The sequence below is a fragment of the Mesoplodon bidens genome (genome assembly GCF_964165515.1).
Source record: "Mesoplodon bidens genome assembly, chromosome: 4".
Taxonomy (NCBI): domain Eukaryota; kingdom Metazoa; phylum Chordata; class Mammalia; order Artiodactyla; family Ziphiidae; genus Mesoplodon; species Mesoplodon bidens.
Genome location: NC_138160.1, coordinates 9,650,244 through 9,794,422, shown reverse-complemented (window position 1 = coordinate 9,794,422; position 144,179 = coordinate 9,650,244). Strand labels below are relative to the sequence as shown.

The 144,179-nt window shown below is 45.9% G+C and overlaps 1 protein-coding gene and 1 pseudogene across 2 annotated transcripts; one reads left to right on the top strand and one right to left on the bottom strand.

Annotated features, from left to right (window-relative positions):
• Positions 1-30,441: 30,441 nt before the first annotated feature.
• On the bottom strand, positions 30,442-30,801 carry LOC308617037 (large ribosomal subunit protein eL42-like; annotated as a pseudogene). The gene has a single exon. The product of its transcript is annotated as a large ribosomal subunit protein eL42-like (transcript).
• A 47,842-nt stretch (positions 30,802-78,643) lies between these two features.
• Positions 78,644-140,392, top strand: DAP (death associated protein). The gene is made up of 4 exons (XM_081233369.1): positions 78,644-78,870; positions 90,391-90,487; positions 136,982-137,024; positions 138,483-140,392. Exons 1-4 carry the CDS (start codon positions 78,816-78,818, stop codon positions 138,594-138,596), a joined length of 309 nt encoding a protein of 102 aa, XP_081089495.1. The 5' UTR covers positions 78,644-78,815; the 3' UTR covers positions 138,597-140,392.
• Positions 140,393-144,179: the final 3,787 nt, after the last annotated feature.

Below are 144,179 nucleotides of genomic sequence, written 5' to 3'. Positions count from 1 at the left end.
CCCCCAACATCTTCTTAAAAAAAAAATCACATCAAAAAGAACAAAATACCCAGGAATAAACTTAACCAAGGAGGTGAAAGACCTAAACTCTGAAGACTATAAAACGTTGATAAAGGAAATTGAAGATGATACAAACAAATGTAAAGATATCCCATGTTCTTGAATTGGAATAATTAATATTGCTAAAATGGTCATACTACCCAAAGCCATCCACAGATTTAATGAAATCCCTGTCAAAATACCCACAACATTTTTCACAGAACTAGAATAATCCTAAAATTCATATGGAAACAAAAGACACAAATTGCCAGAGAAATTTGGAGAGAAAAAAGAACAAAGCTGGAGGTATGACCCTCTGAGACTTCAGACTATATCACAAAGCTGTAGTAATCAAAACAGTATGGTACTGGAGCAAAAACCAATACATAGATCAATAGAACAGAATCAAGAGCCTAGAAGTAAACCCACACACCTATGGCCAATTAAAGAAGGCAAAGTATACAGTGGAGAAAAGACAGCCTCTTCAGTAAGTGGGGCTGGTAAAACTGGATGGCTATATGTAAAACAATGGGATTAGGACATTTCCTCACACCATATAAAAAAATAAACTCAAAATGGATTAAAGACCTAAATGTAAGACCTGAAAACATAAAACTAGAAGAGAACATAGGCAGAGCACTCTTAGACATAAATCAGAACCATATATTTTTGCACCTGACTCCTAAGGCAAAAGAAATAAAAACAAAAATAAACTAATGGGATCTAATTAAAAGTATAAGCTTTGGCACAGCAAAGGAAACCATCAACAAAACAAAAAGACAACCTACAGAATGGAAGAAAATATTTGCAAATGATATAACTGACGAGGGGTTAATACCCAAAATACATAAACACCTCATACAACACCAAATCAAAAAACAGCCCAATCAAAAAATGAGCAGAGACCTAAATAGACATTTTTCTAAAGAAGATATACAGATGGCACATGAAAAGATGCTCAACATTGCTAATTATTAGAGAAATCCAAATCAAAACCACAATGAGGTATCACCTCACACGTGTCAGAATGGCCGTCATCAAAAAGTCTACAAATAACAATGTTGGAGAGGGTGTGGAGAAAAGGGAACTCTTGTACCCTCTTGGTGGGGTTGTAAATTGGTGCAACCACTATAGAAAACAGTATGGAGATTCCTCAAAAAACTAAAAATAGAACTACCATATGATGAAGCAATTCCACTCTTGGGCATATATCTGAAGAAACGAATAAGTCAAAAAGATTCATGCACCCCAATGTTCATAGCAGCACTATTTATAATAGCCAAGATATGGAAGCACCCATGTCCATTAACAGATGAGTGGATAAAGAAAATATGGTATACACATACAATGAAATATTAGCCATAAAAAAGAATGAAATTCTGCCATTTGCAGCAACGTGGATGGACCTAGAAAATATTATGCTTAGTGAAATAAGTCAAACAGAGAAAAACAAATACTGTATGTTATCACTTATACAGGGAATCTTAAAAAATGAATATATATAGCAAAACAGAAACAGACTCACAAACTAGTCTGTAACAAACCAGTGGTTACCAATGGGGAGAGGGAAGTGAGGAGGGGCATGCTAGGGGTATGGGATTAAGAGATACAAACTACTATGTATAAAATAGATAAGTGGGCTTCCCTGGTGGCACAGTGGTTAAGAATCCGCCTGCCAATGCAGGGGACACGGGCTAGAGCCCTGGTGTGGGAAGATCCCACACGCCATGGAGCAACTAAGCCCGTGCGCCACAACTACTGAGCCCGTGCTCCACAACAAGAGAAGCCACTGCAATTAGAAGCCTGCACACCACAACGAAGAGTAGCCCCCGCTCACTGCAGCTAGAGAAAGCCCACAAGCAGCAACAAAGACCCAATACAGCCAAAAATAAATAAATAAATTTATTTTTAAAATAAATAAATAAATAAAATAAGCAAAAAGGATATATTGTACAGCACAAGGCATTATAGTCATTATCTCGTAATAACTTTTAATGGGGTATAAACTGTAAGAATACTGAATCACTATGCTGTACACCTGAAACTAATATATTACTGTAAATCACCTACACTTCAATTTTTAAAAAATAACAATAATAAAATGATCATGATCCCAAAGGAAGGCTAGTAAGCAGAGTATAGGCACACCTCACAGATTTTGCAAGTTTGGTTCCAGACCACTGCAATAAAGCTAATACTGCAATAAAGCAAGTCACAGAGGCAGCGAAAGAAGCTCAGGTAGGAGGTGGGCTTAGAGAAAGTCTAGAAAGATCCCTGAGGCTGTGGGGTACACAGCGTATCCTAGAACTGACCTCGCGTTGAGGCAAGGAGCTGGCTTTCTGTACTCTTCAGCAGACAGTCTTTGGCTGGGGTACCCCCACGCTAGGGGTGTGAAAATTCCCACCAGGGGGCCTCCTGCAGCAAAAGCCAAGTATCACCATCCAGAGACAAGGCAGCTGGAGCTGTCAGCAGCCAACACTCACAGCAGTAGGGGGTCAGGTACACCACCTGGGAGGGGTCCTGGTGGGGCATCATTAGCATCCAGCGCAGACATAAACACCTGTAGAGTAGGTACCTACTGAGGCAGGAAAAATGGAGAGATAGCTGGTGATGAAGGAGCAGCATCTCAGACAGTGATGAGAATTCTCCAGAAGTAGGAACAGATGAACTCAGCCCCAAACCCAAAGCATCTCTTTGTGACTCTCAGAGAGGAAGGCATGCGGGAGGGGTCGGCGCTGACAGCTCTCCTAGAATCTGTTATGAAAAGAGAAGGGTGGACATCCTGCCACCTGCTGGCCGATGGTGCAGCACAAACGATGTGTAGGCTGCAGAGAGGTAATGGCTCCGGGTCGGGTTTGTCTGTGAACAAAGAATCAGAAGACATATATCCACTACCAAATGTAAAATAGCTAGCTAGTGGGCAGCAGCCGCATAGCACAGGGAGATCAGCTCGGTGCTTTGTGACCTCCTGGAGGGGTGGGATAGGGAGGGTGGGAGGGAGGGAGACGCAAGAGGGAGGGGATATGGGAACATATGTATATGTACAGCTGATTCACTTTGTTATAAAGCAGAAACTAACACACCATTGTAAAGCAATTATACTCCAATAAAGATGTAAAAAAAAATGAATCAGAAGAATTCAAATCCCCTGTGTGCACAGTAGAATATCTATAGCCACAAAACAAATGATCAAAGAGGTGAGTGGAACAGCGAAAGCGGAGAAGATGCAAAACTTCCCTCTGTGTAATTGACACAAAGAGGTAAAAAGACATGAAACACTGGACTTCGCCGGGCGGGAGAGCAAGGCTGGAAACAGCAAACCCCAAATTGCCAGGAACCTCAAATGACGAGGCAAGGGCTCTCGTAGAAAAAGAGATTGCCGCACAGAAGAAGGAAGAATCCAAATAGAATCAATGATCGCGTGTGTGTTGGGTGGGGCTCCCTCGGCCTCTGTGCTGGGAACTGCTGCCCCTGACTCCGTCTTGCTCAGGGAAAGCGGAAAGCACTCAGCAAGCCGTGACTGCACGTGTATCACACACGTACACACGTAGGTGCGCACACATAGACGTACACACACATACACACACACACACACACGAGAATGGCCACCCTCCTCTTTTCTGAGTCAAGCTTTGTCTCTTCTCCCCAAGAGAATGGCTTTGGGGGCCCCACTGTCCCATAAAGACCTCCATGTAAGGAGCTCTGAGGGCTTCTGCCCACAGCTCATTCCTCTGAGCTTAGGCACAGGCCAAGGACCTTGGTGGGGAAACCAACCTTCCAAAACACTTGTTTTGGGTGTTTCTTTCAACCCTCAACCCAGCACACAGCCTCTCTCCATTCTTTGACCAACCTCGAAAATCCCACGTGTAAATTAATTTCTACAGACCCCTCCGGGCTTGCTTGCACTCTCAGGCTGTCAGTCTTGCCCGGATGCATGGAGATCCTAGGCCAGGGGGTCTCGTGTGGTCTAGACCAGCAGGGGCAGCACCTGGGAGCTTGTTAGAAATGCCGGTTCTCAGGCTTCACCCCAGATACGTCTGTCAGCATCTCTGGAGTCAGGCCCAGGAAGCTGCGATTACAGGAGCTCTCCAGGTGGTCCCTATGCTCACACGTGAGAATCGCTGCCTTCGTGTGTGCCTTCTGCAGCCACGGATGCACCCTCAGAGGACAAAGTCTCCGCCCTCCAGGAGTGACCGTGGGTCTCGGGTCAGCTTCCCTGGAAGCCAAGCCTGAGACAGGGAGCAGCTCTTGGAGGAAGGAGCTCTACATCCTGGAGAAGGGGCAAGGGAAGCCAACAGGGATGTGGTCTCCACGGGGGTGGCCCTCAGCCGGACCCCAAGGAGAGCTCCGGAGCATGAACAGCAGGGTCCCAGAGCCAGTCCCATTTGAGGCAAGGAGAGTGGATTTGTTCCCATGTCACCGGGAGGTGCCTCCCCACCAGGGCTGATGCCAAAACTTCTGGGTGCGGCTGCTTCCAGTCCCCGGGGGGCAATTCCCAGAGAGGAGAGTGGCTCTAAGCCACCAGCAGCCCAGACTACAGCAGCGGGGGAATCGGTGCCGTAGAGGTGACCTGGGTGGGGTCACTTCTATTTAGCCCCCCTGGATCCCTGCAATGTCACAAGCCTTCAAGATATCTGACCCCAGGACTGAGGAGAGAGCAGAGGGTCCGGAGTGAGGTTCCTGGGTGGATTCCTTTCCCGGGTCTGCTGTGACCAAGTAGCACAGACCGGGTGGTTTCAACAGCAGAAACTTTCTCTCTCACAATTCTGGAGGCTAGAAGCCAGAGATCAAGGTGTCGGCAGGACCATGCTCCCAGCCAAGACTTTCCGGGAGAATCCTTCCTTGCCCCTTCCTAGGTTCTGGTCCCAGCAGCCCTTGGCATTCCCTGGCTTGTAGATACAACACTCCAATCTCTGCCACCTTCATAGCATGGCCTTCTCCCTGTGTGCCTGTGTTTCTGAATGTCCTTTCCTTTCCTTATAAGGGCACCAGTCATCCAGCATCATCTCATCTCGACCCTTAACTACTTACACCTGCAAGGACTCTATGTCCAACAAGGTCATTTTTGTAGGTACCAGTGGCTAGGACTTCAACATAGCTTTTCAAGGGACACAATTGAACCTACAAACCTGAGAATTGGGCCCCAGAGGACTTAACGTGACACAGAGGCCGCCTCACCCCAAGCCAACCTCCAGGGAACTCTGTATCGGTCCCTTGAGCAGGAAGCTCCTAACAGACAACGCTAAAGCCAACTCTGAGAGGCTAAAAGAACAGTCATCACCCAGGGGCCAATTGCCTAAAGAAAAAGCACATTCGAACAGCCGGGAAAATTCCTTGTACTTGTTCTGCTTCTCGATACAGTGGGTAGAGTTTGGCCCTTGCAAAAGTGCCAAAGTGCTGGCAAGGGCGGCATCCAATGACTGTCCCACACAGGGAGCCAGTCTGGGCACCTGGTGCTCGCTGAGCCAGATACGATTGTGAAGTAGCCCCCAGGCGCTTTTCCTACCCAGTAATTATGCTTCGTCGTTTTCCTTTTTTTTTTTAAACATAATGGGAACTTTATTATGATTATTTTTTAATATCTTTATTGGAGTATAATTGCTTTACAATGTTGTGTTAGTTTCTGCTGTATAACAGAGTGAATCAGCTATACGTATACATATATCCCCATATCCCCTCCCTTTTGCGTCTCCCTCCCACCCTCCCTATCCCACCCCTCTAGGTGGTCACAAAACACCGAGCTGGGACTTCCCCGGTGGCACAGTGGTTGAGAGTCTGCCTGCCGATGCAGGGGACACGGGTTTGTATCCCAGTCCGGGAAGATCCCACATGCTGCGGAGCGGCTGGGCCCGTGAGCCATGGCCGCTGAGCCTGCGCATCCGGAGCCTGTGCTCCGCAACGGGAGAGGCCACAGCAGTGAGAGGCCCACGTACCGCAAAACAAACAAACAAACAAAATACCCCACCGAGCTGATCTCCCTGTGCTATGTGGCTGCTTCCCACTAGTTATCTATTTTACATTTGGTAGTGTATATATATGCATGCCACTCTCTCACTTCGTCCCAGCTTACCCTTCCCCCTCCCTGTGTCCTCACGTCGTCTGAGTCTTTATTCCTGTCCTGCCCCTTAGGCTCTTCAGAGCCATTTTTTTCTTTTTGTCTTTCCTCTACCAACACCAGACTGTGAGGTCGCGGGGAAGAGACGGCCCCAAAGAGGCCGCCAGATCAAGTCACCAGACTCTGCTTTGGGGAACTCTGGGGTGAACTTCTGGGAATCCAGAGCAGAGGCATGGTCTTGGAAATCACAGTTTTCTGTCGTACGGTCCAGACAGGTGAGGGAGGAAAGGATTATTGTCATTTTTCCAAGTAATATCAAGAGCCCAGCCTGGGGGGACCCAGAGTAGAGAGCTCATCCACAGCACAGAGTGTGGACAGAGAGTCCTTCCTGGGTGGGAGCTGTGAGGCTCAGCATAGGACAGACAGCAGGGAAGGGGAGGGTGAGGCTCAGCCCCCTCTTGAGACCAAACTCCCCCCTCCCAAGTAGGGTCATGACCCAAGAGCGGCACAGGCTTGTCTGAGCATCTAGAGGGGAGCTGACTCCTCAGATGTCCTGCGCTACATGGGATGGTTCTTGGAGCACAGAAGAGGAAGCCCCCCACGTTGGAGTGGCGTGTCAGAAGAGCTGGATGTTGAGAGTGGGCGTGTGAGGAGGGTAGGCAACTGTGCTCTGAGATCAGGAGCCATGTGGGCAGCCTGAGCTGGAGACTAGATGGAGGGCGAGGCTGAGTCTGCAGAAGCTAAGCCAAGACCTGGGTGTGAACAGATCCAACAGTGATGACAGCTCAGCTCCACTGGATCAATCACAGAGGATCCCCACTGTGGTCAGAGGTCCCACTGCGGTCAGAGGGTCCCACTGTGGTCAGAGGCTGGCTCCCAGACCAGACCTTTTGCCTCCTGGCCATGTTTGCTAGGACACAGATCACCCCAGGGGAAAAGGATAGGGGTGAATGGATTAGAAATCCTGAATTAACTATGTATTTCCCCCCCAAAAAAGATACTGAATTTTCAACCAGGGCTGAAAGAATTGCCAGGAATCAGCAAGAGTAAGTTCTCTGCCACTAGCAGAAATGAAGCCTTGTGAGCTAAATTAAGCTCAATTATAAAACAATAAAGAAAGTTTCATATCAGTACACCGGAGTTTTTATGATTGTGAAATTTGCACCCACCATACGAGAACTGTGATTGCAATGCAAAGCAGTATGTGATATATGCTGTATCAATTATAGAAACAAAGCGTTTTATGATTTCAAAGAAAGGAGAAAGCATACCTACTGGAGTTTTAGAACCTGTCTCTGTTTGTAACTCAGCCTGTTCATTTTATAGATTGCCTGACACCTTTCCTCAAACCCAACTTCCAAAAACTATATTAGTTATGATTCTTTCTGCTGCAAGTGACAGAAACCCTAACTCAAACCAGCTTAAGAAAAGGAAAAGGATTTTATTTGCTCTCAAAACTGAAGAATCCAGAGGGAGCCCTTGCTTCAGGTATGGTTTGATCCAGGCTGAACTCAAATGATTTCTTTGGGATAGAGCTCTGTCTCTGGATTTCTCAGTTCTCCTTCCTTGATGTTCAGTTCATGCTCAGGCCCCATGTGCTCACAAGCTATACAGTTCCAGTCCCATTTTATGCCAACAGGAAAAGGAAGTATGCTTCCCTGATAACAAGAAAGACCTGGGAACTGAATACCCTTAGCTGCAGTGGGTGGGATTTTTGCCATGTGACCATGAGGAAGCCAATCACTCTGGTCAGAAGGCTGGAAAGTGCTGATTGGTAACACATGGAATAAGCTGGTCTCAAAATGCATCATCAGAGAAGGGGAGCAAAGGTTCCTACAGGGCAAGGAGAGACAGCTGGGGGCCAAAACAATAAAGGTCCAAGCATCCTGTCTCACATTGCAGCACACAGATTGGTTGCTTTCCCTTCCAACGCAGATAGACTGTTCCTGAGGCTGGGAAACATTCTGCTTGTTTTCCCATCACAGAGTCACAGAATCGTGAGCTTGATGGGCTCTTTGGGTTAGTTAATGTCATTGGCTTCAAATAATGTATACCAATGTCTGTCCATTTGTGCTGCTGTAACAAATACCATAGACTGGGTGACTTATAAACAACAGACATTTTTCACTCACAGTTCTGGAGGCTGGAAGTTCAAGATCAAGTTACCAGCAGATGTGGTGTCTGGTGAGGACCTGCTTCTCTCTGTGTCTTCTCTCTGTGTCCTCACATGATGGAAGGGCAAGGGATCACTCTGAGGTCTCTTTTATAAGGGCACTAATCCCATTCATGGGGGTCCCACCCTCATGGCCTAATCACTTCCCTAAAGCCCCCACCTCCTAACACCATCACCTTGGGGGTTAGGATTTTAATATATGAATTTTGGGGGACACAAATTTTCAGACACAAATATTGGGTGCAAGTTACCTTCAGAGGAAAAAAAGCAACATACTATCAAGCCACAGAGTGGGTCTCAAAGACCCTAAGAAAGAACGGATTTGCATCCAGCCTCAGAAAGAGATGAAAGCAGGCCCTGGAAAACCAGGAACGCAGGAGGTGCCCCTCTGCTTTCTGTCTCTCTTTCTTTCTGCATGCCTAAGGTGGTCTCTTTTCTCATTTCCATCAGAGCTTTGTCCACTTCTGTCTGCACTGGGAAAACAGCCCTAGCCCAAGTGGTAGAGGATATTTGGTAGCTGAGGCTGTCTTTCCCCTCTTATTCTAAATCCTTGACTCCACACCTGGTTCCAGGTGAGCCACGGTCAGAGCATTACATTTTCCCAGCCACAGGGATTGACTCAGCTGCAAGCACGTGATTCAAGCAAAGCCAATGCTGATGAGGCTTCAGGGGGAGAAGGGTGTACTCTTCCCCACAGACTTGAACTTGAGAGTTGTAAGCTGGAGCTGCTGCATCTTTCTTGGTGATGTAATCTGGGATTGCACCATCCAGAGAAAACAGAGTCAAGTAATGGAAACAGAATCTGGGTCCTGCTATGATGTTCAGGGTCCTGGATCAAACTAAACCTCTACTGAGTCCTAGCTTTAGACTTTTCAGTTATAGAGTCAATAGATCCCCTTCTGCTTAAGTCAGTTGAGCTAGATTCCAGCCACTTGCACCTGAAATATTTCTGATATACAGTATCCATATGTTACTGTTTGTATTAGTCTGTTCCGGCTGACATAACGAAATACCACAGACTGGATGGTTTAAACAACAGACATATATTTTCTCACAGTTGTGGAGGTTAGAAGCCCGAGATCAAGGCGTTGGTCTCTGGTGAGACCTCTCTCTCTCCTGGGCTTGCAGATGGCCTTTCTCACTCTTGCCTCACATGGCCTTTTCTCTGTGTCTGCATGCAAAAGGAGAGAAATGCCTGGTGTCTCTCCCTTTTCTTATAAGGACTCCAGTTCTATTGGATTAGAGTCGTACCCTTATGACCTCATTTAACCTTCATTACCCCCTTTAAAGGCTCTACCTCCAAGTACTATCACATGGGGGATTAGGGCTTCAACATACAAATTTTAGGGGCACACAACTCAATCTATAACACCATTCTAGTAGCATACGTAGGATGAGTATCTCTTAGTAAAATCCAAGCTCCAAGGAAAAGAATCTTAGTAGCCCAGCTTGGGTCATGTATCCATACCTGGACCATCCAAATGTTGCTGGAGAATTTTGTAATGCCATCATGGGTGTGGGCATTTCCAGCAAAAGAGGGCACCATTGGAAGCCAGGCAGATGTATGCCATATGCAATTTTTCCCAATACACCAATGTTTAGATGTCTTCCCTGTACCTGGTGTAAAGAGTACTTTTACCTACTTGGTCTATGTTCCCAGCATATTGATGAGCCTTGCTAGGTCTAGGACTAAGAGTATAATTTATTAGGTTGTGTAAGGCCATCTCTCTTTAAAGGCACCTCCACTAGCAGAGAATATGGTTGTCATTCTTTGAAGGGTTGCCATGTTTTACTCTGAATCATTAGCATGTTGTCCACCAGTGCCCCTGGCTTCCTCGGCTTCCTCCTTGGTGAGGAAGCTTTTCAGTTAGCACATGATGGGATCCCAGTTATGTGCAACTAAATACTACTGATGGAGGGGCCTCTTACATCAGCCTCAGGAATTGTGGAGGAACTACGGAGTCTCCCTCAAGTTTGCCCCTCCCAGTACAGGTCTACTGTGCAGAGTGGGCCTTTCAATGGTCAGGTTCCAAACACACTCCACCATGAGTAAGCATGTAGATGGATGGATTTGTTTCTCATCTTGTGCTATGGACTGAATGTTTGTGCCCCCACCCCCAAATTCCTATGGTAAAGCCCTAATGCCCAATGTGATGGTATTTGGATGTGAGGCCTTTGGGAGGTAATTAGATTTAAATGAGGTCATGAGGGTGGGGCCACTAAGACAGGATTAGTGTCCTTAGAAGAGGGGAAGAGACCAGGGCCCTCTCTCTGTCATGTGAGGACACAGCAAGAGGGTAAGAGTACAAGCCAGGAAGAGGGTTTTCAGCGGGATCTGACCATGCTGGCACCCTCATCTTGGATTTCCCAGCCTCCAGAACTGTGAGAAATACAGTTTGTTGTTTAAGCCACCCAGTCTATGGGATTTTGTTATAGCAGCCTGAGTAGAAGGTATCTCACCTAAAAAATTGGATGAAAAAACATCCAAGGAATGAAGAGAAGGAAGCAAGCCTTCTTAATGTGGATATTTGCTGATATAAATCTATTCTTAGATACTTGGGGAAGTTTTTCTCAGACACAGCTTGCATTCAAAGGTTCTTTACATCATCAAAATGTACTCAGATTTGCAAATCAGTGAGGACTGCAGCAGTACTAATGTAAACAGGGAACAGGTGCAGGATGCTGTGGATGACAACCAGAGGGAAGTGTCTGCATGGCATTGAGTGACTAATGGGAGAAGGATCAAATGAAACAGAAGAAGAAAACCTGGCTATTGAATACTATGAGTATCCAATTACTATGGGCATCAGTCAGGGCTCAGTCAAAGAAGCAGAACCTAGGACATGTGTATACATACGTATCTGTAGATGTGTGCGAGCATATATATTATATATTACATATTATATACATATCATATATCATGTCATATATTATATATTATACATTTTACATTGTGTATTATGTTATATTATTAAATATTATATTATATATCATGCATTACATGAATTTTGTGTTATAGACAAAGATTTGACATTATGAGATTGTGGAAACTGTGGTCCCAGAGCCTGACGCTGGAGTTTGATATCTACAGGGCAGGCGGTCAGGAATAAAAGATGGTTATAAACTGGAAGGGGGACAAGGACAAGCTGGTACCCATCATGTGTTGGGTCTTGTTGCCTCTAACCTTTGTGATAGAGGTGTGCTGAAGAAGTCTGGTCCTTTGTCACGATGCTAAGCACACATGAGCCCAGAAGAGCAGACACAGGTCCCACGGCTGCCTTATGCCAACACATCAGCGACAATGCACGTGAGCTACAAATGGCTGCCACTTGGTTTCCACCCTCAAAATCTCCCAGGAGATGCCCTCTTATGGCCCATCCTGACTGGAACCACATAAGGAAGAGATTCTGACACATTGCAAACCACCTTACTATGACTGTGTAATAAATTACCCTAAAACTCAGTGTTGTAAAACAACCATTTGTTACCCTCATATATTCAGAGGGTCAGGAATTGGATGGGGCACAGCGGCCATGGCTCACCTCTGATCCATAATGTCTGGGGTCTTGAAGGCTAGGGGTTGGAATGATCTGAAGACTGTTTACTCACAGGTCTAGTGGGTGATGCTGGCTGAGGCTGGGTTCCCAGCTCCTCTCCATGCAGGATTCTCCATGTTTGGCCTTCCTCAGAGAATGGGGACTGGGTTCCCAGGGCAAACATCTGACAGAGGGCCAAGTGGAAGCCACATCATTTTTATGACCTAGTCTTGGCAGTAACATAGTATCAACTTCCCCATTTTGTCTTGGTTGGAGCAGTCCCAAGCCTCACCCAGGTTCACTGGGAGGAAACACAGAGCCCACCCCTGAGTGGGAAGATAGACACTTGCATTTTAATAAGAGACTGTGGGGTGACATATGTGTATACATGCAAGTGTTGTTGGAAACACAAGCTGTCATTCTACATGTGCCAATGTGATCATCCCACATTATAAGGAAAACCATCCCAGTGTCATTTTGTTTGATCCAGGGAGTGAGAATTTTGACTTACCCTGTATCTCCTGTCCCAGCTTGGCTCCCTAATTTTCAGTAAGGCTTCTATCCCAAAAGAGAAGTCTGCACTGACCTTAGAACTTCTAATGCCTGATAAAGAAGAGCATTTTTCCTGATCATGCTGGCAAGTTCCTGGGGAACATTCTGATTGGTCTAGCTTGGGTCATGTGCTCATCACTGAACCAATCACAGTGACCAGGGAAATGAAGCACTCTTATTGGTGCCTCCTGGGGCAGGCTGGTGTCATAGTCAGATTCATCCCCACACATGGACAGAGCAGGGATTTTACTGAGGTTCAGGAATGTCTCCAAGGTGAGGAGATGTGGAGCAGACCAAAATTATTTCACTTCACCACCCAAAGGAGAAAGATGTAATCACGCTAATATTTCAGTCATCAATAGCTAATCACTTATATTTTCTGATTAAATTTTTATGTGGATATCCAGATGATTCACTGTAAAATAAAATAGCCAATCAGTTTAACTCCAAAGGAACTCAAGGGAAAAGACTCCTTAATTAAATGTATGGAATACTATTAAGTATCACGAGGGAAATTTTACACTAACATTAGATGTAACCTAGTCAGTGCAGAAACATCACACCTCACAACCCCAGGCATCAGCTCAAAAACTTGGCCTGGGTATTACTCTGCATTAACAGAGTACCATAGACCGGGCAGCTTAAACAACAGACTTATTGTCTCACAGTTCTGGAGGCCAGAAGTCTGAGATCAAGGTGTCAGCAGGGTTAGTTCCTTCGGAGGCTGTGAGGGAGAATCTGGTCCATGCCTTTCTCCTGGCTTCTGGTGGTTTGCTGGCCATCTTTGGTGTTCCTTGGCTTGTAGAAGCATCACCCCAATCTCTGCCTTCCTCTTCACATGGCCTTCTCCCTGTGTGTGTCTCTGTTTCCTAAGTTCCTCTTATTATAAGGACACCAGTTATAATTTATTAGGGTCCATCCTAATGACCTCATTTTCACTTGATTATCTCTGTAAAGTCCCAATTTCCAAAAAAGACCATATTCTAAATTACTGAGGCTTAGGACTTCAGCATATCATTCTTTTTGACGCGGCTGGGTGGGGGACATACTTCAACCCATACAAGCCTGGTTTCATGTCAAATATTTTAAGTACACTTAAAATCTACTTGCTACTCCCTAAAATTCACATCTTATGGAATCATCTCAGCAAAGACCATTATTTCCTTTTGGAACACTTCTGTTATCATTAATAGTCATCTTTCCATGAAAGCAAAAGCTAATACTTCCTCAAATATTAACACAATATGATTATTGAATATTTCTTGCTTATTTGGGTATACTTGTATAAGATGTTACATAACATTTTCCTCTATCCACAAGAACTAGGAATGGCCAAACACAGTTCCATACCTGAAACCGAAGAAGCAAACATTACCTCTGTCAGAGACAAGCTAGTATTAATCATTATTGCCAAAGTAAGAAGAAATGTCCTGTCATTCAAAGCAAACTGGTCAGGCAACTTAGTCAAGTATAATCAAATATTTGGACGAAATTCTAGAGTGTTAGAAAACTATATCAACATGAAAAGTCTTGGAGTACATTGGCTTGGAGGAAATAAGTATGAGGCAAAGTTTATATGTCATTTTTTTCATGATTGTTTAAAGTTACATTTTTCTGTAGTCAGCAAAAAATAGTGATTAATTTCATAAGTGGAAAAAGAAAGCTATAATCTCTCACTAGCTCACTTTTGTAATTGGATCCTTAGCTGGTGCATAGTCTCAAAAATGGAGGTTGAAGTCCCCTCTATTAACTGTTAAAGTCTGGACTTGTGTATGGCCTCTTGTTCATTAAACTGGTAAATCCCTTGGTTAGAGGCTGCATCTGTGAATTATTGATTAACCTTAAGTTTACCTGGATTTTTTGGGGAAAAAACAGAGTTCTAATCCATAGAGGACAAAACTATTTATAACTTTCAGCCTTAATTTTGCCAGTCATTCCATGGGCATGCCCATATTTACCTTATTAAGAGAGTGAATTCCAATTTTCAAAGTATTAACAAATAGTCTTTCTCCCCATCAAAGTATCAAACACTTTCCAAGTAAGAAGAAAGGCTACAATATTTAGGGACAATACAGAATATTAGGTTGCTGGAATTCAAATTCAAAAAGCTTTCCTCTATTGTCCTTTTATTGGTCAAATAGGGCTGGAGAGAAAAGACAAGCCACATTCAACATGATTGTTAATTTTCTGGGGTGTGATAACAGTTTTGTGGTTATATAAGAGATTGCCCTCTTTTTTTTTTTTTTTTTTGCGGTACACGGGCCGCTCACTGTTGTGGCCTCTCCCGTTGTGGAGTACAGGCTCTGGACGCACAGGCTCAGCGGCCGTGGCTCACAGGCCCAGCCACTCCACGGCATGTGGGATCTTCCCGGACCGGGGCATGAACCCGTGTCCCCTGCATCGTCAGATGGACTCTCAACCACTGCGCCACCAGGGAAGCCCGAGATTGCCCTCATTCTAAGTGCATGCTGTAGTACTTAGGGATGAACTGTCAAAACATTGGCAACTAACTTTCAAAAGATTCAGTAAAAACCATAATATATATTTACACAGATTTAAAATTTGCAATTGTTGAGCTTAGAATTTAGATCCTATTATGCTATTTTCCCACTTTCTGTATATTTGGCTATTTTTATAACAAAATGTTGTGAAGAAAAAGAGATGGTGACAATGGGGAAAGTTTTCTTCCTCTGGTAAATGTGTCATTTAACACTCATCCTACATCCACACATCCAAGGTTCAACTCATCACATCCCCTCAACACCCCAAAAGAACATAGTAAGGCTTAAAGCCCTTGGAAATATTGTTGGGAAGTGAAAATATTTCCGTTTATATTTTCAAATTATTGCTTACTTCAGGGAGTGTTTGGAGGTTTAAATGAACTATTTTGAGTAAGGTGCTTAGGACAATACTTGGCACAAAGTAAGTACCCTATGCACGTTGGCTGCTGTAAACTGTTATTGCTTACAAATACAATGCATGCTGATGGCCTGGTGCTAGCAGTTAAGTGCCACAAGTGCTGTTCTACTAGGAAATTAAAGGCATTGGTAGGAAGAAAAGACCCCTACTGGCTCTGGTGAATGGAGAAGGTGAGACAGAGCTGGCAGGACGGGGACGTCCACCAGCAGGGAGGTTAGAATTCAGAGATGTGGAAGGGATACACATGTTCTCTCAATGACTTTCAGTAATTCGAGAAATAAAATAAATCTTCTATTAAGATGTGAATCTTTAACTGACCCTACCCTGACCCCAGCCTAAAATGGCATGAAGTGCAATTACTGTGATGAACACTTGTCAGAGTTAAGCAGGGACACTTTGAGCCAGAAAAACTACTCCTTTAAAATGTTTGTTGACTTATTTCATTAAAAATGTCTACCTTTCTTTACATAGGAAACTTCAAATTTTCTTGCAGAACTTTAAGAAAAGTTGTGATGTAAGCTATATCATACCGATCGGCTAAGACTCTACTAAACAAAACAGGACTACATTTTTACAATGAATATACATGGAACATTCCAAGGTAGAAATACTCTCCATGTATTATCTCCTTTGAGCCTCCAGAACTCTTGGTGGCAGTCAGGGTGTGAGTCTAGCTTGTCTCTTTCTACACCCCACACTTTCTTGTGGAGAATTTTGAAGGGAAAGTCAGCACGTGCATTTCTGGAGCCTCACTCTTGAAACTGCCAGCTGGAACATCTGGAGCATGATTATAATCCAGCCAGGAGATTCCATCTGGGAGCTATATTAGCTGAAGAACCTTGTGTGAAACTTTCAACATTTCAGAGCCTCAATTTTCTTACCCTTATTTACCACCCAGATTATTACATTGATCAAAGAAGGTGTATGAAGACACTTGGTGAATTTTCATACACTATATGAATGTTATTGGTATTGCTCTGAATGACCAATTCTCTAAAGAACTTACAGAGGAAAACTTAATAAAGAGCAGTGAACAGTTTCACTCTCCAACTTGACATCTAATACAGACCACCACTTACTAAGTGCTAGCTATGAGCCAAACTCTGGGCCCAGATTTTTCATGCATTATCTCGATCTAACCTTCAGAACAATGTTACAAAGTGGGCATGATTGCTATTCCCATTTTACAGATGAAGTGTACAAATACCCCACCCAGGACCACGCATCTTGGATGTGGGAGCCAGGCTTTGCCCTCAAGTGTGTGTGTCCAGAGCCAGCCATCTCCCCCGCTGTGCTTCCTGCAGGGTTTGCAGTCCCTGGCTGTGCACATGGGTTTGTAAGAATATGGTTAACTTTACTAAATCGCATCTCACAGAATTGTCTCTCCAACCACCTCAGACGCACAGGCAACAAACACGAGGTGCTGTGCACCACCGTGGTTGTGTGGTTACTTGGTACACAGCATCACTGGGGCAAGAGATAACTGCTATACCAGGGCGCTCCAACATGCAGCCAATGGGGAGAATCATTACCTGGTTCATCTCAAGTGTCCTAAACACAGCTCCTTCTGCCCCCAACACACTGGCTAATTCATACCCCACCATGGCCCTACACATACACACCCTTCAGGTTCTTGGTCTAAAGGTTTCCATCCGGAAACATCTTCCTTGATGCCCTCCCCTCCCAAGTCCCCTCCAGTTCCCCCTCAGGGCAGCTTTAATGCTCCTCTCCTGTCCTCCCAGGGCCTCAGATACTTTTCCCAATAAGCACTTCTCCCAATTCATGTGTAGCAGATGGAGAAAAGTTTTATTCCTAAGAGGTGGTGGGAGTATTAAGAGTCTGACTTACTCAGAAAAGGATTCTGCTAAGTCAAGAGGCTGGATAATAAAGAAAGGCAAATAACAGAAGGGGGGTTTAGTGAGAATGGTTAGAAATGACCCAACTCCGTGTTTGTTACTCTGCAGAAGAAGCATTTAGGAAAGAAGGAGGTGGAGGGAGGGGAGAGGACCTGAATGTAACCATCACTAATAACTGTCCCAGACAGAGCGCTTTACAGTTTGCACCACAGCTTCTAGGCACAAACTGCTCAATGAATATTTAAACATGGTTAGAACTATCTTATTACCTGTGTCCTTCTTGATTAATTGGGGGAACAGTTCTACATGCTGATAAGTGTTCTGTGCTTATATGTGCACTAGAGTCATTCATCTAGGACAGTGCCACATCTAAATCCAATAATTTGGAATGACAGAATGTAGTATTACTTGTAAAAGAAATTGTCTGTTATATTAAAGTATCACCAACTCAGACCTACTAACAAAGCTTATTATTGAAAAATACATTTCCTAGGATACCTCGTTTTTATTTATAGATAAGATCCACTTGCAATTACCTTATGAGTTATACATATAAATATAGTGCCTAAAATGTTTGGTGACTGGATCTTGAATTTGAAATTTGCCCCTTGTATTGAAATATTGACATTAGCTTTAAAGAAAGTGTTTGCTAAATGAAAGAAATATCACTTGAGTTCCAGTCTAAATGATTACAACTTTTAAACTGATGAAGCCTAAATGAATGAGGTATGTTTGCTATCAGAGATCTTGACTTTCCATAAATTATGATTTAGATTAGCAGCATAAAATATATAGATGAAAAATTATACTCTTTATATATTTTATCTTCTGCCAGTGGAAGAATACAAAAAAATCATCCAAATATTGGGTCATATTTCCCCAAAAAACTGTGTACCTATATTCATCAAAAAAGCTGTTCTAGGATGTCCACAGGAGGACTATTAGTAATAGTCCCAAACTGGAAACCACCCAAATGCCCGTCAACTGTAGAATAGATAAATAGAGCTATTCTAGAATATTTTCCTATTCTATTAGTTGTCTAGTCTATTACAATATATTATTTATATATAATAACATTGTAATAAGGTATGCTCTATTACAATATAGTATTTTATATATAATCATAACAGCATTATAATAAGATAACAAATTCCACACAGTGGAATATTATGCAGCGCTGAAAATGAACACCCTACTACTGCATTCTACAACATGGATGAGCCTCCCAAACATATTTTTGAGCAAGAGAACACAAGAGACTTCATGTATAAGAAGCATGAAAACAGGCAAAGCCCATGTATGCCGTTAGAAGTCAGCCCAGGGATTACCCTTGGAGGGACTGGTGACTGAAAGGGGACATGAGGGGTTTCTGGAGTATTGGAAACTTTGTTTCTTGCTCAGAACACTGAATATATGGATGTGTTTCATTGTTGAACATTTACTGGGTGGAATTTTTCTGTACCATGGTATACATCAAGAGAAGTGTTTTCTTCTTTTAATTGGAGTGAAAAAATAATACGCAGCTCAGAGGAGTACAGAACCTGCCACAGAAGAAGGTGTTTACAGTCCACTCTCATTGAAATTGCATTAGAATTCTGTCTGATAAAGAACAAATCCAAAATAAAACACTACAAACAGATGCTAGAACTGCCGGAGGATCCAACACACTTTAAAACACTCTGTGTGTGTGTGTGTGTGTGTGTGTGTGTCTGGTGGCAGGTAAATTAGGAGCTTGGGATTAACCTACACACACTACTATATATAAAATAGGTAACCAACAGGGACCTACTATATAGCACAGGGAACTCTACTCAATATCTTGTAGTAACCTATAATGGAAAAGAATCTGAAAAAGGATCTATATCTCTATAACTGAATCACTGTGCTGTACACCTTAAACTAATGCAACATTGTAAATCAACTATACTTCAATAAAATACAAAAAATACCAAAACAACAACGACAAAAACCACTGCAGAATGAAGACTGCTCATCTGGCTTTGTCAGGCATTATGGAGTTAAAAATGCAGACACACCTGAAGGAGCTGAGTGTGGAGTGCAATAGAAATCACTCTGGACATGGTGATGTGCTTGAGGTCCAGGGGGAAATTCTGCATTTGCAAGTTGCACGACCCCAGGCAAATCATAATTTCTCAATTCCCTCACCTGTCAAATGAGGCTAAGAATACCTACCATACAAGCTTGTTTAAAGGATCAAATGAGAGAAAGTGTGGGAAACATTTGTTGACTGCAAAGTACTATACACATGGAAGTTACCAGGCTAGAGTGGTATTTTTTTTCAGCATCCCGTACAAACCAGGCACAAAATACTGTCACTCCTGGTCACAGTGAGGCTACAGTCTGAACGTAAGGGTGTGTTTTTATACTTCAAGTCAAAATGATTCATCCAGAGCAACCCAATACCAGAAATTGGAATGCTGTTTCACTGTTCATTTATTAAACTTTTATCTAAAACACAAGATCTGATAATTCAAAACAACACCATTTTATTTATTTTTTATTTAAAATAAAGTTTTTTTTGTTTTTGGCTGTGTTGCATGGCTTGCAGGATTGCAGTTCCCTGACCAGGGATTGAACCCGGGGTCCCGGCAGTGAAAGCGCTGAGTCCTAACCACTGAACCACCAGGGAACTCCCAAAACAACACCATTTTAATTCAGAATTATCTCTCATATCCTTCAAAGAAATAAAAGATTGCTTCATTATCCAGTGTTCTAAGACCACTTTTATCACTTTGTGATCAGCTATGGCTTTCACTTTTCATCTTTATGAGCCCTTCCTCCCAGTGTATGTGCACCTAACTCTAATTTGGTCTAATTTGGGATCCACAAATATAAACTTCACATAGCATTTCACTTTATCTCCAAATTAAAGTTATCGCTCTAGTTCTAAATTCCTTCCTCCAAAACATTATTGTTTGTTGAATTATTGATCGTATTTGGAAAATTAGAATATTAGCTTTCAATCCCTTTACATTAAAATGCCATTTGTTAATTTGCATTAAATAGCTGGCATTATGGGCCCACTGAGAATTAACGTTGCTTCTAGCTGTTACTAATTATTAACATATTTTTATCCTTGGCCTTCAAGTATTTGTTTTGATACCCTACTTTCCTAGCTGCTCCAAGTCATAAGTCATCAGGGAGGAAGCCATTAAACTACCATATTGCCCTAATGGCATTCATCCTGGGAGATCATTCAATTATGAATTAGAGTTTGTGTTTTAACAACTGGTAAGGACCAATCTGTTTAAATATTGAGAATTAAAATACAGAGACTTCCTGATTTTATGTATGAATATCCAGAGTCTTCTGCTTGACTTTGGATTTCTGGCATTGGAGAGACCTGGGGACATCCATTTCTTCCTCAAAGCAGAGAAATCCTGGGTGAATATTACAAAATGTTTTAAAAGTACATAGTCAAGTTCAAACGTAAGGGAAATTTTCTGGTGCTGCCAGAAACTGTTAGCGCACTCACACAAAGAAATGCAGGTTTGGACAAGGGCCCTACCAACTGAGGGCCAGAGTTTTAATGCCCATGTGGGGAGACATTGGTAGGGCCTTAGACCCTGGGGAGCTAGAAGTAGCTGGAATTGCTAGCCCTACAAAAACCCAGCACCTTTGTAGGCCTTCTGCCTCCATCATAAAGTCATTCTGTTATTGGAAGTGGAGTAGAATTAGTTATATATGGCTGTGTAACAAATTACCCCAAAGCCTCTCAGCTTAAAACAACAAACATTTATTATCTCACAGTTTCTGTAGGTCAGGCAACTGGATGTGGCTTAGCAGAGCCCTCAGACTCAGGGTCCCTCACCAGACTGAAATCAGGGTGTCAACCGGGGGTGGGTTTGCTTCCAAGCTCACTCATGTGGCAGTTGGGAATATTTCATTCCTCACAAGCTGTTGGCCTGAAGGCCTCAGTTCATTGCTGAATACTGGTCAGAGGTCTCTCTCAGATCCTCGCCACTGAGTCTCCCTATAGGGCAGCTCACCACATGGCAACAAGCTTCCATCAGAACAAACAAGCAAGACAGTGAGAGAGGGTAGGCATGATGAAAGCAAGAGCCTTTTGTAACCAACCTCAGAAGAGGCATCCCATCATTTTTGTTACATTCTGTCTGTTTATTAGGTGCAGGTCATGCTCTAGGGGTGGGATTTACACAAGGCTGTGAAGACCAGGAGACAGAGATGGTGGGGAACCATCTTAGAAGCTGTTTAACACATGGTTATTGATCTGGACCCATATGTTCTTGCCCAGGAGTGGGTTATTAGAATGTAGAACTTTGGAGGAGAGATCTTGCAGACCTAAGATTCAGAGCTCTAAGGTGTGCAACCCAGCTGGTATTGGTGTTTCTTGAGGTAATGCTGACACTGGTGGTGTGAGAAGAAGCTAGAAGCTAGAACCACTGCCATCACTGGGATGATGAACCATTGTCAAGGTGATGCTTCAGGAGTAGTGAGCAAACAGGAAGTCTATTCTCCCTCCTTCTGCCTCCCACTCTCACTCTGAGCCCCTTATTGGCAAAAGCTGAAAGAGAGGAAGATGGCAGAAGGGAAATATGATTTGCAGAATCCCAGCCCTGGCATTAGAAAATACAGTGTAGAAGGAGCAGGGCGAAGGCTGAGAGCCCACAGCTGAATAACCAGCACAAACAGCAAAAAGGACTATCTTCCTACTGACCCAAGAAGGTGGAAAGAGGCTTCTCTCTGCCTGGGGATCTGTATGGAAAACAATACTAGCATCTCCAATGAGATATCAAAACAGTAATTTTGTAGATAGCATAGACATGGAGTATGAATTTACGCTATCCACATAATACAGGGATCTCAACAAATAACAACAAAAAATCCCAGGTAAGTGAACTCCTGTGGTTCCCAGCAGAAGCAGATGCAAAAACCCTCTGTAGGGACGTTTATATAACTCAGGGCTTATGGGCTTCCCACAGAAAGAAAGAAATCTCCACTAAAGATGAGCTCATTATCAAAATTAAAAACCTGAAGAGGAAATGGTTCACCATAATGGGATTCAATGATCACAAAAACAGAAGAAAAAAAAAGAAAGAAAACAGAAGTAGCCCAGTCAAAGGCTTGAGAGGTTAGAAGAATCTTTAAGAGATTTTAAGTTCATCTGTTAAAAAGAATAACAAAGATCAAAAAATAATCATAATGAAAGAACAAGAAAACATGAGGAAAAAGAGGCAGATTTTTCTAACAGTTAAAATAGGACATCTAGAGGAGAAGAATATGTTGATTAAAATTTAAAACTCAGTGGTTATGTTAAATAGCAGATTAGACAAAACTGAAGGGAGAATTAGCCAACTGAAAGCTCTAGATCTAAACAACTTATCCAGAATGTAGCACAAAGAGAGACAAAGAGTTATTTCTTAAAGGGGGTTTCTAGTTAAATATGGCACCTTCAATATAAACATTTATCACCCTCCTTCATGAAATTTCCCCTAAAGTGGTGGTGGTAAAAAGAAGACAGAGGGACTTCCCTGGCGGCCCAGTGGTTAAGACTCAGCACTTCCACTGGAGGGGACATGGGTTCAATCCCTGGTCAAGGAACTAAGATCCCACATGCCGCAAGGTGCGGCCAAAAAAAAAAAAAAAAAAAAGAAAAAGAAATCAGAAACTCAAAGGACAGACAGAATGGGAGAGGAGTGCAGTAATAAAATGTTAGTAATTAACATTTAGCCCAGAAAAAGCTAAAACTTAAACTGGCAAACCTGAAATGACAAAACTGGAAAGCAGGCTGATTCATGCTGCAAAGATCTGGTACCTCTGAAAACAGGGCTGCATGTAGAACTCCAAACAGAACTGGCTGAAAGACTGAATGAGAAAAGGTTGGGACCAGTTCCCCTCTCATTCCCTAGCAGAAAACTCTGAGGAGAAGTTGAACTAGACAGACTCTGGACTCAGCAAAATTCACCTCTATCATAGACAAGGACCATGCTAAAAACTGACTAGTCAGCAAAATTCTGCAAATTGCAAGATGAGCCCTGGACACTTTCTGCATTTGAGTTTGAGAACATGGGCAGCCACCGTCTACCCCTCAGACAGGCAAGTGCAGGACATCCCCTTTGGGAGACCGAGCAGCTCCAAAGAAAACATCTATTTTTAATATAAAATACTTTCCTCCAATGCCTGGTAATTTTTTAGTTAGCTTCATATTAAGAGTGAGGATTAAAAAGTTGATTGGGGGACTTCCCTGATGGTCCAGTGATAAAGAATCCATCTTCCAATGCAGGGGACGTGGGTTCAATCCCTGCTTGGGGAACTGAGATTCCACATGCTGTGGGGCAACTAAGCCCACTGGCCACAAATACTGAGCTCATGCACGTGAATGAGAGAGACCACAGGCTGCAAAGTACAGAGCCCATGAGCTCTGGAACCCGTGCGCCACAACTAGAGAGAGAAGCCTGCGTGTCACAACTAGAGAGAAGCCTGCGCACCACAATGAAGAGTCCGCACCACATCGATAGATCCCAAGTACTACAACTAAGAACTGATGCAGCCAAAAAAAAAAAAAAAAATGTTGATTGGAAGCTCTCTGTACTGAAAAGAAAAAGAAAAGAAAGAAGTGAAAAGAAAAGTAAAGAGGCTCTGAGGAAACATAGGCAATACTTAAAATTAGAAGAAACAGAAAAAAGAAGCAAAAAAATAGTATAATATCTTCAGAGTTAGAAGACAGCACATACATTAAACAAAAACAGGAGGCAATTAAAAAAGGAACAACTGAAGAACAAAAATAATCTCTTGGAAAATAAAAATATGATGGCAAAAAGAAAATTTTCCATGATGAAGTTGAAAGATAATGGAAGAAAGGGAAGTGATGACAAAGAAGGTGTAAATGAGAGCTAATTCCTCATCTTCTGTAGCAAAAAATCAGTAGATGATATCCAAATCTGAAAAATCAATAATAACATCAGCATGCTGTAGTAATACAGAGAGGAATATCAGAAGAAGCAAACACAAGAGTTGAAAACGGTTGTGTCTGGGAGTTGGAATCTAGTGTGAGGCAGGGACTGCTCTATCTGGTCATAAGTCTTTTAGAACCATTTGACTTTTAAGCATTGCATATGTATTACTTCAACAAAAATAAGGTTAAAACTATATATGTATACATATACCTGTGTGTGCATGCATAGGAATCACATAGCATAAAATGAGACGATCCAACATATGTCTAAAATATTGTTTCAGAAGGAGAAATAGAGAAAATGGGAGAGATACAATATTTTTTAAGATATTGGCTAAGAACTTTGCATTTTTAAAGAAATACATGCTGTTCAGATTAAGGAAGCTCTTCAAGTCTCAAGCTGTGCCTGCTTGATGAGACTGTTATGTAGTTTAAATGAGCTAATACTTATGATGGGATTAGAAGAAGCCCGGTCACAGAATAAGCTCTCAGTATATGTCAGTATCACTATATCTTAATATGCAATTGAGACAACACTCCAGGATCCTCAGGGTCCTGGAAGAAGAATTGAGGGGTCCACATGCCCTACCAAACTGTAATGCCTTAAAGGACAACACAAAAGCCTTATTTGATTTTACTGATATGCATCTAGTTATCCAAGTCTGATCATTTAGTTTTGCAGGTATAATAACATCAGTAGGTACCATTTATTGAGCACCAACTGTGTGTGACTCCCTGTATTTTACATGCAGCATCTTATCTAACCCTCGTGACAATCCCATGCAATGTGAACTATCAGGATGACCATTTTACAGATGAGGAACCCAAGGCACAGGGAGGTTGATTAACCTCCCCTGAAAGATAGAGAATAGCAGACCCAGGGTTTGAATCCAAGTATTCCCAGCTCCAAAGTTAACTTCTCTAGAAAAGAGTTTCTCAACCTCAGCACTACCGGCACTCTGAGCTGGATAATGCTTTGTTGTGGGGCTGTCCCGTGCATTGTAGGATGTTGAGCATCATCCCTGGCCCTGAACCACTAACTCCCCCATCCAATCATGACAAATGAAATGTCTTCAGACGTTACCAAATATCCGCTGAAGGTGAACAATCCCCTGGTTAAGAGCCACTGCTCTGGATCATCTTTCTGTATCCCCAGACTAGAGGCTACAGCCGTCTCCTTAAATCAGCAGAACAGAGCACAAGAAATGGGCTCAGGTATCAGAACAACAGGCTCTGTTGTCTACATGGGGCTCTGAGTCTCTCCACACCTCAGTCTTCTTCACTTTAAAATGAAAGTGGATTGGATGTGAGCTGAAGATTCTATCACCTCTGAAATTATATGATCCCCATACAACCTGGAAATATTTTTGAGTGTGGTTATCCAAAAGTGGTATGTTTCTACCAGTCAGAATGGCCATCATCAAAACGTCTACAAATAATAAATGCTGGAGAGGGTGTGGAGAAAAAGGGAACCCTCCTACACTATTGGTGGGAATGTAAATTGGTACAGCAACTATGGAGAACAGTATGGAGGTTCCTTAAAAACTAAAAATAGAATTACCATATGATCCAGCAATCCCACTCCTTTGCATATATCCAGAAAAGAAAAAAACTCTAATTCGAAAAAATACATGCACCCCCATGTTCATAGCAGCACTATTTACAATGTCCAAGACATGGAAGCAACCTAAGTGTCCATCGACAGATGAATGGATAAAGAAGACGGGGTTTATATGTACAATGAAATATTACTCAGCCATTAAAAAGAATGAAATAATGCCATTTGCAGCAACATGGATGGACCTAGAGATTACCATACTAAGTGAAGTAAGTCAGGCAAAGACAAATATCATATGGTATCACTTATATGTGGAATCTTAAAAAGTGATATTAATGAACTTATTTACAAAACAGAATCAGACTCACAGACATAGAAAACAAATTTATGGTTACAGAAGGGGAAAAGTAGGAGGGAGAGACAAATTAGGAGTTTGGGATTAACAGATATATACCACTATATATAAAATAGATAAATAACAAGGACCTACTGTATACCACAGGGAACTATATTCAAAATCTTGTAATAAACTATAATGGAAAAGAATCTGAAAAAGAATATAAATATAACTGAATCACTTTGCTGTACACCTGAAACTAACACAATGTTGTAAATCAACTGTACTTCGATTTAAAAATAGTGGTATTTGTTTCTGAGGCAAAAATTTCAGCTGCCCACTCTACTGTGCCCCCTGGTTTGAGAGACTCATTAAAATGGCCCCATAATGGGAGCCCCCGGAAGGAATGGCCAGTGAAGACTGAGAGCAGCTTGTTTATTCTCTCATTTGTAGCCCAGTCAATCGGCCATGTATCTATTCCATGACAGTCTACCAATTTACTCAATGCACTGCGGCATCCAGAGGGACACAGAGCAATAAACAGTATTGCAACACGTGATTATTCTCTGAGGGAGCACAGAATTACTAGAGAATTCTAAAATAGAACCATTCTCCTCTGCCTGAAATGAGTAGATATCTCATTTTTAAACAACATGAGTTCTTTTGAAAAAATTAACTTGTTTTCTAAAATAAAATCTCAATTTACCTGTTTTTCAGCAGAACTTTGAGATTCTCAAAGGATGAAAATGCAGGGTCCAGTTACACAGTATCTAATATCTGTACAGCACTTTTAAACCTATGACCATGTTTTAGTACCTACTTTTTATTTTCACAGCACTGTGAGTTCAATATCGATTTTGCAACTATTACCGTTCTTAGATGAAGAGACAGGCACAGACCGCTAATTGCCACAGATTACATGACTGAATAGTGCTGAGGTCCTTCCATATCGGGGTTCTCACTTCAGCGGTGTCCATTACCCAGCAAAGAACACAACTTCTCCATACATTCCATGGCGGTCCGGTCCCCATTCATTTTCTGTCAGGTTTTGAGGCTCTGCAACTCAACAGAGATAGGGGAAAATAAAAGGCTTGGGAAAAGTTCAAAATCAATGGACTCCATCTGAATTTGAAAAATGGAACCTAACAGAGGAAACTTGGAAAAAAGAGGAATGGGGAAGACAAGGCAGAATAAAATTGTTCATACAAAATCAGAACTTTTTAAAAATCCAACTAGAATTAATCAAATTTAGACCTGAATTAAAGCAATGAAAGCTTGAAAGTTTGCAAATAAGGTCCCATTAAGCCCCCTGCAGAGTTGCAGATGCAGGATCCTGGGGAGGATTCACAGCGCAAGGTAGGAGTAGGAGACAGCTGATGACAGATGATGATCGCCAATCCTTGTTTAAAACTTCCCAAATCATTACCCTCCACCCTCTCATCTCTGCTAAGTTACTCTCTGTACAGAGCTTTGGCCCGCAGTTTTCATTTTGCCCTTGTGGACATTGGAAATAACCTGTTGCAATTAAAAAAAGTCAGGATTGGAAATCTGGAGACCTAGTCCTAGACCCACTTCCACTATTGCCCAGCTTGATGACCCTTGACAAGGCGTTAAACCCCTGGGGGCAGCGATTCTCCCTTGTGGAATGACTGTATTGAACTAGTGGAATTTTAATGTCACTTTTTGCCTTGGACTTCAATAAGCCAGTCCAGATGAAGAGAAAATAGTTAAATCCCTCCCTAGAATCTCTAGCTTTTCTTTTCTCCCCGTTTCTGTCCAAGCAGTGCCTTCAGTTCCCATTTCCCCATTAAAATAGAATAGAGCTGATTCCAGCATTTGTACTTTGTCAGAAAGCATTTGATACCAACCTGCTGTCTCCCGTTATATTTATATGACAAGTCTCTGAGTCTACAGTAGCCCAGATGAATGGAGTTGCAGCCAAAGCCAAGAGGAGAGATTGAATGTGTAACAAGAATGTCCTTTCAGCTCTTGCTAAGCCTTGCCCTGTGGATAACCTGGCTAGAGTCATTTCAGAAAGTCTGGGAGGTTGGGTCAAAAGAGGGAATGTGGAGGCTTGCCTCCTCCACTGCACACCCTCCCCACCTCCACCTTTCCCTTCTCTTCCTCCCATTTCTTCTCAGAGGGAGGCCCAGGAGGATAACACGTGTGGGCAGAGGTCTGGGGGTCTTCTTGCCATTGGACCCTGAGCCTGCAATGGATGAGCAGGATGAGCCTGCATCATCCCTGGGGTCCACACATTTGGGAGACTCTGCACACCTCTCAACTCACGCAGGAGCCAATCATGTGTAGAATGTTCCATTGCAGACAAGTAAAACCTGTGGCAAGGTAGATCTGACATACTATACCTAAGAGTTATTGGGGCTTCATGATAATTAGGAATAAACAATAAGAAGTCCATTGGTCTGGTTTGTGAATGAAATCTGTTGCCTGCTATATCAGTAAGCAAAGGATGTTGCAGCCATCAAGCCATCACAGCCCCGAGGGAACTCAGGATGAAATCAGGATGCCCAGCATCTAAAGCAGTCAGCCGTTGCAGCCACCCCCAATAGTGCACCCTGAGGAGACTCAGGATGAGAAAACACAGGATACTGGCCCCAGGGAGCTGAGGTGCAGATCACAGGAATGATTTCAGTGAGCCCAGACTCTTGCATCTTCCCATACACAGAAAAGCGCTAAATTCCTTAACTTGAGATGTTTGTTTTTCCTTACTTAGCAGTAACCTTTTGACGTTCCGACTACCTGGTCTTTGTTACAGAAACTCCTGTGTATCCTGGCTCCCTCTCTTACCTCTTTGGAGCAGTCCCTCAGAGTGAGCTGAGATGCTGGGTCCCAGGCTTAAGTCCTCAGTTTTGTCTGCCAAATAAAACACAATTCTCAACTTTTAGGTTGTGCATTTTTTTTCCGAGTCAGCACAGTTGTGTCTGGGGGCTTTTCACTTTGCTGGCCCCTGGTTTCTCCGGGTGACAGTCTTCCCTGCTCTCTTGCACTATTGAATTCTAGTACTCTGCTTGCACTCACTCTCACACCCCCAAACACACTCAGGGGATTTAACTCTGTGCAACAAGAGTTTCATTCTCTTGGAAATCTGTGTCTCCCAATCCATGAGATTTCCTGGGTTCTGTCCCAGACCCCCAGTCTCACACTTCACATGGCCAGATTCCCAGAACTCTGCCTTCACGTCCTTCCTCTTCATCCTTTTACCTGTAGCATCCCCAATCGCCACCTTGGGTAAGGTCTCCACCACCAGCACAGTGAGTGTGGGCTTTGACTAGTAGATAAATGAAAAGGAAACAAGGAAGCTCAAGAAAGGCAGAGAAACAAAGTCTCCAAACATTCAGAGATGCAGAGGGCTTATCTTCTCTGATCTTGTCAAGGCCACTCCACTTTGACATCTCTTATTTTTCTTCTGAATACAGCGGCTGGAAGTAAACTGAGAAAATATGTAAAATAGAAACACATGAATAAGTACCAAGAACATGAAACTGGGACTCCAACCCTAGAATCTGATGATTCCTTGGAAAACTGTTTCTAACAGATGTTCCTTTGAGATCCAGAAGGGCAGACACACCATGACATTTAAAGCACCTCTCGCTGTGTATGAAATGTTCATCCCCATAGGGAGGGGAGGAGAGGATGCAAGTTACAGCCCAGATCAAGGTAGATTGTTCTACAGGAAAACCAGGAAGCTGGAAAAAAAAGAGAAGGGAGATGAAATTTCAGGAAGGAGCTTCCTTCACTAAAAAGTCAAGTAATCAAATCCAGCTTAACAACACATATGTCCACAGATGCTGCAGGCTGTGATCAGAAAATTTTAAATAACCAGCAAACAAGACTTCCTTCAAACATGGGTTTCTTCCTCTTGCTAGAAATAGAACAGTCAGTGCATCTACTCTTACAGCAGGAGAGGAGGGGGAAAAATAAAGGAAGAAAAAGTGAATATCCAAGAAAACATCCACGTGCTGCGATGCCTTAAAATAAAGCCAAAATATTGACTCTGTGTATTAATAAAGGAGGAACAGCCACATGCAGTTTCCCAAATAAGAAGTAGTTATGGTTACTGCACTTTGGAGAGCAGGAGTGGAGGGAAGTGTCACTTTAAATAACGGCAATTTAAGAAAACAACAGCTTAATAAAGTGTCAACAGCTCCCTCACAGTTTAAAAACAGATGGGCTTTGCTACCAAGGAAGAAAGCATTTTTCCACGTGCTGGGATCCGGAGAGTCTGTCATCTCCCTTTACTGAATCATTAAAACTCTGAAAAGCAGAAATAATGATACAATTTCCATTTCACTTCAGAAACTCTGGTGCTGTGTTTCATGTGGTCAACAGTATAAAACCATCATCGTTTTCACATTTTTATACAGAGAACAGACAGTTATGTATTTGCAAACTTTGAATAGGATTTTAGCTAACGTATTTTTTTACAATCTTTTCATCTTTTTTTTTTTTTTTAAAAACCCATAATCTCAAGACCTTATTGTCTTTGGAATGACACAGGATACGAAGCTGAGAGCTGGATCACTTGGTCCTTTCTCTTCTTATCTTTTCCCAGTTCAGGATGCTTGCACCTCTTAAGAGCCAGCGTTCTCCTAGACCTGCAGTTGGGCTCAACGCATTCAAGTCTCAGCACAATCTTCTTGGTAATTTTAGTCTTTTTCTGGAAAATCAGTTTAGTCTGCCCACCGTAGCCACTCTGCTTCTTGTTATAATGCTGCTTTCCCTGGGCACACAGAGAGTCCTTGCCCTTCTTGTTCTGGGAGATTGGTACCTGCCATACTTCTTACAGAAAGTCTGACGGGTTTTAGGAAAGTTCACCATGTTTACGTGAACACTGTTGGCATGGAAAAAAGGCTTCTTATTTTTTCCTGATCGAATATTCAGGATGCTAACAAAATAGCTAATATTTCAACGTCAGACCTATGAATACGGTATGTGTGTGTGCACGCACAAACGTGTGCCCACATGTGTATGCATGAGTGTGTGTGTGTGTGTGTGTGTGTGTATTTCAGCTATGCAAGGTATAGATTTCCTTCCTGCCACAGAGAGGGTGGGCATCTCCTTCCAAGATGTCCAGAATTTTTCCAGTTTTAGACGTGGAAAGTTCCAGTTTCCTGGGAAATTCCTCTATCCTAAGCAAACCAGGACTGTTATTTACCCTAGTCACAGGAGACTACCTCCGTGCTGTCAGATGCTACCATAAATTGCTGTAGAGTCTTTTTTCCTTTCTTTTTCAACTTGATTGTAATATAATTGATACATAATATTGTATAAGTTTAAAGTGTACGACATGTTGATTTGATACATTTATATACTGCGATGTGATCACCACCAGAGTGTTAGCTAATACATACCCTCTATCGTATCACATAATTGCTATTTCTTTTTTTTTTCCTGTGATGAGAACATTTAAGATCGACTCTCTTAGTAACTTTCAAGTATGTGATACAGTATTGCTATCTATAATCACAAAGCTATGCATGAGATCCCCAGAACTTATTCATTTTCTAAAGGGAAGTTTGCACTTTTTGACCAACATCTCCCCGTTTCTGCCATCCCTTAGCCTCTGGTAACCACGATTCAATTCCGTTTCTATGAGTTTGGCTTTTTAATATTCCACATATATACAAAATCATACAGTATTTGTCTTTCTCTGATTTATTTCACTCAGCGTATGTCCTCTAGGACCATCCATACTGCCCTCAAAATATTAAAACTGGAACTGCCATATGATCCAGCAATCCCACTTCTGGGTACATATCCAAAGGAAATGAAAACAGGATATCTGAGGTCCCTGCACTCCCCTGTTTTTCTTTTGTGATAATCATAGCAAAGACCCTTTTTCTTGATAGAAGGGCCTGGTGCCTTAAGGAAGCTGTGAGAACCCATTTAAACCCTGTTCCTAATGTAAGAAGCTTGGCATCTGCCTTAGTTTCCATTTGGAGCTGGAAAACAAATCACTGGAGAAGGAATATGTAGTTTGTAAAACCGGTCCTGCAAACAAACCTAGGAGTTACCAAGACGTCCAAGGGTTATTTCATCACAAGCCCTGCAGGATATTTAAGAGGAGGGACTATAAAATTCCCTCAGAAAGGTGGAAGCAGCCCTGGCCAGTTCAGGAGACTTAGGTTCTTAACATGGTGCTGCTCTGACTAGCTATGTAAACTTGAGTAAGTCTCTTCGTCTACATGGTTGACTAACCAACTGGTTGACCAGTCAGCTGGCAGGTAGGGCTGGGGGTTCTCTTCCCAGATGTCTGACTCTCATTGTTACCCCTTGCCAGTTACATGATATTAACCCTGCGCCTCTGTAATAATCTCCATATGCTTGTGTGTCCCAGCGATTGGGCAACTTGAGGCAAAGATATAGACCTTCAATAGGACATGTTTCTTCAGGCTACCAATAAGTTTCCGTAGGGATGATAAGGTTAGGGAACAACAGTTTTCTAGAACATTTACTCCTCTAATAATGAGGATTAACATTTCTCCCCAAATTCTGAAACCAATTAGAATTTCTACCACATGGAAGCAAGTTACTAAATGACACTACACCTTTGTGTTTAATTACTAGTGAAAAGAGAACAATATGGTATCATTTAATCAAAACAGTAGAAAGGAAAGCTTTAAGTGATAGAAGAACTATGCTGGGGTTTTAACCTTAAATTAGAGAGATCATACCTAGCTTTATCATAATGTTGTATACTTCTTCCCATTACAATTTGATTCTTATTTTGGGGTTATTAACCCCATCATGGCATTTTATTTAAAAAGTAAGCTCTTGTCACACCAACATAGAAATAAGAAGACAACACTTTTTTTGTTTGTTTTTGCGGTACACGGGCCTCTCACTGCTGTGGCCTCTCCCAATGCGGAGCACAGGCTCTGGACGCGCAGGCTCAGCGGCCATGGCTCACGGCCCCAGCCGCTCTGCGGCATGTGGGATCTTCCCGGACCGGGGCATGAACCCCTGTCCCCTGCATCAGCAGGCGGACTCCCAACCACTGCGCCACCAGGGAAGCCCGACAACACTGTTTTCATTGCAGTTCAGTGTCAATGTTGCAGATCCCAAGGCAACAAAGCTTTGTCCCAGCACAAATTTGTCTCCCTCACTTTTGCTTTGTGACATTGGAAGGAACCATCAACAAGCCCAATACTTTCTATGTTCACACTTTTTGTGTTAAAGGAGGAGTAGGTCAGTAAAAATTAATTAAAAGACCTGCTTAAGCAGAAAAGAGAAATTTACTGAGCAATTTCCCACTTCTTGGTGAAAACCTCATCCCAGGCAATAGTTTCTCCTGAGCAAGTGGCTTTATTTCTGATTTAACAGTGGGGTATTTCTTAGCTTCCGCATCCTATCTGCATCCATTTTCACAATGACTGAATAAATGCAATTAGCTTGCAGTGAGCCAAGTAATGGTTTTCTGAAAGGATTGGGAACACTTTCTTAGACTCTAATATGCATGGGCATCTGCCCTGGCTTCTTTCAGCCAGGCTCCCATTCGTAGCAACCACATGTCTTTTCCTAGTGCACGAAGGCAAAAGCTTTGTTGCAAGAAAACAATACCAGGGGATTGAAGAGACAGCTGAGGGTGTGGATGGGGAGAAGCAGGGCCTTACTGCCATTTCTAGCTGGTAAAATCTACACAGAAAGAAAGAAAGCTAACACTCATGGCATGCCTACTGAATGCTGGGCATTGCAATTATGCTTTCACAAGCAGTATGCCAGTGGTCTAGAACGTCGGTTCCATCAGACCAGAGACCTCATCTGCCTTGCCCACTACTGTATCCCCAGTACATATGAGAGGCACTCAAAGAATATTTGAAGACCGCTAGGAGTCATCTCCACCCTTGTATTTGGTAGAATCCAATGTAAATATCTTCTCATTGTCGGTGGTCCGGGAAACCAGCTGGCTTCTCAGCAGTCATCACACCTAGGAATCCTCTGAAAGCTTAAAGGTAGTAACTCCAAGACTTTCAGAGTTAAAAGAACTTGGAAACATTTTCATGGATACCTTTGATTCACTGTTCAATACAGAGGCCATAGAGAATAGTGTCTGAATGACCACGTGTGGATAAAAATATTTGAATGAGACAATCTAATCTTGAAAGGGGCCCTCCACCTTCACTGATTAAATTAGCTAACACTGTTCTCTAAAGTTACTGGCCATCCAGTATTCTTCAGCTGTATTTCTTCAATATTTGTCTTCAAAAATAAATACTTGAGAGTCTGCTATGTGTATGTTACACACTCTACCAGGGACGGTGGGTTTTACAAACTGAAACAGACATACCCACAGTTGACCAGTTGGCCAGCATTAAGACTCCTGAATGCCAGGTATGGTAACCATATTTCATCAAATCTAAGATATGTTAAATATACGAAACATCTTGATTTCAGAGATGGTATAATGTGAAAAATGGTATTTTTACCTCTCCCTGCATTTAGTTCTGCTCTGTCCTTTCTTCTATCACTGTTGTTTTACCACTGACCCACACATAGGAATGAAGAAATCTGAAAGTGCATGATGGTTTAGGGTGGAAATGGGGCTCTTCTCATTGTAACAGATGTTGTAGTAAATAGACTACCCATTGAACTCTATTCCAAGCCTCAATGTCCTTCTATTACCACAATCTACTATATCACTTTCATCTGAATACACATTTTGCAAACACACATAATTTAATCTAAATGGGAATTGACAGTAAAAAATACATTTTTAGTGGCAAAGTAAAGTGATATAAGAATTAAAAAAAACTAGATTCTTATGCTTGTATACTCTTTGGTAGATCCATATTTAAATTCAACTGCCACTGATAAAAAAAGAATTCTAATTTTTTCATAATTAGTGCAAAACAATTTGGCAGGCTAAAATCTGCATGTTTCAAGTACTTTATTCTCGGTAGAAATTTTCAGTGAGTTCATGTAACAGACATATCCTGAGTCTTATTCCAGAAACTAACACCAATATCTTATGTTTTTGTAGCCCAGAGGAACTTGCCCAAACAACTTGCTTTTTTAAAAAAAGAAATTAACAGTAATTTTCCTTAAAATCATTCCTCTTTCCAGTTCCTTTGGTGGAGAGGGTGAGTTTTCCATTACTAAGTAGAGTTTTCCATACAAATAAATCAAGACTTCCTAATCATCATGATTTCTAATGCTGAATCTTGAAGAATTTTTAGTATACAGAAACTTGATCAGCAAAGTAACCATAGTTCCCTGGAATGTTCCCTTCTGTAAATTTATCACAACAAACACACTCAAACAGAAAAGCAAAAGGCATAAATATGAAGTCCCTGAACCAACAGCCTCCCCAAGGGAAAGGATGGGTGCTGGGTTTCATTGCACCTGGCATACGATAGGCTTTTAATAAAGATTTAGTTTTTGAATGAATGCTGGATAGAAGGATGGATGAATGGCTTGCATCACCACGTAAGAAGAAGCTATAATAAGCAAAGGATAATAGTTCTGGGACTATAGAGCATTAAAGAATAGCAACAAGAAACCAGTGAAGGGATCCACTGGCTTAACAGGATGCATTATCTGAGATCAAGTTAGCTAAGATGGAGGTCGTTCTTTATTCCCAGAATGAGTCATGGATTTGTTCTATCCCGTAAGGCTAGAGAGATTCTGCGTGTTCACACAGAGCAGGGAGGCAAACTCCAGCAGAATATGGACAGGCTTTCTAAAGTGGGAGATTTTAAGAGCTTCAGAGCCCAGTTACTGCTCTGTTGGCTTCCCACTGTGGACTCGGCAAGACCCAAAGAAAGTTCATGCAGGTTATTTAGAAAATTAGATGATTTTGTGTATCATTTCTTGGAGATTGTACAGTCTGTAGATGAATTGCAATAGAGGTAGATACCAAATCCTTGAGTTCTCAGTCTGCATCCAGAGCTGGGCTCTTCTAAAACATAATGCTTTGCTGGGTCTCTAGAAAGAAGGCCAACGGTTTGATGGATGGACTCTTCTTGAGTCCTGAAAATAACTGATATGTGGCCAAAGGTAAACAGAACAGTCATTTGACTCCATACTTGCCATTTAGCCTTGTCCCGTGTCCTAATCAAAGCAAGAGGGCAGAGTCTGATGTTGAACATTTCTGCCACCTGCTGCAGAACACCTCCCGCATCCCCCCATGAGGGGTGGGAGGAGGATGCAGCCAGGAGCCACCTTGCTTTGACTAATTCTAAACCACAGCAGCTCAGTGGCAGCAGAACTGCTGAGCTGGGTTTTACTTCGCCTCAGGTGTCACTGGCAACACTGTCAGTTGAGCAGGGATCGCTGCTGAACCTTTATTTCTGGCAATGAGGCGAGAAATAGCAAAGGCACAGCTGGATCTTATGATCACAGGTCGGGTTTGCAAGGCTTAGGGTTGGGGAGGGAGAGAGTCATCTTTTAATTCACTACCTGAACAGTCAGGCTGGAAGTCAAAATCTATAAAATCGAAGAGGGAATCCCATATTTTGTCTGCTTCCAGTTCTCAGATGGGGCTGTTCTTTCAAAAGAAAGAGCAGTGTTCTTTTAGGTGAGTTAACTGAAACAAATAACCCCGAAAAGAAAATTCATTGGATTTAAATAATTTAAATACAAATCCTGTCTTCTCTTAATAGCTTGTCTATAAACTTCTTGAGAGTACGGACCTTGTCTTCCCCCTCTTTTATGTCCCACAGTACAATTTATGGTGCCACGCACAAGGCAGGGAGTGAATAAATCTTTTTGGAATGAATGAAAGAATACAGACTCAACAGAGCTTAAATCTCCATCAGGCAGAAGTGTGTAGGCCTGAAAGGAGACATAAACACACACACACACACACACAGAATAAAAACTTCCACAACTAGTATATTTGGAAGGAAATATTCCTAGTAGATAAAGCAAGGACTTAAGGGTAAGAGCACCCAGGGCAAATCCTGGCTCCACCACCTTCTTTGTGACCATCAGGAAATTATCCCATTTCTTTTTCAAACTTTTTTATGTTTTGCTTTTAAAGAAGTTGAAGTATAGTTGATTTACAATAATTCAGGTGTACAGCAAAGTGATTTAACTATACGTACAGAAATTATCTTATTTCTTGAGGCTGAATTACTGACTTTGCAGGGTTGTCATGATCCTGTGAAGACATAAGTCAGATTATATCATCCCTCTGCCCCAAGACCTCCCTCCAGTGGCTTCCCATCTCAGGCCAGGTAAAAGCCAAAGTCCTGACAGGAACATTCTCCCTACTCTGGCCTCAACCTCGACTTTCTGTGGGAGAAGAACTAAGACAGATCCTATATATTTTGTTGATTTCTTTCATTTATTTCCTGTTTTCCTCCTAGAACGTAAGCTCAGTGAGGGCTGAGAATTCATAGACTTTATCCACAACACTTTGAATGATACCTGGAACTCAATAAATATGTATTGGATGAATGGATGAGTTTCTAGCACGGTATCTGACACATAGGAGCACTAAATGGAGATTTTTCACCATGAGTCAGCCCTCTTGTTAATTGTTAAATCTGCAGATGTGAAACCCGAGCATACAGAGAACCAACTGTATTCTTTGCACTGGACCATTTTGCACAAGGGACTAGAGCATCCAGAGATTCTGGTATTCTCAGGGCTCCTGGAACCAACCCCCCGCACAGATACTGAGGAACAACTGGATTCTTATTATCTAGGACCTCAGGAGGAACTAAAGCTATGCACTGTGTGCTTTATATTAGACACAAAAATCAGTCTTCTAAGAACAAAACCATAAACATATACAGTGAAATGTTTTTATATAATATTTTTAAGACACCCCCCCCCCAAAAAAAACCCATTAAAACGAATAGGAGACACAGACCACAGAGTAAAGAGCAGCTGCAAGAAGAACCTTAAAAGGTAGGGCTTCCCTGGTAGCGCAGTGGTTGGGAGTCCACCTGCTGATGCAGGGGACACGGGTTCATGACCCGGTCTGGGAAGATCCCACATGCCATGGAGCAGCTGGGCCCATGAGCCATGGCCGCTGAGCCTGTGCATCCGGAGCCTATGCTCCACAATGGGAGAGGCCACAACAGTGAGAGGCCTGCGTACCACAAAAAAAAAAAAAAAAGTAGAAAGAGGTAAGGATCTGCAGTGGGAAGAGTTAATATACAAGAAAATGGAGTAAAGAAGGCAGAGAAGGAAGAGGCTCAGAGAAAGGGGAGAGAGACGAAGACTATTAATTACACATTTTTGCAACACTGTCTCCACCTTTATAACTTTGAGATGCCAGTTTGAGGATTTAAAAAGCTCTATTTTCTTTCCTTGAAGAGATTTTCCCCAGCACATTGCCAGCGTGGCAACTGCATTGATTCCATTCAGTGGTTCCGAAGAGGCATACTTTCTCAGAGATTCAGATTTCAAACATTTTTTCAGAGTTGCTAATATAAAAAAATCTTCTCTTCATGATTACACATCTGGAAAACCCAAATGAATCACAGGAAAATCTACTATGATAATAAAAGAATTTAGTAAGGTAGCAATTTTTTAACAAAGAAAAATAAATACCCATTATATATAATAAAACTAGTGAGATATAAAAAAAGATCATATTTATGATAGTGAAAAAGAGAAGACATACATCTTTCAGGCATCAATCTTACAAAGGAACATCTGAAACCCATATGAAGAAAACTGTAAAACACTCCTGAAAAGACACAAAAGTAGGCAAACAAATGGGAAGACTTTCTTGGGCTGGAAGACTTAAGATCAAAAAGGTATCAGTTCTCGCTAAGCCAATGTATGAATTTAATGTGATCTAAATTTTAAAATTTATCAGTTTTTTTTTTCCCCCTCTGGGCCAGAGAGGTTGATTATAGAGCTTATTTGGAATAACAAGCAAGAAAGCATAACACCCTGGAAAATAAAAGGAATGAGAGAGAAGGGAGGGTGGGTAGACCTATCAGATATTAAAACACACTATAAAGCTTCTATAATTTGAAAGGTTTTGTATTGGTACTTGAATAGACAAACATGATACAGGATTTTTAAAAATCCAGAAACAAACTCACATGAATATGAAAATTTCATATATAATAAAAACTACATCTTAAGTCAGTAGGGAAAAGATGAACTTTTTCATAGGTGGTATTAGGATAACTGCATAACCATATGGAAAATTAAAACTTAAATCTTTACTCATGCCGTACACCAGGATACATTGCAAATGGTGAATGTTTAAATGTTTAAAAAAAATAAGATACTAGAAGAAAATATGGGTGAATACTTTTTTAACCTTAGAGTGAGTAAAACTTTCCTAATTATGACTTGAAATCTAAAAGCATAAGCAAAATGATTAATTTGATTATAAGAAAAACACTTTTTATGGCCAAAAAAAAAGCATAAGCAAAGTAAAAAGACAAATGACACTAAGGGAAAAATTCATGCATCAGACAGTCAATAAACCTAGTTTATAAAGAGGTTCTACAAATAAAGAAGAAAAAACTCCACCAAAAAATAATCTAGAAATATGAATAGATAGTTTATAGGAAAATAAATGGACTCACTCTTAAATGAAAAGATGCTCAAGATTACTTTCAGTAAGGAAAATACAAATTAGAATTATTCTGAGACAGAGAAAGACAAATATCATATGATATCACTTATATGTGGAATCTAAAAAATGATAAAAATGAACTTATTTATAAAACAGAAACAGACTCACAGACATAGAGAAGAGACTTATGTTTACCAAAGGGGAAAGGGCGGGGAGGGATAAATTAGGAGTTTAGGATTAGCAGATACAAACTACTATATATAAAATAGATAAACAACAAGGTCCTACTGTATAGCACAGAGAACTATATTCAATTCAATATAAACTAAAATATAAACTAAAATGGAAAAGGATCTCAAAAAGGATCTGAAAAGGATCTGAAAAGGTATATATCTACCTATATATATAGGAAGATAGATACATCTGCATCACTTTGCTGTACACCAGAAATTAATACAACACTGTAAATCAACTTTACTTCAATTAAAAAAAATTATTCTGCCATGCCATCAAATTGAAATACCTCAAATATGATGAAATCCCTATGTTCATAATGATATATATATAAAAATGTTTTCATTCTTCCCTCTGGAAGATGTCTGTGAACCAATTCATTAATGTGAAAATTAGTAAGCAAAGAGAAAGGATCAAGCATTTATCCTGCCTTCCTTAAGTGACTGTCCTTCAGCCTAGTCAAACAGGTGATAAAGGGAACTTTTGCTTAACAGAACCATTCCAGCTAATGAGTGAGGAATTATGGAATTTATATTTCACCATTTTGCAACCCCTAATGAATTAATGGATTCGCAAAAATCTAAAATTTGCTTCTCATTTACCCTATCTATCACACTTCCGGATCTAACCCAATGATACACTGGCAAAGATTTGAAAACCCATATTCAAAAGGCTATTCTTCATGGCATTTTTTTTTAATTTATTTTTGGGTGCGTTGGGTCTTCGTTGTTGCGCGTGGGCTTTCTCTAGTTGCGGTGAGCAGGGGCTACTCTTTGTTGCGGTGTGCAGGCTTCTCATTGCGGTGGCTTCTCGTTATGTAGCATGGGCCCTAGGTGTGCAGGTTCAGTAGTTGTGGTGCACGGGCTTAGTTGCTCCGCGGCATGTGGGGTCCTCCAAGACCAGGGATCGAACCCAGCACCCAAGTAGCAGCCTTGCCAAATAAACCAAAGCTGAATCTGATCATCCATCTACCTATCACTTCATAGGAAAGACAGCAGACAGAGGGACAAGATAAATGTCACAAGTGGGAAAAATCAGCAAAATCTAGACTGCTGGAAACCCTACAGGATAAACATCCAGTCATGTACACAAGCCAGTGCAAGGAAAACAAAGGATGAAGACAGACATAAGAGACTTGTCATCCAATGCCCTCCCGGGGCCATGTTTGCATCGTAATTCAAACAAACAGATGGAGCAAAACCATATAAATGTACAAGACTACCAGAAAAAGGGAAGCCCTGCCTGGGTATTTAGCAAAATGAAGGCATTCCTATTACTTTTGTTTGGATGTGATGATACATAATATATAACACACACATATACTTTATTTTAAATAAAGTTGCTCTAAAACCAGCTTGTCTAGCAATCTACCCGGTATACTACCTTATTCTTTTTCCGTTCATCTCTAGCTTGCCTCCTGGCACCTGAGTCCACGTCCCTCCATCCTTTTCACGAAATAGGAACAGAGAAAGGTGTCTTTACCAACCAACCCCAAGACTAAAGCACCTTCAGTCAGAAAGAGATGCTGCTTCTTTTTATTCTTCACGAAGAGGAAAGCAGTTTCTCCCCCATCAACATCAAACAGGGAGATTGGGAAAACCCATTTGCCTCTCAAGAACCTCCCTCAGAACCCCAGAAATGACTGCAGCTCTGGGGGGTCCCACTTTTACAAACTGTCCCCTGTGCAAAGCCTTCCAGAAAGTGTGCTGGTCTTTAAGTGGGGATGGAAAGGACCTCTGCAATGACCTTCAGTCCTGCCCTTGGGGTCGGAGATTGCTGGACCCAGGACAGTGACCCGAGAGGGAAGTGGAGGCCTCCGCAGCAGGGACAGCTGGGGGTGGGGAGGCCGCCCCAATCCTGTCCCCTCCCCCATTACACGGAGAAGTTGCTGTTTGTGATCCAGACTCCTGTGCAGCCATACTTCCCGTTTCCACTTCTAATGCTGATCCTACATCGCCCTCCTTCACCTTTCCGTTTCCCCAAGGACACTGCTTCTCCCTAGTCAGAGACTCTCCTGTCCCCGTCCCATCAGAGGAGGGGCGCATCTCTGGCCGGGGCCGCTGCCCTGACCACGCTCCCTTCCTGCCGGCCCAGCCTGAGGCCCCAGGGATTCCAGAAAATCTTTCCCCCTTCCCCCGGCTTTCGCCTTCTCCCCAGCTTTTCCACTCTTCTCAGCGGCACAGTGTTATTGTGGAGAAAAGTGCTTTTCCAAAACGAATCTGTGCTAGGATATTAGTGTTTAACAGCCTTTAGTGCTTTTTGAGAATTGTCTACCCCAGAGGCTGTTTCATCTGAGAAGATGCCAGAAGAAACCAGTGGTGATGACTAAGATGACCCAACATGGGCACTTGCTTTTCAGTTCTACGTGGCGGGGAGGCTGGTGGTGCCCGGCTTGGGTCCTCTTTACCATCAGGTAGGTGCCTCCACCTCCAGGCTGCTGAAAAATGTTGACTGGTGTTAAGGATTGAGTCGTGCCACCCCAAAAATTCCTGTGTTGAAGTTCTAGCCCCCCGCACCTTATACTGTGACTTTATTCGAAATAGGGTCTGTGTTAATGAAGTCGTGGGAAGGGCAGTTAACCCAATATGACTGGTGTCCTTATACAAAAGTCCCCTTTTATTGGGACCCTTACAGGGGGAAGACAACATGAGGAGATACATGGAGAATATTCTTTTTCAAATTCTTTTCCATTATAGGTTGTTATAAGATATCGAATAGAGTTCCTGTGCTACACAGTAGGTCCTTGTTGTTTACCTATTTTACATATAGTAGCATGTATCTGTTAATCCCAAACTCCTAATTTATCCCTCCCCTATCACATTTCCCCTTTGGTAACCATAAGTTTGATTTCCATATCTGTGAGTCTCTTTCTGTTTTGTAAATAAGTTCATCTGAATCATTTTTATAATTTTTTATTATGTTTTAATTTTTTTAACTTTTTATTTTAGATTGGAGTATAGTTGATTAACAATGTTGTGTTAGTTTCAGGTGTACAACAAAGTGATTCAGTCATACATACACAGATATCTATTCTTTTTCAAAATCTTTTCCCAACTAGGTTATTACAGAATACTGAGCAGAGTTCCCTGTGCTATATAGTAGGTCCTTGTTGGTTATCCATTTTAAATATAGCTGTGTGAATAATTTTTTTAGATTCCACAATAAGTGACATCATATGATATTTGTCTTTCTCTTTCTGACTTACTTCACTTAGTATGATTATCTCTAGGTCCATCCGTGTTGCTGCAAATACATTATTTCATTCTTTTATATGGCTGAGTAATATTCCATTGTATATATGTACCACATCTTCTTTATCCATTCATCCATCAATGAACATTTAGTTTGCTTCCATGTCTTGGCTATTGTAAATAGTGCTGCAACGAACATTAGGGATCTTGATTTTGGACTTCTGGCCTCCAGACTGTGAGTCAATAAATTTCTGTTGTTTAGGCTCCCCCCCCACCCCATCTGTAATACTTTGTCACTGCAGCCTGCATGGACTAATACAGCTGGTAATGCACTAGTGGCCCCATCTCCTGAGCATTCTCCTTGTCGTAGTGGAAATTGCTGCACCTCACCCCATGGCCAGTGACCAGTGACGAAATGTGATATCAAGGGCCAGCCTTCTTGCCTCTAAAGGGACCAACCGTGTGGTACGATTCCTGCTCCAGAGCTCCCCGTCAGATTTGGTCTCCAGTGGAGCCCACATTCTCACCTGGTTCTCCCCCAAAACACATCTCCCCTACCCGTCCTCTCCTGACCCCTCCTGCCCTTGTCCTGAGAACACTTCTTCAATGAACCCCTTGCATAATGTCCCTGCTTCTGGGAGCCTGTTGTAAGACACTCAGCATCTAAGTAAGAGAGTATCTGGGGGGGTGGTACCCACCACCCCTTCTCAGCACAGAGGCAGGTCCTACCCCATCTCCACATCTCCAGCTTGATATCCTTCCTCCCTGAAACTTCATGGCTCTGATAGCTAGGACCCTGGGGCACCCCAGAAATCCAACTCCATCAGGGAGTCTCCAGGGACACCCAGTCCCCCTCCCCTCCACTGAGCAGCATCGCAGAGCCCCAGGGAGACCAGCACATTTTATTCCTCTGTTTCCATGGCTCCTTCCCCACGTACATGGCTTCTCAATGCATTTAATGTGCCACCGTGTTGGGGATGCCTGTGGATGATTACAGAGCCTATTCAAGTCCTTGTCAGCAGGCCTCCCAATGTGACAGACAGACGAGGGGAAAAGAAAAAGAAAGGGAGGGAAATCTTACTGTTTTAAGATTCACTAAGGGAAAAATATCCACCTGTTTTCCCACTAGATTTCACGTCGCTAATGGTTTCATCTCTCAGTTTTCTCTTGCAGTAATGAAAAGAAAGTATTTTTCCCCTCATTTTGCAGGCATTTTGGAGGAGAGGTAATATTTTTGGTTTTGTTTTTTGGGTTTTTTTTTTTTAACCTCTAATTGGGTTCCTCACTCTAATGACGGCCCAAAAAGCAAATAGGAAAGGACAGATTATGTAAATCACTTTCCCTTTGATCATGTTTCAGCGCATCCAAGCCAACCCACACTTATGCATGGTTTCCATGTGCACGCAGAACAGATGGTGTTAAGGGTGTAGGTTTGCACTCAGAAGCCTGCTCGCTACTGAAAACTGCTGCTCCCACACACTACAAAACATCTCAAAGGCAAGGTAATTCCAGAGGAAAAAGAATTCAGAGTCCCCCCACCTCCACCTTCCAGCCAGCTTTCCGATGCAAAGCTTCTGTAAAGTTGTCTCCAGAGATCAAATGTTTTTCTTTAAGAAAAAATTCCAGAATATTCAGGCAAAATTCTGCCCTAAGTAGCCTATATTTTAAAATATAGCTGCAATAGCAGGTGAAGTAGTTAAGTCTTTCTTCTATTCAGGGTTTCTCTCACCTAGAGTTTCACATCTTCCTCTGGGTCATCCCAGAAGTGACACAATTCAAATTCGCGTTTCCTATTTCTTATTTTTTAGTGGGCATTGTTTTAATTATTTGTTCCTAATTTAAAAATAGGATCAAAATATAGAGCAACAAAATTTAAAACAATGTTATTTTATCCCACTCATCTTTGTGAAAATATGCTATTTGTCTACTCATCCTAGATTGAAGATGGAAAGATGAGCAAGATGCAGAAGCTGTGCTCAAGAACTTTACAGTCAAATATTAAGGCAAGGGACTTTCCTGGTAGCACAGTGGTTAAGAATTTGCCTGCCAATGCCAGAGACACAGGTTCGAGCCCTGGTCTGAGAAGATTCCACATGCCGCGGAACAACTAAATCTGTGCGCCACAACTACTGAGCCTGTGCGCCACAACTACTGAAGCCCACGTGCCTAGAGCCCAAGCTCCACAGCAAGAGAAGCCACCATGATGAAAAGCCTGCCCACTGCAGCGAAGAGTAGCCCCCGCTCACCACAACTAGAGAAAGCCCAGCCCGTGCGCAGCAACGAAGACCCAATGCAGCCAAAGATAAATAAAATAAATAAATAAATTTATTCTAAAAAAATATTAAGGCAATAAAAAATACTCTTAAGTTGATCACAGGGCAGAATACAGTGCCTGTCATGAGGATTTTACACAGTGGTGCGGGGAAGGGAGAGCGTGATCCCACTGAGTTGTGGGTTTGGCTGAGCACACGGCTTAATACATGTGAGTTCAACAGTTAGAGATGGGAGGGGCATGGCATGGAAATGCAAAACTATTTTCCATAAAAGGAACAACCTGTGTGTGCCAAAGCACAGAGGCAGGAAATGTCAGGCCATGTTCACTGCATGGAAACCAGCCCAGTGTGAGTAGATAAGCAGTGAAGATAGTAAAGGCAGATCAGCTCCAGATTCTAAGGTCCCGTGAAGGCCTTGGGGGAGGAAGTCTGCTTAATGCTGAGAAACTAGAATCCATTATAAAGTTTTTGAACAAATGAGTGACTTGATCATAAGTGGTCTGTGTTCATTTCCTAGGGATTCTGTAGCCAAGTACCACAGACTGGATGGATGGCTTAAACAAAAGAAATTTATCTTCTCACATTTCTGGAGGCTGGAAGTCCAAGATCAAGGTGGCCGCAGGGTTGGCTTCTCCCCTGGGCCTCTCTCTAGCCCCAGATGGTCATCTTCTCTTAGGTTTCTTCACATGGTCTCCCCTGTGTGCACATCTCAGTGCCCTAATCTCCTCTTCCTACAAGGACACTAGTCATACTGGATTAGGGCCTACCTTAATGACCTCATCTTAACTTAATCACCTCTTTAAAGGCCCTGTCTCCAAATACAGTCGCATTCGGAGGTACTAAGGGTCAGGATTTCACCATATGAATGGGGTGTGGGGGGACACAATTCAGCCCATAATGTAGTGTATGTAAAAAATACCCTTAAAGAGGATGGAGGCAGAAAGAGCAAGAAGGCAGTGGAGTCTGGGAGGCCATTGGAGGCTGGCACTATGGGTCCAGGGAGAAACAATGAATGGACAGGAATGAGGAGGTTTTGTGAAGATGGATGTTTAGGAGTTGGCACTGATGGATGTTGGAAATGTTAGGAGGGAAGGAATCAAAGATAGCTTCATGAAACTCCATGGGCCAGCTTGACATTGGCATGGACCTTTGCGTAAAATAGCTCATCAGTAAACAGGAAGGAAGGGATGGAATAGCGGGAGAGAAGATTTGGGCAGAGACTAGTGTGGGAGGCATATTTGCTTTTTTTTTCTGTAATTTTAAAAATTTATTTTATTGACATATATTTGCTTTACAATGTTGTGTTAATTTCTGCTATACAGCAAAGTGATTCAGTTATACATATATATAGACATTCTTTTTCATATTCTTTTCCATTATGGTTTATCACAGGATATATATATATCACAGAATATAGTTCCCTGTGTTCTACAGTAGGACCTTGTTGTTTATCAAATTTGCTTTTAACAGTACTTTTGTATTGATTGGCTTAAAAGAAAAAATACATGCCAATTCAGGGCTTCCCTGGTGGCGCAGTGGTTGAGCGTCCGCCTGCCGATGCAGGGGACACGGGTTCGTGCCCTGGTCTGGGAAGATCCCACATGCCGTGGAGTGGCTGGACCCGTGAGCCATGACCGCTGAGCCTGCACGCCCGGAGCCTGTGCTCCACAATGGGAGAGGCCACAACAGTGAGAGGCCCACGTACCGCAAAAAAAAAAAAGGGGTAATGAATGACCTTAACCTTGTTATCTGTCTGTTACTTGCAGCCAAAAGTTCCCTAATTAGTATAACTCCCTTTGGTCCACATGGAAAAGTTCGACTCGTTTTCCTCTGGTGCATGTCTGTCTTCTTCACCCAGACTAGGGGTGGAGTTTGGGCAATCCTGTGTGGGGCTCTGTACACCAGCATCCGCTACACCAGCAAGTCACACATCCCTGAAACAGCCACCTCTTGGAAGAACCTGGGAAAACAAGTGCAATTTCCTGGTAGCCAAAGCTCACACATTTCACTCCGACTACCCCCCAAGCTGGACCTTCTGTTCTGAAGTGACTCACATTGCTTTTCCCTGGACTCCTTCCAATGCTTTCAGCATCCTAAACCCCAATGCAGAATTCCAACTGTGGGCTCGTCAGCTTTTTCCAGACTATTTCCTTTGTGTTTGCCAGGCTTCTTTTCTGATATGAGTCACAATGCTTTGCCTACGTTATCTGCTGAAAAAGAAACAAGTCAGCCTCCCCACCCCGCCACCCTGGGCTGTCTGCCATTTTCCCCAGATCCAATCTCCCCTGCTGGACCTGAAATAGTAACAACCACAACAATGCCTTACATTGCACTACAGAGTTCTCAACAGTTTACAAAGCATTTCCAACATGCCACCTAATCTCATCCTTGCAATGATGTACGAGCTAAGTAGAGCAGACAGAATTATTCCTATTTTGCAGAAGACGAACCACATTTAGAGAGGATGACTTCTTGGACTGAGGTCAAATGGCAGATACCTGGCACTAGTAGAAATCAGACCTAGAATTAGACAGTTTCTCTCCATCTGATTCAATTCCGTTCCACGTGTATTTACTCTGTCTTCCCTTTGTGCTCAGCATTTGGGGGCTTGCCTGAGACAACTGTGAGAATGAGGACTGGCATTCCTGCTTAAAAGAGATAGAGGGAGATCAAACTGATGCCAAAGAGCAGTGCCTAGGATCAAGTCGCCTCTTATTTTCTAACTTTTGTGTCAATTTAATGTGGTTCCAGGAATTTAATGTACTCTGCTCTTTCTCCCACTAGGAAGGAGCCCTTTGTTTTTGTTTTGTTTTGTTTTTGTCTTGAACGCTGTATTGGGAAATGAAATGCAGGGAGTGGAGGATGTCCATTATCTACGAAGCTGACCGAAGCACGTACTTAGCACAGCGAGCAGAGGCAAACGGGGACTGGAAAGGAGAGTCCCACAGGAAGGGGGCTCACAAGGGTGGAGCCAGGACTTATTTGATGAGCTGGATAATAACCTAAAAATATTAGCCATGTTTACAAACACTTATTGTGCTCCAGGTGTATCAATTCATTATTGACGAGTAACATAAAGCCCCCCAAACCGTGTGCCTTAAAACTACAGCCATGTATCATTTCTGAATTGGCTGGACTGGGGTTGGGTGTCCTTGGCTGCCATGTACATGAGTCTGTAATTAGTGGGCAGGGTGGCTGGGGATGGGCTGGTCTACCATGGCCTTGGGCTGGGACGACTTGGCTTTACCACACATGGTTTTTCAGCCTCAAACAGGCTAGCCTGGCCGTGTTCTTATAGCAAAACAGAGATGCACGAGGGAGAGACCAGAAGTGCACAGGGTCTCTGGAGGCCCAGGCTCAGACCTGCCCCATGGCAAGGTCACATCCACTGCATTCTTTGAGCCAATGCAAGGCACAAGATCAGCCCACATGTAGAGTTGGGGAAATAGATGTCACCTCTTGATAAGCAGAGATGCAAAGTCACCTGATAAGAGGTTTGGAGAGAGGGAGGGGTGCCGAATAGAGGCCCATTAATATGTGTTGAATTTTGAGGGCTGAGAGAAATCTATAAGATTGTCTTAGTCCTTCAACATGGAAAATAATTACAGGTCAATCCTAAGACCTGTTAATGCACACTGTGTAGGATCACTTAGAAAAGCATAAGCTGAGGCTTCTTTGATGATTAAAAGGTCAAGGGCATATTTTTGCATGAGAAAGAGTAGCAGTCCCTGCACCTAAAAGATGAAAGAGCAGACCAAGAACAGCATCTTTGGTCAAGGTCAGGGATATTAGCACCTCCTGGGGCAGTGCCATTTGGGGAGTTTGGAATGCTCACCACATCCAGATGTGGCTCATGCCCGCCGTGTGAAGAGGGCTTTACGCACATAGTTATGTGTCAGCCCCACAGCAGCTAAAAGTAAGGAATATTCTGAGATTTGTTATTGAGTTTTATTCAGCACACTTTTGAGAACCCCGAGGCAGACAGCAGATGCCAGTTTCATCTGCGCTGTAGTGGACAAGAACACCTCTTTGACGGAAGCAAAGGAAAAAAAGAATCTGTCGTCTACAATTTGTGTTACACAAAAGCAGCATCCTTGTCTCCAACCAGGCCCCTCGGAGCTATAGAATATTTTAAGGCTTGAATTCTTCTATTTGAAACTAAGATTAACTGTTAGGAAAATACAACATCTGAAATATATGTTTTTGTAATTATCTAAATATCAGTAGTCAAATGTTTAATGGCCTGCTGAACATCAGACTTGATCTAACACCTACCAACAGTAAACAGGCGGGACAAAAGCATATCTCTCCATGAACCCAGACACGTCATGCCTTTGTTCTATTATAAAGAGTGTTTTAAAAATAAGAACTGCTACCTTTAGAACAACTGTGGACATGTTCTAAAGGACACGTGGAATCAGTCTGGAGACCCTGCTAAAAATCAAAAATATATGAAATTAATAAACTTCTAAAATTCAAGCATATTCCCTTTCACAGGCAGGCAGCAAAATGACAGCTGTACTCAGACAAACAAGTGATTCCAGTTAAGGAAAGGACTATAACCGAGGCTTTGTTTGATCATGGCTGAGTTTAGACTCGTTAGAAGAAACATGATCTAGAAAAGAAGCCAAAGAAGACAGCCAAGCAGGTGAACCGTCAACACCGCTGCTGTTTATTCCCCTTTGCTTTATTCATCAATTACAGGATGTTTTGAGCACCTGCTTTTAAGAGGGCATCACCTCAGAGGTAAAAACCTCCCTCTAGCCCTGCAATGGTTCTGAGAGGTTTGAGGGGTGGAGGGCAGGGAGACAAAAGGCCTGGCCCCAGCAGCCATGGGCTTTTGGGTCACTTCACCAACGTCCACACTTACGTGGCCTTACGTGGTCCCACCAGGCACCTGGGACATTTTTGCATCTCTTCTCAGATGGGTCCTGTCCTTCTGCAGCTCCTCCCGGTGTCCAAGGGCAGTGATCTCCCGCCACCATCCAAGGGTTCTCATTCACCCACCCCCAGCCCCAGCAGAGCCCAGGGGACACCTTCAGGTACAGGGAAGCACCCAGGACGGGCCTGAGCTGGCCTGGTTGAGCATGAAGTCCACACCCTGCCTCGGGCGAATCTCTGCTCCCTGGGCTCTAGCTCCCCCGCAGAGCAGAGCCAGGGGCTGGGTCCAGGGATGGACTCCCCCCTCCTCGGGCCTTGCCTGCTGAGTCTCAACAGGGGCTGTCTCCTGGGTGCAGCAAAGTCAGGGCGTGGCATGCAGCGAGAGTTAAAGGCCCTTGTAGAAACTGATTCCTCACCTGGCCTGGGAAGGCAGCATTGCTACGGTTACATTTGAGATAGAAAATTGGTGGAGGAGAGAGTCTCAGAAACTGGCAACTAAACTCAACAGCTGCCTTTGGTCCTTGAGAGACTGAATGGAGATGAGGGGCTGGAACTTTGGCCTCCAGTTCTGCTTCTGCCACTTGCTCGCTGTGAGATTTTGGACAAGTTACTTCATGTCTTGGAATCTGTCTCCCCACCAGTGAAATGGGAATAGGAGTTACCTGCCCCAGTGGATCCCTGTGAGGTCTAAGGCTTCTATGATGCATAAAGATTGTAGAGCAATGCAGGCAAACTGTAAGCCCATATAATGTCCAGAGCAGCCCAGCCTCAGGGCACAAGGTGGAGGCCAGGGCTCCGGCCCACATCTCTCACTCTGGGTGGTGACTCAGGCCTCCAACCCAAATAGCCTAAGCAATAGCTACAGAGGGCAGACAAGAGCCAAGAGCTGCAAAAAGTTCAGGTCCCTGAGATCAGACTCAGATTTTAGTGGTGAGGAGAAGGAGGCATAGCCAGAGGCCGGAGGATTCTAGAAGTGTCGGGAGGCTCTGACACGTGGCCAGTCCAGACTCCCACCTCCACCCTCCACCAGCCAGGCAAACAGGCAGAATCAGCTCTCCCTCCCTCCTCACTCCCCACCAGCTTCCCAGCCAGGGCATCCTCTTCTCTTTAAAGGGTCCCAAATGTTAAGTTTAAAGGGCAGGACGGAGGAGTGGACGAGAGAAGGAGCAGGACGTGATCAGCGCCGCCCCAGCCTCATGTTCCCCTGGGGAGTCACTCTTCACTCTCACAAGGCCACGTTCGGCTCTGAGCAGCTCTTTGCCCAGCTAACGAGTGCCCAGGTGGGTCTGATGGGCTCAGGTAGGAGGGGAAGATGGTGAGGAGGAAACCGTGCAGGAGGGAGGGGCTGTTTGGGCCCTCGCCCACAAAGAGGCTCACACGTGTGTTCACATGCGCACACACACAGAGGCACACACACACACACACACACACACAGGTCTACCTTCCAGCTGAGTGAAGGTGGAGGCAGTGGGTAGGACCCTCCAGTGTTCTCCTCTGTGGGTGAAGCCCCAGACCAAGTTCCTAGACAGCGACTCTTTGTCCAACACTTGTACCATGTCTTCTAGGGCCTGAGTCACTGAGACGTGATGGCCGCAGGCACTTCAGAGCTGTAAACATTTAACAACAGTCTCTTAGGGAGCGGCAGGGTGGCCATGATTTGTAGGCCTTGCCAATTTCTATGGTGTAAATACTCCACTGAGGCCAGTTTCAAGCTCTGACATGACGTCACCGAAAGTGTGACTGGGAAGACACTGCTATGATCAGCTGTGGTGAGAAGCACACCTCACGGATACCAGGGAATCACAGGTCGTGTGAATGCAAGAAAGGCTTCCCAGTTAAAAGACCACGATACTCAACCCCAGCAAGAAACAGAACTGAAACACCAGCCGAGCTGCTGGCGAAAGTTGACGTGTTCAACTGACAATGTTTACTTGAGTAACCATGGAGAAAAACTGGGGGGAAGAAAGGTCCTTGTGACTTTTGCCACAGTGCATGGTTAACATAGGTGGAATGTTTTTCTGCCCAGAAATTGGCAGAATAAACATTACTGGGTAAGCTCAGGGAGACATCACCTCTTATGAAATTTGTGTTTATTTTGGTGTCAAATAACTTCCAACAGCTTTATATCATACAAAGTCAGAAAAGAACTCACTAGAAAGGCACCCCAATCCAACTGAGGTCACGTGGAAGGATTCTCTGCCTCAGATAGGTAGGATCCCCTTGCATGAAGGATGAAGGGTCATGTGAACCCTCTGGAGTGACCGCCTGGGGTGGGCGGAAGCAAACTCCCCCCTCCTAAGAAAACGCGAAGTCCTTCTGCAAGTGACAGCCTCGGCCCATTGTTCTGCAAAATCCTCATCAAAAAACTTCTTTTCATTCCTCTGCTTTTGTCCAGTTGTTTGCACCCCACATTTTTAGTAGCTTTTCTGAACGTAAACCTGAGATCACTCCCAAGGCAGACAGAGAAATCTTCTGTTACAGTCTGTTGAAAACCTGCTCACTGGAATAGGGGAAGAGAATGGGAAGAGAAAACACATTTCTGTATTTATCTAAAGGAAATGGAGCCTCAGACAATCAGTTAAGATTATAATATTCTTGAGGGAGGCAAAACCCTCAATTCCAATATAAACTATACAACTGGTTATCTCTATACCGTTAAGAAAGTGTCCCAGCCAAATGAACTAAGCGTACTCTGGGTAGCCCAGATCCCTTACAGAACAGCAATCTGCACAAAGGCAAAGAAGAGATAAAAAAGAACACCTCCCCCAGACGGTAACCCCAAGTGGAAAGCTTGAAACCTATTAGTAGTGTGGGTTTAACATCTCACCCATCAGGAGTTTATTAATGAAGCTATTGGACTATCAGCGCCTGGATTTATGCAGCACAGACTTCAGAACTGACACCCGGACACCAGGACTCAGAAAGGTGAACATCCAGCCACAATCCCACTGCAGGGACGTGGAAGGTGAATTAGGTCAGGAGGGCACGGGGGTGCCACCTTATCAAAGCATTCTTTCCATAACATTCTTTTAAAAAATAACTTCCCCCTCATGAATTTGAAAGATACAAGTATTATATTTTGTACACTTTTCCAGAAACTCATACGTTGAGTGAACAGGAGTGAATCTGCTTTTGCATGTGACAGGGGGCTAGAACAGGGAAAGATGCAGCCTCGTGTTCCTCAAAAGGCTGAGGTATGAGGGTCCTGGGGTCCTCAAGCTGATTTCTTCTTCCACCATTTCAAAGCTGTGCAATCCTTGGCAAGTTAATTTTTCTGTGACATGTCAAGCCTGGAAAGGAGGAAACCCAAGTAGCATACTTGATAAAATGTCCATAGTGGGGTGTCCAAGCCGTGTCCATTACAGGTCAGTGTCTCTAGCTGCTTTTTAGACCATGCTACCCGAGCAACTCACCAGGAAGGTGGGACGTACATGAGCTGGATTTGGCTTTGTAATTGAAGAAAACTTGCCTCAAAGTTAAGGAGATATTTTTTTAATGTGCGTAAGTGTTTATCCACCCCGTGACAAGTAGGCATGGATGATAAATAGTTCATTCAAATAATAGTTATTGAAATTATTTCTGCAATAGCTCCCTGATACTTTGTCTCAACTCACCTTGTTATGTAGCTGAAATCAGCATCCTGGTTACCAGTTTTCCTGAATATTCTCTACAGGTTAGCCCCAAGGCTGGGATCCTCTGCATCCCTATCTCACTAGCCACGGCCAGGCTGAAGTTTCCTGGGCCCCAGAGGAAGGAATCCGGAAACAGCACAGTTACTTCCTGCTTCCTTCTTCCCGCTTCCAGTTTTGGCCAAACCAGTGGGCATGATGGGCTCCTGCTGCCTCTGCCTCAGAATACATGGAGGAACCTAGGCAGAGGCTTGGTCCACAGACGGAAGAAGGCGCTCAGGAGATGAGCTCTGCAGAGTTGGAAATCTTTGCACAGGAGGAAAGAATCCACCCTTAAGAAAGGGGAGGGGTGATGGGAGGGGGAAGCTCCAGCCTCTGTGGAGGCGGCAAAGGGAGGGAGCCAGTGGGGAAAGCCAAGAAGGGGGGACCACCTCACAGGGCAGAGCTCCGAGGAAGTGGTGGACTCTGGCCTGGGGCTGCAGCGGGGGCAGCCCAGAAGCCCCAGCTGATGCTTGGGCCATGCGGTCAGTGGCCTGCAAGTAGCGGAGATGGCCCACAGGTTAGCCTGGTTGCTCAGGAGCAGGCTGGGAGGCCGCCCTGAGGACTGTGTCAGACCAGAGCAGGATTTCAGAGTGACCTGGAGGCTGGATTCACAGTGGCACCCAGACCTCCTCCCCACTCACTGCCCAGGAGACAGGCAGGTTAGTTGGCTGAGTCTGAAATATCATTTAAAGGGGGCAGGATCTCTCACTCCACAGTAGGAGAATGGTTGCCTAAAATGTTCATTAAAAAGAAAAGCAGCAGCCTGAGAGAATTGCCACTTAGTTATAGCTGTGAGTAGGGGTCTAGGACATTCAGTACAGCTATCAGGTTTGTCCTATTGAGCCTAAGGGAAAAAAAGACCTGGTAAGTGCTTTCTCTCTTTCCCCGGATTTGAGAGCCTTCTGCCTGCCTTGGAAGGACAGTGTTTATTCTGGCATGGATCCCATCCCTGGCTGCCTTGTCCAGGCCACGCTGACGTAGGCAGGGCCAGGGCTAGCCTCACAGCTCCTTTTTCCTTGTGCAATGGACTTACTGGGGTCCCCAACCTACAACTCACTCAGCCAAGCTCAGGGTCCTCAGGGATGAGAACTGCTGAGGTCACAGAAAAATGCAGCATCATCATTCCTGAATAGAGGGCCCCAGGCCTGGTACCCCTGACCCTGGTTTTCCATTTAACCATGAATAAATGATAGCCACTCTTTTCTTGTTTTGATAAGTGGAGAGGACCCAAGGTGAAAAGGTCTGAGAGGTGGATGTGGGCACTGCTGAGGAGATAAAAGTTCAGAGGAACAGGAAACAAAGACCATCTTGCTGGACTCTGCAGTTTCTCCAGGGCTCTGCTTTGCTTCCACCGACTCTCACAAAACAGAGGTGGTTTCAAGGAGGTCAGATCATGTCCGACGTCCAGAATCATGCCTGACTCAGTGAACACACTGGCAGGAGCCACTTGTAGTTTTAAGTTGGTTGATTGCATATTTAATCATCTTAATTCCACCATTGGGGTAAATTGAAAAATCACTTTGCAGAACCTCACCTGGCAAATAAAGGGGGATGAAACGTGCGAGCTGGTACTGACATGAGATGTGTCAAGAGAATGTAGGTCTGCTGGGAAAGCATACATTAAAACCTGGAGACTTTAGCACTGGAGGAACTGGAGAAGGGGGCACACACACATACACACACCTTGTTATCTTGTTTTATCTCCATCATTGCTGTTCTCACAACCTGAACACACATCATGGATTTTCTTGTTTGCACCTGTCAGCCCACCATAAGAACACCCCTGAAGGCAGGAACCTTGTGTGTCTTGTTCGACTCTAGGGTCCCCAGGATCTAGAACAGTGCCTGGAACCAGAGCTCATCACTGTTTGGAAGAGAGGCGAGGAGGGAAGGCAGGCAGCCGGGCACTTGTCCCATAACAGATGCTGAAACCAACCGGGCTGAACGGACCCACACAAGCTGGTCATGTCAATCTCCTCCACAGTCAGCAGGCCAAGTATGAAACCATGGATTTGGGATAATGACCATCTCGTGAATTCTACTGTTACCCAAAGGGCAACTCCGTAAACTAAAGAGAGTAAGCTGGAGAGAAAGAAAGTCTTTCCCGGTTCCAGACACACAGGAGGGGAGGGGAAAAAACAAACACGCCAACAGAAAACCTAGATGCTGGCTTGCTTGCTGTGAGAAGCCCACGTAAGAGGATAGTTGGGTGTTGGCCCCATCCTGTGAGCTGGAAACCCTGGGAAGGGTCCCAACAGTAGGGGCCCTGTCCCTGGAACACTGGGGTTTACTTGCCTCAGTTTATAACTTTGCCCTGGTCGAGATAGTGGGAATGAGTTCTCTAGGGTGACATATACATAGAGTCTACAGTCTGTGCTTAGCCCATATTCTGATGTACTTGTGTGGAAGGAACAGAAACTGTGTGGTCCGTCCTGATGGGACACCAAGCACAGGTAACTGGGAGATTTTTGTTTACTCCGAGCATGATAAGCCAGCACATTTAGAGCAAGATTGTGTGCAAACCCAGTTTCAGTCTACACTGGGGACAACACGTTAAGATGCTCATCAGCAAACTGGAGGGTCCAAGAAGATGGGCCACTGTGGTCAGAGAACGCCAGGCATGTCACCCTAAGAAAGAACAGGGTGTGTACCCTGGAAAAATGAGGGCTCGAAAGTTCCTAGAAACCTTCGTGAAGCATGTGACAAAGAGGAAAGAATACAGTTACTCTGGCTACAGATGGAAGACAAAAAGTTAGACCAATGAGATAGGAAAGCAGAGACTGACTAAATGCAAATGGCCTTTGGTAACAATTAGAAGTTTACGACAATTAAATGTGCAATAGGGAGCAGCGTGGCTTCTGGAATGTTCTAACCTGGACTGGGGTCCTCCCCCACCATCTACTAATTGTGAGGTCTTGGGCAAGTTACCAATTTCTTTAAGCCTCAGTTTTATCATCTCTAAATTGGGAAACATGACAACAACTTCTTCAAAGTTTGCTGTGAAGGTTAAAATTTAATAATTCATGTAAAACAGTTAACACAGATAGTAAGTACCCCATAAACATTAGCTATGATCATTTTATTATTATAGAAGATTCAGGACATAGCCACCTATTACATGAAGGAGTCCTGTTATAGGTTGAATTGTGTCCCCCAAAAAAGATATGTTAGTGTCCTAACCCCCAGGACCTCATACTGTGACTTTACTTGGAGACAGGATTTTTACAGCAGTGACCCAATCAAAATGAGGTCATTAGGGTGGGTCCCAAACCAATAGGCCTAGTGTCCCCATAAAAAGGGGACATTTGGACACAGATGGGGGGAAGACAATGTGAGGAGACACAGGAGAAGACAGCCATCTACAAGCCAAGGAGAGAGGCCTGGAACAAGATTCTCCCTCACAGCCTCAGAAGGAACCAACCCTGAAGGCCTCTTGAGTTTGGACTTCTGGACTTCAGAGTTGTGAGACAATAAAAGTCTATTGTTTAAACCCCCGAGTCTGTGGTACCTTGTTACAGAAGCACAAGCAAACTAGAATGGGTCCCTACTCACCAAAATCGTGTGGCCTCTTGTTGGGGGTGGAGATGGTCATGACCAATTTACCATCTGCCATAAATATAGACTCCTGGGCATCACCACCAGAGACCGATTCAACTAGGTCTGGACTGGACCCCAAATCTGCAATTAAAAACATGCCCAAAGTACAGCAAGTGATGGTTGGTTTAAAGTCACTGGATGGACAAACTTCAAAGTATTCTTCAGCTCTGTTTACTGTCCATGTGAAGCAAATATGAGAAGGAAGGTGTGTGTGCACACATGTGTGTCTGTGTGTATGCCCACGTGTCCATGTCTGGGTCATTCAAAGCATATGCCCGTGTTCAGAAAGGATCTCCATTTCAAGATTCTACAGATGAAATTGAGAGAAGAAAGGTAAAGAATGCAAGTCGAATTGATTTGCCTTTTCCACATGCAGCTCCCGTCTCGGTCCAAGCAGCCCTGGCAGCAGAGTTATGCCTCCTGCTGCCTCCACAGTGCTGGCTGACGGCCACCCCAGCAGCTGTCGGGGGTTCGAGGGGCAGTGGGGTGAGCAGATCCGGCTGGGGCAGCTGCAGCTGCTCACGGCGCCTCTGCAGACCACAGGTGCTCGGAGCTGCCTGAGCACGAGGGCTGATCCACAGAGTGCGCGGGGGAATTTTTGCAAAGTCCAAATTTGTCTTTGTGATATGCCATAGTTTCATTTTCAAAGAAAGAAATAGCAGCTCAATACAAAGTGGGCATCTTCTGGTATTTTCTTTTATATAAATATAAGCCAATTCAGATATAAAAGACCATTTTCCCACATGAGCTAAGATAATAGCTGTGCATAAAGATAGGTGAAGAACCAGCCCCTGAGCAGTATGCGAACCTACGAGAAGACAGACACGCCCGGCGCGTGTTTGAAAATAGGTGGGGACGTCTGAACTTGCGTCAAATAACAGTCTACTTCCAAAGAGGGATACTTCAGCTGTGTTGTATTTTCCAATTTCATTTAACTTAAATAAAGCAGACTGAACAAGTTCTTTCAGCCTGAAAGCTGTATTATTCCCTCATTCAGGTCTGGGGTTTTTCTCCTGTGTAATGGTTATCTATAGCTGCATAACAAATTACCCCCAAAATGTAGCAGCTTATCGACAGATAAATGGATAAAGAAGATGTGGTACATATTTACAAAGGAATATTACTTGGCCATAAAAAAGAATGAAATAATGCTATTTGCAGCAACGTGGATGGACCTAGAAATTATCATACTAAGTGAAGTAAGTCAGACAGAGAAAGACAAATATCCTATGCCATCACTCACATGTGGAATCTAATTTTTTAAAATGATATAAATGAATCTATTGACAAAACAGAAATAGACTTACAGATTTTGAAAACAAATTTATGGTTACCAAAGGGGAAACATGAGAGGGAGGGATAAATTAAGAGTTTGGGATTAACATACACTCACTACTATACATAAAATAGATAACTAATAAGGACCTACTGTATAACACAGGGAACTCTACTCAATCCTCTGTAATAACCTATATGGGAAAAGAATCAGAAAAAGAATGAACATATGTATATGTATAACTGAATCACTACGTTGTACACCTGAAACTAATGCAACATTGTAAATCAACTGTACTTCAATAAAATAAAATAATAAAATGACACACGTATTATCTCACAGTCTCTGTGGGTTGGGAATGCAGGGGCGCTTAGCTGGGAGCCTCTGTCTTGTAGTTTCTCAGGAGATTTCAGTCAAATCATCAGTCAAGGCTGGGATCTCATCTTAAAGCTGACTTGGGGGGCTGGGGTCATGGATCCGCTTCCAAGTTCACTCACATGGTTGTTGGTGGGGCTTGGTCTCTTGGCACACACATCTCTTCACAGGGCTGCTTCACAGGCTGACATGCCCCAGGGCAGGCAACCCAGGAGAGCATGAGAGAGAGAGAGAGAACCCAGGACAGAAGTCACAGTCTTCTTACAGCCAAATCTCAGAAGCAACATCCATCACTTTACCATATTCTGCCCATTAGAAGCCAGTCACTAGATCCAGCCCACACACAGGGAGAGGGGCTGATTCAAGGACATGATGAGGAGGAGAAGGGGATTTGGGGGAGTAACCTGCCAGTCTGCCTCCTACATTCTGAATCAAAGTAAAGTTTCATGTTGTGAAACATGACATCAACGTAAACATCGTCATGTCTCCCTAGGACATTCTACCAAAAACTGTTCTTCACAACCCATGTCGCAGATAGGAAAGTTGGTGCACTTGGGAAGGATCTACTGATGTCTGTTGGAATACACGTAAGAAATAAGGGGTTCACACAACATCGTAAATCAACTATACTCCAATAAAAATTAAAAGAAAAGAAAAGAAAAGAAAGGGTTAAAATTAAGTCACAGAAAATCCTAAAGTGGTCAATTATCAAAATATTTACTGAGTACAAAATGCTTTGCTTCCACTTTTCTCCCCCAGTACCTACAGCAGAGCTGAAATGTGGAAAAAAAAAACATCCTTTACCTGATTTAGTGTCATAAGGAAGTCAGTCTGTGCCCACCCCTGAGATGTTGCCTCTTTTGGTGCCATCAAGTGATGCAGTCGACAGGTGTGGGCAAACTTCTTACACAGGATCAGACAGTAAATATTTTTCGCTTTAAAGGCTCTGTCACAACTGTTCATCATTACCGTGACAGCACAAAAGCAGCGTTAAGTAATACGTAAAAGAACAGACATGGCCATGTTCCAATAAAACTTTATTTATACAACAGGCATCAGCCAAAATTTCATTCACAGGTGTCGTTTGCCAAACCCACAATTGAGAATAGCCTGTATTCTATTTGTGAATAAAATAAAAATTAGCAATAAAGGTACAGTAGCACTAGTATGTTACTATTTCTACATGTGACCTGAAGGGTCACATGTATAAAACATTTCATCACAAACACGTGCAAATTATATTGAGTCCGTATTGATAACCACCAGCCACGTAGCGGACATATGACCTGTGAATTGTTGTTGCCTGCAATCACGTTAGAAGTTGTGTGACAACTGAATCAATGGGGTGAGCATAGGAAGGCCTGAAATTACCTGATATTTTCCCTTTGCCAACCTAATAATGAATTTCTACCCAATCAACTAGAACAGGAGTACCATTCATTTCTTTTAGTTGATGATACAACAAAAGAAACACTGTGCTGACTGTGAAAATCCCATCTGATTGGAGGATACAGGACATGTAAATGAAAGAAAAAGTTCATGATAATAATTACAGTACTAAGCCTGAAGTGAAGATAGAGGAAGAGGCTTGGTCATGGAGATTTTTTAAGTCTGAGCACCTGGAAACAGTAGTCAGGCCCATCATCACAATATCAAGGAAGTTTGATGGAATCTTTTTGTTAGGGGAACCACTGACCGAAACCGCCCACCCTGGCCAGGCACTATAGTAACCACTTGCATGAGTTATCTTACGACAGGAGGTCCTGGTAAGGAATATGGAACTAACAAGCTACCACCAACTTCAAGAATTCGAGAAAGGTCAGAAGGAGAGAAGAGGTGCCAGTCCACATATCCCACCAACCTCCCAGAATCCTTCTCGCTGGAATCCATCTTGGCTGACCGATGCGCATGCCACCAGGAAGGACCCTGAGTCGGAATGACTGGCCAGAGACAACCTGGAGACTAACCCCATCACCATAAAACCCGAGACTGCGAGCCACGTGGAAAGCAGTTCTCCTGGGTTCCCTTACCCTGCTGCTCTCTGCCCGGCCGCCCCTTCCCAGTAAAGTCTCTTGCTTTGTCAGCACATGTGTCTCCTTGGACAATTCATTTCTGAGTGTTAGACAAGGGCCCACTCTCGGGCCCTGGAAGGGGGCCCCCTCCTGCAACATTTTCACTCATCATTCATCCACGTAACCAGGGAAACATATTCCAAACAATGCACTAAAGTCTCCCAGTGCTTACCCTTCAATTTCATCATGGAGACTGCATTTTGGAAATCCCACACATTGAAACTCAGTGTTCCCAAGTACAGATTTTCTTCCTCTTTCGAGGAGGGCAATAGTGGGCAAGAGTCAGCAACCTCGGAGGCAGCATGACACGTACCCCGGGCAGGAAGGGCACAGCCATCTCCCTCCCTTCCTCGTACCTTACACGGGAATCCGTAAATCAGACTCGTCCACAGCCTCCTGGGACAGCAAGGGAGTTGTTTGTACTCACAGAGCACTAATACGCGTAATCAGTCCATGTCTTCTCCTCAGCTGTGATCAAAAATTAATTTAAAGAGATTTCACTTTTAAAAGGGACACTGATGTGATGATCATAAATCAATGAGCTAAATATTAGCCCTCATAAGTGTTATAAAATCAGTTAATGATCCCTTCTGCGGTGAATACAGTTCTTAATCATTAATGCCACTGCTATAGGTAATGCCTCTCTTAAAATGCCTCAGCCAATGCATCTCAACATGCAACATTCACTTTCTTAGCAACCATGTGAAAAAATAAGGATATATCAGGAATTCAAAAGCTGCTTCGGGGTTTTGACTTCCTGGTAGGTCCCTAAATATTATAGGAAAAAAATCATATCTTCGGTGTTTCTCAAACTTTACCATGAAACAGCATCACCTGGAAGGCTTACTAAACTACAGTTTGCCAGGCCCCACCCCAGAGTTCCTGATGGAGCAGATCTAGGGTAGGGAGAGAACTTCCATTTCTTCACAAGGTCTCAGTTGATGCAGGTGCTACTGGTCTAGGTGTAACAGGGAAGAGCCAAATCTGGCTACAAGTTGGATCTGTTCCTTTTACTTTAACCTTTGCTTCCGCTGCTTTGGTTCACTAAAAGCACACTGTCTATAGATAATGGCCTGCCTCGGGGAACCCTGCCCCTCTGCCTGAATGTTAAACCGAAGTGCCTTTGTTCAGGGAAGCATCCTGACCCTGTCCACCTGTGGATGGCTACAAGAAAGAATGAATGAACACATCCCCTCCCCAAGGCTGGCCATTCCAGGGGACATTTGCAAAACTTATGGCCTTCCTACTTGACTTCCTCATCTCCTCCCCCTCTCTGTGCTATAAAAGAAACTGGCATCCAAACCCCAGTAAGGTGGTTATTTTGAGACTTTAGTCTGCCATCTTCTCAGGCTGCCGGCTTTCTGAATAAAGATGGCGTACTACGAGGACGCGGAATTTGTGTTTCCTCACAACTAGGGCACCTACCAGGCACCAGTGGGGGACCACGGACACCTAAGGGGACGGGAGGAACCCCCAGTGACTGGGTAGGATGTGAGGCGTGGAGGGAGTGAGGGGGGAGGAGAAGTGGAGGCGGGACGGGACTGGTGCCCCTGAGGGGCGGCTGGGGGAGGGGAAGGGATCCCTTGCCCAAAGGGGGAAATTGGGGAACCACTGGGAGGGCGGAGGATCAGAAGGGAGCTTGGCCAGGTTTCCCCTGCCCACTTGGGGCCCCAGGAACCTGCTGAGATCCCGGGCCTGATCGTCTGCCCACTGAGGCCCCCTCCAGCCACGAGGGTCCTAAGGGAGAGGGAGGGAGGGAAGGGGGAGCAAAAGTAAAGTTCGGACCTCGGGGACCGGCATCCCTGAGGGGCGGCTAGGGGAGGGGAGGGGTCCCTACACCCAGTGCGACCCACCCACGGTTAGGGTCCAGCAGCGATGGGGGAGACCCTGGGGGAGATGGTGGGGGAGGGGTGCGAAGGAACGGAAGGGAACGGGGCCAGCGCTTTCCTTGTCCACTTAGGCACCAGGGAGCCTGTTGGGCTCCGGGCCCTAATCCTCTGCCCTCGGGGCCTCCCTCCTGCCACACAGAGCCCAATCCCCGCCCCTAACCCCCCACCCAGGGCCCCACCTCTACACTTGGAGACCCCCTCTGATACCCCCTCCAACGGGCTGGGCCTAAACCCCACCCACACACCCCGACCCAGGGCCTTTCCTCCAAACTCCAGAACTCCACACTCCAGAGGTGTTCCTTTCCACGTGCTGCCTCTCCCCTTCTGCACAGGTCCTAAACAGAGGCCCCGCCCCACACTTGAACGTGGCCCCGCCGAGACCCCGCCCCCAGGGCCTTTTCCGACCACGTGGGTCCTGATCCTAGGCCCCGCCCCATGCTCAAACGTCACCCCCCACCCTCCAAGGTCCTGCCCCACCCAAAACCCCGCCCCTGTCTAAGTTCCACCCCCGCCTAAACTCCGCCCCTTAGCCAAGGCTTTTTTTTTTTAATTTTCAAATTTTATTTTATTTATTTTTTTATGCAGCAGGTTCTTATTGGTTATCAGTTTTACACACATCAGTGTATACATGTCAATTCCATTCGCCCAATTCATCACAGGACCCCCCCACCCCCCACGTCTTTCCCCCCTTGGTATCCGTACGTTTGTTCTCTACATCTGTGTCTGAACTTCTGCCCTGCAAACCGGTTCATCTGTACCATTTTTCTAGGTTCCGCAAACATGTGTTAATAGACAATATTTGTTTTTCTCTTTCTGACTTACTTCACTCTGTATGACAGTCTCTAGATCCATCCACATCTCAACAAATGACCCAATTTCATTCCTTTTTATGGCTGAGTAATATACTCTTGTATATATGTACCACAACTTCTTTATCCATTCATCTGTCGATGGGTATTTAGGTTGCTTCCATGACCTGGCTATTGTAAATACTGCTACAATGAACATTGGGGTGCATGTTTCTTTTTGAATTATGGTTTTCTCTGGGTGTATGCCCAGTAGTGGGATTGCTGGATCATATGGTAATTCTATTTTTAGTTTTTAAAGGAACCTCCATACTGTTCTCCATAGTGGCTGTAATAGATTGGGGTTCTGTTTTACCTTGTTGATTCATTGTTGTTGATTCTTTTATATATTTATTTTCCCTGAAAAATCTTTTATTTTTCTAATTTTAATTTATTTTATTCTTTATACTTTGCTAGTGATCTCACCTTTTGGTTTGTTTGCCCATCCCCCCCCCTTTTTGTTTTCTGTTGTGGTTTTATTTTACGCTGTGGCTGTTGTTTCAGTTATAGCTTTATTTTTCCTAATATATATTTTATCTTTCTAATTTCGTTTTGTTTTTTATTCTTTGATATTGTACTGCTCCTTTTTTCTTTCTTTATTCCTTTTTTTTAAGATTTTTATTTTTTAACCACACCATGAAGCTGGCAGTATCTTCGTTCCCAGGCTGGAGGTCGGGCCGGAGCTCCAGTGGTGGGAACTCCGAGTCCAAACAGCTGGACTAACAGAGAACCTCAGACCCCAGTGAATATCAATTGGAGTGAGGCCTCCCGGAGGTCTTCATCCCAGCACCAAGACTCAGCTCTATCCAACAGCCTGCAACTCCACTGCTGGACATCTCAGGCCAGACAATCAGTAAGACAGGAATACAGCAACACCCATCCAAAAAAAAAAATGAAATGACAAAAATATTTAACAAATAATGGAGCAAGGTAAAAACCTACAGGAACAAATAAATGAAGACAAAATAGGCAACCTACCTGAAAAAGAATTCAGAGTAATGATAGTAAAGATGATCCAAAATCTCGGAAAGAGAATGCAGAAAATACAAGAAACATTTAACAAGGATCTAGAAGAACTAAAGCACAAACAAACAGTGATGAACAACACAATTACTGCAATTAAAAATACTCTAGAAGGAATCAATAACAGAATAACTGAGGCAGAAGAATGGATAAGTGGGCTGGAAGATAAAATTATGGAAATAACTGCCAGGGAGCAGAATAAAGAAAAAGGAATGAAAAGAATTGATGACAATCTCAGAGACCTCTGGGTCTCAAAACATTAAACACACCAACATTCAAATTACAGGGGTCCCAGAAGAAGAAGAGAAAAAGAAAGGATCTGAGAAAATATTTGAAGAGATTATAGTCGAAAACTAACCTAACACGGGAAAGGAAATAGTCAATCAAGTCCAGGAAACACAAAGAGTACCATACAGGATAAACCCAAAGAGAAACATGCCGATAAACATATTAATCAAACTATCAAAAATTAAATACAAAGAAAAAATATTGAAAGCAGCAGGGAAAAGCAACAAATAACATACAAGGGAATCCCCATAAGATTAAAAGCTGAGCTTCAGCAGAAACTCTGCAAACCAGAAGGGAGTGGCAGGACATACTTAAAGTGATGAAAGGGAATAACGTACAACCAAGATTACTATATCCAGCAAGGATCTCATTCAGATTTGAAGGGGAAGAATAGAGAATAATAAAGAATATGAGAAGAGACAAGGAAGGACACTACATAATGATCAAGGGATCAATGCAAGAAGAAGATATAACAATTGTAAATATTTATGCACCCAACATAGGAGCACCTCAATACATAAGGCAAATACTAACAGTCATAAAAGGGGAAATCAACAGTAACACAATCATAGTACAGGACTTTAACACCCCACTTTCACCAATAGACAGATCATCCAAAATGAAAATAAATAAGGAAACACAAGCTTTAAATGATACATTAAACAAGATGGACTTAATTGATATTTATAGGACATTCTATCCAAAAACAATAGAATAAACATTCTTCTCAAGTGCTCATGGAACATTCTCCAGGATAGATCATATCTTGGGTCACAAATCAAGCCTTGGTAAATTTAAGAAAATTGAAATCGTATCAAGTCACTTTTCCGACCACAATGCTATGAGACTAGATCTCAATTACAGGAAAAAATCTGTAAAAAATACAAACACATGGAGGCTAAACAATATACTACTTAATAACCAAGAGATCACTGAAGAAATCAAAGAGGAAATCAAAAAATATCTGGAAACAAATGACAATGAAAACACGATGACCCAAAACCTATGGGATGCAGCAAAATCAGTTCTAAGAGGGAAGTTTATAGCAATACAATCCCACCTTAAGAAATAAGAAATATCTCAAATAAACAACCTAACCTTATACCTAAAGCAATTAGAGAAAGAAGAACAAAAAAACCCCAAAGTTAGCAGAAGGAAAGAAATCATAAAGATCAGATCAGAAATAAATGAAAAAGAAATGAAGGAAATGATAGCAAAGATCAGTAAAACTAAAAGCTGGTTCTTTGAGAAGATAAACAAAATTGATAAACCATTAGCCAGACTCATCAAGAAAAAAAGGGAGAAGACTCAAATCAAAAGAATTAGAAATGAAAAAGGAAAAGTAACAACTGACACTGCAGAAATACAAAGGATCATGAGAGATTACTACAAGCAACTATATGCCAATAAAATGGACAACCTGGAAGAAATGGACACATGCTTAGAAATGCACAACCTTCCGAGACTGAACCAGGAAGAAAGAGAAAATATGAACAGACTAATCACAAGCACTGAAATTGAAACTGTGATAAAAAATCTTCCAACAAACAAAAGCCCAGGACCAGATGGCTTCACAGGTGAATTCTATCAAACATTTAGAGAAGAGCTAACACCTATCCTTCTCAAACTCTTTCAAAATATAGCAGAGGGAAGAACAATCCCAAACTCATCCTATGAGGCCACCATCACCTTGATACCAAAACCAGACAAGGATGTCACAAAGAAAGAAAACTACAGGCCAATATCACTGATGAACATAGATGCAAAAATCCTCAACAAAATACTAGCAAACAGAATCCAACAGCACATTAAAAGGATCATACACCATGATCAAGTGGGGTTTATCCCAGGAATGCAAGGATTCTTCAATATACAGAAATCAATCAATGGGATACACCATATTAAGAAATTTAAGGAGAAAAACCATATTATCAACTCAATAGATGCAGAGAAAGCTTTCGACAAAATTCAACACACATTTATGATAAAAAAATCCCTCCAGGAAGTAGGCACAGAGGGAACTTTCCTCAACATAATAAAGGCCATATATGACAAACCCACAGCCAACATCGTCCTCAATGGTGAAAAACTGAAACCATTTTCACTAAGATCAGGAATAAGACAAGGTTGCCCACTCTCACCACTATGATTCAACATAGTTTTGGAAGTTTTAGCCACAGCAGTCAGAGAAGAAAAAGAAATAAAATGAATTCAAATTGGAAAAGAAGAAGTAAAACTGTCACTCTTTGCCAATGGCATAATACTATACTTATAGAATCCTAAAGATGCTACCAGAAAACTACTAGAGCTAAATCAATGAATTTGGTAGAGTAGCAGAATACAGAATTAATGCATGGAAATCTCTTGCATTCCTATACACCAACGATGAAAAATCTGAAAGAGAAATTGAGGAAACACTCCCATTTACCATTGCAACACCTAAGGAGACAAAAGACCTGTATGCAGAAAACTATGACACTGATGAAAGAAATTAAAGAAGATACAAACAGATTGAGAGATATACCATGTTCTTGGATTGGAAGAATCAACATTGTGAAAATGACTATACTACCGAAAGCAATCTGCAGATTTAATGCAATCCCTATCAAAATACCAATGGCATTTTTCACAGAACTAGAACAAAAAAAATTGCACAATTTGTATGGAAACACAAAAGACCCCGAATAGCCAAAAAAAGCTTGAGAAAGAAAAACAGAGCTGGAGGCATCAGGCTCCCAGACTTCAGACCATACTACAAAGCTACAGTAATCAAGACAGTATCGTAGTGGCACAAAAACAGAAATATAGATCAATGAACAGGATAGAAAGGTCAGAGATAAACCCACGTACATATGGTCGCCTTGTCTTTGATAAAGGAGGCAAGAGTATACAATGAAGAAAAGACAGCCTCTTCAATAAGTGGCGCTGGGAAAACTGGACAGCTACATGTAAAAGAATGAAATTAGAACACTCCCTAATACCATACATAAAAATAAGCTCAAAATGGATTAAAGACCTAAATGTAAGGCCAGACATTATAAAACTCTTAGAGGAAAACATAGGCAGAACACTCTATGACATAAATCACAGCAAGATCCTTTGTGACCTACCTCATAGAGAAATGGAAATAAAAAGAAAATAAACAAATAGGACCTAATGAAACTTAAAAACTTTTGCACAGCAAAGGAAAACATAAACAAGACGAAAAGTCAACATTCAGAATGGGAGAAAATATTTGCAAACAAAGCAACTGATAAAGGATTAATCTCCAAAATTTACAAGCAGCTCATGCAGCTCAATATCAAAAAAAAACAAACAACCCAATCCAAAAATAGGCAGAAGAGCTAAACAGATATTTCTCCAAAGAAGATGTACAGATTGCCAACAAACATGTGAAAGGATGTTCAATGTCACTAATCATTAGAGAAATGCAAATCAAAACTACAATGAGGCATAACCTCACACCAGTCAGAATGGCCATCATCAAAAAATCTACAAACAATAAATGCTGGAGAGGGTGTGGAGAAAAGGGAACCCTCTTGCACTGTTGGTGGGAATGTAAATTGATACAGATACTATGGAGAATAGTATGGAGGTTCCTTAAAAAACTAAAAATAGAACCACCATACGACCCAGCAATCCCACTTCTGGGCATATACCTGGAGGGAACCGTAATTCAAGAGTCATGTACCACAATGTTCATTGCAGCACTATTTACAATAGCCAGGACATGGAAGCAACCTAAGTGTCCATCAACAGATGAATGGATAAAGAAGATGTGGCACATATATACAATAGAATATTACTCAGCCATAAAAAGAAACGAAATTGGGCTTCCCTGGTGGCGCAGTGGTTGAGAGTCCGCCTGCCGATACAGGGGACACAGGTTCGTGCCCCGGTCCAGGAAGATCCCACATGCTGCAGAGCAGCTGGGCCTGTGAGCCATGGTCGCTGAGCCTGCGCATCCGGAGCCTGTGCTCCGCAACGGGAGAGGCCACAACAGTGAGAGGCCTGTGTAGTGCAAAAAAAAAAAAAAAAAAAAAAAAAGAAAGAAACGAAATTGAGTTATTTGTAGTGAGGTGGATGGACCCAGGGACTGTCATACAGAGTGAAGTAAGTCAGAAAGAGGAAAACAAATACTGTATGCTAACACACATATATGGAATCTAAACAAACAAACAAAAATGGTTCTGAAGAGCCTAGGGACAGGACAGGGATAAAGACACAGACGTAGAGAATGGACTTGAGGATATGGGGAGGGGGAAGTGTAAGCTGGGACAAAGTGAGAGAGTGGCATGGACATATATACACTACCAAATGTAAAATAGATAGCTAGTGGGAAGCAGCCACATAGCACAGGGAGATCAGCTTGGTGCTTCGTGACCACCTAGAGGGCTGGGATAGGGAGGGTGGGAGGGAGATGCAAGATGAAGGAGATATGGGGATATATGTATATGTACAGCTGATTCACTTTGTTATACAGCAGAAACTAACACAACATTGTAAAGCAATTATACTCCAATAAAGCTGTTAAAAAATAAAGAAACTACAATGTGGTATCACCTCACACCAGTCAGAATGGCCGTCATCAAAATATCTACAAACAATAAATGCTGGAGGGGGTCTGGAGAAAGGGGAGCCCTCTTGCACTGTTGGTGGGAATGTAAATTGGTACAGCCTCTATGGAGAACAGTATGGAGTTCCTTAAAAAACTAAAAACACCACTGTAAAGCAGTTATACTCCAGTAAAGATGTTTAAAAAAAAAAACAAGAAGAAGAAACTGGCATCCAAACCCTGATAAGATGGTCATTTTGAGGCTTTAGTCTGCCATCTTCTCGGTCTGCAGGCTTTCCGAATAGAGGCGTACTCCCTGCCTCAACACCTCGTCTCTGACTTACTGGCCTGTCGAGTAGCAAACAGAACGAGCTTGTACTGGGTAACATGGGGACCACACTTTGAGAACTGTCGACTGAAAAAATTCCATAGCCTAAAATTTGAGAATTATGTTTATCTGATGGCCAAAACTGAGGACTTAAGCCCAATATATAGACTCTTATCAATTATTAGGCAACTTCAAGGTTATGATATAAAAAATTTAGCCTGTGTTCACACTGATTCCTAGTAGACAGCTTAATTCATGAATAAATTAATCTAAATCTATAAAACAACCATATTTAAAACACTTTCTATCAGAGAGGTGATCTAGGTGAAAATTATCAATGGTAAGTCATATTGATAACATGTACCCTTGATACCATGTGATGAAAATGGCACTTCACTTATATGGCCTTCCTTTCCAAAACCCATAACCCCTGTTTAACAATGAGATGGGAATTCTCTGGTGGTCCAGTGGTTAGGACTCAGTGCTTTCACTGCCATGGGTGGGCGTTCAATCCCTGGTCGGGGAACTAAGATCTTGCAAGCCACATGGTGCAGCCAAAAAAATGAGAGAAACATTAGACAGACATAAATTGAGGGACAATCTACAAGATGAGATAATTAAAAAGAATCCTTATATATATTTTTTCTGGAAGCCTAGAGGGACATACAAAGTAAAAGTGGTAGACTCTAATGCTGGTAGGATTTTTGAGAAGCAGTGACTTGCTTTCTCCTTTGGACATAAAGAATACCATTATTTAGGTTTTCCAAAGTATACTGCTTTTGTATTTTTTCAAAATGTATTCATAGAAAGTATTTCTTGAAAGTAGTCAAAACATTCATATGGCCTATCGAGGGAAAGCACAACATGCAGCTTTGGAGGGAAAAATATGGCCAAGAGCTTCATGTCTGAGACTTCCGCCTTTCCTCACTTAAAAACCTGTGAATTGTTTTTTCTAGTTCATTAGAATTTTGATATGGATTGCACTGAATCCAAAGATGGCTTTGGGCAGTATGGACATTTTAACAATATTGATTGTTCCAATCCATGAACATGGGATATCTTTCCATTTGTTTGTTTCTTCTTCAATTTCTTTCATCCAAGTCTTGTAGTTCTCATAGTTCAGATCTTTCACTTCTTTGGTTACACTTATTCCTAACTATTTTATTGTTTTTGATGGTATTGTGAACGGGATGGACCTTAAGGTTATTATACTAAGTGAGGTAAGTCAAACAGAGAAAGATAAATATTGTATGAAATTGCTTACATGTGGAATCTAAAAGAGCTGAACTCATAAAAACAATCATAAAAACAAAGACTAGAATGGTGAGGGTCGGGGGTGTGGGGAATGGGAGAGCTGTTGTTTAATGTATAAATTTGGAACTAATAGATAAATAACTCCTGGAGATATAATGCACAAGATAGTGATTATAGTCAACAATACCATATTATAAACTTCAGCGCTGCTAAGAGACTACATTTTAATTGTTCTCACCACAAAAATGAAATTATAACTATGTGACATGATAGAGGTGTTAGTTAACGCTAAGGTGGTAATCATATTGCAATATATAAATGTATGAAATCAATACACTGTACATGTTAAACTTACACCATGTGATATGTCAATCATATCTCAATTTTTTAAGCCTGTGAAAGCAGAGCTTTTGAAAAATGATGTCAACAACGTTATCAAAACTCTAAGATTGCGCAAACCACCTTTTCAAAGGCAAACAGCACAGCAGGTGGATTTTGTGGATCCAGAAACAGCTGTGGTGAGTGGGGAAGTCCAGACAGTGGGGACTGATGCTGTCCTTCTGGAGGCCAGCCTCACACCTCCATCCCAGCTGACCCAGGTGGCCCAGCGCCAGTGAGTCAGCCTAGAACAGGGGAGCCCCTGAGAGTCCCCCTGCTACCTCGGCCACTGCTGGGGCGATGACACCTGGCATTGTAGTCCTAGCCAATTGTAGGGCTGACATCACCACTGACCACAGTGTGGTGGTTGTATTTTAATCCAAGCATATACTTTTCTTATTCTTCGATCAATAAGTGTCTAAAGAATGATCAAGAACAGCAATTCTCAGAGTGTCGTCCAGTGACCCCTGGAGGTTTTCTAGACCCATCCAGGTGGTCTGTGAGGTCGAAACTAATTTTTTTTAATAATACTGAAATGTTACTTGCTTTTTTCCAGTCTTATTCCCTCTCACGCGTACAAGGAAGTTTTCCAGAGGCTACATGACATGATATTGCAAGAGACTGAATGCAGAGACAGAGATGAGAATCCAGCTGTCTTTCTTCAACCAGACCTTAAACCAGAACCTTCTGGTCTGCTGTTACCTTTCCACGCTCACCCCACCCTCAGGTCAGACTGGACCAATCACCGTCTTCGGCACGTGAACTGCTGCACCAGCTCCGCGCTTCTCCTCCGCCCTTTCCCCGGTGGAACGCCCTCCTCCTGCCTCCTGTAAGCCAGAAGGGCTCAGTTCCACACCCCGCCCCTTGAAACCTGTTCATTATCACCATGCCTACCCACCCACAAACGAGCGGGAATCTCCTCTCTGTCCTATAACATTCATCGTCTGGTTTTGTATTTTAAAATAAATGTTTACTTTGCTGTTGCTCTAAAATCTCTAAGAAATAATGTGCTTTGGGTAGACTTGTGTTTAGTCATTTAATGTTTACCAAGCATTTTCAATATGCTATCACGTATACTTCCTGTGAATATTGTAGAGGGGTGTGTTATGTTTCCCCACTTTTAGGTGAGGGCGCTGAGACTCAGAGCTCTCTGATGGAGAGCTTCTGATGCTGTGGAGTTTCTCTGATGTTGCACATTTAATGTGTGATCAGGCTGAGTCTCAAACCTCAGTCTAGGGACACCAGGACCCGTGCTCAGTCATTTATAGATTCTCCTGCTCAGACTGATTCCACATGGAAAGCTGAGTAGAGGCTCATGGGCCTGAAAAGACAGGAGTAAAGCCTCAATGTACTATGGCTATTCATCTGTCACTTAAGCTCTCTGAAAAGGATATACTCATAGCCTTTCACACCCACAAAAAAAGAAATTTAAGGAGAAAAGGGTCAAATAATGTCCTAAGGTCCTAGTACCACTGAATCCTGGATAGATGGTTTAAAAAAAAAAAAAAACTAACAAAAGTACATGTTCTTCAATTTCATATTTCAGACTCCCTTGAGATGATTTTATCTTGCCTTCGAAATCCTCTTTATTCTTGATGTCTTTGTCATGTTTATTTTTTGTACTTACAGCAATTCGTATACCCTTGTAAGAAATTTTATACAGGGAGATAAATGCTAAGACATAATATTGAATAACTATTTGAATCCTTGTGTAAGATGGGTATTACTGCCTCTGCTATGGAACTATGATCACAGAATGTGGAAGTAACTTGCACAAGGTCAAACAATGACTCAGTGAAAGAGCCAGAAATAAAATGATCCCTACCCTCCACCCCCATTTCTCTGCTAAAACACATTTTTCATAAATAACTTACATAGCATTTGCAATTCTGTGGGAAATCAGTATTCATGGTTGTAGTACTCCCATCTTTTTTGCAGGTTCTATTTTCTAACTTCCAAATAAAGATAAGAGGAATGTTTTGCTGAGATTCAGGCTGGTTATTTTTTCCTTCAAATATCCTTAGCTAAAGGATGACCTCAGATGTGATGAAAAGTGACCTCCACGGCCTTCACCAGTGGTTGAATCACTTTTGCAAAATGCCTCAAAATGTTTCTCAATTAGCCTGTGACTGACTGACAAGTTGGAGCCCAATGAAACCCTGAAGGATTCCCCGTGTGTGTGTGTACGTGAGAGAGAGACAGGGACACAGAGAGGGGTAGTCCATCATTTTTATTCTGGGACATGCCTATCTTCTTCAAGTATTGTATGTGTACTTGTGGGTGCCAAAGAAATTATATTTAAATAAACATTATTTAAAACCCCCATAACATAATACAATGAGAAACATCCTGGATGTTACAAAGCAAAGTTGAGAATGGCTGCCGCCCTCCCCTTCCCAGCAATATCAACAATGGAAGAGAAATCCTGTGAAGTGAATAAGAATTCTCATCCATCAGACAACAGCACAAGGAGACAGAACATATGGGCCAGCTGGGAATAAGAAAGCAATGCTCATCAAACTGATAGGCGGGGTTATTTTAGTACACCGTGGGACAATTCTTGTATTTCATGAATGCTAATGAAAACTCCGTCTGCAATAATAACAGTATATTCTGTAGTATATTATGGCTTACAAAGCACTTCCAAACGTGCAACCAGGATGGTGGTGAGAGCGGGCTCTCCCGGGTTTCCCCACATTAGCTACCGACCCCTGTGCTTGGCCTTTCACAAGCTCGGTTCCTCCGAAAATGAGGGCAGAGAAGCCCTCATGTCTCAGGATCTTATGGAGAGCAGATGGGACAATGCTGAGCTATAGAGGCTTGGAGGCGGCACTGAGACGGCCCTGGATTCTCACGCCAGTCCTGCGGGAGGTCAGTGTTCACATCTCCAACTTGCAGATAATAAACTGAGACTCAGAATATTTCAGTGACATAGTCAAGGTTCCAAAATATACACATGGTGGAGAGAATCTGCATTTTGTTTCTTCTTTGAATACAGTTTCCAGTGTTTACAGCATTCGCATTAAGTAGTGTCTTAGATTCAGTGCCATTTTTCCCGGTACCACTTGGGATTACAAAAGAGCCTGCTTAGAGAAGAAGGGGAAACGGCTCCCAAAACTCTACTTTAGAAGGAAGCCAACGGTGAGGAGAAATGGGATTGGGGCTTAAAGACCTGGCTTCTGGTTCCAGCATGCACTCAACAGGGTTGTGTCCCACATAAGTTCAACCATCCTTTCTTCTCCTTTTTGTCTGTTTGCTTTTGTCTTTCTTGGTAAAAATGGGTCAACCTGCCTTACTCCCAGAGTTATAGTGAGCTTATAAGATTATTCACACAGAATTCTAATAATATCTATGGAATGTGCATGTCCACATAAAAAGCTTCCAAAGGGTGGTGTCTGACATATATCCTCAGCAACTAGGACTTGTGGGGCTGGACACACAGACACACAGACACACAGACACACACACACACACACACACACACACACACATGAATATACTTATGAAAGTAAGTATCAGAAAAGATTAGTGGTCATCTGTATTAATGTATTAGTGGCCAATCTGTATTAATTATCTATAATACCTACTGTGTATATTTTTCATTCTCTGTGTAGACCTCATTTGCTGTTCTTCATTTACGTAATAGTTGTGAGAAATTAAATGTATCTATGCTCCAGAATTATGTGGGATAATATCTATCGAATGCTTCTTCTGTGCCCACCCCGGTTCTGGGTGGTGGAAATAGTGAGCAAGATGGACAAGATCTCTCTCCTCAGGGTGCTGCCGGTCGAACAAGCAAGTCGGAGGAGAAAGACAGTAATGCCCAGGGAGATAATGATGGATGACAAAGAAGACAAAGTTATGAGAGTCGAGTGCCTGGACTGCCTTCTTCAGATCCGGTGCTCAGGAATAGGCCCTTTCAAAAGCTGATTCCAGAATGCAAAGGAGTTAGCCATGCACAAATCTGGGGGGGAGACAGTCCCAGGTGGAGGGAACAGCTAATGCTAAGGCCCAAAGGGAAGGGTTGGTTTGTCACATCTGAGGAGCATCAGCAAGGCCAGTGTGGCCAGAGGAGCTGTGAGAGATGAGCTCCTAGAAGCAGGCAGGGCCCCCATCACGCAGGGCCTGGTAGGGGTTGCATTTGGCTGCATGTAAAGACACCAACCACAGGGACTGCATCTACTAGGGGTTTGTTTCCACACAACAAAACAGTCTGAAGGCAGGGTCCACTGCTCTGCAGAGACACCACAGAACCTCGAAGTCCCGCTTCCTTTGGTCTTCCTGTTCTGCCACCTTTAGCATACGGCTTTCATGCCTTTGGTTGCCTCGTGGTTGCGATACGATTGCTCTGCCTTCCACCTTCTGTCTGAATTCAAGGCAGTGTGAACAATGAAGTCACCAGGAGGAAGGGTGGTCCTCATATCAAGAATGCGGAAACTTCCCCAGAAAACCCCAGTCGACTTCCACTTACATTTCAATGGCCAGAACTGCCTCTTGGCCACCCCTAGCTGTCAGGGAGGCTGGGAAATATGGGTGGTTTTGTTCAAGCTAAATTCCTTAAACAACGGTATTTTCTTCAGTAGGAACGCTATGGATTAGGCAGGTACTCTAGTTTGGATTCTCTTCTAGATGGGAAGGTATCTATGGGTAGGTGGGTGAGTCAGGAGTTCTGCTTCCACATGTAAAACTAGGCATGGCTGTTAACACTAGAGTGTCTTGATCAGTATGGTCCCAGAACAGGTCTCAGGCAAAGATATGGATCCTCTCAGGCCTTGGTGCAGCCCAGTGGTGACCGGAGCCTCCAGAGCCCTTGGGGAGCTTCCTTCCTTCCTCAGCATGCTCCTTCTTTTACCCCCAGGGTTCCCTAGCAATACCATGGGTCATTGAATCGAAGATGCCATTGCTCTTAACATATGACTTTAGGTACCACTAAGAGGAAACAACGCTGCCAACTAAACTATAGCACAATGTTTTCGAACCTAGAACTTTTATTTCATACTTCTTAGAAATGGTTCTTTTAGACTTAAGGCATGAGTTTTTAACCATATAGCACTCTTGAACACACATAAAGAAGAAAATATTCATACAATTAATTTGGTTAGGTATCCTTAAAACTTCTTTCTATTTAGAATCAAATCATCAGTGTCTGTGGATTTCCTCACTCTGTTCTATGAATACTGTTAGTGATGGAGCATCTCCTAAAAGAGTGTTCCACTACTGATTTCAGATTTTCTTTTAAGTGGCTGACACCTGTCTGCAAGTTTTTTGTTTTCTTTTCTTTTTTTGCGGTACGCGGGCCTCTCACTGCTGTGGCCTCTCCCGTTGTGGAGCACAGGCTCCAGACGCGCAGGCTCAGCGGCCATGGCTCACGGGCCCGGCCGCTCCGCAGCATGTGGGATCCTCCCGGACCAGGGCACGAACCCGTGTCCCCTGCATCGGCAGGCGGACTCTAAACCACTGCGCCACCAGGGAAGCCCTGTCTGCAAGTTTTGATGTGAATGCAAGACAAAGACAACTATATCATGACTGCTGCCTGGCCAACAGCTGTCCCGCTGGTAGTGTTACTGAAACGTCGGGGGAAAGTCCCAGATCAACGTAGAGTATGTGCATTTCTCTGCGTGCCCTGATGCAAAGAGCTGGGCAGCGCTGAGTTAGACATCTGGGTAAGGGAGGTCAAGGGCGCAGCGGAATGTGAGTCTGGAGCTTAATGGAGAGGCAGGCATAGAGAAATGGGTTTGCAGATTTGGGATCCATAAGCATATGGATGATAGTGGGCCTCATGTGACCACTGAAGCCAAGTCTAGACACGGAAGAGGGCTGGTGTTGAGCCTTGAGAGACTCAAGTGTTCAGAAATCTACAAGAGGAGCCAGCCAACCCAACTGAGAGTTAGCAACCAAGCCTCCAGCCCAAACACTGGATGTCAGGGCCACGATGTGGCAACCCTGAAGCTAAGGAGGAAGGTGACGGTCAGCTAGGTCACGTGCTGCTGACAGGTCAAGCAGGATGAGAGCAGAAGAGTGAACACTGGATTGGGCAGCGTGGAGGTCACGAGTGACCATGAAAAAGGACTTTCCTGGCTGGCGGCAGCCTTTGGGGCACTTATGACAACCAGATGGACTGGACTGGGTTGAGGAGACGGGGGTGGGGTGGGGTGGCGGGGTTGAGATGCTCTTCGAGCAGCTGTGCTGTCAAAGGGAGACGTACAGCCAAGAGAGCCGATGGTGTTTCCTTTTCTAAAGACACTGGACATGTCTGAACGCTAACTTAGCAAGGCGGGATTGATGGTCAGCAGAGGATACCTGCAGTTACAAAGCGCTTGAGAAGGCGAGAAGGTTGCAATCCGAGGCACAAGGCCAACGGGTGAGCTTTGGACAGAATCAAGACCCAAGGCAACAGGAAGACGGCAGAGACAGGGGCCACGGACGCAACCTTGCAAGACCTCTGTCCAGGTTTCCAGGCTTCACAGCTCTGCCTTTCTCTCCCGGGGGAAGGCTCTCCCATTTGCTGCATCTTTTAACAAATCCCCGCTATTCTTGGGCCCCCGGTCGGTCCCACCTGGGGTCTCATTTCCGTACTTCACCGGTCGCTCCGAGAGTGAGCCGGGTGAGGCCATGTGGCAGACGGGCCGGTTCCCCGACGGCACACAGCACCCCTGGGCGCCCCACTGTTGAAGCTGTTTCCCCACCACCGTCACCGTCTATCTGGAGGGTTGGTGGAGCACCGTGCACGGGGGTGCCACCCTCCTGCTGGGATCTCTTCAACCTCGGGCGACTGTCCCGGCCGGCACCAACTCCCGTCTCTTCTAACCGCTAACACCCCGCCCCCGTTCTCCTTCTTCCTCCTCCGCCCTTGGCCGAGGCTTCCAACGTGGCGCCGCCGACTGCGCATGCTCAGTACCCGGGGCGCGCGGGCGCCGGCGGGGCGGGGCGGGACGGGAGGGAGCAGTGACGCCACCGCGCAGCCGCGGGCTGGCGGGGCCGCTCCACGTAGGCGCGCGGCGGCCGCGCCCCCTCCAGGCGGCCGCGGCCGGTCCGCCTGCGCGCGGCCGCGCCGCCCCACGCACGCGCCTCCCTCTCTCCCGGCGCTCACGCTCGCGCGCACTTCTCTCCAGGCCCGCGCGCACTTCTCTCCAGGCCCGCGCGCACTTCTCTCCAGGCCCGCGAGCACTCGACGACCGCCGTCCAGGTCCCTCTGAAACCCGGTCGCACCATGTCTTCGCCTCCCGAGGGGAAGCTAGAGACGAAAGCTGGACACCCGCCCGCCGGTACTGACTCGTTCCCACTTTCTCTCCTCTCGCGGGCCCGGAGGGCGGGCTCGAACCCGCGGGCACGGGGCGCGGAGCGCGGAGCGGGGCGCCGGGCGGGGGAGGCAGCCGGCCAGCCTGGGCCGTGTCCGCTCGTGGGGTCTAAGTTAAACTCAGCCCCGCGCTGGTGAGACGTGTTTCTTTATGCGAAACATCGCAAGCCTGTGCGACTTGCATGCAAATTAGAGTGACTTGAGCAAGCCCAGATGCACAACTTGCTCCCAGAAGTTTGGGCGGTGAATACTTACGTAGAATGTACAGATGTTTTAGCAAAACGAGTAGCCGAAACAACGACAAATCAGTGTTTTTAACGTCATGATGATAAATCGTAGACTGACAGCATTACAAAGGAACCAAAGGAGCGGAAATCATTTTTATCATTAATCACTCAATATGACTTTTTTTCCCCCTCCAGTTTCTGTCGCATTCTGCTTTTCCTCAGAAGTGGTTTTGTTTTTTCCTTTTTGCTTTTGCACATCCTAAACTTCCGAGCCAAGGAGGTTAAATGCAGGAAAGAGTCATCTTTCTTAGAAAATGTGTCTCTAACCAACCTTCACGTTCAAACCGTCTCTTCCCCTTTCTGAGCCCAGTTCCTGTTTGCTCTTTCGAATCTGCCCAAACTGGTGGATTGCTTTTTCTCCTCTCCTTTGGAATGACGATCGATCCATATAGAAGGACACTGGGAGGGAATCAGATGTGACTGGGTCCCAGGATACGGGTCACTTCGGTGTGTGGGGTTTTTAGGGTCTTAGTTCCACCCGTTAGTTAAAGTATCAACTCAGTTTGCTAATAACAGAAGCCTTAGCCAAACATGGCTGCTTTTTATGGAACATTTGTGCCATCTTCTTGTTAGAGGAAAGATTCCCCTAATTTCTGTCTGCCGCCCCCCACGATAGGGCACTAATTCTCTGCCTCAACACGGTGAATAGAGAAGTTCTTTCCACATGTTGCATTCCAGAGTAGGGAATGCTTTTCACTAGTGAAGCAAGCTCTGAACAACAAGAAGACTGACTGGCACTAGGAAAGAAAAATGGCTAACTGATGCGTGGGGGTGTAAGAGCATGGGATTTTAGAAAATAGTCCCACTGAAATGGAAAGTAGACTTTGGGGGGTCTCTGTGTTGAATTAGTTTAAAATTAAAAAAGAACTTCAAAGGCATTTCCTTTCATGATGACTCTGACGTTTAATTCCTGCCGCTGGGGGTTCATGTGCATCATTCCTGCCTGATGACCTGTGCAGCACGGCAGGAGGGAACACCTGCATTTACATTCGTGGCCATGGACCACGCGGCAGCAGTCTGCACAGGGCTCCCCTGTCCCCGGGCAATGAGTGGCATTAGATGTATGTGTTGGAATGATACCAAAGCTAAGTAGCAGTAATGAAATTGCATATAGAGAGAGCCATATGGAGAGTTTTAAGATCAGAGGTATAAACTGTCTCTATTAACTCCCTGGGAGAAACTTCATGAGGGACTCTGATTTTCTTTGAATTGTAAACAGCTAGACTGTGTGAGTTACAAGTTAAACATCTTATTTATGCCCAAGGAGAGGGGAGCCAGTGTATTTGTGCTGCTGTAGCAGTGCACTTGGGTTTTAAGTTTTGAGGCCTGTCACTTCTCTAGGGTTCAGTTTTCCTAATCCATGAAATGGGAGGTTCGGGCCAGATGGTCCCTGAGAAAGTAGCAGGGCAGGGCTTCCTTTGTGCTGTTCCTGTCGCCATCCATCAGGTTTGGAGCCCAGGGGCAGTTACTCCCACAGGTAAACTCAAGTGACTTCAGGGCAGCTCCCTTAAGCCTTTGAGGCCCCCTTCCAGCAGGAGCTGCTAAGGAAGCTGTCACTGTCATCCTGCATTTCCCAAGGCCGGTCACACTTGGCCGGGGGTGCAGGTTAGAAAGAGACCTTTCATCCCTTGTGGTATATTGCCTCCCAGGTAGTACCGCTCAGGTGCTTTTTCTCCCTGTGATACAGAGGCCCCTGTGTGGAAGCCTGTTTTGGCAGAAAGTTCTGGGTGGCCTTGTTTACTCCGGTATGATCAGAGGTTAGACAGTTCTGCAGATTAGATGTTTAAAACAAACAAAAAAAAGGCAACCACTATAATAAAGGATAATCATCAAGTACAGCCGAGAGCCCAGCTCATAAATCAAAATAACAGCCTTAAAAACACTGGGAAAACTTTCATTAAGGGCTTAAGTTGGCTAACAGGAGCTTGTGCTTCAATCTGCAATTGAAAACTAAATTTAAATTTAAATCTGCAATTGAAAAAATAAAACTCTCCTCCATGACTCTCTTCTTTTTCTTTTGTGTTTTCTCGTTATTGCTGTCTGAACCGGGGACGCTCCTGTGCATCTGCGTAGCCTCCACCTGTCCGCCTGTTCTTCTTGCTTCCAGGGCTGGGTCCCACTGATGCTCAGTGCCTGGTTCAGAATACTCAATAAATAGCTCCCGAGTTTCTCCAGAACCTCTTACTGCCTCTGCCTTCCTCCGTAGCATGTGCGGCCCACAACTTCCCTCCACTGCTGAGCTGTCTCCAGCGGGTACTGGGGGTGCAGGTTGGACTTTCAGCCAGCTTCGGCAGCAGCATCGCAGCGGAAACTGTAGCTAACATTTGCTGAGCGTTACAACGCGTGGGGTATGGGGAAGAAGAAGAATTTTCCCTTTACCCTTCTAGGTTCTTAGCTGAGATCCCCCTTAAGATAAAGGGCAGATTAACAAGAGAAAAACAGACGTTTAATAACATGTATGTCTCCTGTATACATGGGAGATACTCAAGAAAAATGAGTAACTCCCAACCACCACCTTAAATAGTAAAGATGAAAAATGCCAGGGAGAAGGGGAGGCCCCGTTAGGGGAGGGAACCAGGAAATGCACCAGGGGAAGGAAGACAGTTATGCAGGTGTTAAGATTCTCCTATACTTTAGGCATCCTTTTCTTTCTGGTACAGAGAGAGAGACACTTACAAGTGGAGATTTCCCTTATAAATGTAAATGTTCCTAACGACCTCTCGGTATGGTATGCGGCTTTTCCTTGTGTGCTGTTTCTTTCTTTTTTTTTTTTTTTTTTGCTGTATGCGGGCCTCTCACTGTTGTGGCCTCTCCCGTTGCGGAGCACAGGCTCCGAACGCACAGGCTCAGCGGCCGTGGCTCACGGGCCCAGCCGCTCTGCGGCATGCGGGATCCTCTCGGACTGGGGCGCGAACCCGTGTCCCCTGCATCGGCAGGCGGACTCCCAACCACTGCACCACCAGGGAAGCCCACTGCCTTTTTAAAAAAAGCTTCCTGTCAGGGTGGACCGAGCACCTCTAAGACGTGTTTTCAATTTCCCCTCTGTGTTCTAGGACTTTGGGGGACAGACGCGTCCTCCTCTTTTTCTGTGAGTGTCCCGTTTATTTCAGATGATGCCTGTGCACTCTTGCTTGGTTTTGTGAGTAGTTTCCCCTTCCGAGCTTCAGAAATTCTTTTGTTTGGATAGAGACTATTCACTTTTGTATAAAGTACTGTATTAGTTACAGTTTTATATTGTACTCACTAATTGTAACAGACAGCCCCAAATCTCAGTGTCTGAGCAAGTCAAGGTTTATTTCTCTCCCGGTGGCCCTCCTACCAGGAGAAATGCAGAGGCCCAGGTCCCTCCTGCCCAGCGACTCCGCCTCTGCGGAGGGTACTGAGTGCAGGCCGTGGTGCCAGGGCCTTGTGGTGCCAGGGCCTTGTGGTGCCGGGGCCTTGTGGTGCTTCAGTCTGGGAGCGGCTTGTGTCACTGCGTTAGTTTCCTGTGGCCACTGTAGCAAAGCGCCATACCTTTTTTTTTTTTTTTTTTGCGGTAAGCGGGCCTCTCACTGTTGTGGCCTCTCCCATTGCGGAGCACGGGCTCTGGACGCGCAGGCCCAGTGGCCATGGCTCACGGGTGCAGCCGCTCCGCGGCATGTGGGATCTTCCCAGACCGGGGCACGAACCCGTGTCCCCTGCATCGGCAGGCGGGCTCTCAACCACTGCACCACCAGGGAAGCCCAAAGCGCCATACATTTAATGGCTTAAAACAGCACAACTTTATTATCTTCCAGTTCTGGAGGTGAGAAGTGCAAAATGGGTCTCACTAGGCAGAAATCATGGTGTTTGCAGCTTCCTTCTGGAAGCTGTAGGGGAGAATCCATTTTCTTGCCTCTTCCAGCTTCCAGAGGCCATCCACAGCCTCACTTCCATCTGCGACATTCCTTCCCCTTTGCCATGCAGCCCAACACATAAACGGGTTCCAGGGTCTAGGGCGTGGCCATCTAGGGAGGGCTCATTACTTTGCCTCTTTTTGCTGTATTAGGGCCACGACCCAGGTAAATGGCCCCAGCCCAGCTGCAAGGGAGGCTGGGGTTAGGGTTGACGAACGCTGCCTCACTGCCTGTCCCCAAGTACCTCCAGGCAGGGATGCTACTTCTCCGTGGAGTTTCTGAAATCCGCCACCCTGAATGCAAGGTTTTCCCCCGCGGCTGCCCACACCCTCCTCGGGTTTGGCCCAGTTGCCCTCCGGCTGGTCCTTGTCTTGGCCTGCTCACCACGCAGTCTGTCCTCTGGGGCGGCCTGTCAGGGGATGGAGTGGGCCCTGCGTGGAAGACAGGCTGGCCTGTCCAGTCCCGGTCCACAGCCCCATGGCCCTGCCCCACGCTCCACGCCTCTGAACGCCACGTCTCCTCCCCTGCGGGGTGAGCGGGGTTGCCGCCGTGTCATCGAAGGAGCTTCCCACCTTAACACCTTCCGACTCTGAGCGCAGAATAGCAGTTTCCCTTGTTTGGTCCTCAGTTTTCTTAGAGAGGAAACCGTCAGGGCTGCAGGTTCAGCAATTTATCTGGGACTCGCTTTTTAGCACAAGCATCACTTTCCCCCGCTGCCTCAGGCCAGAAAGCTCCCGTGGGGGGAACTGCACTTGGCCTCGGGGGTGAGGGGTGCCAGGGCTCCCGGGGTCCCCATGACTCACTGCTTTCACCCTTTATCCTCCACTCTCCCTTCACGGGGCTCCCCACCTCGGGGCCACCAACCTCCCCAGACGGTCGTGGCTCTCCTGCTGGCCAAGGAGCCTCCTCTCCTGGTGGAGCCCTTCCTCTCAACCAAGAGGGACCACATTCCTTTGCCCTGATCCCCCCACTGTCCCCCATCCCGGGGGCTGTCTGGTCCCGTGTCCACTTTGCTTTCCGGCCACAGTGCTGCTCTACCTGAGATGGTTACGTTCTCGGCTAACCTGCAGCTCTGGGTGTTTCTGGTTTGCTTCCTTTTGTTCTCACTGGAGCAATTCTCAGAGCCTTTCATCTCTTTTTTTTGGCGTGGATTTGGTTTCCTTTGAATCACATTTCAGTAGCTCTTCTTGGGCAAGAACAAAGAAAGCATCCGCTCACAAGTCCTGCTCAGCACGGCAGCCAGGGCTGGGGCTGCTCCCTGGTGCAGGGTGCTTTTACTGTCCATCTAGGGACACCCTTCTCATCCCCCTGCCTGGCATGCAGCTGGGGGGTCTTCCTAACCTGCTGTTGAGTGTGGGCCCAGAGCCAGCTGTCGGGGACCATCTCATAGTCAGGCACCCAGATGCCTGAGGGGATGCCCGGCCCTGGGGGGATATGTCATCAGCCGCTTCCTCAATGTTTGCCCACCTGACAAAGTCTGACCTGGAGGATGCTTCCTCTTCCCTCTTTGCTCCTTGGGTAGGAAGCTGCTCTGCAGAGAGCTTTCAACATCAAACACACTTTCTTTCCTGGCCTAGACCCTCTCCATAGGCCATCTCTCTTGTCTCTCTGAGGAGGAGTGTTGCTCTTTTTCCTGGAATGTTCAAGCAGGGCAAGGCCTGCGGGCTGTGATTCAGGGCGCAGGCTGCCGAGGTCAGAAGCTTGCTACCTGTGCGACCGGGGCCACTGGCTTCCCCTCCTCGTTGTGGGGGGGGGGGTCTACACCATAGGGTGATTGGAAAGTCAGGGGGTAGGGGGGCGCCTGGCCAGTGGTTACAACAGGGCCTGGCATGTGGTGGCATGAAGAGTGGAAGGATTCTCCAGGATCTGCAGGTCTCCAGAACTTACTTAGATGTGGTGAGTTACTGATGACAGCCCAGGAGGTGGTCAGCTGACCAGGGCAGTGGAGCGCCCCATGGTGGGTGAGCACTTTGCAGGGTGTGTCACTCACTCCCCAACAACCCGGTACGTCGGTCCTGCCATCCCCACTTGACACGTGAGGAAGCTGTGGGGAGGAGGTGATAAACCACCAAGGACTCGCACACTGGAGGGTTCTCTAAGTGCTAGATGCTAGTTGTGAAAACCCGTCTCCTAAGAGTAGCTGAGAGTTGAGCATTCATAGGAACCAGGCCCTGGCGGAGGTGTTTCACCTGGACTCACTCCTTCAGTCCTCAGAGAACCCCTGCGGGGAGAGCACTGCCACCCTTCCTTCACAGGCAGGACCCTGAGACAGTGCCAGCGACTTGCCAACACACACACACACACACACTCACACACACACAGGCAGAGCTGGGATTTGAACCCAGGGATCTAGCTCCAGTATCCAGGCCCTTAACTTCAGCTTGGCACTCCTGTGAAGAGGAAGCTGCGTTGGGTCTTCGTTGCTGCACACCGGCTTTCTCTAGTTGCAGCGAGCAAGGGCTACTCTTCGTTGAGGAGCATGGGCTCTAGGCACCCGGGCTTCAGTAGTTGCAGCACGTGGGCTCAGTAGTTGCGGCTCGCGGGCTCTAGAGCGCAGGCTCAGTAGTTGTGGTGCACGGGTTTAGTTGCTCCACGGCCTGTAGGATCTTCCTGGACTGGGGAGTGAACCCATGTCCCCTGCATTGGCAGGTGGATTCTTAACCACTGCGCAGCTTGTTCTTCTTGAAAGTTGAAGCTCACATTTGAATAACAAGCACAACAACAAAAATCTGAGTTGTTTTTTTGTTTACGAATGTCTCAGAAAAATACTTACATTCACAAAGATTTCTGCAGAACAAGCTCTGCCTTTACATTTTTTTACCAACGAAGAGCCCTAGAGACAGTAATAAAACATTCGATAAATATGTGTTGTTGTATTTTTCGTGCAAGTTAGAAGGAATCTGTTGCAGCCTTGAGTTATTATTATTGCCACTTTATATTGCTGCATTAATCACCGCACATACTGTGAGAGATTGATGAACTTAATTGTTTTTATAAACTAGATTAACTGAAGTGCTAACGTGGGGTGACTGGGTTTGGACGTGTGTACTGACGTCAACAGAGAAGTGGACAGGCTCCCTGCGAGCTTCCCGAGACGTGATTATTTCGAACGTCACCTTGACATTCATCCTCCATTCCTTCTGTAGTGAGTTGTACACTCTTTACTGTTAGCCAGTTTATAGAACACACCTGGGATTTATAGTTTTAAGGTTTTTGTGTCTACCAGGTTGAAATGATTCAGAGATTATTTTTTAATGGGCATCTGTATTAGTTTGCTAAGGCTGCTATAACAAAATACCAGAGACTGGGTGGTTTCAACAACAGAAATTTATTTTCTCACAGTTCTGGAGGCCAGAAGTCCAAGATCAAGGTGCCGGCAGCTGTAGTTTCTCCCGAGGCCTCTCTCCTTGGCTTGCAGATGGCTGCCTTCTCACTGCGTCCTCACGTGGCCTTTCCTCTGAACACGTGCATCCCTGGTGTCTCTTCCTCTTCTGTTAAGAGCATCAGTCCTATCAGATTAGGGCCCCACCATAACAGCCTAATTTTAACTTAATTGCCTCCTTAGAGGCCCTGTCTCCAAATCCAGTCAGGTCTGAAGTTCTGGAGTTTAGGGCTCCAACCTGTGAGTTTAGGGAGATCACAGTCCAGCTCATAACAGCACCTTTAATCACTTTCTCATGGGCATGGGATAGGGGTGGGATAAATGGGGGAGGAAAATGAATTTTAAAAAAATTCAGTGGGACAGTTCTTCTAGCCTCCTCTTTTGGCCAAAAACATTCATAATCTTATATTTCAAGAGAGTGAGTAGATAATTATCTTAAATATATTACAGAATTTTGTTTTCAGTCTCCATTTCTTAAGGTTTGGCAAGGCTACATAACCTGGGAAATCTTGATAAGCCACATGCAAATGGTATTTTTGTTTTCTTATTTTTTTTTTAATTTGAACCCAAAGTGAGGGAAATCTGTAGGAATCACACCCAAAAAAGTAGCTAAATTCAGAACAGTTAGCCTGAACCTTGGGCCCATGTGAGGCAGGAAGTGACCTGGTGTCTCTTCCTCTTTTTATAAGAGCACCAGTCATACTGGATTAGGGCCCCACCCCTATGGCCTCATTTAACCCAAGACCCCAGCTGAAAGCTGGTGCTCAGAGGCCAAACTCATGGAGAAAGGGTGCAGGAAAAAACTGTGTCCAGCAACACAGTGGGGTGGTGGGGAAGCTGGTGTGTTTCAGCCTGGCCTCTGGATGGCAAACAAAGGCTCCTGGAGAATTTGAAACTGCAGGCCTGCCTTTACATGGGCGATGAGTTCAAATTTACACTGTTTGGCCATTCCTGTTCTCAGTTAATGTAAAAAGGATTTCCAGGTTTGACAGAAGCATGTACAGCATCTCTCCAAAGGGATGCTGCCTGCACCCCACACCCCAGAGGATCCCCACAGATAAAGGCTTACTGGAGACAAGCCCATGGCCCACACTCACCCCAAACAAGAGCCAGAATCAGAGAAAAATGAACAGTGAATGAGACTCCCAAGGACCTCAGATAATAAAATAATTAGATATACAACCATAAGACAAGTATGCCTAAAATAATTAAATACATAAAAGAATTGAAAACACGAGATATGAGTAATGCACTATCAAGTAAAGACCAGACAGATTTGAGGGGGGAAAAGCTTTTGAAATGAAACATAAAAACGATTGGAATAAAAATTGGTCGGGATAAAAGCAGATTTTTGAGAGAATTACTGGACAGGGTTATATTTCCTTCTTAACAAACTAAATGTCCCCTCCCCACTGAAAAGAAGTGATGGTGGCAGCAGGGAGATTCTCGTTCCAAAACCAGACCAGCAGACGCATCATTAAACACGGTCCTTTATTTCACATGCCCTCTGCTTTGCCCTCCTCTGACGGACTGCAGCTGGGTACCGCTGGCCGTGCAACAGGCATTGTTAGCTTCCTGAATCCTCCCAGGGCAATTGAAAACTAATAAACCCGAAGTGTGTAAGCCTCAGGGTGTTTCAGATTCTCCTTCCTGTTCGCAGCATCGTAAAGAAACCAGTCCTGGGCTTTCATAATTCAGCAGGGTCCAACGTAATTTGAAACACTGCAGGATGTGGCCTGGCAAGCTGGTTGTACTGTGTGGTCAGAGCAGGGCTGTGGAAGAACACGGAGTGGCTATCCTGAGGAGGGAGGGTGAACACCCTGAGCCCCACACCCGAGCGTGGGGCCAAGGAGCTCAGTTAATACACTCTACTTTCTCTCACGTGCCAGGAAGCAGCTGAACACCTCTGTCTTCGTCCTCTTGGGCTGCTATAACTGAGTACCACAGGCTGGGGGGCTTGTAAACAACAGACATTCTCACTGTTCTGAAGGCTAGAAGTCCAAGGTCAGGGCACCAGCAGATTCGGTGTCTGGTGATGTCCTGCTTCCTAGTTCACAGACGGCTGTATGCTCTGTCCTCACCTGGCAGAAAGGGTGAGGGAGCTCTCTGGGGTCTCTTTGTAAGGGCACTAATCCCATTCATGAGGGCTCCACCCTCATCACCTAAGCACCTTCCAAAGTCCCCACCTCCAAATAGCATCACTTTGGGAGTTAGGATTCAACAGCCTCTCTTCTCATCTAAACTTGTCCATCTTAGGACGTGGCTCTTATCCCCTTTCTGGAGATGAAGCATTGAGGCTTTGAGTGGCTGACTAATCTAAGACCATGCAGCTGAGGACATGGAGGGACTTGCTGACCCTAAAACACTCACAGGCGACTGCCATGTGGGGCTGGCTTTTTGGATATAAGGCCAGCATTTCCAGACTTTATCCCATGGCACACCAGGGTCCTGAAGAATGATAACCAGCATTACCTGGGAGAGGAGTTCTGTGGTGAAATACGCTTGGGAAAGATGGCACATTATATGCCCCATATAAAGCTTACAATGCACACTAAAGGCAGAAAATCTGTCTTGAGGAAACACATTTAATTTGTTCAACCTCGCATTTCCCACACTTAATAGATCCTAGAATCCCCACTTCTGTTGTCATGTTTTTCTCTTGCAAAACATCATTAACATATTAGCCATTAAGGGAATACAAATCAGACTACAATAAGACACCACTTCACACCCACTAGAATAACTATAAAAAGATAGACAATAACAAGAGTTGGCGAGCATGTGGAGAAATTGGAACCCCTACTGGTTGGAATGTAAACAGTTCCGTGGCTTTGGAAAGCATTTGGGGATCCTTCAAAAGGGTAAATATGGGGTTACCACGTGACCCAGCTATTCCATTCCTACATATGTACCAAGGAAATGAAGGTACATGTCCATGTGTCCACACAAAAACTTGTACATACACGGTTGTTTATATCTGCATTATTCACAGTAGCCAAAAAGTGGAAACAATGCAAATGACCACCACAGATGAATGGATGACAAAATGTGGTCCACCATGCGTGCCGTGGAGTGTGATTTAGCCCTGAAAACGAGTGAGGCACTGACACGGGCTGTGACATGGATGGACCTTGGAAACATTATGCTAAGTGAAAAAGCCTGTCACCAAAGACTATGTATTTTATGATTCTGTTTCTGTCAAATGTCCAGAAGAGGCAGATTCAGGTGACTGGTTGCTAGGAGCGGGGGGAGAGGAGGGATTGGAGAGTTACCGGCGATGGATTTCTGTTTAGGGTGATGAACGTGTTTGAAAAGGATCGCGTGCAACTCTGAAAACACTGCAAACGAGAGAACTGTATGCTCTAAATGGGTGGATTGTACTGTATGTGAATTATATGTCACTAAGGCTGTTTTTAAAAACCAAATAAACTTCTGCCAATTCTAGGGTTTCACAGCACAGTTTGGGAAAGGTTGCCACCGGAGTGGACTCTGGCTGTGTGCACAGCAGCTGTCCTGTGTCCCCTGTGGCTGTATCACCCCTTTGAAAGCACCATCGGCATTTGAGAAAATACTACAGGCAGGGATTAAGTGGGGGATTTTTTGCATCGAGAAGCGGAGTATAACCGAAAGCAAGCAGCCACTGTGTCCACACGGTTTATACTCTGGTTGCACTACCGCTCCTACCAAATACTTGAAAGGAGACCAGACAAACAAAGGAGGCTTGGAAACTTTCTAAGTGGATCTGAAGCAAGAGACAGCATTGAGTGTCACATCATATTGAATCTCCCTGTGACAGCCTTAACCTCTGTGGTTAATCACTGTCGCCGCTGGCTGATCTGGGCTAACCGGGGACCATGGGACAAACACACTCTCTCGAGCTAGTTCCCCTGCCGTCCGGTGGTTCCGTGTCCACCCTGATCATACCCTCTTTGTCTTCACTGCAGTGAAAGCCGGTGGGATGCGAATTGTGCAGAAACACCCGCATTCTGGAGACACCAGAGACGAGAAGGAAAAAGACGACCAGGAGTGGGAAAGCCCCAGGTAGGAGAGTTCTAGCGAACCTTGAGATGTCTCACAAATCACCGTTATTCAGTTATACATTAACATTTGTTCTCTGCTCCGTGCTTCTGATAAACCCCTGGGCTTCGTGGGCCCCGTGCTGTGTGCTTTTCCTCTCCTGAGCAGTGAGGTGGGGCTTGTGTTCCCAGATGGGAGAAACAGGGCATCGAGGGCATGCCCTCTGCCTGCATCCGAGCGGGTGCATCTGTCTGTGGGCAGAAGCCCTGAACCTCCACTACCATACTGATGTCGCCCACAGACCTTTGAAAATGCCATACTAGTTGAATCTCTGGGCTGGGCCTGGCATTCTGTGCAGTGAGGGCAGAGAACTACTGATTTAAATAAAGTTTACAAACATTAGGGCTTTGCCAGTTTCAGCCAAGCAGAATCACTGAGGCCACACCCTCATGAGTGAGCAAGTGCCCTTAAACAACATCTCTGCCCCCGGCTTCCCGGCTCCCCGACAGCTCATCTTCCTACAGCACCACCATCTCTGTTTATACCTGTCTTCCTTGGTGATTCTGATGTCAAGTTTGGTCCAACGACCTTGATACAAGTCCACTTCCTTCCACCTTGTAACATACAAACATGCACCACCAAGACCCACCTGTCTGTGAGCTTGTCCATGTAAAGGAAAGTGGGCACTACGCTTTCTGCCTTATAACTCACCCCCAGACAAGTCTCAGCCAGAGGAAAAGGCAGTGTGGAGGGCAGCCAGCCTGTGTTTCTGTACTTCATTCCAACAGCCCTGAATAGCGGGTGGAATGCTCCCTGGGTTACACGTGGGAGACTGAAGCCCACAGAGGCCATATGCTTGCCATGCCGAGCAGGAGCTAAACTCAAGTCTGAGGTCCAGAGCAGGGCAGGCTTCCATAAGAGTAGCTGCTGACAGCACGCACCCCCTAAGAAGGACGTGCATGTGCTTGGTGATCCCACATGTCTGCTTACATATGTGCTGCACCGCTGGGTATTTTCTTTAAAACCTCATGTGATATGACTTACCGGGCAGTCACTGAGGGGAGGACAAAGTTTGAGGTGAAGTTTCGGAGTGATTATTGCCCATTTTAAATCATGAGATCAGCAACGGGAAGGTTCTGCCTAAGTTCTGGTTTTATAAAAGAAGAAGGTTGTTTAAAGAAAATTCTAGAATTTTCTTTCCACTGGCTATCTTCACAAAGCTGTGTTTGGCATGTAACAACATCAGGAATTCTCCTACAGGTCCACAGTCCTGTATCTGAAAACCATGGAGCCTAATTTCTTTCAAAATTGAGAAATTCTGATGTTTTAGGAGAGGAAGCAGGTTTTAGGAGTATAGGACCATACACATATCATACAGCACCCGTAGTGGGGTCTCGGGCAGCCTAATCTGTGTATGATGTTCACATCAGCAAAGATGTATTTTAAAAATTTACAGACTTGGATCAGGCCAGGTGAAGTTTCGCCTGCATAAGAGTTGTAACAAAACTTTAGTTCGGCGTGTGAGAACATTCTTGGATTTGGAACCGAAGATAAGAGCATGTGGCCTGTAGTCATTTCCTCCTCTAGGAAACCCAGGATGTCACTTCCCCTAATACCCACTGGTTCCCTAAGAAGGAAGAGAGGACGAGACAGAGAGCCATGCTTGGAAAAAAATCCTGGAAAGTTAATGAAGTGTGCTTTTCTGCATGAGTTTAAGTGGAATAAGGGACAAATAGCTATTTCTCTGCATAACACAGTGTCAGTACAGTGACAGATGATAATTTACTAGCGTGTTTAGAAATAAAGACAGAACGGCCCATTAGTTTTCTTTCTATTGATTTTCGTCTCATGAGGTGAAATACAGCATTTATGGAAGATGCACGATTTAAATATATGTGCCAGAGGATGAAGGATTGCATGAGAAAGGAGAGAGCACCCAGCTCTCTAGACTTTATCATCTTATCCACTTTGAAGGTTGGTTGGAATGAAGTGTTTTGAAGCTGGCAGACTGCAGGGCAGGGTTTGCCTATGAGCAAAAGAGTATGTTTGTTCCCTGCAGTCCAACTGTTGTACTGTGTTCCTCAGGGGCGTGTTAGCTCTTGTCCTCTGGACTTTGGCTTCTCTCTTTACCGCTGTGGGTTAAACCCCCGGACACACCATTGACAGAAGGGGTAAGCCCCTGCAGACTCTGAAGCTCTTGGCATATGTGGCCAATACAATTTCTTCCAAACCCCTACACCAGACCTGGTACTCTGTATCATGGGTCATTTCCCTCACCAGGCACTCCCCGTTTTTCTGGTGGGCTAATTGACTAGTCATAGTTCATAGCGGTCATTGATGATGTTACAGAATGCAGCGCACCCGGCCCTGTTCTAAGTTCTCTGCCCATGTTCATTCATGTGAACGACTTGCAACTGCTCTATTCTCAGCCCTCTTTGAGAGTTGGTTCTTGATTAGTATCCTCATTCCAGATTACTACTCCCACTTCAACGGCTCAGAGCGGTTAAGTGACTTTTCCAAGGGCACATAGTGAGTGAGTGGCAGAGCCAGCATTCCAGAGTGGCAGCTGGGTCCATAGTCCCCCACTCTTAGCCCCTGGGGTGCGTGTACCAACGGAGCGCCTGTTTTGTGCTGGGCACTTACTAAGTGCTTCCCATTGGGTTTAATGTGCACACCACCCAAAAGTTGGAATTACTGTGCCCATTACACAGATGAAGAAACCAAGGCCCAGTGAGGTTATCTGACCCAATGATATGTAGCCAGTCAATGGTCTGGCCAGGATTCAGTCCTGACCCTGTCTTGACTTGGAAGCCTATGTCCTTAATAGGCTACAGAAGCCCCCTGAACTGACAAAATAGTTTTAGGATCAACAGACTGTAAATCCAAATCCCTCTATAAAATAAACTTATTGATTCTGGGGTTGCCCATAACCTATTCCATATTCCTCAAGCCCATAATCTCACCCATGCAGCCCTACCATCAGTAGATGGCCTAATTCCAGCTAACAACACGGTTTCAGGGCACTGGGCTGGTTTTACTTCACATGTAGAAAGACCTCTTTATTTCCAGAATTTGTCAGACATTTAATGTTTTACATTAATTTCCCTTGGAAAGGTCATGGCATGTGACTTCAACATTCATATTACCCTAATCCTAATGTTCTATATTTTTTCATGTTTTGATCCAAGTGTTCTCCAGATATGAAAATAAGTGCACAGTCTCAGATGCCAATTTCCTCCTTAGATGCGCATTTGCAAAACTCTTTGCTTTCCTTCCCAGATATTTAAAACTGGCTTTGTATTTACTGACTCATCTCTGGTGGCTTCCTTCCACAATCAGTAAATCAAGTACTGATTACAGAGAAAATGAACAACTGGAGTGTTAAAGAGGTTATTATGTGACCCAAAAAACCCCCAAACACTTTTACTTGTAATCTTCTTTTGCAAGTCTTTATGATACTCTTACTCCCCATAGTCTTGTAATTTTTCAGATATAAGAATAAAATAATTTCTTCTGCCACCAAATTGTTTTGAAATGCTCCATTTAAAAAAAGAAAAAATAATAAAGTAGCACAAATTTGAAAATGTTTCCCAAGAATTCCATCAAGCTGAGTTCTAGTTACCTGTGGCTCTTCATATCCAGACAGAGTAAGAGACTTCATTGTTATGAGCTAATACTTTCCTGAGTGGCTGCTAGATTCCGTCTCAGAACTGACCCAATCACGGAAAGCTCTGATCTTCCTCAAAGCCTTCTGTTGAGCATATTAAGATGAAGTGCCCAGTTTCATTATGTGAAAGAGAAATTGCAGCATAGAATGGACTTCAATAATCAGTAGGATTCACTAAAAAACAGTGTAGTGGTGAACATGTACTGAGGTCCTACCATGAATCGAGCTTGGTAAAAAAAATATTTTAAAAGGTAGGTGACAGGAAGAGTAAAGTAGAAGTGGAAGGGCTTGTGTGTGGACTGGGGGTGGGTGGGAAAGGGGTGGAAGGAAGAGGGAAGTGGGGATGGGGCAACAAGGGTAGGAAGGGAGCAGCCCTGCTCTGAGCTCGGCAATTTGTACAGCTCTGACTCGGGGCTGTGGTGCTGTTTTGTGTTCACATACCCCCAAAATAAGCAAGCAATTCCAATCATCCAGAATGTGGGAGAGATCCAAGATGGAACACACACAGTAACAGATGGACCTAATTGTAATACAAAGGCTACTATTACCAACTGAAAGGCGTGGGTGGGAGAGTGACCTAACCTAAGTACAATAATAGTATTTTGGGAAACTGCAAAAAACTGCATAAATGCTACACTCCAGTTAGTAAATATGTCTTCAGGGGTTTAGGTTAGCAATTCTGAAATTGCTTTATGTGTTTATTACAATTGAACAAATAAGTAAATATCTTGTGGCTGATGAAGAGTCAAATTTCTCACTGTTAGAGAAAGAAGCTTACAAATAGGAAAGGGGGAAGACTAAAATGGCTTTGTGGTGTTTAATTGGAATTGGAGGTATTAGTATGAACTCATAGTTTTAAATGGATGGATGGTTGGATGGATAGTAGATACATACAGACATGTACATACATATATAAATAAATACACATGGGGGAGGATCTGTGTACACACCTGTACTTCCCAGCTGTGTTCACTGACGGGGCATAAAAGAACGGCACCATGTAGCCATGAGCATCCTTAGGGCCAGGATCCTGGTTTCTAAACACCATTCCCCACTCAAGTGAACTAGCATGTTTTGGAGAAGTAGTTAATTCCAGGACCAGGGCTGGAAAAATACCAGATGAGCCTGTAACAACTTGTAGTGCCAGAACATAAGGAAAATTCCAAAAAGGATGGGACATGTCGAAACAACACAGAAGCCAACCGGAAGGCACACCTAATGGCAAAGATGGAACAATTTGTGAGAAAATAAATAACGATAGTATTGGAATATAACCCGTAGAGTAAAATAGATATCCGTGAGTCCATACTGATATAAATAAGTTGAATACATAAATGACAAGGGACAGCTCTTCTTTATAGAAGAATTCCAATTAATATTGGTAGAAGGAAGGCGGGAACTAGAATATCACCAATAGGCAAACAGCACAGTGGTTGTCAGCAGGATCCACTGGCAGACGCTACGATTAGTGGGCAAACATTTAAGGAGAAACAGGATAATTTTACAGTGTCAGTTTCCTCCAATGTATTTATTAATTGCAAAACAAGGAATGTCTTTACGTGGAGACCATGAAAAGGACGCTCTTTCACAGCATAAGCACTGAAATAAGAAGGCAGAGAGTCATCCTGTTGGGCCTCAGATGGGCACCTGCGTATCCATGACGATCATTTTTGTTGCTCTGTGCACGTCTGTGAATGACCGTGAAAGTGCCGCGAGTATTTGTTTCTCATCCAAGTCTCCCCTGCTTTTAGCCGTCACTGATAACTCCTGCCTGAAACAGTTATTACCAGATGCAGGCTCTGTTACCCTGGGGCTGCCGTCACAAACACCGCACATGGGTGGCTTAAAATAACTGAACTGTATGGTCTCCCAGATCTGGAGACTGCAAGTCCAAGATCCAGGGGTCCCCAGAATTGGTTCCTTCACCGGCAATCTTTGGCATCCCTTGGCTTGTAGATGTATCACCTTGATCTCCGTCTTCACGTGGTCTTCTCCCTGTGCACTTCACCTTCCCTCTGTATATGTCTGTCTCTGTGTCCAAATGTCCCCTTTTTGTAAGGACATCAGTCATATGTGATTAGGACCCACCCTAAAAGCTTCGTTTTAACTCAGTTACTTCTGTAAGACCCTATTTCCATAAAAGGTTAAATTCTGAGGTACTGGGGCTAAGGATTTCGTATATTTGGGGGCGGGGAACAATTCAGTGTCTAACGGATGTCAAATAGTAATCTATGGCGATTTTCAATGGTTCTCTCAGTTAAAGTTAATCCTGAAGATAAGAAACAGAAAATTGAAAACGCTGAAGTTAAAAGACGGCACAGCCTGTATGCCTGGGAATTTTTATCTAAGCCATCATCTGCGTGTTTGAACTTGACCTAAACCATGTGGCTTGCGAGCCAATTTCAACATCATCCTTACTTTGCAACAATACCATCTTTTAGATCCGAGCTACTTGTCTGCTGCCTTTTCAAAGGGTTGTATCTTTCTCCCTATGATGTGTGGAGATGCCATTGGACTAGGAGTGCTGAGTGCCAGCCAGCTCCCAACTCCTGTGCTGTTTGGATGGCCTGTGTTGGCAGGCAGGACCCATGACGTGGCAGCGGCAGTTGACCCGGGTGCTGGAGTGCCGTGGGCCACAGACCCCTGCCCTCGGCTGAAGGCAGAGTCTCGATGTGGTGGGGACACTGAGTGACATGGGATGTCCTTGTGATGGGGGTAGCTGGTGTCACCTGCTTGTGGACTGAGAGTCTACCTCCAGGCAAAAGCCATCTTAAAGGTACAGCCAGATCCTCAGAATAGAAAGCACAGGAGGAGGGATGTCATAGCAGCGTGAAATAGTAATGGACAGCCCTGTCTGCCTCGGTGCGGAAAACGGGGAGAGTCTAGTTGCTGTTCGGCAGCTCTCATTGTCAGGTTTGCCCACGTAGGGGCTGGATGTTTGAGATGAAGGTTTCAGCAGGACCCTGCCCTCTCTGAAAGCAGTAGGGAAGGATCTGTTCCAGTTCCCTGGTTCCTTGGCTGGTGGTAACCTAACTCCAGTGTTCACATGGCATTCTTGCTGTGTGCGTGTCTGTGTCCAATGTCCCCTTTTCATAAGGACACCGGTCGTATGGGATAAGGGCCCACCCTAATGACCTCACCTTAACTAATTATGCAACAACTCTATTTCCAAATAAGGTCACGTTCTGAGGTACTGGAAGTTAGGGCTTTAACATAAGAAACTTGGGTGAAGGGTGGGGACACAATTCAAGCCCTAACAAGCAGGCAGCACCTCAGTGCCACGAGGCATCGGTGGGTGGTGCCCAGCTCCAATGACATCCCAACAGCAATGGTGGCTCAATAACTTATGAACCGTGAGACCTACGTGGCAAATGACTCTTGCTTCTGTGCGATCCGTTACGGTTGCCCAGGCTGAGCACTGCAGCAGCCTGCCTTCCCGTCCAGGTGGATGCCTTGTACCAGGGGTGTGGCCCCAAACTTTGATCATGCACTCCATCAATTAAAAAAAAACCTTTTTGCCAGCACCCTCCATATGTATATATTCATTTTTAAATTATACATGCGTATTTTGCTACCATTATATACATTGTAAAAGGTATACAAAATGGATATTAATGTATTAGATCAAGGTGAAATAAGCAATATTTTAAATGTCTTGCTAACCATTATGACTTTTTATTATCATTAGCTAACGTCTGAAGGTCCAAATACCCTCGAGGTAGTGTTTCTCATTAATGATTCCAATGTAAATCTAAATTTCTAATGTCTTTCCTGGTGATTTCAGGTTTTATGGAGAAGGGTGGCTTCCTGTCACGTCTGATTAGATCTTTGGTGTTTGTAATGTGGTTCATGAAATACTTGTGCCAGGGCAAGAAGCGAGAGTTCTACTCTTTTATTATTGTTCACTTGTGCTTGTATTGGTGTTAACTTCAGCCTCTGGAGGATTTTTTTTTCAGGAATCTTTTGAAGCCACATGTTCATTTTGTCACAGTTAGTTTAAATTCATTCACTATACATTTGAGCTCGGATCTAGGTGCTTGGGATATATCAGAGATAGAACTAGAGAATTTAATTTGTTAGCCCATTAACCAGACAGTGTCCTGTACATGTTGCCAGACATAGGAAGTAAAGGAAGGGGCTCAGGGACCTGTGGGTGGTGACCCCCCTCCTTCCTCCAAAGCCTTAAGGGCCATGAGGCTGGGTGATGGACAGTCAGCCTGCAGACTGTAGTAAATAGTGGTAAAGCTTAGTTCGTTGTGTTTTGGCTCTTTAAGTAAAAGATAAATGCAAATAGAAAAATTTGCACATTTATCTCACTTTCCCAGTGACGCTGTGGCCTTCTGAAGCGCAAGGACTGCCTTCCTCGCTGATTGATTGGTGGTGGCTCCAATACCAGTTCTGTGGTTGTATGTAGTGTAAATTAAACATGTCTTCCAAAACCTGTGGCTATCTGTATTTTAGTATGATCAATAGCAGTGCAACTGTGTACATTAAGAAGTTTTGCCCAGAATTGTCCAATGAACATAGAGCAGCTGGTGTGGGACGCAGATAATTTGTGTCCCAGGAGCCGTGGGCAACAGCGTTGCCAGGAACTCGGTGTCTGAGCTCCCCTTTCACGTAGATGGGCCCCAAGGAAGACTTGGGTCTGGTAGGTAGTGAATCAAAACCTCACCATGCCACAGAGGGAGGGAGAATATGGGCACCCCGTGTTACGGGAGCCTGGCTGGACCCCACCAGGGTGAGGATGAGAAGGAAAGTACGGAAGGCTCGGCTGCCCTCCAGCGCCTGGTGCTGTTGGTCGTGGGCTCAGAGGCAGTATTCGCCCAACATCTGGTTCTGTAACGGATGTGGAAATGAGGTGTGATTGATGAGCTTCTGAGCACCCCGCTCCCGGTCCCTCTCCCTCCACAGACGTCCAGCCTCCTTATGAGACTGCCACGCTCCCCTCTACCTTTTGTCAGGTAGAAAGAGGGAAGAAAGGAAATGGAGCAATCAGTTTTCCTCTCCAGACACAGCCCTGTTCATCTGTACTGGAGTCAGCCTCTTGGAACAGATAACTCTTTTGTGTTTATGGTGTTCCTCAAAGGGTTGTGCTGTTTATCAGGAAGTTGTTTCCTTATTACATAAACATAGAAACTGAATTTAAATCGACTCTCCAGCAGTTGGATTTTACAGGATGCAATATGTAAGAATAACTACATAGAATAATGCTGCATAGAAGAATAACTGCATAGAAACAAGAGCCCTTTATTGAGTTTATTACATTACAATGACTATTCCTGAAATTTTTAAACCCTCTATTTAAATAAACTCCCTTGGGCTTCCCTGGTGGCGCAGTGGTTGAGAGTCCGCCTGCCGATGCAGGGGATGCGGGTTCGTGCCCCGGTCCGGGAGGATCCCACATGCCACGGAGCGGCTGGGCCCGTGAGCCATGGCCGCTGAGCCTGCACGTCCGGAGCCTGTGCTCCGCAACGGGAGAGGCCACAACAGTGAGAGGCCCGCGTACCGCAAAAAAAAAAAAAAAAAAAAAAGAAAGAATAAACTCCCTTGACTTAAACTGGGTCAGAATGCATAGTGCTCAGAAAATACTTAGTGAATCAGTAATACTTTGCTTAGAATTTGATTCTTTAAAGGTATATAGCTAATTAACTTATTAACTTGATTACTTCTTATTTTCCAGCTGGTGAAAGAGGTGAGCTAGGTAAGGTCAGTGTTGAGGACGAAAATTCTTCATCCTTGTGGGCGTATTCTGTTGAGCCCTTAGCTCTCTCTAGGGAAGATATTGACTTTGATTTCTGGTTGTGCACATCCTTAGGGGAAGCGATATACTTAATGTGGACTAGAGTCATGAGGATGTTATTATACTCAAGAAATCCTCACAGAATCACTGGATTTAGAGCTGGACATACTTGAGAGGTCCCCTAATCCAGGTGTTCCCAGGTGGAGCTCTTGAGAAGTAAGATGGCAGATTTCACTCAAGATCTGGAAGGGTCTAGATACCATGAGCAAAACACCTATTAGGTAGAGATCAACAGAGATTTTTACATAAAAAGAAGCCCCTTGGGCTTCCCTGGTGGCGCAGTGGTTGAGAGTCCGCCTGCCGATGCAGGGGACACGGGTTCATGCCCCGGTCTGGGAGGATCCCACATGCTGCAGAGCGGCTGGACCCATGAGCAATGGCCGCTGAGCCTGCGCATCCAGAGCCTGTGCTCCGCAATGGGAGAGGCCACGGCAGTGAGAGGCCCGCGTACCGCAAAAAAAAAAAAAAAAAGCCCTTGCCCACTTATGGGTATATATCCAAAAGGATTGAAAGCAGTGTCTCCAAGAGTTATTTGCACACCCATGTTTATGGCAGCATTATTTACAACAGCCAAGAGGTGGAAGCAACCTAAACGTCCATTGATGGATGAATGGATAAACACAATGCTTGCGGTATATACATACAGTGGAATACTATGCAGCCTTAGAAAGGAAGGAAATTCTGTCACTGCTACAACATGGATGAACGTTATGCTAAGTGAAATAAGCCAGTCACAAAAGGACAAATATTTTATGGTTCTACTTATATACATAAATATACTTAACACTACTGAACTGTACACTTTAAAATGGTTATGATGCTAAATTTTATGATATGTGTTTTTTACCACAATAAAAAAAAATTTTTTTAAGAAACAAACAAAAGAAGCCCTGCTGCTGAGGAAAGTCGTTTCTGGCTCCTCAGAAGGTAAACACGGCATTACCGTGAACCCCAGCAGTTCTACTCCCAGGTGTGTATCTAAGAGAATTGAATACAGAAGTTCATACAAAAACTTGTATGTGAATTTATCACATCATTATTCACAATAGCCAAAAAGTGGAAACAACCAAACACTGCCATATACACCATATGGTATACCCATATAGTGCAATATTATTCAGCCATAAAAAAATGAAGTGCAGATGCATGTTACGACATTGGATGAACCTTGAAAACATGATGCTAAGTGTAAGAAGCCAGACACAAAAGACCACACATGATATGATGTCATGTATATGACATGTCCAGAATAAGCGAATCCAAAGAGAAGATTATATACAGCATTACGTGCAGATTACATACAGCAGATTCCTGGTTGCCAAGCAGCTGGGCAGAATAGGGGGTGACTGCTTACTGGCTCTGGGCTCTTGCTTTGGGACGAGGGAGGTATTCTGAAATTAGATAGAGGTGATGGTTGTATAACAAAGTCAATGTTAAAAGAGCCACCAAATTGTATTTTTAAGTGGTTAAAATGGTGAATTTTATGATGTGTGAATGTTACCTCAGGCTAAAGAAAAAAAAAAGAAGTCCTCAGGCACGAAAGCTTGGGAACCACGGCTGTAATCCAGCCCCCGCATTTTCATAGCTGGGGAAGCATATGCACACTGAAATGACTTTCTGGAGGGCCATGGCTGCAGTACTTGAGGACAGCAGGACCACTCGGGGAGGTGAGGAGAGAGACATTAGTTGGCTGCCATCCACTGCCAACAGCAGATGACCCCAGCGCACATGGGCCCAGGCATCAGGGACATGCGCTGTCTCCCATGCAGAAGGCCCAGAGTAGGTCTGGCTGCAGGGGAGGTGGGTCTTTCTTCCAGGACGGCCCTGCCCCACTGGTGTCTCTGGCTGGTCCTGCAGCAGCTTTCTCCGGTGGTGGGTTAGCCACAGCAGGTCCCGTCTTCACATACCAGCGTATGGTACCCAGAGGAGGAAACGGGCATCTCTTCTTGCATCCTTTTTAGGAGCAAGAAAAGCTTTGCCAGAAGCCCCCTAGCAAACTCATTGGCCAGAACTGGGTCCCGGGACTCTTCCTAACTCGTACCCTGTGGTTTGCAGTAACGTGCATGTTGTGGATGTCGAAAAGTCAGACGCAAAGACCAGTACCCTGGGTCATGCGCGTCGTCCACGGAGGGTTCCTGGAGCTGGGGAGGGGAGTGGGAGGGGGATTTGACAGCCCCCAGGTCTACACAGGAGAGGAGGGAAGTCCAGGGAGGGCAGTGGAAGCAGAGGTCGGCACCTCAGCCTACAGCCTAGGGAACAAGGTTTGGGAACCGCAGGGTCTCAATTCAGACCAGGATCTGAATTAAGAGCTGGCACCTAGCCAACGCTACAGAAAGGTTCCCCTCCCAAGGGCACTCACAGACTCCCCACAGAGTGCATGTTTGAACCCATACCCATTTAGGACGAAAAACTGAGGGATTTGTGAGTTAGGCCAAATCCTCTTAAAGGTTATCCCCTGTTGACACCATCAAAACTGACCAAAGACCCCTGGTTCAGTTACTAGAATTGCCCAGTTCTTCTCCATCTTTATGGGACAAAGAGTTTTTGTGCCTCAGTGTTTTCCCACATGGCAGCCTTTAGTGATTTCCCAGGGTGCACACATCCATGTCCTCCCTGCTCGAGGCCTTTCATTTACTCCCCCCGCCTCTGTAAGCACCTGCTGTGTGCTGGCCCCATGCTCTACAGCCGGGACATGTTAGTGAACAAAACGAAACCCCTCTTCTCACTGAGCTTATGATCAGGTGTGGGCACCAGATTCACAGGTAGACACTTGGATATATGTGCGGCAGGTAGTGGGAAGGTTCTTCATCTCCCAGGAGAACTACACATGGAGGAAGTCAGCCGAATGTTCTTCACCTCTGTGAATACAGCCAAGGCCCCTGGGAATGAGGTGGCCTGAGGCAGTCACGGAGGGGGTGGGGTAGAGAGGAAATGAGGATGGCTGCTGGTGCCACTGTCCTAGGACACGGCTGTCAGTGTCCTCCTGAGCCCACAAGTGTCACACATTAGCGGATCACCAGGATCACTGACCACCTTTGCTCCACCTTTGACGTGGGGTCACTGCAAAGGTGAGTTTTCTGCTAAGGGGAAGTGAGAATAGGATCTTGGGGGAAATGGCTTCAAGAATAGTGGTCAAGCCTGAGGCTAAGGATTTTGCAAATAGAGTACAATCATTATGGGCTGGTTGGTCTGCTGGTGGGAGATGGTTGGCAGCTGCTTCGCTTCCCGGGCGCTGGAGGTGAGCAGAGCCTGGTGAGGGTACCCCAGAGCACTAGAGAAGGCTGTGCCCATGGGCCCCCATGAATTTGTCTGGAACTTTTTTTTTCTTTTTTTTTTTTTTTTGCGGTACGCAGGCCTCTCACTGCTGTGGCCTCTCCCGTTGGGGAGCACAGGCTCCGGACGTGCAGGCTCAGCGGCCATGGCTCACGGGCCTAGCCGCTCCGCGGCATGTGGGATCTTCCCGGACCGAGGCATGAACCCATGTCCCCTGCATCAGCAGGCGGACTCTCAACCACTGCGCCACCTGGGAAGCTCTTCCACGAACTTTTTATTCTGACTAACTTTGAACTTATGTAAGTCAAGACTTAAAGATGAAAACTGGTGGGAGGGGGATGAAGGTTCTAAATGACATCTGTTACGAGTTCCTTTGTAGCCAGGTCCCTCAGTGTGATGCTAATGAGATTTAGAGCATCTTTGGCCAGGCTAACTAAATTTAGAGAAGTAATTGCTGTTTACCCTTTTGGGTGGAGTCATGGGAAGCATGAAAATGAAGGGACCGAAAGCCAAGATGACAGAGTAGAAACAGCCAAGTTGTGGTTTGGGTGCCCATTTTCGAAAATAGCAGTCGAGGATAATAGTTTAAGTTTGATTATAGGAGCGCTAATTCGTTCCCTTTCTTTAACAACATTCCTTCCTACGGAAGAGCTTGACCTTTGCAGCTAAAGTTAACTTTGCCACACATGGATTCAGTAGAAAGCTGACCAGATGGAGTACTTTTGACAGTTTTTTTTTTAACTTAAATGTAGTTGATTTACAGCGTTGTGTTAATTTCTGCTGTGCAGCAAAGTGAAAAGTGTCATTGGACTTTTGATAGTGATTGCATTGAATCTGTGGATGACTTAGGGTAGTAGGAACATTTTAACAATGTTAATTCATCCAATCCATGAACACAGGGTATCTTTCTATTATTTATGTCTTCTTCCATTTCTTTTATCAATATTTTATAGTTTTCAGTGCACAGATCTTTTACCTACTTGGTTAAAGTTATGCCTAAGTATTTTATTATTTTCAATTCTATTGTAAATGAGATTGTTTCTTTTATTTCTTTTTCAGATAGTTCACTGTTATTGTATAAAAATGTAGCTGATTTCTGGGTGTGCTGGTTTTGTATCCTGCATCTTTACTGAATTACTTTATAAGTTCTAATCGTTTCTTGGTGGAGCCTTTAGGATTCACCAAGATCATATCTCTAAACCGTTTTACTTCTTCCTTTCTGATTTAGATGCCTGTTATTTCTTTCTCTGGCCTAATTGTTCAGGCTAGGGCTTCCAGCCTATGTTGAACAGAGGCTTTGAGAATGGGTGTCCTTGCCTTGTTCCTGACCTTAGTGGGAAAGTTTTCAACTTTTCATCATTGAGTATAATATTAGTTGTGGGTTTGTCCCAAAGATCTGTGTTTTCTGTCCATACAGACATGCAAGCATGCACACACACAGGCACACACACACACGCACGCGTGCACACATACACACACTGTGGCTGAATGACTGGTTAGCTGACAAGTAAGGTAAAACCCAGACCCTTCACAGATTCCAGTTTAACAGGAGGGATAGAGGGAGAAATCGTGGACAGTGTGTGACTTGACCAGTGGTGCTCGGCCAAGCAGCTCGGCCAACCACTCTCCTCTGAGTGGCCGAGCCTCTCACATTTCAATGCACTTGCACCTCATCTGGGAATCTTGCCAAAATGCCGTGGTCTGGGGTGGGGCCTGAGACTGCGTTTCTCCTCGGTTCCGGGGGGTGAGGCTTGGGGCTTGGAGGGTGCAGCGACGGGAGGTGGCCATGGGGCTGCATGTTCCCACCACACTTTGAGCAGTGAGACTCCATCCCGTTCTCTCTAATGCTGACAAAGTCCGTGTGCTTTTCTGAAATGTATCGACACTATGTAAAAGGTAGAAAATGTTATATGAATAATTTACCTTTTAGCTGTTCGTTAGTAATTATAACTTCCTAATTAACCAACATATTTATAAGCACTCCAGAGAGAAGGAGGCAGACACTGTGAGAACTGTCCATTGAGCAGGATTGAACCTTTTTTCTATGGGACTTGAATCTTTTGAGAAAGTATCTATCACTCAGCTGGTTGAGTTTATGATTGTGTCTCATCTTAATCGTGCCTCGGGGAATGAGAAGTTTAGATTGTCCCAGCTATCAAACAAGCAATTCAGCATCATTCAGAAGTCTAATACCAGATAATGACAAATCCAAGCCACTGATAGACTTGGTGCTTTATATACTTAATCTTATTATGTCTTCCCAGTCTGCAAGGAAGGTGGTGGATGCTTATTTTACGAGTAAGGAAACTTGCTCAGAAAGGCTAATGACATGCCCAAGGTCATTCTGATAGGAACTGACTGAAGTAGGATTTGAACCCAAATCTATGATTCCAAACACACACTGCTATATTTAAAATGGATAACCAACAAGGACCTACTGGATAGCACAGGGAACTCTGCTCAATATTATGTAACCATCTAAATGGGAAAAGAATTTGAAAAAGAATAGAGACATGTATATGTATAACTGAATCACTTTGCTGTACACCTGAAACTAACACAACATTGTTAATCAGCTATCCTCCAATATAAAATGAAAAAGTTTTTAAAAAATGTCCTTTTTTAAAAAAAAAAAATGTCCTTTACTATTATTAAAAGCAACAGCAGAGACTTGCTGCTCTGCTGCCCGGCCCTTGTATTCTGGCGACCAGCACTCTTTTCACAAGGAGTTAGAGAGAAATGATTGAAAAGAGAGCCTAAAACTCTACTTTTCAAAGTCCGGAGACCTATTTTCAGCACTCGGATTGTATTAATAGATACCGGTTTCCAGCTAAGCTCATTTAAGATGGAAGAGATTCTGTGATTTTCCTTCCACCCCAGTTGTCAACAGACTGTGCTGTTCCACAGGGTTCTGCTAAAGGAGCCCTGCAGTGACCCGGGCCCCTCCCACGAGGGCACGTTCCCCCACCCCACCCTAGACACGCCCCCTCGGCCTGAGTGACGTCAGCTGCTGCTCCAGCCAGAGCCCCAGAGCCCGGAAACCGACCATCCCCTTAGGAAGCGCCAGCCCTGAGTATGGGGGACACGGGGCCCAAGACTCAATTTAAGAAGCTCTGAGGTCCCCAAAGTCGACTGCAAGGAAAGGAAATCAGAGCAGGAAAGTGCAAATAAGAGGAAGTTGGCAGCAAGGTAAAACCGATGCCTCACGGCTACTAAATTCGTTATGACTTTAAGGGAAAAAAAAGAAGGAAGGGCTTAAATTGGAAGGGTGGTGCCACGTGGACCCAAGACAAATACTGCTAAAGAAGGGAAGCCTCTGTTTTCATTTTGCCAGAGGTTCCAAATGTGATTATATGTAAACGAATGCAAACCCTTCCCACCTTCAGCAAGGGTGAGGGATGGATTTCTACAAGAAATGCCTTTGTTGCCTTTGTTGGGTCAGGGAGGAGCCTGAGGGGGAGGGAGGCTCAGGTCCGCAGGGTCGATGTGTTGCAGGAAAGAGAGCGGAGCGGAGCGCAAAAGGATGGTCACATCCCATGTCTCAGGTGAGTCCCTGGGACAGCTGCCGAGTGTGGGTTCTTGGCTTCACGCAGGAAAGAATTCAAGAGCGAGCCATAGTAAAGTGAAAGAAGGTTTATGCAGGGAGATACACACTCCATAGACAGAGTGTGGGCCACCTCAGAAGGCGAGAGGCCCGGGGATAATGGGGTTGTCAGTTTTTATAGGGGTGGGTAATTTCATAGGCTAATGAGCTGGAGAATTATTCCAACTATTTTGGGGAAGGGGTGGGGATTTCCAGGAATTGGGCCAACACCCACTTTTTGACCTTTATGGTCAGCCTTGGAACTGTCGTGGCACCCGTGGTGTGTCATTTAGCATGTTAATGTGCTACAGTGAAGCGTATATACTGAGGCTCAAGGTCTAGTGGAAGTCAGCTCGTCCGCCATCTTGGACCTAGTTGGGTCTAACTAGTTTATGTCATGTCCTCAATGGCTGTCATTCTTTTAAAGTTTGTGCCCTGCCCCCTCTTGTCTCATATTGACCCCCTCCTCTCCTCCAGGGAAGATGAGGGAATTCTACCCCGAGCATCCCTGGGCATTCAGAGCTTATGGCTTCGTCCCCAGATGGCTATCGTCCTGGATGAGAGGCACTGAAAACCCAGGCCTGGGGGTGAACACAGGGGCTCCTTAGGGGGACACAGAACCAGAAAAGGGAAATGTTTCTCCTTGAAGCGTGAGTCTGACCCACTCAGTCCTTTCATCTGTTCGTTTATCTGTTGGTCTTCTCAGCTTCCTTTTTAATCCTAGGCCACCCTTATGACCATGAAATCAAGCAACTTAGGTACACGTCATCCTCAAGAACCAGCTTTCCGTGTCTGCCGGAAGTGTGCGTAAAGCAGCTTGGCCTGGGAAAGGCCCAGGCTGGGGGACGGAGCCGGCTCCATGAGTCCTGGCCCGTGGCCCCTGGGTGGTCCCAGGTAGAATGCTAACCTCATCTGTAGCACAAGATTTGTACACCAGTCTATTTCTCTTACAGACCTTTTATAGTGAAAACAGAATGAGGGCGATGAATATCTGCGAGCTTTGAAGAGAACTATCAGCACAGCGTGAATTGACATCAGTCTCACCTGGTTATGGAGATTCCGCTGGGTGGCGGGCACTCCCCTAGACTCAGGAGGAGATGAGGAAACACAGGTTTGTCCTCCAGAAACTTGGGGAGGCGGCTCAGTCCTCACTGAGCTCGGCTGCATTTCTTCAGTGGTAGAGTAGTTCCTGGTAGGTGTTTATAAACCATGTCAGGCTGAAACAGGATGAAACGTGCTGTGTTCTTAAATCTTTTTAAAGGTTTCACTAAAAATTATTGTATGACATTTTTAGCGTAGCACAGGTGAAATGGACTCTGTGTTCAATGGCTCACTGAGCAAATCTCTCAGGTTTACTTTTGTGCTATATGTGTCTTTCTGCACCCGCATGATGCACCATCTGTATTTTAGCATTTCTTCAATAATCTTCCAAAGGGACGCCTGGCAGATGCACTCGATGGCGCCCAGGCCCCTTAAGATGCAGGGCAAGATGGACGAGCCTCCTTTTCTTATATCCTTAGGAGCTCTGTCCACACTGCAGGTGTCATGACTCAGCATAATGAGAATGAAGGTAATGACACATAATAAAATGTACAGCCGACTCAGACCAGGATTTTTAATAAGGCGGGAGCTTGGTTTCACACGTTTCTTCTTTTGCTCTAGTATCTGGCCCAGAGGCTGCAAAATAATCTCTCCTCACAAAGTGCCATGTGGTAATTAGTCACTTAGCATGCTGTCTTTTCCTTTACTAAAAATGCCCAAAACTCTTTTGTTTTCTCTCTTGCCTGGGTATTCTTAATGATCGTTCCTATGTGTGCCTCCGTTTCTCATCTGTTATTTCTCCCCAAGTGTCCCAAGGAAGTGGGCTTAACAATAGGCATGTTAGAGCTTCCCTGGTGGCACAGTGGTTGAGTCCGCCTGCCGATGCAGGGGACACAGGTTCGTGCCCCGCTCTGGGAAGATCCCACGTGCTGCGGAGCGGCTGGGCCTGTGGGTCATGGCCGCTGAGCCTGCGCGTCCGGAGCCTGTGCTCCGCAACGGGAGAAGCCACAGCAGTGAGAGGCCCGCGTATCGCAAAAAAAAAAAAAAAAAAAAAATAGGCATGTTAGGATGAGCCCGAGGAGGTTAGTACTGTTTCCACAGCTCTGCAGCCACTGCATTGTCCTTACAAAGCATCAAGGTGGAATAGAACGACTCGCCTGGAAGACCTGAGTTGGGCCAGCTGTACCACTACCTCATGCAACTCGAATTATATTTATAGGATAGATATACACACACACACATATGGGGAATTGAATTAATTTCCATGGTTTTTTACATTCACCTATTTTGTATGTAATGGGTTATTTTTTTTAAGTCTTTATTGGATTTGTTACAATGTTGCTTCTGTTTTGGGGTGGGTTTTTTTTTTTTGGTTTTTTGGGCATGAGGCACGTGGGATCTTAGCTCCCCAACCAGAAATTGAACACATACCCTTTGCATTGGAAGGCGAAGTCTTAACCACTGGACCGCTAGGGAAGTCCCTCAAATGGGCTATTAATATGGTATCTTCCCTCTTCTATCAGCTTAAAAGTTTGTTTTCATAAGTACTGTTTTAGAAGGAGGAAACGGTTCCCTTTTTTTCTTTCGTAAACTGCTTACTCTTTAGAGGAGAGCATGATAGCAAGAAGAAGGTGAGGCCACAGATACGTAAGGCATGTCTGTCTCTATTTCTTTGGCGTTGACATTTCACCAAGGGACGTGGCTCTGAAGGATGGCTGTCTCTTCTCATGGCCAGGACTTTGCAGCTGCAGCAGCCAGGAGCATAAAGACGTGTAAAGAGGATTTTTCGCTACCTCGAACACTGAATGTCTCGCTGTGCAGCTTCTTTGATTGATATTCTGTGGGCTGCTTCCCAACCGCGTCCCTTAAAGGGTGGTCGGGAATAGTAATTTCCAGAAAGACTCTGTGTGAGGGTCCGTTGCTGGGTGGTGGGTGTGAGCTGGGAGGATCTCGCTGTCAGTGGCTAAGCGTCTCCATTTAGATGCCAACATTTTCCCCCAGATGGTTTTCCTTAGGATGACCGGGCCGTTCCGGGACATGTGGACCTGGTGGGGGTCGGGAGGGGTGGGTGGCAGCCAGCAGCTGCCTCCTGTGCCACAGGTACAAGGTTTACTTAGCAGCTGCTTGTAGGAGGGGTGGAGGAGTAGAGATGAGAAGATTTCTTCTGGCTGCTCACAATGTCTAGTCCAAAGGGAGTTTGCTTGGCACCGTTAATGTGTTCCTGAGAAAGTCATCATAAATCAGTTTCCCCAATCAAATGTTCATTTCTTCCTGACATAATTTCAGAGTTTATTCACCCTTGTTTTCCCACTGAAGCTCCATTGATGTCACTCACTTTCTGCTTCTCCTCCTCACATCCTGTTCACCTCTGAAAACTGTAAATGATCGGTGAGCAACCCTGGGACACCGCGCTTCCTAAAATTGGCCACAGCTGTTAGAGGAAAAGGGGCTACGTGGCTGTGAGCTGCGCGCCGGGTTGAGTGCTGTGGGAATTAGAAACGCATCCCCGTTGATCCTTGCATCTCTGCTGGCGAAATTAAAAAACGGTGTTCATCTCTGCCAAATCCAGGCGTGCCGTATCATCAAGAGGCTTCTTGTCAGGTCCAATTTGGGATCATCAAATTAACTGTTACATGTGACAAGCTGACATGTAAAGAAAGTGATAAATGCCTTGGTGCAGCCTACCTGTGAAAATTCCACGGTGAGGTTTCATGGCCCCGGGGCCCAGATGATGGATGAGGCAGGAGAGCTCCCCTTGCTCCAGTGGCTACTCACCCCTCTCCACGGCATCAGGAAAATGCCCCCGTGGGCCTAAAAACCCTCATTAACCCACTCCTTTCCCAAACTGTGTTAATTCTTTGCCTTCGTCTTATGCTTCCTCCCCAGATAAACCCTTGTGAATCCCTTTGCTGGGGGGCTCTTCACTCCCTAGAAGTGACCCAGCAACTATTTTATGAGACCCCTAGCGGGGTCCTCAGGAACTGCCTGTTAAGTGGCCCAAAGGACAGGCAGATGACTGCCACTCGCCTGGGTTTCTCCAGGTTGGAGGATGCTGCTGTGAGAACCCTCAGGGGCAGGCTGCTACTGAAGTCCCTCGGGGAGGGGGCGGGACACAGCCCTTAGACTCAGCTGCCTGAGTGACACCTGCAGGTGGGCAGGAGCATCAGCAGCCTATGGGCTGGGAAGTTACTCCCCAAGTTCTTTAGAGTGATTCCCATCATGTCGCGAATAATCTGTAGTATCAGATGCAGCAACACCCCTCCAAGGAGCAAACCCAGGACATCAGGCTACAATATCTAAAGCTCTGCAGCATTCCACCCGTGGGTGGGTCCTCCCTTCTCTCGCCTCTAAAAGTAGCAGCTCAGCAACTGTACTTCCCTCCACGGTGGGTGCTGGGAAGTTTACAGCCACATTTGAGGCTCAAACTATAGGAAGGACCTACATAGGGAATCCCTTCTCTCCTAACAGGAGAGCCTACACTCTGCCCGTCTATGTTTCCTCGTTCTTCAAATGCTTTTGAATTTTTTCCTGTATATTTTTCCTGATTTTGTTTTTGTTTACTCCTTGTAACACAGGTTCTCTCACCATAAGAGGTATGAAATGCAGTTATCAAAAGAGTACTTTAAACTATGCTATACTTATTTAGAGATTTCATCACAAGATTTCATGATCACTGCTATCACTTTGTAGTGGTGATGAATGTAAACTGTACTCTGAGGTATCTGCAACAGCAGGAGCGTGACATAAGAGTTACAGGTTCCGCTGATACTACCGCGGCTTGTTGTCTGAGTTCATAACAAAAGAGAATGAAAATAAAGATACAGGGTTTGGGTTTTGCTTTCCCCTAGCCCTAGTTCATGGGGACCCTGATTTTTAGTTCTGGGCCCCTTGGGTTAAGAGCCCTTGTCCTCTTCGAGCCATACTGTATCAAAACATATATATTTAGGGCTTCCCTGGTGGCACAGTGGTTGAGAGTCCGCCTGCCGATGCAGGGGACACGGGTTCGGCCCCGGCCCGGGAGGATCCCACATGCCGCGGAGCGGCTGGGCCCGTGAGCCATGGCCGCTGAGCCTGCGCGTCCGGAGCCTGTGCTCCGCAACGGGAGAGGCTGCAACAGTGAGAGGCCCACGTACTGAAAAAAAAAAAAAAAAAAAAAAAAAAAAATATATATATATATATATATATATATATATATGTCTAAACTTGTATGACAGGTTTCCTCTAATTTTCCATCACATCAGACAGCTTTTCAAAGGTCTAGATTCCGGCATGATTTTCAGGGTTCTACACCCCACATGTACCTTCATTCAGTGTGGGAAGGGCCCCCAGCTTAGTGTAAGTGATTGGACAGCAAGTCTGCATCCCTGCCGGCCCTAAGCACCTTCTCCATTTTCAAATATCACAAAAACACCCCCAGGCAGACTGTCGAGACTTCCTCTCACACCGCGCCTGTTCCCTCAGCTCAGCCCTCAGACGCCTCTGTGCTGTTTGCTCTTCAGCGTCCAATCCAGAGCTTTCCTGCGTGTCTTCCTGCTCTTAGTCCTCACCTCGGGTGTGCAGTGGGTGCCAACTGCTTGCCCAGCTCTGTGGTTCCTCAGGGCGCAACAAGCTTGCCCGTGGTTGCAGGGATAGCATCCTGGGGTGGGGGGGTCTGGCCTCCTCTCGACCTCTGCAGTGGAAAGGAGTTAGGGGCAGAAAACTTGGGTGTCAGTCTCAGCTTTGTGACCTGCTGCCTGTGTGTTGGTAGGAATATATCGTAATTCTTAGAGCCTGGGCTTTGGGGGGTATAAAATGGGGGTAAAATAATAACCCCTCACAGAGTGAAAAGACACCAGCTTTGTACAAGATACTGCTCATTGGGAAGCCAAGGACTTCCTCAGCCAGGGCTTCAGGGCTTCTTTACAGACCGCACGCTCGCCCGGCGCTGGACCACAATTTCCCACTGTGCCACGTCGGTCTCTGGAGCCCCTGCCCTTTGTAACCTGTCATTGAAGGCCCTACCCAGCGTCACTCCATCCAACCTTCGCTGCAGACCTCAGGTCCCACGCTTTTCCACGAATCCAGGCCTGAGCAGAGAGCACGCAGCGCCCAGCCCTCCTCCACATGTGCGCACTGCCGCTCCTCCCATCTGGAAGGTTCTCTCAACTCACCTCAGGGCCCCCCATAAGCTGCTCCCACACTCCTGCAGCCCCCGGGGACTTCTCCCCTCTGAATTCCTTCTACACGTGCAGCTGCATGTGCCCCTGTATCACTTTGCTGGGGCTGCTGGAACAAAGTGCCATGGACTGGGCGGCGTAGACCATGGAAATGTGTTTTCTCACAATTCTGGGAGCCGGAAGTCCAAGGTCAAGGTGTCGTCAGGGTGGATTTCTGAGGCCTCTTTCCTGGCCTTGTAGACGGCCATCTTCTCCTGTCTTCACATGATCTTCCCTCTGTGTGCGTCTGTGTTTGAATTCTCTCTCCTTGTGGACACACCAGTCATATTGGATTAGGGCCCACCCTAATCACCTCATTTTAATTTAATGACCTCTTTAGGACCCTGTCTCCAAATAAGGTCACATTCTGAGGTGCTGGGGGTTAGGACTTCAACATAGGAACTTGGGGGACACCATTCAGCCTGTGACAGCCCCTCACTTAGCACAGGGTCACAACCTGCTGAAGTCCTTCCTGGGCTGCCCGTCAGCTGTGTTTGCACCGACATTGTCTCTGTTTGGGGGGAAGCACCGTCTGCTGTCCCTCTGAACCCCTGTGGTGCTTGAGGACTCGCTTGGAGGGCAGTGTGATTTAGGGACCTCTGCCTGAATCAGCTGGTCACAGTCTAGTCAGGGACACAGGGTGAATACACCTGTGCACAGGACAGTGAGAAACACCAACTGAGTGAAACAAGAGACAAAGCACTGTAGGAGCTCAGAGGATTTTAAAGCCACAAGAGTGACACTCAAGGGGCCCGTGTGTCCCCAGAGCACCAGTGGGGAGGATCCCAGGAGGATGCTTTTCTCAAACCATGGTAATCATGTCCCCAGCCCCACCCTGTCTGGGGCTGGCCCTCGCTAGAGCTTTGGCTTGGCAGGTGAAACGCTAATGGTTTCTGATGAAGGGAAAGGGTCAGGCCCACACCCGTGGAGGCCGGCCGTACAGCCAGCTGGGAGCTGCCAGTCTCTGCTGGCCACGCTGATCCCCCGGTCCTGCTTGCCCTTACCTTCCCCTTGCGCTGTCTCCCTTGGCACCCAAACCGGGAAGCAGGTGCCCCAGGGCAGGATTTGTGTCACGTTTGACAATTACAAATATTTCAAGAGCTCAGGTTTTACATTCACTCGGGTTTCAGATAAAGCCCTCAGCTGTCATTGTTTTAGCTACATTACGGGTTTTCTCCATCCCTTCTTCTCCCACTGAGTTTTCTCCATCCCTTCTTCTCCCACTGAGTGTCCTCCCGGGGTAATCTCAGTTCCACTACAGTTTTCACACCATGCACGTGCAGATAGCCCCTTAGCCATGGTCTGCGGGTGTAGATAACCCCAGGGCCATATCGCCAGCCCTCACCACTTCTCCAGTTCAGGCTGGAACGGCTGACCGCCTGCCAGGCCTCTCCGTCTGCGTGTCCAAGGCGAGCTGAGTCCCACTTGTCCCGCCCTTTGTGCCCGCATCTCTTTCACCCCACCCCCTCATACCTTACAGCCCTAACAGGAACATCTATAGCCCCACCATCACCACAGACACACACACACCATCCTCCAGGCCCGGGCCCCAGGACTCTGCCGGGCTGGACTCTGACTCTCAGGGCGGGACTCTGGGCCGTTCGCGCTCCGCTTCCGGAGATGACTGCCCATCTCAGCTCCTCTCTACCCTGCACTCTCTCTCTGAGGCCCAGGAGGGTGAGGGCTCCCTGAGGACGTCCAGGCCTTGCTCGCCTGTGCGTTCTCCCATCCTGGGCCCTGTGGCTCTGTGGACCAGATGATAGAGGCCAGGAGCCGCCCCTTCACCTGGCTGACTCCTACTCATCCTCAGGCTCCACCTGGGGCTCAGCTGGCCCATCTGGGCTCCGTGGAACTCTGCTTAAATGCCGTAAGGGCACCGTGGGTTAAAGTTGTATTTTAAAGAACTTTCTCCTGCCTCCTTGGAACTCTCGCCGCATGCCGGGCTCTGGAGTAGGCATGGCATGACACCTTGGGCACAGGCCAGCCCGAGAGCACTGGAGCCACCTTGTAGGCAGCCCATCAGCAGCCCCGAGTGCCAGCCCCCGGGAGGGACAGGTTGGGCGGCTGTACAGAGGCGGCCGAGCCTGGTTCTAAGCCGGGAGCCTGGGCATTTTCCCGAGGGAGGCCCATGGGAGGGCACAGTCGCCCGGCTCTCACCAGCCAGGCGCAGAGCTCTCAGCTGCCGGGGCTGGAGGACATTCCCAGGGAGATTTCTCCCCATCACCTACAGGAGGCACCTAGCAGTGCACCTTCCTCAGCCCAGGTGTGCCTCCTCCGCCCACTTCCCCACGTGATGCCCTTTACACTGCGCCCATCGCTGGGTCTGGTCCTTGCTTCCCTTTCCCCTTCCGAGCATCCCCGCCCCTCCTAGGCTTCAAGACCCGATGCACCTGACTTCCCCTCTGACCGCTTTGCGGACCTCTGTGACTCTCCGTGCTGTGTCTGTGCTGTGGCGACGTTTCCTGCAGGCATCTTGGTGCCATGGGCGCAGGATGGGAGGGTGCTAGTTAAACCCGGTTCTGCCGCAGCTGCTGTGTGCTTTGGCCACGTGCCTGCCTGCAGTGCCCTGAGCCTCAGTTTACTCCTTCACCTAAGGCCTGAGGATGGAATTACTCTGGATGGGCAAGGGGGGGGATAGTTTTTACATTTTGTTTGTGTGTTTGTTGTGTGCGTGGGCGTGTGTGTGTTAATACAGATTAAAAGCTGTTCCTGGTCTGTATCATTGCTGGGACACGCGGTAGCGAAGTTTCCCCTAGTTGTTTGTGAAGGTGGAGGTAACTGGACCTCCAGGACCTCCCCTCTCCCCGCGAGCACGGTGACCTTGGGGACAGCTTGGTTCTCAGCCTGAGTCATGGCAGCATCTCCTAGGAGTGGATGAAGCACAGATCGCCAGCCCAGCCCCCAAGTTTCTGGTTGAGCATGTCTCGGGGGGCCGGGGCCAAGGATGTGCCTTTCCAACCGGTTCCCGATGAATTGATGCTGCCGTGCGGGGACCACATTTTGAGCCACTGCCCTGAAGAACATGAGAGAAAGGTGATAAATCTGGTTGAGTACTAACAACCATCCTTCCCTTTTGAGGACCTGCCCTGGGACATGTTACAAGGAGCTAAATGTCAGCTAATTGTACAATAGTCACATTTTTCGATGACATCGTGAGATGTGGGTGCCTTCCTTCTGTAGCATTTTTCAAAGCCTGCTTCCCAGCAGTTCAGCCCTGTAAAATACCCTGATAAAAAAGAGTCCTGTGGCCCCAATTCCCCACCCCCTTTGTCTTGCTGTGGCCTCGGGGTTCCTGTGCGGCCCCTCCCAAGAGGCCGCCGGCTGGGAACCAGGTGGCCGCTGTGTGGCCTCAGGTTCCACATCCACGGATCGCCCACCAGCCAGTGGGCACCACACAGGGCAAGGCAGGCCCGGGAAATGACCTTCAGGCAGCACAACTCAGGGGCTACAATCAGGACAGCATTTTTTAAAGTATTTTTAAAATATTAAAAAAATATATTTGTTAAAGCTCCGAGTATTCTTTTACTGCTTCAAACAAACCAAGGGAAAAAGGATTTAATTTTCCGTCAACGAGGAAAATGGAACACATGATTAATTATGTGATATTTTTAAAAATGACTGTTAATTGTACTGGGTGTGCTAAAATGGTACTATTTTGTTCTGTCAAAGGTCCTTATCTGTTAGAGATACCTGCTCACATGTTTATGGATGGAATGATGTGACGTCAGGAATTTGCTTTAAAAGCCACCAACAAAACAAAGTAGAGGTGGGAGGAACAGATGAAAGAGGAATGTCAGTATGTTCGTGGCTGGAGCTGGGTGCCAGCACACGCTACGCTTTCTACTCTTGCTTGTGTTTGCAAATTTTAAATAAAAAGTTAAAATTTAAAAGAAAAATGTTAAGAGTCCCATAGTTGGAGAAGTCTCGCCAACATCTCTGGTGATCCCCTCTTGGGAATTCCCAGCACACCTGAGCCTATGACCTAGCTGGGGAGGCCCAGCCACAGAGAAACCCACAAATCCCATGCAACCCAGCATTTGCCAGACCCGTCTGCAGCCCTCCGCAAAGCGCAGCGGGGAGTTCACAGTGAGGTGGGAGAGGAAACCTTCTCCGACGGTGGAATGTCTTTAGCGTTGGACCTGTTGAGCTCATTCCTCTCTGGGGCCCATTCTGTTTGGCTCTGGTACCCTGGGCAACAGCTACGCTGCCTCAAGTAGACTGATGGGGGATCGCATGGACTTTCATTTGTTATCTGCCATCCCGAGTAATTTGCCCGACTCTTTATATGTGTGTGTATATATTCTGAATAGCAAACTTGACAGCTCTTGTAAAGTATAACCTCATGCGGTAGAACTTTACTAATTCGTGTTAATTCTCCTCAATAACAGTGTGATGTACACTCTGGAATTCCAAGTTAGAAAATATAAAGAAATGTGGTATTGTCACTTTTGTGATCCTACCGTAACTCAGACTTGTCTAATTAGAATGTTGCCAGTAAAATTCCTCACAGAGGAGATGTGATTTCATGCATGAGTAAGAATTCTTTGTAATAAACATATCAACTATTTGTGTCTACAGATAATACACAAATAATATTTTCACCATAGGGTTTTGGGGTTTCTTCCCCAAACCTTATTTTCTTAAGGGGTTTTAATATTCTTCCTGTTCTTCTATTTATGTTGCCTACTTGTCCAACCTTTCTCCTGAGGGATATAAACCTCATAGTAAAATCTGACTAAATGAGGTTTTACTCTAGTGGAAAAATCATTCACCTGATAACACACTCAAGCCGCCCGCCAGTGCCTTGCCATCTGGTCCAAGGACGTTGTGTCCTGATCAGAGCCTTAGCTGTTAGTCTCCACATCCGTTCCTGTAATCGCCCTGTGGTGCAGGAGTTTACCTGCGAAACCCTACAGTAACTTTCATGCATTATTATAATTACGGAGAAAAATGGAGGCTCAGGAAAGTTTATCATTTTATGCGTTTCCTCAGAGTAGACTGTAGGCTGTGGTCCGTTGGTAGATCCTGAAGTCCGTTCAGCTGGAGACAGACCAGCATTTTTTTTTTCTTAAATGGAATAAGATCAAGCAGAAAATATGAGAGTGTATCCCAGGCTGTAAGAGTCAGAATTGCTTGTTTTAGGTGTGTCCGTGTGCGCACACTGGGTCACAAGAGTTAATGACCCAAGTTTTTATTGTGGGTCATGATCAAAGCCATCTGATAGAGAATAGTTAAAGCAATTCCAGACTAGAGAAGAATTAGTAACTGAAGATTAAATTTTTTCTCCTTACAGTTATAATTTGGTCGTATGTGCCCCCAAGTCATTTCCGTGCTCTGGCAGCCTACACCTTCTAGAAGCTGCCTGCTAAATGGAGTTGCAGCGAAGCGCAAGTTTGTATCGCTGGTGGGTCCTTTGCGTTGTTGAAGGATGATTCAGCTCCTTGGGGTACCGTCCAGCTCTTAGCGCTGACTAAGGGTTGGAGCCCCTCGGAAGAAGGGATGACACCACGGTGAGGCACCAAACTGGTGTGGTCGTGGAGAATTAAAGCGAGAACGGGACTGTTAGCAGCCCTGGTGCCACCAGTGTCCCCCACCCCTTTATCAGTGCCGGCTGGTACGTTGTGAAGTACTGTGAATATGAAACTTTATTCAGGGATAACCAGCGTCCTGCGGTTGAGAAACTATGGGAACCGCCCCTGGTCCTTTCTCCCCGGTCCCCCGCCCCATCGCGGGGCAGGCGCTTGTCTGTTTCAGAGCCTCTGCTGGACAGGTGTCATCCGTGCTCAGCACTGCTCACCTTCAGGGCGCAGCTGAAACCTCACGGGTCCTGCAAACCAAATCCCCTGCTGAATGCGCTCCCATCACGCCTTGGCTTCTACATAACCGCTCTTTGCCTAAATATACGCCCTCGATGAATTTCTCATTACTCATTTTACCGGCCTCAGACTCGTGCAGCCTGGCCGACTGCCTCGGAGGCAGATCACCAGCTTCCCTTTAAAGCCGCTCCTCTCTGACTTCTCCGTGTGGGTTTTGGAACTCGCTGTCCACCTGGTGTCTCACAGTCGTGGGAATCCAGATCCAGAAAGGAGAACTCACTTGCCCGAGGTTAGGGAGAGACAGGCGTGGTTTGCATTGTTCCCGAAGCAGGAACAGAATAGTCCACATGCACCGGGCATGCTGACCTCTGAGCAGTCAGAGCCTTACCTGCTTTCTCCACGGCCATTCTCTGACCTGCAGTGTAGGTTTACATCAACCTGTCGGACGACCTAAGTGTAATTTAATGTATTAAATTTGGAGAAGCATTTTCTGACCTCAGGTCCTGCTTTGAAGTTAGGAAAAAGTGCGTCCTTGATCAAATCCCATGATAATTTTTCTCTCAGAAACTGTTGCAAGAAATTCCTCCCATTAAAATGTTTCTCAGCTGCCTGGTCATTGATTAGTAAAGTGAGTTAGTCTTAACTAGTCTGTCACTGTCTGATTTTCTTGTAAAATAAGGGACATTTGGGTAAATTCACAAAATTGCGCCGCAGCTACAGGTAAGACCTTAAAGTATTTTGAGGTTTGGACTTTGAAAAGCACTGGCTACCGTTAGGGACTCAGGCTTGTGGGTTTGGATCCTGGCTCCTCCTCTTACTAGCTGTGTAGCCTTGGGCAGCTTACTAAACCTCTCTGTGCCTCAGTGTCCTCGTCTGTAAATAAGTTGTGGTTGATGACAGGTCTTACCTGATCAGGCCCTTGTGAAGGTTACATGAGTTAATGCATCTCCAGCACCTGGATTAGTTCCTGGCACAGAGCAAGAGAAATACGAGCTCTTCTCAGCAGTATGTCCGTAGCGGACTCTCCACCGCCATCATTTTAGAGTCAAACTCCTAATGAACCGAAAGCAACCGTCACACTCTGAGTGCATCACTCACTCTGGTTGTTCTTGACCCCACTGAAGCCACAGGGTGCTCAGGAGGCCACCTGCCCCTCAGGTCTGGGGGCATCTTTTCAGCGTCCCACTGTTTGATACAAGTGCCGATGCTGAGTGAAGCTCAAATTTCCCCGTCCGGAGTTTGGACCTGGACCTAATAACACATGTTTGAAAAATGTTTTGTTTCTAGGGATCTCACATGATTGCGAGGGCAATTTTACTATTACCCAAAGGAAGGCAAAATTCTTATTGCCCAAATGAATGTCACTTTGTTATGGCCCCAGGAACAAATGTTCCACCAACGATACTTGGTCCAGCTTTCCCACCTGACTGCATGATTTCTAAAATTTCCCAACATGTGGATATATCGAATAAGTTCCAAGGGAGAAACCAAAGCTCAAAGGTATGACTTCACTTTACTTTTAAATCTGCTGCCGTCCCCTCGTCACCTTGCTCACGAAAGGGTATACCGGCATGGAAAGGAAGACCGGAGGAGGGCAGAGTCTTAGACCGAAGATGGTTTCCCCTTCCTCCATTAAAAATGCCCATTGTCCACCAGGTTTTGCACGGACGGCATGTGCCGGTGAGGGCATTCAGCCCTCGATGGGGGCGCTTTGTTTCACCACAGGTGACAAGGTGCCCCAGCGTCTGTGAGCCACGTTCACAGCCTTGCTCACCGTCAGCAGTGCGGCGGGCCAGGCTTGTCCATCCAGCGACCCCAGCAGCACATGACGGGAGGTAACTGGCCATGGGGAGGAAAAGGCAGAGGATGGAAAAATGGATGCCCTAGACTTGGGTCTCCAGGTAAATCGCTGTAGTTTCTCTTCCAGCCTTGGAGGTAAAAGACTTTCCAAGTGGATCAGCCACTTTCAACTCTATGCACAGTCAGGAACACAACTGAAACTGCCTTTAATCAGAGTCTGAGCGTGTCAGTGCTCACAGGAGTTCTGCCCCAAAGGGTTCCACGTTCAAATGCATGTAGGAAACATGGGTTAAATGAAGTTTACCTGGTTTCCTTAGGACGTCTCAGGGCCCTCATGTGCCAGGGGCATTTAAATCTCTGAGAGGAGGAGACAGTCAGCAGTGTTTCCGAAAATTAGTCGAGCAAGTTTACTCAAATCACGCCGCAGGACTGCAGTTGGTTGGAACGTATTTGGGGCCACAGTCCTGAGGGCTGTGCATGTGACCGGTATAAGGGGGACAGTTTGCCAGAGAATCTGAGGACCCAGGTTCTTGTCGGGGCTCCACTCCCTCCCAGATCAGTGACCACAGGCGACATGGCCTCCTCTGTCACAAGTGGCTTCCTCATCTGTACAAAAGGAGGCCGAGCTCCCCGTGTGCCAGCCGCCCTGCACACCTCGCAGTGAGGTGACTGGAACGTGGGAAAGCGAGCTCTGAGCACAGCTGCACATGTGAGACAGGGTTATGAGTACAAGTTCTCTGAACCCAGAAAAGGCTGAGGCGGGCTGCCAATTTGGGAGGAATTCCGCGGTTGCAGTCGTTTCATCCTGCCTTGCCAAAGGTTTTGCTTAAATGCATGAATCCAATTTTACTCTCTATAGATAAATGTACAGAACTGACCGCAGCTTCTCTGTGTAATCCCAGACTAATACCAACGATTCTTTTTACCCCTTGACAGCTATACTGTCTTCTTTATTCCAAATCCATTTCTCTTGCTTGGTGGTGGAGGGAGTGATGTAGCCAGGGCCTCATAGGAGGTAGTGAGCAGAAAGTGCCACAGTGTCCCCAGAGCAAGCAAAATGCACAGTCCAGAGGGTTTGGAAAACTGCAAAGGTTTTCATATTTTCACACTAAAACTCATATGGTGGCAGAAACTGAACCGATGTGCAGCTATTTATACTCTTTATTTATCCTACTTAGTGTAATCTCTATACGTTTTGCTGTAGAAAATAGTAATGGTTTTGACTGTGGGGTGCTGCCCTGGACCCCTTCAGGAATATTCATTGTATGTGATTTATGCAACATGGTGCCTTTATAATATTTGCAAAAAAATATGAATTCTGAAACCTATCTGGCCCCAAGGATTTGGGGTACGAGATCAGGGACCATAATGGAAACTGAGGCACAAAGGCACACGTGGAAATGAATATCATCCACGTGGGCTCCGGGGTTGGCGGAGCAGGCTGCCCTGGTACGGGTTCAGGAGAGAGGTTGCCGCCCCCTTGTGGCTGCTCTTCACCATCACGCACCTGGGCACCTGGCGGGGAGAAGCCTCATCAGTGCTTTGGAAGCCCCTCCCTCTCTCCTTCCTCCCTTCCCCCCTCTGAAAGCCACAGAAGGGGAGGCACACCACGCCGAAGGCCCCTGCTCTCTGCTCCACCGGGGCGCCTTGGGAGACCAGCCAAGGTGGAGGCTCCCGGGTACCCCCGCACCCGGGCGGCCAGGTAAAGAAGCAGTTAACATGCACCCCAGGTGCTAGCTACCGCCACAAGCCAGCAGTACTTTATGAGCCTTGGAAATCTTGTTGTACCAGTCCGTTCTGAATTATCAAATTAACACTGCCTATTTATAGCAACTTCTTGATAGTTTAATGATTTACTCATCCCTTATGGGTCCTTCGGTATATTTGTTGTAGTTGTTAGAGGAAGGAGTCCTTTTAGAGCTACTTTACGGGGTGACTCCCTTGCTGATGCTTCCAGAATTCCAAAATAGAAGCCCGCTCAACTCTTCCTGACACACGTATTGAGAATCCAGCTGAAGAGGCAAAGGGAGCTTAAAAACTGTCCATGTCGAGGGTCGGAATAGCAGCTGCCCGTTTTTATCTTCTCCAAGCTCCGGAGAAAATGCGTTGGATATTCTGGTCCCTCTTGCATTAAGTGAAGTCACACTTTATAAAAAAGACTCCGGTTTCTTTATAAGGTTGGCTGCCTTTAAGCCTGGGCCTTAGTCTGGTCACCTGTATTTTTTGAGACTTTTAGGGAAATATGGCAAGAGTCCTGCAAAGAAACCCAGCCCTTGTTGGCATCTGCCAGGAATTGCCATATAGAAAGCTGATGGACTTTTCTCCTGTTAAATTTAATTCAGACTCTTGAAACTGGCCTCAGTAAGGCACTCCCCCTTCCCTCTCTTCCATCTGCCCCTGTTATTATCATCCACGACTGGACACGTGGTTCCATCAGCACTCTCTCGGTTTGACTTGAGATGATTCAAAAACGTACCTCTTAGCCTGAGCCCTCTCTTAATAGGGAGAGAGACTCTTTACTATTCTTCAAGATCATTCTGGCAAAAGCTGGAGGAAGAGCCCATTTGCTTGGGAACACACTCCAGGTTAGGCCCCCATCGCCAGCGGATCTGGCCCAGCCAGACTGGTAGGTAACAAAAACATCCACATTTTGAATCGCTCCTTTGCAAGCCTTTGAGACTCTGGTGCAAGAGGAGTTTCATGTGTTCCTAAGACGTGAGCCACAAACAGCCCCCAGGGAGTCACCCTGGTTAATTCACTCCCTGCAGCTGCTACAGGACATGCCGCTCATTTGGTGCTGATGGCATACGGCATACGTTGAGCCTCTGTGTGCACCAAGCACTATGTCAGGTACTGGGGACACAATAAATTGAACCATTGACCTTGACCTTGAAGCAGTGTTAGGCGTGCAAGAGCCTCCACTACATCGTGATATATGGGAAGTCCTCGTGGGAACACAGCTGGGCAAGGGTCAGCTCAGGGAAAGCAATGGAAAGATAACATGTGAGCCGCCTTTGAAGCTGGCTCAGGTTTCCAGGTCATACAGTCAGGAGTTTCAGCATTTCTTTTCTTTTTTTTTTTGCGGTAAGCAGGCCTCTCACTGTTGTGGCCTCTCCCATTGCGGAGCACAGGCTCCGGACGCGCAGGCTCAACGGCCATGGCTCACGGGCCCAGCCACTCCATGGCATGTGGGATCTTCCCGGATTGGGGCACGAACCCCTGTCCCCTGCATTGGCAGGCAGACTCTCAACCACTGTGCCACCAGGGAAGCCCAGGAGTTCCAGCATTTCTAACACGCCTGATGAAACTCCTAAGAGCCCCAGTAATGTTGAGGATCTTTTTAGAATTCTGTGTCTCGTCTTGGAGCGGCTGTGCAACATGTTTAGACTGGGATGTTTTGGGGAGTGAAAAGAGGCGCGATGAGTAATGACACCGTGACCGAGGCCTAAAGCCGGACTGTCCCAGAGAGTCAGGGACACCTGGGCCAATTCCGTCTTACCTCTATCGGGCAGGAGGGAGTTGGCTGCTTTTTTCTTTTCTTCCAGAAAAGGATAGGAAGACAAATACAATGCCATCTGCCCTTACGATCATTTTTGAAGACTGCGATGCAGAAAATGTTTGTACTTATGTCACCAATAATTGTCTTAGGATCTCACAGCCCTGTTACTGAACCATAAAGATGTTGCTTTTTTCTCTATATTCAAAGCAGCACCTTTTTGAAGCAAATGCTGAGGAAAAGCAACATGTGGCATCTCGAGCTTCAGAATTCCTCTTTGACTGGGGTTCTCTGAAGGGGATAGAAATTACTTCTTTTAAAACAGTGTTTCAAGTTGGTACTCCCATTCCATCCTCACCTGCCTGCATGAAAGAAGCAGCACAGATAGATGCAGGTGATTTTCATCCGGGTGCTTGGTCACGTGTCTCACGTGGAACACTGCCCTCTGATTCCCCGGGCAAGCCTCTGGGCCAGTCTCAGGCAGGCACCCACTGCCCAGCAGACTCCACGCTCCACGCCTTTACAGGTTGTCTCTTGGGTGTCACCGATCCTTAGGGTCCTCCCCTCTGGTTTCCAAGGTGACAGCTCCGCCATCGGATGTATCAACCGAGGCTGTGCAAACCCAGGCGACTTATACCCTCTACTCCAGAGACCACGTGGCCCAGATTCCCTGGAAGGGCTCTCGTTTCAAATACCTTCTGCCATTGTCCACATAAGGGCTTCTCTTTGTCAGGCGGTGTGTTCTAGTTTGCGCTAACAAAATGCAAAACAATGGGGTTCTATTACCTGTGGCATGTGACCCAGAGAAACCCAGAGGAAGCAGGGCCCTGGGTCCACTTGCTCGTAGTCTGTGTTGAGCCCCAGTCCATCCTGGGGAGCTCAGAGCCTGGCACAGTTAGGCTGTGCTGGTGCCGCTGGGTCTCCAGCACCCAGCCCTGTGGCTGCACTGGCAGTTGCTCAGTGTGTGTTTAACACATGGGCCCAGGCACAGGTGGTGGTGAACAGACTCACATCCGTGGACCCGCCGTGCCTTGGGCATCCGTGCCGCCCTGGATCCCAGCAGTGCCAGGTGGAGCTCCCCAGCCAGAACCTGCTCTTCGGCGGAAACATCCTCCTCTCCCGGCCCTAATAAAACGCCCCTTCTTGCAGGGCCCGTGGGTGTTAAAAAGGAGAAAAGTGGAAAAGGCTCGTAGCTCTTCCTCTTCCCCCGCCTTAGTTTGCATCTCAAATCCTTTACCTTCGTGGCAGCGATCCATCACTGTCCTTGACTGAGGGTGTCCTTAGGCACCTCTGAAATGTGGCCCTGCTGTTATCACACTTCCCCTCACTCCCTCGGAATAGGTGGGCCTTCAGTGTGGATTTACTTGCCCAACGATGATGGCAGGCGGGCTGTGGGGTAGGGTGTGCTCATGCCGCCATCTCAGTGTAACATATAGGTTCTCCTCTGATCTTTTATTAAACACTGAGTTTACATTTAGCCCTAATACCCCTAGGAGCTCATCATGACTGGCCTCCTAAGAGGTCAGCCTGGGGTGCCTCATCCCAGCTGCCCTCGTTGTGGCCGTGGGGCCGACTCTCCAGGTGTGACTGGGCTCACTAGGAACCTCCAGATTACAGCTTGTTCAGTTCTTCCCCCAAAGCCCCGGCACGATCCACATTGTGGTCCCCGAGTGTTGCCTCGGGTTTCGGATTGGCGCTGTCCTCCAGACACGAGGGTGTGCTTCTCTGCTTTAATTTTTCCAAGCACGATGACCATCCTCCAGTACCCCCTCCCCACTGTAACGTGGGGATAAACCTGCTTCTGCTTACACGCTAAGCTCACGACAGCTCTCTCCTGGAGTCACGCCTTGCGTGCAGCGTGCCTAACGCATGGTGCTCCCCTGAGCTTCCCCAAACCCCCGTGACATCCAGGGGGTAATTAGCCCCTCAGCTCGGATGAGGAAGCTGAGGCTCAGGTGCCCCTGGCCACCTGGCCATCAGTGAGAATGTTTTCTGTCTGCCGGTCCATCTCTCCCAGCCCCACGCATCCGCCTGGATTGTTAATGCTTCATTTGGCACGGAGGGTGCTGATGAGAGGTTCGGGGTGGGGCGCCGCGCAGCACGCCTGCTTCTGCTCTTCATCTCCACTTGGAGCCCGTATTTGCCGAGTTCGGAGAGAGTCTCTGCTTCCCCACACGTGCTCGGGAGCGGCCCTGGGGAATGCGCCTCCACCCCCATCCGAGGGAGGATCCGCCGTGCAAGTTCTTCCTGTCGATAAGCACAAGCTTGGTTTTCTTGTGGTTGTCATGGAGACTGGCCACACTGAGATAAGGAAAACCCATTTCTGGAAAATCACGACGACCTGTTTTCCGGTTTAGCGTCTGGTAAACCTCACAGGTGTGCTGCGTCGGCCTCCTGATGGCATTCGGCGGGCCTCTAGGACCAGCTCTCTGAGGACTTCCGCCTTCACCTGGCCCCTAACTCAGAGCCCCGCCACGCAGCAGGAAGAGGAGGGCCGCCACGAGAGCAGGGGCAGGTCCTCCAGCTACTACACAGGCAGGAGGCTGGAGGCAGGCCTGACGCAGCGTCAGCGCCTCCTAATTCTGAGGCACGTTGGGTACTCAGCGTGTATACGTATGTATATTTCTGTTGAGTGGATAAATAAATGACACCGATGACTCAACAAATAACCCAACAAATGAAACGGATGGATCAAAAACAAACCTTAGGGCCCTGAGCAGTGATTTCCCAGGCGGGAACCTGGGCAGGGGAGGCGATCAGAGCTTCCCAGACTATTCGCCGTCAGGCAGAGAAGGAAGACCGATCAGCGCCCCGCGTGCGCGCCCCACACATTTAGTGACCTTGACAAGGTCTGTCCGGCTGCGCTCTGGGCTGTTAGAAGATTCTCACGCGCTTGCTCTAAACACGGGGGCGAGGGTGGGAGCTACTGGATTGAATGGAAGTTGTCCTCACTCACTAGCTGGCTTTTTTAAAAGTAAGCAGAATTGGCGGTGGGTTTACTTTCCTGCGTACCTGCTCTTTTTCTGTTAGTTGTGGATAAAGACACGAGGGCGTGGTATGATCTGAAGAGGGTCCACAGAGGCAGCATTTTCATCAGGCCGCAGCTGAATGTGCGAAGCCAGAGACCACTGAGGACCGCAGCTTATCACTTACCAGGTGTAGCCGGATGCCCAGGGAGGGAGTGACGGCCGTTAGCAGTTCACCAAATCCCTCCGCGCAGTGAGTTTGGAGGGTGGATTAAGGATGTAATTACTGGTGAATCCAGCAGCCGAGAAATCTAAATGCTCTTGTCCATCATTCCAGGTACTTGCCTTTAACCTGAGCTGTGTTCCGTCCTCCCAGGCCATGTCTTGACTTTTGCAAGAGGCGAAGCTCCCACGGCCAAGAGGGACCTGCCTGGCAGTCTCCTGAGAGCAAGTTAATCTGGGTCTCCTCTTTCCTTGCTAGGGTCTTCCAGAACCAGCCTAGTGAGAGCTGGTCCCACGTAAAGCCAGCCCCCTGCACCTCCCAAGATGGGAGTAGACCCAGACCAGACGAGTGTCTTGGTGTCTCTATTTTATTTAATATCAGCATGTACTTCTTTCTAACAGGAATTCTATTAACAGTCATTTTACTGTTACACATCTTACTTACACGATGATTTTCCTTTTTAAAGCCATAATAGCTGTCCTCTAGAAAATACATGCTTTGTACTTTGAACCATGGATACTGTCCTCCCCCAAATCGTACCATTATAAAACGTGACCTTGACCCTGAAGACAGCCGACAAGATCTCATTTTAAGCTATAGACAATAAATACCCTGGTTTTTAGCACCTGTCTAGTCAGCATTAACTATTCACTGGTACTTCCCTATATTGGAATTCAGAAGAATGACACTGAAACAGATGTATTCAGAATCAAAGATGGGATGGTTTTAAGTGTAAGTGCTACTTACTGAAATGACATCACATTAGAACGTTTAATACATATGTGTGATAGTTACACAGATTATCTGATAGTTATACAAAGTATTCTCCGGTTATGCCCAGAGCATGTCCCTGTTGTAATGAGCTGATTTTGCCAGTGGAGGCAGTATGCTATTCTAAGCACAGTTTATCTACATAATTTCATTTGAACTCACAACTGTTCCATAGCATAGGGATTGTTCCCATTTCACAGATGGACATTGAGGCCCAAGGAGCCTGCTCATCTGTAGTAAGATTTGAACCGGGAGCCATCTGTCTCCAAAGCCCAGTCCTCAAACGCTGCATTTCACAGCTTTCCTCTGTGATGCTGAGTCCCCGCTGAGCTCTGTAGAGACAGGGGCAGCATGCGGTGAATTTCCAAGCAGATGCTCAGCTCACCCCCGCACTGTCGGGAGGCCTGGCCGGGTTTCTCTCATCAGATATGGTGACCACTCTGTATTGTGATGAATGCAGACACACCTACTGGTCCAGAATGGCCCCCCTGTATGAAATCCATAAGATGCAAGCTAATGATGAGAATCATGACTGTATTTATCTTATCTTCTTTGCATCCAGCACAGGAGAGAGAATAAGGTAAGAGCAGAGGGAAGACAGAGGAGGGAAAGCCATAGGTCACACGATGAGAGGGTCTTGTGTGTAAAGGGCATTGGTACGAAACTGAGAGTGCCTTTCTGGAAATACGTGTCTAGAGGGAAGGTGGGGCTTCCCGGGCCCTGGTAAGGTAGCTGTCACTGTACCCTTGTGTCTGTGGGACACAGCGTTCACACGTAGGCCATCCTCGCCCTACACACTCAGTACTTGGGGTGGCAGCCTTCTTGAAACAAGCAGGTGGTGAAGTGTTGGCATCTGGATTGACAATCAGCCAAGCATCTGTGGGTGGAGTGTCATGTGCAGAGCAGTCTTCGTAGAATCCCAAGGAAGAGCATCCTTCAGCCTGGAGACTGGACCCCATGCATCTCTAGGACAGACTCAGAGGCACAGGCTGGGTTGGGCTTTGTCCCAGAGTCATGGCATCCTGGGATCAGCAGGCCTGAGTCAGGGAACTAGAGGCACCGCAGCCAAGGCTGAACCTTGGCCTTCTCGTTGAAACAAAGATTAAACACGAGCTCAGACATTGTCCCCCAGAAGAGCACCTTTGCTCATGCCCTTTAAAAAGATATTACAAACTCTGCATGCCAAATCCTACAAGGAATTGGGTCCTTGATTATTTTCTCTAGATTTAGAATTTCGCCTAAAGCCCTTGAGTCGTGTTTCATTTCCCTTTAGTGAGACTTCCTGGACAGTGACCTAACCCTTAGGGGGAAGGGAACACACTTGTCCTAAGGTGCCCGTAGCCCCTGCCCACCGCGGACCCCCAGCTCCCTGTTACCCTGGTCCTGACTGAGCCGGCCAAGGCCTTGCTGGCCCAAGAGCCACCAGCTAAGAGGACCAGCAGTGCCATCTTGTGGGAATTCTCGAAGCTCCTAAAATCAGGTGGAAGGCGGGAGACGACCTTGACTGTCACGCTTTGAAGAATGACACACGAAGAAATGTATGGGTGCAGTCAAGTGAGATGGTCCCCTCTGGTCACCAGCCATGCTAATTATTATTTTGGTGTCCATAAAATTAATAACCCAAATAAATGAACACCAAGGCAGAAAGATATTTCAAGAACTACAGTGGCTAGGAAGGATTTTGTTTTCCTTCTATTTACTAGGAAATGTATTTAAAATCACCCCTGGTGGGAATATATTTTTCCGTAAACTCTATGAAAACACAAAGCCATAGGTATTAAAGTCCAAATATAGCCGCGGAATCTGCTTCTAGATCACCTCAAGGCTCTGTCCTTTCATGAGGAGGGTCACCAAGGAGGTGCCTTTTCCCAGGAATCTGTCATGGGAGCAGGACCCAGACCAGCCCACCTCCACCACTAAGAGGGGCCTTAGACCCCATTCGCTCTGCTGACAGCAGCAGATTAAACTGTGCCCCTTCAGCTCACTGTGCTGTGGCATCGTGTCCTTCCCGTTACACCTGCGCATGCACACTCACACACACGGATCTCAGCCTAAACTCCGCCTTTTCAGGCTCCGCCCAGACTCCCCTCTCCGACGTACCTCCCCCGCCCCGCCCCACCCCGCCCCCAGTGTGTTAGCTGCTTGTCAGAAAATGAAATTGAAGCCCTGACGCAGTTTTCTGGGCTTGAGTGTTCATGAGAACAGTGCTTCTGACTCACCAGGGGGCTTTGACTTTTAGGGAGATTCTCAGGGGAAAATCCCTTTCTGAGCGCCCATGTGCTTTCTCACCAGGAAGGGAGGGAGCGTCACGTGATGACCGCTCCCAGGTCCTGATGTAGCCTGGATGGCGCGGTGCTCCCACCACCACTGCCAGTGTCCCCGCCAGCTTCCTTCCGTGCTTGCTTCCTGTGCTGAGACCAGGAGCTGTGGGTGGAGGAGGACTAGTGGTCTGGATGGAGCCTGTCGCCGCAGGGCAGCAGCCTCGCTGTGAGCTCGAGTGGCCTCATCACTTTAAGGCTTTCTTCCTGTCTTCAGTGGGCTGGGAAACTAACAACCAAGCCCAGGCCGTTCCCATCAGGTCAAAATAGGACTCAAATAGATCGAGGGCCCGGAGAGTTTTTCTTCAAGTCCATGGTTTGGTGACATCTGTTTTGGGTATCCCAGACCCTCCTTTTGCTTACTTGGGAGTTTTTCTGTCCCAGACAAGCAGGGTTATTCTGCGCAGAGCTGATCCAGTGGTGAATTAGCAGCGGAGACATAAGCAGGGGCTGGAGGTGTGTCATCCTCATCCCAACACCTACCATTTGCTGAGTGCTTGCGACGTGCCTAGGAGCATGTGTACATAGAGTCACCTGGCGAGGGAGGGTCCACTGCCTCCCGTTTTACAGATGAGGAGACTGAGCCTCAGAAGGTCAAATGCCGGCCTACCAGCCAATCACTGGCAGAGCCAGGATGGTCTGACATCAGAACCCACACTCAGCTGACGTCCACCTGCCACCTTTCCTCTGGGCCTCCTTCTTAGACTGTGTTGACTGCATCTTGACTTGATGGATAGTTTAAAGCCTTCACTGGGCTTTGGTCCTGAAGCTCGGGAGCTGAGATGTGGGTGATGGTGGGACCCGTGACCCAACAAAGAACACGAAGCTGAGAGCTCCAGACCCGCTTCCTCCAGGCTCTGCCTCTGGGACCACGAACAAGGTTCAGCCTCCTCCAGCCACCCATAAAATTGGGAGAACACCTGCTGAAGAGAATCAGTTGCATTAATAATTTATGTGGAAGCAGTCTGTGCCCTAGTTAAGTGCTACAGGCATAAATGATAGTGTTCAAGAAAAAGAAAATCCATTATCAAGTCAGAAAGTAAATGCTTAGGCAGATTTGAATACCTTGTACTGTCTGGTTGAATAAGGGATCCTCTGATTGCATTTAGATGACTTACTTTAAAAATCTGCATCTCTAAATCATGTATAGAAACCAGAACCTAAAAATAGAGGCTGCTCCATGACCCAATTCTCAGCCCTAAAATGAGGGCATCAAGCTAATGCCCTGGGCTGCCCTTGCTCCAAGTCTGGCCTGGAGCACTTATCTACTGTGTAGCTGTCCAGCAAGTTACTGGATCTCTCTGATTTACTGTTCCCTCACCTGTAAAACGCAGATCATAGTTTCTACTTTGTACGGTTGAAAGGTTAGATATCACAATTCTGTGTAAAGCCCTTAACTCAGTGCCTGGCCCACGGTAAGTAATCAATAAGTAGTAGCTGTTACCAGCTAAGATCATTCCCATCCTGTAGAGAAAATAGAGAACAAACAACTCTTTCAAAGCTATGTGTCCCCGAGCTTCCCTGGTGGCGCAGTGGTTGAGAGTCCGCCTGCCGATGCAGGGGACACGGGTTCGTGCCCCGGTCCGGGAAGATCCCACATGCCGTGGAGCGGCTGGGCCCGTGAGCCATGGCTGCTGAGCCTGCGCGTCCGGAGCTTGTGCTCCACAACGGGAGAGGCCACAGCAGTGAGAGGCCTGCGTACTGCAAAACAAAACAAAACAAAAAAAAGCTATGTGTCCCCATCTCCTGTAAACCATGGCCACTGGTTCTTCCGGAGCGTAGTTACGTGAAGAGGCGAAAGCATGTGCAGAGGATGACTTGGTGGACTGCCTTGAACCCAGATCAAAACTGCTAACATGAAAAGGATTCTGTGAAATAGAGCTCTTGGCCATGCTTTTGCTGCCCTGTTGACTATTTGCAATGGGATTAGTGACTTGCCTGGGTTCTCAGTCTTACTGATTACTCTGTGTGTGTGTGTGTGTGTGTGCACGTCCCCATCCCAAAACACTCCTGCATGGCAACTCAGCGACCCCAGTCTTTGTCAGGATGCTTGGGAAGGCACAGGCTGACCAGCCAGGCAGGAATCCTACCCACACCCGACCGTCCCACTTCATGGAAGCCTATTTTGAGATGAAGAAGAGGGCCTGCACTTTTCTGAGGGTGGAATCCCCCCGTAAAAAGGATTTCTAAGGCCTTAACCCCCTGGGGTTCCAGGGAGGAAGGGAAATGACTCCATATCACTAGCTGGGAAAGTGGGCCAGTGAAGGGGAGCGGGCACTAGTCACTCTGACCACATTGCTTATCAACAGCAATCCAGGGAAGACGGTCAGCATTTTGATTCTCATCAGGTGCCCAGAATTGCTTCCCCAGGCTGAACTGCTCTCCGTCATCCCCGAGAAGGGTAGCCTCAATGTGCCTGGACCAGGCACACGGGTGTCCTGCAGAAGGCTGGGCTGCCAGAGGAGCTTATCTTCAGTGTCCGCTGCAGTCTCAGGCAAAACCGTAGAAGCCACAGCAGAATGGAGGTGGGGAGGGGCCTGAGGTTGTGAAGGAGTTTGCAGTCATGCCTGTGAGTCTGGGAAAGAGCCCTGCTAACCTTCCTCAAACATGCAGGGCCTGTCCCACAGAGGAGGTCGTGGACTTGGTTGGGGCCACTAGGCGAAGGGCAGGGAGCCAGAGACCGTGTCCCCATGAGGCCACCCCGAGGGCCACAAGCTCCTCATCTGCAGAGGCATGAAGGCCTCGGCTGTGGCCGCGCTCCTCTTGGGCGGGAAGCTGGACAAGGTCACCATTAGGCCCCTTCCAGCCCCACCTCACCAGCCAGTGGATTCACACCTCTCAGGGCTGGACAGAAAACGTCCACATCGCCCGGGTCTGTGCTGACAGTCCAGGCTGTGAAGTCTTAGAACAGAAAAAAGAATGTGATCTCAATTATTTTTCTACGTGGTGTTTTGGATATGAGTGAAATAAAATATATTGAAATTTATTTCTGTATTCTCTCTTAGAGTTCAGCAGAGTTTTTAAGATATGAACTCAGGTTTCTGAGCCCTTTCATTTAAAGATGAGACCATGAAAACTCAGTCCTGAAGGCGTCTGCTTTCCACAGGGTCATGAATTCACTAAACATTTCTGTCATTTTGTCCTGCCTTCTGCCTTTTCTGAGAATGTCAATAAGGCATAAACCTTATTCATCAAGGAAATTTATAAAATAAAGAATAGGAAACTTTTGTTAAGGACAAACGACCCCGTTAATAATTTGATGTGGTCCTTGACAGGTGAATACTGGAAACCTATGTGCATCAAACATTTGTAGTGTGCACAGGCCAGGTGTGGTGAAGTTGCAGTTTCTGTTGATGTGTAGGAGGGTTACCGGCGCTCTAATCCCCGCTAATTACGTCAGGTTCGCAGTTTCTCTAAATTTAAATAAATATGGTTTTCAAAAACTGGAAAAGCCTGAGGATGTGGGGAGGACAGGAATGATATTTTTCACTGTCTCTGTTTCCTGGGAGAAAGTACTGTTGCTGCTTCAAAACAACATCTGTCAGAATGATTTTCATCAGATTAAATAAATCCTCAAAGCCGCTATCACAGTTTATAGAATCTTGGAAGCATAGGTTATGCTTTGCGTGGAAGCCTAATGGAATTTAAAATATGTGTGTTTTTGCAAACACAGCTTCGAGAGCAGACTCTTTACTGGGGTTTGTGAATTTAAGCTACCATGTCTCAAAGAGTTTAGAAAGTGTTTTTACTACATAAATGTAATAGACAATCATTTACCAATTTGAGATGCTATTAATTGTAGATGGAAAAAGCATTGAGGTTGGGGCTCTTTGGCCAAGCCTGATGAAAACCAGCATTGCACACTCTGACAAAGAGCTGTGTGAAAACAGATACCGCTCTTAAGTATGGCACAAGAGGCCAGGCTTCTGTCATCTTTTCACAGGCAGCTGCCGTATGTCCTTATGGTCAGTTATGGCCTTTTCCGTTTTTTAGTGGAGAGAGAACTTTGTTGCCGCGGGGTGGTGGTGGGGGGGTTATGTCCTAAAGACCTTGAATGATCAATACAGATTGATATTTATTATTCCTTGCTGCAAAAAGCTTACCCTTAAAATTAGTTGCTAAATTTAATCCCAGTGAGATACCACTTCACACCCATTAGGATGGCTACTATCCAAAAAAAAAAAAAAAAACAGAAAATAATAAGTGGTGAGGATGTGGAGAAATTGAACCCTTATGCATTGCTGGTGGGAATATAAATTGGTGGAAATGCTGTGGAATGCCGTTTCTTGGTTCCTTTACAATATTAGAATCTAGAGCATGGTTCTCAAGCTTCAGATGCAAAACCCTTGGTCGTGAAATCCCTGGAGACAGAGCCTGTGGGTGATTTGGACCAGTCAAAGCAGGATTCCTTGGATTCCAAACAAATCCAAACATACTACATCAGGGACTTAACACTTGAGCCAAACTTACTCATCCCTGGCTTACTATTGATCCCATAGCCAAATCATATTTGTAATAAAAGAAAAAAAAACCCAACCCAGTTAACCACACAACGAAAGCTAAATAAAAAAAACCAACGTCATATAGGGAACATTTCTGTGCTGCTTAGTAAGACTTGAAGTTTCTTAGTCTCATGGAGTAACAGAAATTACTTGGGGGAATTTAGGGTGTTTGTGTTAAACTCTGTGGGATGTAAACAGTGAACTTTCTGAATCCTGAGACTTTTGCCTGCAGCAAAGGAAAGCTAAAACAAGGACCCCTGCGGCAGGGTGGAACAACAGGGCTGGTGGAAGGCGAGCTGGGCACATCAGGGATGGATTCCGCTCTGCCTGCCCATAAGACCAGCCTTAAGCAAAACGGGCCACTTCTGGGAGCATCTCACTTTCCCCACTGGCTGGCCTTGCATTCATCTGCGGCTCCCAGGTCCCCTTACCTCTGACTGAGGCATTTCAGAGGTGTGCACTCCTATGTACTACCTGGAACTGTGTTCTGATGCTTTTAAACTACGACACATGCAGTTATTTTTTTAAAGGCATAGAAGAGTCTATAATACCATAGAAGTAAGCTCGCCAGATACTAAGTGCAGAAAGCAGACTACAAAACAAGGTGATTCTTTTGGTAAGAAAAATGGAAATTTAAGAAGAAAACAAGTGCATCTGTCTATCCATGGAAAGAAAGGCTGGAAGCACATCCCACGTGTTAACAGTGGTTATCTCCAGGTGGTCGAACTACAAGTGGTTTTAACGTGCTTGGCTTGGTGCTTTTCAATGATAAACATGTACTGCTTTGGTCCTATGTTCCGTCCCCTGGGTATTGGTGACAGGGTGGGCCAGCTTAGTACCATGAAAGAGGTTAAGAAATGGCAAGAGAGCTTCACAAGGACCTTACTTTTTTTTTAAATTTATATTGGATTATAGTTGATTTACAATGTTGTGTTTGTTTCAGGTGAATCAATTTTACAAATACATATACCCACTCTTTTTTAGATTCTTTTCCCATGTAGGTCATTACAGAGTATTGAGTAGAGTTCCCTGTGCTCTACAGTAGGTCCTTATTAGTTATCTATTTTATATTTTATATATAGTAGTGTGTATATGTCAATCCCAGTCTCCCAATTTATCCCTAGCTCCCCTTACCTGCTTCTAACCATAAGTTTGTTTTCTACATCTGTGACTCTATTTCTATTTTGTAGATAAGTTCATTTGTACCCTTTTTTTAGATTCCACATATAAGTGATATCACATGATATTTGTCTTTCTCTGACTTCACTCAGGATGACAATCTCCAAGTCCCTCTATGCTGCTGCAAATGGCATTATTTCATTCTTTTTTATGGCTGAGTAATATTCCATTGTATATATATCTGGAGAAAACCATAATTCAAAAAGACACATGCACCCCAATGTTCACTGTAGTACTATTTACAATTGCCAGGACATAGAGGCAACCTAAATGTCCATCAGTGGAGGATTGGATAAAGAAAATGTGGTACATATATACAAAGGACCAAATGTTTTTAACACTTGGGGTCCTGTAGGGGCCAGGAGCTTTGCATCGGCTCTGTGATCTCACCCGTTAGAAGCTTCCGGAAGCCGTGGACTCTGCAAGGACTCTGAAAGGGTAGCCCCTCAGCCCATAGGACAGGAAGCTCCATGGTTGGAGTCTCCCATTTATCCAGCATGACCCTGCTCCTGCCCTGCTCCGGGGAGCGCCCAGGTCCATATCTCCTGAGACCAAAACTACTGCGCTTGCCCACGGTTACAGTTTAAGGATTAACCAAAAACTGAAAGAAGGCTCTTTGGTGAGGTGCCCGCTGTCTGCTACGATCGTTCTCCGCTCTCTGCCTGAGCTCAGCCTCCGGAGGGGGAGGACCCGCAAGTGTCCTGAGTACAGCAGCCAGCGGGTCCATGTGGTGAAATAACAGGAAGAGGTGTGCCTCCCGCTTCCCGCGCCCTCCCGAGGGTCCTTGTTTGTCCCACGGCCCTGAAACCAGTCTCCACTTTCGCGTCACCTGAGTGTTCCTCTTTTGTGAGTCGCGATGGTCAATGTGTTTTCCTTCTTGTCTTCCAGTCCACCCAAACCGACCGTGTTCATCTCCGGTGTTATCGCCCGGGTAAGAGCCCTTTTTCATCAGATCAGGGCCTCGGCCCGCGATGTCCTGATTCCTCCTGTCCTTACTCAACCCCGCTTGTCCACCCAGGTCCGGAGGTCACTTAATCCATCGCCCCCTGTCCATGGAGCGTGCTTCTGTGCACCCGCCCGTCAGGGGCGGATGGGACGGTGGTGACGCGGAGCCCACAGCCTGAGCGGGTGCAGCTGCCCCTCCTCTATCCTCGCCCGTCTCCCTTCTCTTTAGACTCAACCAGGGTCGGCAAAGGGTTTCAGGGTGATCTGTGAGCTGAGACTGTTTTTACATTTTAAATGGTTGAAAATTTGAAATAAGAACTATATGGCGTGACGTGAAAGTTACATGGGCTTTAAATTTCTGTGTCCATGGATAAAGTTTTAGTGGCACACAGCCTTGCTGTTCATGGATGTATATCATCTACAGCCTTTTCATGCTGCACTGGAAGAGTTCAGAGAGTATGACCTGAAAAGCCTAAAATATTTACTATCTGGCCCATTACAGAAGATAGTTGCTGCCCTCTGAACCAAGCTGATGGGTTTTGGTCACTCGCTTTGCCTTTCAAGAGCCCCCTCTTCTTGTGAGACCTAACGTTTTTGTAACTGCAGACCTCCCCCCCCAGCAAGCCCCCATTTGGGGGACAGTGCACCAATTCCATCCATCGATCTGCGGCTCACAGCCCATTCGAGCCCTTAGCGTAAGATGTGTAAAGAAAATGCCACTGTTGGGGACAGCTCAGCACAGCCCTCCAGGGACCCTGGGACAGACGGATGGCACATCTACTACATGCAAGGAAATTAAATGCCCACACAAATCTGAGGTCACCCCACAGCTCAGCCAAGAGCTCACTATGGCTCTATCCTGCCCGGGGCGGGCTGGACCCCAGCCCCTGTCACAAATGCACAAGAAGGGAATTCCTCCCTGAAAAACAGCCGGGTACCTTCTCTGAGACCCGGCTGGTTGAATCTGGCTTATCCCACAGCTTCCAGCCCTGCCCTGTGTGTTTCCTTCCCAACGAGTGCTCCGGGCCCAGCTCGCAGCTGTGGCAGCAAATCTGAACGTAAGACCCTGGATTTGGTTCTGTCTTGCCTCTCAATTCAAAAAAATCACAAGAACTGTTCCAGCAGAAGAAAGCCATCCAACACCCAGCTTAGTTCTGAGTGGGTCATATGGTACCTGATCCCATGGCGTGGCGGCAGAGACAGCGAGTTTTCTCACCTTCTGGAAGGGACACGGGCCTTGGTGCCTGCTTGGGCTCTCCAGAGAGCTTCAGGCCCCCCAGCAGTCCCAGGAGACAGGCTTCTACCTGCCGACAGGTTCCCCACTCCATCACCCACCCGCCCCGTCCCCAGAGGGAAGCCAGAAGATGCTGGGTTTGGGTCTTGCTCACGTACTCACTCAGCTATTCACAGTTGATGAGCCAGTGCTTTCCGTGTCTCCCGCCAGGGTGACAAGGACTTCCCCCCGGCAGCCGCCCAGGTGGCCCACCAGAAGCCCCACGCCTCCATGGACAAGCACTCTTCCCCGAGGACACAGCACATCCAGCAGCCTCGCAAGTGACTGGCGAGGACCCGGCGCCCTCACCAGCTGTGCCTCAGTTCCCCGACACTTGGTATTTCCCCAGAAAGAGAACTGGCATTTTCTTCAAGACACTGCTCCATTGGGAAATTTAAGACAGAGCAAAGTGCCCCTTCCTTTGCCTTGAATTTCCATATCTAAAGCTAGAATCAGACCCCAAAGCTTGTTTCCAGAGTGTCCTGGCAGGTGCTGTCTGCGAATCACTGTGGCACTACAAGTGCCATTAGCAGAACTTGCTAAGACTTGAGGGAAATGGAATTGTTCAGAGTTTAGCTTCAGTTCCGGTTCATCAATTGCCCTGGTCTTAAAAACAAGCGGGCACAAATTTGGGAGGGTTAGATCAGGTCAGGGGAAAACTCAATCATTTCATGCTTTTCGGTAAGAGGACAATAAAGTCTTAATACCTAGTGGGGAGAGAAATAGATGAGAGCGTTAATTACAGAAAAACTGAGCAGGGGAGACTTGTGAAACAGGCAACAGCATCACTGCATTTCTCTCCTTTGTGTGATGGGGGATCCCAGCACAGGGCGACACCAAGCACTCCCAGGAAAACCAGGGAAAAGCTTACAGCTTTGAAACGGCTGTTTCATTCCAGGAGTCATCTTGCTGAAAAACTTGCCCAAAGGGAATACTTCCAGAATGAGGTTTCTCAGTGTGGGTCCCAAGTCCTGCATTGCCCCACCATCCAGACAGGCTTGCCACGAAATCAAGGCAAACCTTCAATTTTTCAGTCATCACCTCTAGAGCTGCTCTTGAGTTCTGGGAGTGATCACTGACCAGGTGGAGGAATAGATGCATAGCTATTTCTGGAACATGAGCAAAAGCATTGACCACGTGGGAAGACCAGATGAGAACCTGCCCTTTGTCTCCCTAGGGAAAAGTAGAACTACCACGTGCCATTTGAGCTAGAAAAGCCTGTTTGTCCAACAGTCGAAGTGTCAGGAACTCCCTCTGCCCAAGGGCACATGTACCTGGGCCCGTGTTCACTTGGGCCTCTCAAATTATCCTACGCTTTCTGCCCGGGTTTCCTACCCAGAGCTGCCTTAGACTGCTCGCTGGCTGATGGCTATTGGGTGCCCTGCTTTTCTGAAAAGCCAATGGGCTCGTTTACTCAGATGTTCAAATCTTCCGGAGCAGATGCTTTGGGAGAGGGTGCAGCCCAACTGGCACGCTTGCCAGCATGGTGTTTGCCGTGGGGTCGGCAGTGGGCACACCACAGCCTTTCTGATGCCCTTTTCAGCTCCACATCCACGACTGGTAAAGGTGACACAGACCTAGCAGACCCAGCTCTCACCCTTCCCTAAGGAAAAAGCCAGCCCTGCTTCACATCCTAAAGGCAACATTTGGTTTCCCATCTCACTGACTTGCGGCAGCCGGGGTCTCACCCTCAAGGCACCGTGTAGTCACCTCTCATATTTCTTAATCGCTGAGATGTTGCTAAAAACTGAGTCTGGCTTTTAGAGATGCAGGTGAGCAGCCTCCTTCCGGCCGTCTCCTGGAGCCGGCATCTCAGAAGGATGCTGAGAGCAGGCAGCAGTAGGTCAGTCTGTGGACCACTGCACCCTCCGCTGCAGAAATGCAGACACATCCTTGATACTTCTTAGTGTGGCAGCCAGGACTGCCGTGCTGTTTCCCTAGGTGCATTTTTCTTGTCTTCTTAGCTACATCTGGCATGTATCTGTAGATCACTGAAAACAAAATGTTCTTCTGAGTGAGTTTATCAATGGTTAACCTCAAGAATAATAATGATTACAATAAAGCTCCTGCATTTCTTCTCATGGTTTGTTTTTTCTTACATCTCAGAGACTTTTCGTTTTACTGGAGTTGCAAGATGGTTTCAATAGAAATATGAACATGCAAAAATGAGGGGTATTTTCACAAATTGTTTCCCAAACACAAAGCCAAACTATTGGACAGCAGGCACCTTGAGTCTAATCGTCTACTTTAAAATGTCATAAAATGGAAAAGCTTAACGCAGTTTATTAAAACGCATTCCTCGGGTTCAGCAGCTGGCCCGGTGCTGGGAAGGCCCTTTGGGAACAGACTTAGAAGGAATGATTAGTACTAAGCCTGGGGATGGCTGTGAGCAGCTTTTGATAAATAAGCTAATTTATCCAAAGGCCTTCTGGAACCTTTATGAGCAGGATGAGAAAATAATCACAATCACTAAACCTCAAGATCCAGAATTAGACTACAGATTTGAGTTGGGAGAGACTTTGATGTGTTTTTCACCTGATGACGACCTGGGGGTGGGGGCAGCCTGGCAACCCTGAGCCTGGGGATGGCAGGTATGGCCAGAGTCTGCATCTCCCAACAACCCTCACCTCTCCTTAGCCCTTAGGGTCACCCCTGGGCCCTGCAGTTTGTATTCACGCGTCCATCTCCCTTACTGTTGGGTTGGCCAAGAAGTTCGTTCAGGTTTTTTCCTATAACATCTTACAGGAGAACCCGAACGAACTTTTTGGCCAATCCAGTAACTTGAGGATGGACTAAAAGGGTCTTACGCATTTAGTGTCACTGGGTAGAGAGTCGTTCTCGGTACATAAATATGAATAGAAATTCCAAACACACACTCACCGTGGAGCAGAATCCCCCCTCCACCCCAGGGCTTTTGCACATTGTTACTAACGCCATTGTCACCTGTGTTAGTTCCCATTGCCGCCATAACAAGGTACCACACACTGGGTGGCTTAAAACAATGGAAATGTGTTACCTCACAGCTCTGGATGCTAGAAGTTTGCAATCAAGGTGTGGGCGGGGCCATATTCCCCCAGATCTCGGCCCTTTCCGCTTCTGTCAGCTGCTGGCGATGCTTGGCGATCATCAACTTGTCGCAGCATAAATCCAATCTCTGCTTCTGTTGTCACATGGACGTCTTCTTGTGTATCTGTGTCCAAATTTCCTTCCTCTTCTAAGGACAACGGTCGCTGGACCAGTGCCCACCCTGATCCAGTGTGACCTCATCTCAACAAATTAGATCTGCAAGGACCCTGTTTCCAAATAAGGCCGTATTCACAGACACTGGGGATTAGGACCCGAAATGTCTTCTGGGAGAGACACTGTTCAACTCAGGACGCCAACCATATGCTGAAAAGCCAGAAACCTAGCTCGCAGCTCACACCATTTGAACAGCTGTTCATTTGGTAAATTGCTTTCCTGAATGAGCTTTACTATGAGAAGGCTTCACCCGTCACAGATTTTGTTACAGTGTTGCTGGCCACGGAGCAGTCAAAGCCTGTGTGCAGGGGTAAGGGGAGGAGAGCAGGGCACAGGTGCCAAGGGATGGGTGCCCCCAGGTTACGGGGGGGGCTGTCTACCCCCGGTTTCAGTAGCTCCTGAGACTGCAGCTCTCAACTGCACGTGTCCTCAGATCAGAGTCACAGTGTTTCTACAGCCTACATCTTGTCTTTTGTAAGAGTGCTGCATGGGCAGTGGTTGTCCCATTTTACAGATGGGAAGACTGAAGCTCGGTGCCCAGGGTCCAGAGTCATTGTTAGCCAACATTTGTCCAGGGAAGATACACAGATGGCCAATAAATACCTGAAAGATGCTCGATATCATGAGTCACCAGAGAGATGCAAATCGAAATCACAGTGAGATACCACTTCACACCCACGAAGATAGCTAGGATCAAAAATCCAAATAGTAACAAGCGTTGATGAAGGTGTGAAGAAATCAGAACCCTCATACCGTGCCTCATACAGAGAATGTAAAATGGTGCAGCCCTTGGGAAAACAGTCTGGCAGTTCTGCAAACGATTAAACATAGAGTTACCATGTGACCCAGAATATCTATTCCTAGGTATATACCTGAAAGAAATGAAAACAAATGTCTACGCAGAAACTTGTACACAGATGTTTAGGACAGCATTATATATAACAGCCAAAAGGTAGAAACAACCCAAATAGGTCCATCAACTGAGAAATGAATAAACAAAATGCTATATATATACATACATACATACACACACACACACACACACACAAATGGAATATTATTCCACTGTAAAATATTATTCCATTATTTGGCCATACAAAGGAATGCAGTACTGATATACAGTGCAATACGAGTGAACCTTGAAAACATTATGCTCGGTGAAAGAAGCCAGCCGCAGAAGACCATGTATTATGTGATTCCATTTATGTGAAATGTCCAGAATAGGGAAATATCTAGAGACAGAGGCTGCTCAGACCTGGTGAGGGGGCAGGGAGGATACAGGGGGTGAGAGCTAAAGGAAACAGGGTTTCTTTTCCAGGTCATGGAAATGTTCTAAAATCAGCTGAGAGGATGCTCGCACACGTCTGTGAATATGCTAGACCCGTGGAATCGTACACCTCCTTATGCGAGCCATAAGGAAGTCACCGGTAACTGTAAAGTGATGAGAGGGAGCTTGAGGAAGGGTGTGGGGTGGTGGGCTTTGCACTGCGGCAGCCTCACACCTGCCTGGTTCACACCTGGCCCCTGCTGGAGCGAGAAGTTCCTCAGTGAGCATCTCTGGACCTCAGCTCTCCGCCTGTCTAAATGGGCCATTTTGTATGCAGCATCTTGTAAACATGAAAAGAAAATTGGGGACATTAACCTCCTGGTTGACATGGAAACCAGTATCAGTAGAACAGGGCTTCCAACATGGACAACATGCTGGGATGGTGCAGAGACTGTGGGTTAGCATAGAAGATTCCAGAAGGGGATGGTTGGATCAGTGCCAGTCTAGACTGTGTGCAGCAACAGCAGCAAGGGAACACAGAGGAGGCCAGAGGCCCAGTTAGTGGTCAGTGGAGTGGGGACGGGCATGCTGAGGACCAAAGGACCCTCTGCGGACCCCGTGTGACCCAGAGGTCGACAAGGCTGGCTTTTGCCCCGGCTCCTACATGCTGTGACCCTCATATCTGGGCTCATGTCACCCCGGTACAAAGTTCAGTCCTTGAATGGTTTCAGCAAGAAGTCCCCTCACGGCTTACAAGCGTTACCGGATCAAGTCCAGCCTTGAGAAGTTATTGAGTGGAGCACGTCGTCTTCCCCGTGCCACCGCCTCACCTGGCCGCCGCCCCTGGGACCCAGAGCCCCGTGCCCACCCACGGTCACCCGGGAAGCAGACACCCCCTTGCCAAGCCCCCGGTGGGCTGTGTGTGAGGCCCACTGCTCCCTTCTTGGCATGTGCCCTGCTGGGGGCCTGAGAAGCCCTGGGACATTTCCTCCCCGGGTCCAGGGAGAAGGAACTTGTGCTGGTCTTCAGGTCCACGCCTGTGGCATTGATGCCTGCTGGCTACAGAGGACCCCTCAGCTGCATCCTCAAACTGGAGTCAGCCCCTGATGGAGCTGCGCTAGCCGGCGGCACAGCCTGGGAGCAAGCATGCGCCCTCAGAGTCCATGTCCCACGTCCCCACTCGGTACCTGCAGGACCTGGGCAGCTGGGTTTCTTCTCGGCACTCAGCTTCATCACCAGCAAGAGGAACCCTCCAGAGCCTCCCTGATGGGGCTGCACGAGCATTCAGTTGATGTTAACTTACCATCATTATTGTGGTTGTTGTTCGTTTATGATGTAGGACCAGAGACACCATGAGACTC

Bases quoted from the DNA above. Each gene is read 5' to 3' on its own strand.
- DAP (XM_081233369.1), top strand. From the start codon at position 78,816: ATGTCTTCGCCTCCCGAGGGGAAGCTAGAGACGAAAGCTGGACACCCG. The intron at 90,488-136,981 runs GTAGGAGAGTTC...CTTGTCTTCCAG, and splicing joins CAGGAGTGGGAAAGCCCCAG to TCCACCCAAACCGACCGTGT. The intron at 137,025-138,482 runs GTAAGAGCCCTT...GTCTCCCGCCAG, and splicing joins TCTCCGGTGTTATCGCCCGG to GGTGACAAGGACTTCCCCCC.